General features: G+C 41.9%; 3 protein-coding genes and 1 long non-coding RNA gene across 7 annotated transcripts; 2 read left to right on the top strand and 2 right to left on the bottom strand.

The window, feature by feature from the left end:
- Positions 1–6,141: 6,141 nt before the first annotated feature.
- On the bottom strand, positions 6,142–16,842 carry LOC126281300 (uncharacterized). Its single transcript, XM_049980133.1, has 6 exons — positions 16,821–16,842; positions 9,316–9,426; positions 8,526–8,662; positions 7,660–7,724; positions 7,262–7,345; positions 6,142–6,300 (listed from the first exon to the last, which is right to left on the bottom strand). Exons 2-6 carry the CDS (start codon positions 9,424–9,426, stop codon positions 6,179–6,181), a joined length of 519 nt encoding a protein of 172 aa, XP_049836090.1. The 5' UTR covers positions 16,821–16,842; the 3' UTR covers positions 6,142–6,178.
- A 16,800-nt stretch (positions 16,843–33,642) lies between these two features.
- On the top strand, positions 33,643–43,276 carry LOC126281299 (uncharacterized). The gene is made up of 6 exons (XM_049980132.1): positions 33,643–33,723; positions 35,579–35,689; positions 39,493–39,629; positions 41,481–41,545; positions 41,796–41,879; positions 43,036–43,276. Exons 2-6 carry the CDS (start codon positions 35,579–35,581, stop codon positions 43,155–43,157), a joined length of 519 nt encoding a protein of 172 aa, XP_049836089.1. The 5' UTR covers positions 33,643–33,723; the 3' UTR covers positions 43,158–43,276.
- Positions 43,277–47,334: 4,058 nt separating this feature from the next.
- On the bottom strand, positions 47,335–51,353 carry LOC126281593 (uncharacterized). Of its 4 annotated transcripts, XR_007551290.1 has the most exons (5): positions 49,065–51,353; positions 48,666–48,962; positions 48,360–48,461; positions 48,156–48,257; positions 47,335–48,053 (listed from the first exon to the last, which is right to left on the bottom strand). It is a non-coding gene; the product is annotated as an uncharacterized LOC126281593 (long non-coding RNA). The 4 variants fall into 4 exon arrangements; XR_007551288.1 differs by having other exon boundaries at positions 47,335–48,257; positions 48,666–48,860; XR_007551289.1 differs by having other exon boundaries at positions 47,335–48,257; positions 48,666–48,767.
- Positions 51,354–58,945: 7,592 nt separating this feature from the next.
- LOC126281634 (uncharacterized) lies at positions 58,946–116,881 on the top strand. The gene is made up of 6 exons (XM_049980764.1): positions 58,946–59,032; positions 80,345–80,455; positions 86,737–86,873; positions 107,576–107,640; positions 107,819–107,902; positions 116,725–116,881. The coding sequence occupies exons 2-6, from the start codon at positions 80,345–80,347 to the stop codon at positions 116,844–116,846; spliced, it is 519 nt and encodes a 172-aa protein (XP_049836721.1). The 5' UTR covers positions 58,946–59,032; the 3' UTR covers positions 116,847–116,881.
- Positions 116,882–144,179: the final 27,298 nt, after the last annotated feature.

Here is a 144,179-nt window from a genome sequence, read left to right as displayed (position 1 = left end):
TGGAAGCAATATGGACATTCTTCTGCTAGCAGGGTAGATCAAATTGACATATAGCCATTCGTATTATGGACATTTAGATCTCCCTAAATCTCTTAAAGCAAAATTCCGAGAATAATTAATTTGAAACATACTCTGCCGTTTAAGTTTCCATTTATTCCCCTGTCCGTGCTTATGCTCGGACTCTAATAAACTTGTCGTCAACAAGACGTTAAAATTTAAGTTCTACTTTTTACCTTCCAAGCCTATTTTCAGTTAATGATTTGTAACTTCCACAAACGTTGTGGTATAATTTAGTTGAAATGTTGGAAAGCATTACTGTATTATTTTAGTGTGTTGTACCCGACAGTAACTCCAGTCTTTAAGCTTCTTCATAAAATAAAGTTTTAGTAAGGAAATCTACCATAATCTGCAGCATTTGCATATTCTGTAAAGATTCATGATACTTTTAATCCTGTCTGAAAATTCGGCGATGCAAAACTGCATAACTCGAACGTTTCTGTTACAGAAATGGCTCAAATCTTCACAACTGTCAAGGAACCTAGCGACGAATTGATGGAGCTGATATGGGAAGTCGTCAGTAATCACACTGAAGTGGACAAGTCTAAATTTAAGAAAGTGGTCTGTTAATGCTGAACTTCTGATAAATAAATATTAACGAAGCACATTTTGAAACAATCTTTCTTTCTCACCCTAATGTCAAAATCCATTTTTCCTAGCAACGACAAATTAATAATATTAAATTGAAAGTTCAATTCTGTACCGTTTAAAGTATATTTAAAAAAATAATTTCTTTCTTAACATATTTCAGTTCGTACTTAGAAAGACGTTAAATTAAACGGCATCCAGGAGAGGGTATGGAAAATAGGAAGCTTTATGTAAGAAGTGTGATAATATATATTTTTAGCACGTTATTATTCCCCCCCCCTTTTTTTCAGTAGTTGCAGGGGCAACAGTCTGGATGATTGACTGATCTGGCCTTGTAACAATAACCAAAACAGCCTTGGTGTGCTGGTACTGCGATCGGCAGAAAGCAAGGGGGAAACTACGGCCGTAATTTTTCCCGAGGAAATGCAGCTTTACTGTATCATTAAATGATGATGGCGTCCTCTTGGATAAAATATTCCGGAGGTAAAATAATCCCCCATTCGGATCTCCGGGAGGGGACTACTCAAGAGGATGTCGTTATCAGGAGAAAGAAAACTGGCGTTCTACGGATCGGAGCGTGGAATGTCAGATCCCTTAATCGGGCAGGTAGGTTAGAAAATTTAAAAAGGGAAATGGATAGGTTAAAGTTAGATATAGTGGGAATTAGTGAAGTTCGGTGGCAGGAGGAACAAGACTTCTGGTCAGGTGACTACAGGGTTATAAACACAAAATCAAATAGGGGTAATGCAGGAGTAGGTTTAATAATGAATAGGAAAATAGGAATGCGGGTGAGCTACTACAAACGGCATAGTGAACGCATTATTGTGGCCAAGATAGATACGAAGCCCACACCTACTACAGTAGTACAAGTTTATATGCCAACTAGCTCTGCAGATGACGAAGAAATTGAAGAAATGTATGATCAAATAAAAGAAATTATTCAGATAGTGAAGGGTGACGAAAATTTAATAGTCATGGGTGACTGGAATTCGGTAGTAGGAAAAGGGAGAGCAGGAAACGTAGTAAGTGAATATGAACTGGGCAAAGAAATAAAAGAGGAAGCCGCCTGGTAGAATTTTGCACAGAGCACAACTTAATCATAACTAACACTTGGTTCAAGAATCATAAAACAAGGCTGTATACATGGAAGAAGCCTGGAGTTACTGACAGGTTTCAGATAGATTATATAATGGTACGACAGAGATTTAGAAACCAGTTTTTAAATTGTAAGACATTTCCAGGGGCAGATGTGGACTCTGACCACAATCTATTGCTTATGATCTGTAGATTAAAACTGAAGAAACTGCAGAAAGGTGGGAATTTAAGGAGATAGGACCTGGATAAACTAAAAGAACCAGAGGTTGCACGGGGTTTCAAGGAGATCATAAGGGAGCAATTGACAGGAATGGGGGAAAGAAATACAATACAAGAAGAATGGGTAGCTTTGAGGAATGAAGTAGTGAAGGCAGCACAGGATCAAGTAGGTAAGAAGACGAGGGCTAGTAGAAATACTTGGGTAACAGAAGAAATATTGAATTTAATTGATGAAAGGAGAAAATATGAAATTGCAGTAAATGAAGCAGGCAATAAGGAATACAAACATCCCAAAAATGAGATCGACAGGAAGTGCAAAATGGCTAAGCAAGGATGGCTAGAGGACAAATGTAAGGATGTAGAGGCTTATCTCACTAAGGGTACGATAGATACTGCCTACAGGAAAATTAAAGAGATCTTTGGAGAAAAGAGGACCGCTTGTATGAATATTAAGAGCTCAGATGGAAACCCAGTTCTAAGCAAAGAAGGGAAAGCAGAAAGGTGGAAGGAGTATATAGAGGGTCTATACAAGGGCGATGTACTTGAGGACAATATTATTGAAATTGAAGAGGATGTAGATGAAGATGAAATGGGAGATACGATACTGCGTGAAGAGTTTGACAGAGCACTGAAAGACCTGAGTCGAAACAAGGCCCTTGGAGGACACAACATTCCATTGGAACTACTGACGGCATTGGGAGAGCCAGTCCTGACTAAACTCTACCATCTGGTGAGAAAGATGTATGAGACAGGCGAATTACCCTCAGACCTCAAGAACAGTATAATAATTCCAATCCCAAAGAAAGCAGATGTTGACAGATGTGAAAATTACCGAAAAATCAGTTTAATAAGTCGCAGCTGCAAAGTACTAACGCGAATTCCTTACAGACGAATGGAAAAACTAGTAGAAGCCGACCTCGGGGAAGATCAGTTTGGATTCCGTAGAAATGTTATAACACGTGAGGCAATACTGACCCTACGAAAGATTAAGAAAAGGCAAACCTACGTTTCTATCATTTGTAGACTTAGAGAAAGCTTTTGACAATGTTGACTGGAATACTCTTTTTCAAATTCTAAAGGTGGCAGGTGTAAAATACAAGGAGCGAAAGGCTATTTACAATTTGTACAGAAACCAGATGGCAGTTATAAGAGCCTAAGGACATGAAAGGGGAGCAGTGGTTGGGAAGGGAGTGAGACAGGGTTGTAGCCTATCCCCGATGTTATTCAATCTGTATATTGAGAAAGCAGTGAAGGAAACAAAAGAAAAATTCGGAGCAGGAATTGAAATCCATCCAGCGGAAATTAATACTTTAAGGTTCGCCGATGACATCGTAATTCTGTCAGAGACAGCAAGGGACCTGGAAGAGCAGCTGAATGGAATAGACAGTGTGTTGAAAGGAGGACATAAGATGATCATCAACAAAAGCAAAACGAGGATAATGGAATGTAATCGAATTAAGTCGGGTGATGGTGAGGGAATTAGATCAGGAAGTGAAACACTTAAAGTAGTAAAGGAGTTTTGCTATTTGGGCAGCAAAATAACTGATGATGGTCGAAGTAGGGAGAATATAAAATGTAGACTGGCAATGGCAAGGAAAGCGTTTCTGAAGAAGAGAAATTTGTTGACATCGAGTATAGATTTAAGTGTCAGGAAGTCATTTCTGAAAGTATTTGTATGGAGTGTAGCCACGTATGGAAGTGAACCATGGACGGTAAATAGTTTGGACAGGAAGCTTTCGAAATGTGGTGTTACAGAAGAATGCTGAAGATTAGATGGGTAGATCGCATAATTAATGAGAAAGTACTGAAACGGATTGAGGAGAAGAGAAGTTTGTGGCACAACTTGACCAGAAGAAGGGATCGGTTTGTAGGACATGTTCTAAGGCATCAAGGGATCACCAATTTCGTATTGGACGGCAGCGTGGAGGGTTAAAATCGTAGAGGGAGACCAAGAGATGACTACACTAAGCAGATTCAGAAGGATGTAGGTTGCAGTAGGTACTGGGAGATGAAGAAGCTTGCACAGGATAGAGTAGCATTGAGAGGTGCATCAAACCAGTCTCAGGACTGAAGACCACAACAACAACAACAACATGATTTCCATGTCGCTAGCCTCACTAGCCCTGCATCTACGGTACCATCTAAGAAGCTTGCGCATTGTGAAAACTTCCGAAGTTGTCTTTCATAATATACAAATCTTCGGTCGTGTGGAACAGTTTCTTCACAAAGAACGTGCTTTCTGATTCAGTGAACAAATGTTGATAGGTGGCAGTTGTAATAAAATGTCATCAGCAATGAGATATGTTGAAAATGTACTTCATAGCTTTGTCATTTCTCTTTCTCCTAACAATCCAATACTTAGGTACATACTGAAGAATCAACGATTTTACTATTCTTACTTTCAGGTGGAAAGTTCTAACACATAAACTCAATTTTTGCAATGAATTAAATTCTCCAAATAATTCTCCGTAAAACTGTGCATACGAGTTGAATTAACGTGGTTACTCAAGACTATTTACCTCTGCACAAATCTGTAGCTTCTATATGGCTCACTATAGCAAGTGGATTCGACTTCGGATGGGACATTATCCTCACTGCAATTGCTTGCACTGAGAAAGGAATCAGACAAGTTGCAATCGGTTATCTTAGCTGAAACATGATCCAAGTACCACAACAGAGATTTGTAGAGGTGAATAGCTTTCGATCTGTTTCCAGTTTGATAGGGTTTTACAGTCAAAATCATGTAGCATCACCTTTATTTCAGATAATGGGACTGCAATGCAGATTCAGCTAGAAATCCACCTATAGAAAGCGTCCTACTTTAATGACGTCGGCTTCGATGGGACGTTATACACTCAACATGCTTTCCTTCAATTTTCTGTGGGATGCCCTTCACGTAAGACAAATCTGCTGTGACCTGTCAACATTTCTCATAACATCTGTAATACTATCAACATCGATCGTGGCAATAAAACAGTGTTGGATAATCAAAAGTCAGCTCATTTTCAGATGAGAACAGTTTCCAGGTAAACAGTAAATCATCTTCCCCTCACACCGCTGTTTTCTGGGGACAGTGTGGTGGCAGAATCACCCACAAACCCGGGTGGAAATATCGTCCATCTTACATACTAACTGGCTACCTTAGTTTATTAAAGAAATAATTATGCTCTCTTTAATTACTTTTCTTTCGTTTTAGTGCCTCATTTTCTTGCTTCACTAATTTTCTGTTTAAACAGGTTGTGATCCTTAATTCATAAAACTAGCAGCCTAAGAAAAGGGAAACATTTTTCAATTATGCAGACTGGTAAAAAGTCTTTTGAATGCACCTTAAACAATTATTACTTATTGAGGCATGTAACAGATTTAGAGCGCTACCACCTCTCATTTACAAGCTTTCAAGCAATGAACGTCGGGACAGTATGTCCCCTGTAATGATACCTTTGAAAAGGAAATTTACGAATATGGCATTTGTAGCTTCAGAGAATACTTTTAACAATTGACTGGATTTCACTCTCAGAGATGCCAAAGACAAAATATACAGGGAGCTAAAGGTTATTTACAACTTGTACAGTACCGGACGGTGGTTATCGTCGTCGGAGGACGTAAAAGGGAAGAAACAATTGGGAAGGCAGGAAGACAGAGTTGTAGCCTGTTCCCTGTCAGGGGGTAAAGCAGGAGGTTAGTGACGCTCTTTAATGGAATAAGAAAGCGAGGCGGCAGTACTGTAGGATGACAAACAATAAACGGGATGAACACAACTTCGAAAGTTTTCCCAATGTAGGTAAGCGACTTCTCATTGTCTCAGCAGGTTTGTAATACGCAAACTTCTCAGATGGGACTGTAGATAAAAGGTTAGTGATGCTAGTGACATGAAAATAATAACGTACTAAAAAAAATTTTAACACACTTCTTGCATAAAACCCCCTATCTTACGTTGTTCGTTTTGACGTACATTCATTCTATCTGCATGGAAAAGTAAATTTTCCATACCATCTCCTGGATGCCGTTTAATTTAATGTCTTTCTACATACGAGACTAAAACATGTCACGCGAGAAAATACGTTAATTAATGTACTTTAAAGGGTACACAATTATACTCTCAATTTACCATTGTTAATATGTTGTTGCTAGGAAAAATGGATTCTGACATTATTAGGGTGAGAAAGGAAGACTGTTTCAATATGTGCTACATTAATATTTATTTATCAGAGGTACAGCATTAACAGACCACTTTCTTAAATTTAGACTTGTCCACTTCAGTGTGATTACTGACAACTTCCCATATCAGCTCCATCAACTCGTCGCTAGGTTCCTTGACAGTTGTGAAGATTTGAGCCATTTCTGTAACAGAAACGTTCGAGTTATGTAGTTTTGCATCGCCGAATTTTCAGACAGGATTAAAAGTATCATGAATCTTTACAGAATATGCAAATGCTTGAGATTATGGTAGATTTCCTTACAACAACTGAATTTAATGATTAAGATTGCAGACTGGTGTTAATGCCGGGTAGAACACACTAAAATAACACAGTAATGCTTTCCAACATTTCACCTGAATTATACCACAACGTCTGTGGAAGTTAGAAATTATTAACTGAAAATAGGCTTGGAAGGTAAAAAGAAGAACTTAAATTTTAACCTCTTGTTGACGACATGTTTATTGGAGTCCGAGCATAAGCACGGACAGGGGAAGAAATGGAAACGTAATCGGCAGAGTATGTTTCAAATTAATTATTCCCAGAATTTGATTTAAGAGATTTAGGGTGATCTAATAATATGAATGGTAGGATGTCGATTTGAACCAGCATGCTAGCAGAAGAGTGTCCATACTCTTTCCACTGCTCCTCTCCGCCAGTGAAACTGGTCAGAAGATCAATACCGAATGTGGCATGATAGTGTTAACAAAATCACAAGACAAGAGACGCCTCCTACCGTGTATATGCTACAACTGTAAATAGTGTTACTACTGTAATAACCATAAATGGGGATAGCTTCAGCAAGCAATAACAATAATGCACAGTTTGGCTCATCATGGGATGTATATATATGTATAAGTCCAAGGACTTGTTTCTTGGGAGTAATCGTCCCTATGGAACTGAGAGAAATGAACGGTAAAAGGATAGAAACTTCTATTGCAAATACAAGTTAAAACATTAAGTAGTGAGACGGACACAGAATCATCCGAGCAATCTTTTTTTCCCTTCACCCTCACACACCCAAATGAGAAACTATTGTCGTAGCTCGTTCATGACGCACAAAATATTGCAGAGGTTGTTAGAGGAAGTAGGTGACAGAGACTAACCATATCCGAGAAAGCAGTAGTGGTCCATGATGAAATCCTCGTGCGAGTACACTACATTATATGGTCCGCTCAGTAGAGATTCCCCTGGAAAAAGAAGAAAATATTTATCAACTTATACACATGTGTACGGATCGTGCCAGTTAGCGTTAAAGTTTGCTGCAATATCTATGTCTAGCTCCTCCAGAGGAGTAAGGTAAAGAAAAATTAGTTTGCTACGGTGTAAGAGAAATGCGTGTCCCGTCTTCCACCAACAAAAATATGAAATAATAGAGAATTGTGAAGGTGGTTCGACGAACCCTCTGCCAGGCACTTAAATGTGATTTGCAGAGTCTCCATGCAGATTTAGATGCCTGTGAGAAAACCAGCTATCATTTTTGGAAGTATTAATTTGCACTTACATACGCCTTCATAGACCTTGTCGAGCTTGTTTCCAGTGACTGACACATAGCTGTTCAGAGGAAAGCTGAAAAAAAGAGAAAGGAACAAGTTAGTTGAATATTTATACCATTCTCATGCGTATTTTGCTGATATAAGCTGTGCTACAATCTGGAAATATTTCTAGGGTGCTGCCTTTTCATTGAAATCAGCACTAACGATTTCCGAAGTCGTTCTAGCCAGTGTTGTACACAACCCGTGTTGCATTTCTTTTTGTGTGATCATTAGAATTTGTTTACGAATTTACGATATGAAGGAAGAATTATATCATATCACGTGAAATGTTCATGATGAGGCTGCGATACAGCGGTTATCAGTTATTGAACCTTCGTGACAGCTTAAAATTGCACACTGGACTGGAGCAGAAATCTGTAATCTTGTCATTCGCAAGTAATTCTCTAACCAACAGAGCTAGACGACAGTTTCTAAATCATATTAAGAAAATATGGAAATCAGAGTCTCACAAAGTCAAGAAAGCATGCAGTTAAAACATCAGAAGAATAAAGATACTTTACTACCACAAATTTTACAATTTATTATCATCAGTCACTGAATATTCGGGTAAGGTCACAGAGTATGTGTCCTGTTTTTTTTGCAAGCAGTTGCATTACATGTGCAAAAATTGAAAATTCCGGGACAATACCAATTCGGTCCCTCACGTCTGCACATAATTCGGGTATTTTTGGACATATTAGGGAGTTAATCCATTACATTCCGTCAGTAACGAATAAAGCCCTCCCAAGAAAAGAGGTTAATTGTGCCTTATTTACCGTGATCTAACAGAGTACACACGATATTTAACCTATAGCAGGGTAACCTAGTGACTTACAGAGGCGCTTTGCTGAAGTTGCCAGTGAGGTACATCTCGGTGTCGCTCTCCCCAGGAGACTGGACGTACGTGACGCAGCCCAGGTCAAACAGGCCGGGTACCTGGTACTGGTACTGCTGGTACCACGGCTTCTCCTCCTATGGTGCCACAGCGGAGTTTGTAAGTACAGTGTTCACATCATGTGACGATAACTATTCTAGTGTACAAATTGGAGGGTTTAACCGCTGATCCAGTGAAACTATATAGCCTTAATGTTAAAGACTAAAATAACCTTGACAGTAAGTTGACTACGGGTGAAAACCAAACTCATCAGACAAAAATGGGGGAAGGATTTATCTATGCCAATACAACTGAAGCAGATGTACATATGTAACATTACAGCAAGGTTGAGGTATACGTTACACTGACTCAGTTTGGAGAATTATATATTTAAATAAAATTTTAATTTTAGTAACATATTGCTGTCAATTGAGGGAGTTTCTAACTTACGGCTTTAGGTAGTTCTGTTACGGAGAAGATTTCTGAGAATACGTTTCCCTAATTTACAGAAATTACTATTCTACTGTCATACTTAAGGTTTTAGTTAGTTCTATTACGGGGAAGATCTATCAGAATACGTTACCCTAATTTAGGGCAATTACTTTTCTACTGTCACACGTTAACTACGAATCTTATTTCCTCCTGCCCTAAAGACACTTAAAGACTGCTTTTAACAAGATGTAAAGTATTCATAAGTACAATATTTGTAACTTTGTATGATACCCTTTCTCTGCTGCTGCTGGTAACTTACGGTAGTCATGTAGAACGTCTCAGTGGAGGCAGCTGGCAGTACACAGCCCACACTCTCTGTGGAAGCACCCTCCGCCAGCAAGGGCAGCACCAGGAGCAGCAGCGAAAACATCTGTCGACAAAGGCAACGCCCACTTTTTATAGAAATTGATGGAATATAAGATAAACATGGTGATTCAGCTGTCCCTACTTATGGGTTTTATGAAAGCCACAATGCCTTCAAACAGTGCAATTGAGACTCTCGTATTCTCACACTTGCTACGCGCAAACTGTTATTCCTACGGAAAAATTGAGCAACACATTTTTTTAGGAAATTTAATGCAGCTAAATTTTGTGTTGTGATCCGCTTCCGCTGGAAGACACAGACTAAAAAGAAACCATAGTCAAACGTAACGTTTGTGCGTATTTCCCGAATAAATCGAAAACTTCTGCCTCTAGCGAAAACGTATCACTTTTTCGTTTAAGTACATTCAAGTTTCTACAAAAAGGTCCTGTCTTCTTGGGTGTAGGACTAATAATTTGAACGTAGCAAGAAGAAGAATATGAAAACTGGCACGTGATATTCGAAGGCGTTGCAGGTTACATAAAACTCATGGTTAGGGGCAGCTGAATCATTCCGTGTATGTTGTAATTTTAGCATTTGTCATTATGTAACAAAAGAAGCTCTTCGTAACTCAAGGTAAAAACAAACATTAGAGTTTATTGTACCTGGCATACCCACAAATAACGTCTCGAATAAATCCATACTGGAAGGACCCAAATACCTCGCGTTTTACGAGCAGCAGTCTCAACTGTTATATTATATGAGTATTCATTCAGCTTCGAATAAGATCCTACTTATCAGTGACACCTGAGTTTCTCACAGTGGTTATGTAACAATTCCAGTTGTTGTAAAGAACTGTGGCTTTGCCTGGATTAGAAATACCAATAAATTGAATTAATTTCGTTGAAATGAAATAAATGCAGACACTGAAGTTGAAAGCTGTGAATGTGTAATGACACGAAATGAAATCAGCAGCAGGTCTTCAGAAATGCTGGTTCTGAGTACCAGTTTGACACTATTTTTATTAGTTACGACTTCTTCATTGTACTGGATTTTAATATTTTCTGAACGCACTTTAATTATATCATTTTATACCAGTGGACTTGATTCTATATGTTTTTCTTGTCATTGAGCTCTTCACTGTGGTCTGAAATAATGGTATTGATTAGACACTACAACAGTAAACGCTAAGCTCGCTGTCTGCATTGTTAGATGAAACAGAGTTCTTCAGTGAAGTGTGACGTTATTGACATAACTGATGCAACAGTAGGTATCGATTCCAACGTCCTGAAGGCAGTCTGATCAGTGAGGTTTTATTCCACGAGGTTCTGTCCACGCACATTAATTGAAAACGTTCAGAAAACGATCAATCAAACTTCACGAACACTGTGCCGGCCTGCATAGAAGAACAGCGTCTGTCACCTTCCTATCAGGCTCATTCGCTTGATCTGTAACCCACCGACTTTATCAAGGGCATAGTTGGATGACATCTTGTCCATCACTGTTCTCTAGAAACAACAGTTTTAATATATTATGGAATCACATAAAGAAAAGGGAACAAGCCTCCACATACGTTTCCATGCTCTGACGTTTATTGATCGCGATTACGGAACATATGGGCCTGAACACCGTCCCTTGGTTTAATAATGTGCATTGGGGGAAAATACTAGTCAGTTTAATTAGAATAATTCTTACTTTTCCCTAACTTCCTTTTTAATATGCTGAATGTATTGTGAATCGTCGTTGTGAAGTGTTTTTATGTTGATACATTTTTGTTTTCCATATTCTGTCTGTATTACAATTATATTAAATCTCCAAAGCAAAAACCCTGGAAAAAACCGGCTCCCAGTCCATTGAACATGTTTCGGAGACACCTAATACAGGTCACATATTTAGACTCACGTGCTGGTTAGTTATGTTTCGTAGTTATTACTATAACTACACTCCTGGAAATTGAAATAAGACCACCGTGAATTCATTGTCCCAGGAAGGGGAAACTTTATTGACACATTCCTGGGGTCAGATACATCACATGATCACACTGACAGAACCACAGCCACATAGACACAGGCAACAGAGCATGCACAATGTCGGCACTAGTACAGTGTATATCCACCTTTCGCAGCAATGCAGGCTGCTATTCTCCCATGGAGACGATCGTAGAGATGCTGGATGTAGTCCTGTGGAACGGCTTGCCATGCCATTTCCACCTGGCGCCTCAGTTGGACCAGCGTTCGTGTTGGACGTGCAGACCGCGTGAGACGACGCTTCATCCAGTCCCAAACATGCTCAATGGGGGACAGATCCGGAGATCTTGCTGGCCAGGGTAGTTGACTTACACCTTCTAGAGCACGTTGGGTGGCACGGGATACATGCGGACGTGCATTGTCCTGTTGGAACAGCAAGTTCCCTTGCCGGTCTAGGAATGGTAGAACGATGGGTTCGATGACGGTTTGGATGTACCGTGCACTATTCAGTGTCCCCTCGACGATCACCAGAGGTGTACGGCTTGTGTAGGAGATCGCTGCCCGCACCATGATGGCGGGTGTTGGCCCTGTGTGCCTCGGTTGTATGCAGTCCTGATTGTGGCGCTCACCTGCACGGCGCCAAACACGCATACGACCATCATTGGCACCAAGGCAGAAGCGACTCTCATCGCTGAAGACGACACGTCTGCATTCATCCCTCCATACACGCCTGTCGCTACACCACTGGAGACGGGCTTTACGATGTTGGGGCGTGAGCGGAAGACGGCCTAACGGTGTGCGGGACCGTAGCCCAGCATCATGGAGACGGTTGCGAATGGTCCTCGCCGATACCCCAGGAGCAACAGTGTCCCTAATTTGCTGGGAAGTGGCGGTGCGGTCCCCTACGGCACTGCGTAGGATCCTACGGTCTTGGCGTGCATCCGTGCGTCGCTGCGGTCAGGTCCCAGGTCGACAGGCACGTGCACCTTCCGTCGACCACTGGCGACAACATCGATGTACTGTGGAGACCTCACGCCCCACGTGTTGAGCAATTCGGCGGTATGTCCACCCGGCCTCCCGCATGCCCACTATACACCCTCGCTCAAAGTCCATCAACTGCACATACGGTTGACGTCCACTCTGTCGCGGCATGCTACCAGTGTTAAAGACTGCGATGGAGCTCCGTATGCCACGGCAAACTGGCTGACACTGACTGCGGCGGTGCACAAATGCTGCGCAGCTAGCGCCATTCGACGGCCAACACCGCGGTTCCTGGTGTGTCCGCTGTGCCGTGCGTGTGATCATTGCTTGTACAGCCCTCTCGCAGTGTCCGGAGCAAGTATGGTGGGTCTGACACACCGGTGTCAATGTGTTCTTTTTTCCATTTCCAGGAGTGTATATTGCTAAATGGTTCAACTGGTGCTCAATCCTACTGGAGATGTTGCCTATCAAACTGCTTGCAGTGGCACTTACAGTGGCAACAAAAATTTTTGGTCGAAATGAAAAATTTAACCCCCCCATGAACCATGGACCTTGCCGTTGGTGGGGAGGCTTGCGTGCCTCAGCGATAAAGATGGCCGTACCGTAGGTGCAACCACAACGGAGGGGTATCTGTTGAGAGGCCAGACAAACGTGTGGTTCCTGAAGAGGGGCAGCAGCCTTTTCAGTAGTTGCAGGGGCAACAGTCTGGATGATTGACTGATCTGGCCTTGCAACATTAACCAAAACGGCTTTGCTGTGCTGGTATTGCGAACGGCTGAAAGCAAGGGGAAACTACAGCCGTAATTTTTCCCGAGGACATGCAGCTTTACTGTATGATTAAATGATGATGGCATCCTCTTGGGTAAAATATTCCGGAGGTAAAATAGTCCCCCATTCGGATCTCCGGGCGGGGACTACTCAGGAGGATGTCGTTATCAGGAGAAAGAAAACTGGCGTTCTACGGATCGGAGCGTGGAATGTCAGATCCCTTAATCGGGCAGGTAGGTTAGAAAATTTAAAAAGGGAAATGGATAGGTTAAAGTTAGATATAGTGGGAATTAGTGAAGTTCGGTGGCAGGAGGAACAAGACTTCTGGTCAGGTGATTACAGGGTTATAAACACAAAATCAAATAGGGGTAATGCAGGAGTAGGTTTAATAATGAATAGGAAAATAGGAATGCGGGTAAGCTACTACAAACAGCATAGTGAACGGATTATTGTGGCCAAGATAGATACGAAGCCCACACCTACTACAGTAGTACAAGTTTATATGCCAACTAGCTCTGCAGATGATGAAGAAATTGAAGAAATGTATGATGAAATAAAAGAAATTATTCAGATAGTGAAGGGAGACGAAAATTTAATAGTCATGGGTGGCTGGAATTCAATAGTAGGAAATGGAAGAGAAGGAAACGTAGTAGATGAATATGTATTCGGGGTAAGAAATGAAAGAGAAAGCCGCCTGGTAGACGTTTGCACAGAGCATAACTTAATCACAGCTAACACTTGGATCAAGAACCATAAAAGAAGGTTGTATACATGGAAGAAGCCTGGAGATACTGACAGCTTTCAGATAGATTATATAATGGTAAGACAGAGATTCAGGAACCAAGTTTTAAATAGTAAGACATTTCCAGGGGAAGATGTGGACTCTGACCACAATCTACTGGTTATGGACTGTAGATTAAAACTGAAGAAACTGCAAAAATGTGGGAAATTAAGGAGATGGGACCTGAATAAACTGAAAGAACCAGAGGTTGTACAGAGTTTCAGGGAGAGCATAAGGGAACAATTGACAGGAATAGGGGAAAGAAATACAGTAGAAGAAGAATGGGTAGCTCTGAGGGATGAAGTAGTGAAGGCAGCAGAGGATAAAGTAGGTACAAAGACGAGGGCTGCTAGAAATCCTTGGGTAACAGAAGAAATATTAAATTTAATTGATGAAAGGAGAAAATATAAAAATGCAGTAAATGAAGCAGGCGAAAAGGAATACAAACGTCTCAAAAATGAGATCGACAGGAAGTGCAAAATGGCTAAACAGGGATGGCTAGAGGACAAATGTAAGGATGTAGAGGCTTATCTCACTAAGGGTAAGATAGATACTGCCTACAGGAAAATTAAAGAGACCTTTGGAGAGAAGAGAACCACGTGTATGAATATCAAGAGCTCAGATGGCAACCCAGTTCTAAGCAAAGAAGGGAAGGCAGAAAGGTGGAAGGAGTATATAGAAGGTTTATACAAGGGTGATGTACTTGAGGACAATATTGTGGAAATGGAGGAGGATGTAGATGAAGACGAAATGGGTGATACGATACTGCGTGAAGAGTTTGACAGAACACTGAAAGACCTGAGTCGAAACAAGGCCCCCGGAGTAGACAACATTCCATTAGAACTACTGACGGCCTTGGGAGAGCCAGTCATGACAAAACTCTACCAGCTGGTGAGCAAGATGTATGAGACAGGCGAAATACCCTCAGACTTCAAGAAGAATATAATAATTCCAATCCCAAAGAAAGCAGGTGCTGACAGATGTGAAAATTACCGAACTATCAGTTTAATAAGTCACAGCTGCAAAATACTAACGCGAATTCTTTACAGACGAATGGAAAAACTGGTAGATGCGGACCTCGGGGAGGATCAGTTTGGATTCCGTCGAAATGTTGGAACACGTGAGGCAATACTGACCTTACGACTTATCTTAGAAGAAAGATTAAGAAAAGGCAAACCTACGTTTCTAGCATTTGAAGACTTAGAGAAAGCTTTTGACAATGTTGACTGGAATACTCTTTTTCAAATTCTAAAGGTGGCAGGGGTAAAATACAGGGAGCGAAAGGCTATTTACAATTTGTACAGAAACCAGATGGCAGTCATAAGAGTCGAGGGGCATGAAAGGGAAGCAGTGGTTGGGAAAGGAGTGAGACAGAGTTGTAGCCTCTGTATATTGAGCAAGCAGTAAAGGAAACAAAAGAAAAATTTGGAGTAGGTATTAAAATTCATGGAGACGAAGTAAAAACTTTGAGGTTCGCCGATGACATTCTAATTCTGTCAGAGACGGCAAAGGACTTGGAAGAGCAGTTGAACGGAATGGACAGTGTCTTGAAAGGAGGATATAAGATGAACATCAACAAAAGCAAAACGAGGATAATGGAATGTAGTCCAATTAAATCGGGTGATGCTGAGGGAATTAGATTAGGAAATGAGACACTTAAAGTAGAAAAGTAGTTTTGCTATTTAGGAAGTAAAATAACTGATGATGGTCGAAGTAGAGAGGATATAAAATGTAGACTGGCAATGGCAAGGAAAGCGTTTCTCAAGGAGAGAAATTTGTTAACATCGAATATAGATTTAAGTGTCAGGAAGTCATTTCTGAAAATATTTGTTTGGAGTGTAGCCATGTATGGAAGTGAAACATGGACGATAACTAGTTTGGACAAGAAGAGAATAGAAGCTTTCGAAATGTGGTGCTACAGAAGAATACTGAAGATAAGGTGGATAGATCACGTAACTAATGAGGAGGTATTGAATAGGATTGGGGAGAAGAGAAGTTTGTGGCACAACTTGACTAGAAGAAGGGATCGGTTGGTAGGACATGTTTTGAGGCATCAAGGTAGCATTGGAGGGCAGTGTGGAGGGTAAAAATCGTAGAGGGAGACCGAGAGATGAGTACACTAAGCAGATTCAGAAGGATGTAGGTTGCAGTAGGTACTGGGAGATGAAGAAGCTTGCACAGGATAGAGTAGCATGGAGAGCTGCATGAAACCAGTCTCAGGACTGAAGACCACAACAACAACAAAAAATTTAATACGCTGTCATAATCTACTTAAAAGAGGAATAATCTTGCATGGCTTAAATGACTGAGTCAAATTAAAAATCATAAAATGTGTATATGTCTCGAAGCGAGGCTACACACGGCGCGTAGATTACCCAGACGACATTCACCTAGTATTTGTGATATCAGAACACTTATTGATTTCCAACAAACTTCATCTTTTATTTAATAATTTTTCTTGCTGACATTCCCTGCAAAACGATCGAAGGAAGAAAGTTTTGCGCTTTCTACATTTCCGCCACTGGTGTGCTAAAGCAGCAGCCTCTGGGATGACGTTTTAGTTTTTTGCTTCTTTATCACTACCTCCACTCGCAACACTTTCTGCAGATGGTATCCACATGTACCAAGCAAAGTAGGTGACATGTGCTATCATTATGCGACTTGTGGTTCAGGAGATACGACAATTTATGAATAGGAACTCGATTCCTTAAATAGTCGGCAGTGGGATTTACTAGTTGTGAAATTTTCTACTTTGCAAACATTAACTATAGTTGTGAAATTTTCTACTTCGCAAACATTAACTATCACACGGTAAATAGTTATAGATTGTTGTAGTTTACTCTTCTAAATAAGAGGTAACCCCCAGTTTCTAATTAGTAGTTAATATTCACTTTCTACAGAGGGCACAGTAAATGCTACTTTTTTCAAAAATCGGAGGAGTGTGTGTTAGATGTTTGTTTACTTACGGCTCTTCCGTGTGGGTTGTCGTTGTATGACAACCAGGGACTGCGTCTCCCTTAAATACGATTCTGTTCAAGGCTGCCTGGGAGCGGACCTGTATCAGAGGCACTTATGTACACTGTGAAAGGAGTAGACAAAGTGATACTTAATTACTTCTTAATACGTAGAAACAGCTGCTAATCTGCTGAACAAACAACGACATGTGACACATCTGGCAGCTTTCTTACATTCGCACAAGTGAAAGTCGAATACGAAAGCGAGTCACAACGCATGTTAATTAATTTCACGTGCCAATGAAAAAATACATTTGATTAGTGTCTCTTCTGTAACTGAAAATGAGTAAAAAGCATATAGTTTCAACGATAATCAATGTAGTTTTTCTAACTAACAAAGGTTTTATTGAACGAAAAAAAATCTATTCACTACACAGGAATTATGAGTGCATTTAGTTACATTTAATATCTCTCTTCATCTTAATATAAAACATATATCTGGTGATTTCTATTTGATGACAATTGCGAAGTTGTGTAGAGCGTGTTCCAATGACTAACGTTCCTTCTGCTAATCCAGGATAGCATCATCAGAGAACACGATGCTAAATGATTTTCGGACTTTAGCGAGCTCAACCAACCGAGCTTAAACAGAACAGAAAAACTGAAATTTGACATATTGTGGACCTTAGTGTTAGATAACGCAAACAGGTCTACCTCTTCTACAGTACAAGCTCCGTAAAACACATCGGCGCCCCTCTGAGGTTCGTTGGCAGTGGTCGTATTGTGTCACGACTCCACCTCCGCACTCTTCATCTGAGAAGTTCGGTTTGATGACCTTTTTAAGACTGAAAATCAACAAATTTCGTCTTTATAGCCTTAGACAAAGTCTGCAGTAAGACAAAAGGACACTAATACGTGCCATGCCATCTACCGCAGTATTATGCCAATAATACAGGAACCATCAAATATGAAAATAGCGTCTATGAAAGCCTGAACACTATCGTCTAACACAATTTTCTCTCCGGTGAATTGCCTATCGTGTGTACTAGTGAAGTGACCAATTGTAGATTCCCACCAAACTAGCATTCTAGTGGCCCTGATACATTTTTAGCATCCTTTGGATGTACTGATCAATGTGTGAATGTTCAAAGCGTTCAAATGGACTACACCATTGACTTTTGTACAATGCATTGGCTAAAGCTAAATTAAAATGTTGGTCCTTCCTTTTGTACAACCTTTTAGTAGGAACGTCAGCAAATAAGTCCCGAGCCTCCCTTCCGCTTCATCGATTTCAATTCAAAGGTGAAATCGGGTATTGTTCTTACAATGTCAATGAACAAACATGCCGTATGTCTGGTTTGCTCCTAACAGATGAGGAATCGTATCGGAGAGTTACGTGAAACGTTCTTCATTGCTTATTGAGACTATCAAAAATTGTTTCATTTGGCCAGATGTACTGTACAGAGACCAAAATAATAGTTTTCGTTGAGTACACAACAGTTGGTGTTCTCTCAAGACTCCCAAGATGTTCTTGGATGCTAGTTAACTCATGGTCATTGTTGATTCGTTGCGCTAGTAACTCATATATTGATTATAGTATTAAAATATGTTGTGCTCTAATAAAAATGATTAAAAATTAGTTTCTGAAGTACTGAGAGTTAATTCTAATTGTGGTGTCTGAGATGACTAGCCGCGCGGGGTTAGCCGAGTGGTCTAGGCTGCTGCAGTCGTGGACTGTACGGCTGGTCCCGGAGGAGGTTCGAGTCCTCCCCCAGGCATGGGTGTGTGTGTTTGTAATTAGAATAATTTAGGTTAAGTAGTGTTGAAGCTTAGGGACTGATGACCGTAACCGTTAAGTCCAATAATATTTCACACATATTTGAAGGTTCGTGGAAACATTTGATATTCTACTGGCTCTTTTTTTTCCAGTACTCAGCAATTATTGTGATTTTCTTACACTGGCTTAGTTCAGGAGGGTCGTAAGGTTACATACTGTTAACAGTCAGAACCTGGTTTGTTTGATATAAGGTAGGATGGTCCGAGATGCACACGGCATGTGATCTTGAATAAATAATGAATATCAGGTACGGGTTTCTGAAACGACTGTGTCTCTGCATCGACGCTGGTGATGAAATCTTGACAACTAATATATATGTAATCGGCTGTGATGTGTCGACGGCAGATTAATTCATAAGGCATTGCTTAAAGTCGTTGTGGTATCAGTACCAATAGAAAAAGAAGAGGAACAGATTAATTAAGCTCTAGCAGCATACCTCATTGTGTCGCAGATAACAGGAATACTAGAGAGTGAAGCAAAATTTTGAGCGTTGCTATAACGCATGTACTGAGATTTGAAGTCGTCAATTCCACTACTGATATTAAGTTAATGCTATAGGTGATAAACTGTTCATGTCTATAAGTAACTAAATTTACGCTTCCGACTACTAGAGCCTTAAGAAGAATTACTCCTGCACCATATCTGTCATTTGCACCCTAATGGTATTTTATTAACTATTTTTCGAACGTAGTTGTTAACAACTTTCCATGATGACTTTCCGAAACAAAACAATTTGTGTGCGTTGCCCAAATTCTTACAGTAGAATTCATTCGTTTTCAGTCCATACTCCACAAATGAATCGTTGTGTAAGGAGTAAAATTGTTATCCAGTCGTAGACGTAGTTGCTATTGCGCAGCTGAATGAAGGTCAAGGCATATACTTCCATTATCTATGTTTACACATGGTGCCACAAACTTTTAGGTATGATGGAGGAAGATAGATGTATCAATCTGAGATTATGGACCCTCGTCAGGAAAAGACCGAATTGAATATTACAAGTGAAAATCGTCCTGACATCACTGACTGCAATACATGTGCCGGCACTATTCGTACTAACATTGTAGGGGAGGGAGATTTCAGAGGTGGTAGTATGAACCAAAACAGGAAAATAATGTCAGCGATATGGTCACTTGTTCATCTTCGAAACTATGAAACACATAACGTCCACCGAACAAATACCCATAGCTCTTGAGATACGCATTTTAAAGCCCATAGTCAATGGATATCCTGGTTTTGGTCCATAACAAATCCTCTAAAAATATGGAAGGTAAAGAACTTGCGATAGAAGAAATGTGTCTCTCAGTATCTAAGATGAACATCCGCTCATACCTCTTAAGGTATGAATTTTAAGGTCCATGTTTACTAGGAATCTCTTTTTCCTTTTTTTGTCCTAACACCTCTGAATGTTGCCTACACTACAATCTAGGATGCCGAGAGCTTGTTCATAACGCACTATTAAATTTACATTGCTGCGGAACATTGACACTGTGCCCTTAAGTGCTTAATATGTTAAGTTCCTACAGCGACTGACGGAATTCTTAATGAATATTAAGCATTTACATAGAATAAGGAACAATTCTCCTATTACGTTTGTTGCGCTTGTCGCTGAAAACTGCACCTGTCGTTTCTCGTACCCTTCAATTAAAAATCTAGTATCTGTTATTATTCAGAGGTTCCATTTTTACATCGCGTAAATGGAGTGATTTCACATCCATGCAATGACTTCAGAAAACAAGTTAGACAAGGCGCCACTGTCTAGTAGCACCGTACAGCAAGGGTGGTGCAATGCCACAAGAGGGTTGGGTTTCCTGCAGTACTCTGTTAGAATTAGTATTCCACAATCCAAATACCTCATTTCACTTAATTTACTTGTACCATAAAATGTAAAAGATAAAACATGAAATTCCATATACGTGTAAATAAAAGGTCGGAGTACACTTTTGTATGAGGTTATGTTACAAAAAGTGCTACAAGTGTCAATAATTTGTCCACTTTACTTCATTATAAATACAGAACTGAAATAGGAGAAGTGCATAAAACTCCAAGGAGTACTTGGAAGAAGGAGATAGACCTTTATCTACAGCTCTAAAAAGGGGGAAGGCTACTTGTGGTTCTATACATTATAATATTGGTATGAAGGATTACAAATATAGCTTGTTCAGCAGAGTATTATCGGACAACGACTATTTGAATACTTTTGAAGTGTGAATAGCGAGTTGCAGGGACAACTTAAACTGACGAATGCAAGTAGCTTAGCTACATGTCACTCACTCCGCGTTAGCTAATTTGCAGGACAATTCACGCACGCATGAAGGTTCAGTGAGTTATTCTAGTTTGTTATTTTAACCGTTTGAATTGTCCTTTATGTGCCTTAATTTTAACTTCGGCAACAATTTACTTAGGAATAACAGAGACATTGATTAAATTTTTTCTATGCCTATAGAACTGATGAACTGAATCAGGATCTACTTATCATTTGTAAAATCGGTGTTACTCGTTTTCGTTACATCAGGTACATTGTGCATGATTTCATCATTCCGTTCATTTTGATTCTCAAAATTTGCTAAATGTGAGGATAGAGCTCTATATATAATGCATCATGTACTGAAGTACAGCGCGCTGCGTTCTACTAAGGCCGTTTGGTACACCAACTGTTTCTTGGAATCTAGAGATTCCCCACATCTGAAGCCAGGCATACATATTGAAGCTCACTGTGCTGTATTCCCACATGGAAACTTCACGGTTGCTGAGATCCGAAGCTAAATGGACGTACTTACGTCAGGGTGCTATGCTGCTCCTTGGTAAGTGCCTGTATCTTGCAATCTTGTTGTTCACCCAATCTGAAGCCAAGCACATGTAATGAAGCTGATGGTTCCAGTATTACTCCGTGGTAATGGCATACGTCCCCCATTTCTTAGAACCTACGAGTCCATCAGATCCGAAGCGAGGCATATGTACAGGAATTGTGTGTAATATCTTCCGACTTAGTATGTGTGTGTGTCCTACGTTAATGGAACTTGGTGCTTCTCCATATCTGAAGCAGTATAATGTATTGTAGTTTAGGGTGCTTGTGTTCCTCCATGGTAGTAGTATATGGCACCCACTTCTTGCAAGCTTTAGTTTTAGCATATCTGAAGGAACGCTCACACACAGAAATTCAGAAGTTTGTGGTATTCTATCCACTGGGATCTCAGAGATCACTAGAATAGAAAAAAGGTGCAGGTATTGGTGTTACTGGATGACAAATTGTGTACGTCACGTATGTCTTGGAATCGCTTGGGCCGCCAAACATGAAGCCAACTCCTGAACTGAAGCTCAGGATGCTGTACTCGTCTGTAGCTACTCGGTAGGTCCGAAGTTACTTGGAGTCTCATGTTCCACTGTATTAGAAGTAGGATGCGTGTACATAAGATCATTCTGCTGTGATCTTCCATGCTTATATGGTACATCCACTGTTTCTTGAAACCTCTTTGTTCACCAGACTTGAAGCAGGCACCTTTACTGAAGTATTTGGTGCTGTGTTACTCGATGGTAATTGATTACATACCCTATTTCCTGGAAACTCACACTTCAACCACCTTGCAGCAGGGGCACACGTATTGAGGTAACGGTGTTGTGGTTTTTATGGTAATTGAGTATACCTCTATTTGTTCAAATTCTGTGGTTCACAAGGGAAAAGACAGGCGCACAGCGAAGTTCAGTGTGTCTTTTTGCTCCATGATAGCTGTGTACGTCTACCATTTGTTGGAACCAAATGGTTCACCAGATGCGAAATCAGGCGCACCCGCGAAAGTTCAGGGTGCTGTGTTTCTCCACTGTTAAATTGTTATGTAGATCGTCTGGTAGGACTTTGCGTTTAATGAGATCCAATGACAACTGTTGTCTCGAGAATGCACATTATGTAATGTTTTGGGACTTATGTAGGTTACAGCATATTATGATGTAATGTTTCTCAAAGTGTTATTCAGCTCTGTGTGTCAGTAGTAATGAGGTACGTAAGAATGTTAGATGTTCATCGCTATCTGAACTTTGAAAGTACAGAAAGGCAAACAGTAAAAGTCAAGCAGCGCTATGGCCTCTGAGCTAACTTATCGATATGTTGTCGTGTTGGCACAGGCTCAACCAGTATCAAGGAAGAGTTACTGACACAGGAGAGGCAATCAAACCAGCCAGAATGCAGGTCACCCAGAAAGAAAACTAGATTGGATATATCGCGAGTAAGGAATGGTGCCTCATTCTGTCAGATACTGCAAAGCTAAAATAAATACGGTTCGTTGGTAGCACCGAAGATGCAAGCCGCTGTGCGATTCGATGTGACACACCAAGAGCGCCTACTGCTACTCGAAAGGGCAGCGAACGCCCCCGTTATAAAGTGACAGTGTAATCGCCAGTTTTGCTTCAAGGGAGGTCCAGTGATGCTTCACTTATCACTGAACTTAGCATTTATAAATTAATTTGTAGCAAACGTAATGCAATTCACTCGTAGTAAATAGTCTCGTAAGTACATTTTCTGGCCCAATGTTGTATTATAAATTTTAAGGTCAATAACAGATTGACTCCCGTACACTGGAATGACTCTGAGCAATAACTGAAGTTGAAGTAACGTCTTTCTATTGCGCGCAACGTACACTGTCGCCCATTAAAACAGCAACATCAGGAAGGATAGCCAATAGCGAAATATTATAATAGGAAGAATACGTAATAAAATTTGTAGATGATTTGATGCTGAATAGGGTGCGAAATTTTTTACTCAGAGCTGCCACGTCCGGTATCTACAGTGGCTCTGAGATGACTCATACGGGTGCGTCATTCCATTGTGTTAACCGGTCGACTGGCTCAGCTATGTTTTTCCCAAGTGATCAGCCCGTCGTTTTAGCTCCTTTGTCATTTTACTTCTGCTTTAATACCTGAAGAAGCACGTCTCAGTCTTTGCCAATTGTGTTAAGGCGTGTGAGATAATGTAATTGTGAAAGCGAATGAAGGTGGGTTGGAAATAAGCGCATCAGTGTCGTTTTGTAGGGTCCTTTCTCACAATGTGCAACAGTTTTAGAGGTTTTATCCACAATTGTTTGCTTTAAAATCCGTCAGCGAGCTGATAACCTCTCCGTTGAGTGCCAATGAGGTCAAAAAAGAAAACACACACACGTGTCATTTCATGCTCCTTCGACTCTAAGCCAAAATTCAACAATCGTGGCGGCTGGCTAGCGATGGCGTCCTTGCGACTCGGTGACCTATGACCACACGGTCAAAAATTTACGAAGCGCCATAGATAATGCTGAGACATGTGGGGCCACAAATGTTGGGAAATACCCCGAAAGTAGATGAGAAAGTTACAAGCTTGTAGCGTGCTGCAGGTGAAAAATAGGTCTGCAAATTGTCTTAACAAGTTTGAAATAAATGGTTGTAGCTTCGTCATAATTTGCTGTGAGCAGTAGCTATTATTTATTTCTTGGCGGTGACTGGTTTCGGACCCCTGTCCCGTGCAAACAATAAGTGCTGTATGTATGACAAACAGGCGACAGCCCATGCACAGGGACTGCCTTTGTGGTAATAAAAGCTGTATTGGCCCGACTTAACAACAGCAAATTACACCAAGTAGGTTGGACGTATCCTACGTGGAGTTGTTTCCTGTTGTTAATTCGACTGGATGCCGCTTTGATTGCTGTAGGGGCAGTTACTGAACATGGGCTGTCGCCTGTTAGTCACACTTAGAACACGGATGGTCTGAAAATGGGTATCCGAAACTCGTCACCATAAAGAAATAACAAATAGCTACTGCACAATTAAACTTATGTTGAAGCTACAACCATTCACTTCAATAGATAAATGGATGCACCGATTGAGCCTATCGGGTTGTTGCACCTGACTACCCCAAAACAAATGAAATATCCACGTCAGTGTGGCTAGTGGCCCAAGTGTGCGACTTCACCGTGACAGGCTCATGGTTCGATTCTTGCGCCCGACAAACAGTATTTTATGCAATATCTTACATATTTATTTGTTAAACCCCCCAAAGATCCATGGACCTTGCCGTTGTTGGGGAGGCTTGCGTGCCGCAGCGATACAGATAACCGTACTGCAGGTGCAACCATAATGGTGGGGTATCTGTAGAGAGGACAAACAAACGTATGGTTCCAGAAAGGGGGACAGCAGCCTTTTCAGTAGTTGCAGGGGCAACAATCTGGATGATTGACTGATCTGGCCTTGTAACACTAACCAAAACGGCCTTGCCGTGCTGGTACTGCGAACGACTGAAAGGAAGGGAAAACTACAGCCGTAATTTTTCCCGAGGGCATGCAGCTTTACTGTATGATTAAATGATGATGGCATCCTCTTGGGTAAAATATTCCAGAGGTAAAACAGTCCGCCATTCGGATCTCTGGGCAGGGACTACTCAAGAGGACGTCGTTATCAGGACAAAGAAAACTGGCGTTCTACGGATCGGAGGGAGCAATGTTAGATCCTTTAATCGGGCAGGTAGGTTAGAAAATTTAATAAGGGAAGTGGATAGGTTAAAGTTAGATATAGTGGGAATTAGTGTAGTTCGGTGGCAGGAGGTACAGGACTTTTGCTCAGGTGAATACAGGGTTATAAATACCAAATCAAATAGGGGTAATGCAGGAGTAGGTTTAATAATGAATAAAAAATAGGAGTGCGGGTAAGCTACTACAAACAGCATAGTGAATGCATTATTGTGGCCAAGGTAGAAACGAAAGACCACGCCTGCTATGGTAGTACACGTTTATAGGCCAAATAGCTCAGTAGATGAGGAAGAAATTGATGAAATGTTTGATGAGATAAAAGAAATTAGTCAGGTAGTGAAGGGAGACGAAAATTTAATAGTCATGGGTGACTGGAATTCGAGAGTAGGAAAAGGGACAGAAGGAAACATAGTAGGTGAATATGGATTGGGGGTAAGAAATGAAAAAGGAAACTGTCTGGTAGAATTTTGCACAGACTTGGTTCAAGAATCATAAAAGAAGGTTGTATACATGGTAGAAGCCTGGAGATCCTGACACGTTTCAGGTAGATTATATAATGGTAAGACAGGGATTTAGAAACTAGGTTTTAAATTCTAAGACATTTCCAAGGGTAGATATGGACTCTGACCACAATCTATTGGTTCTCAACTGTAGATTAAAACTGAAGAAACTGAAAAAAGGTGGGAATTTAAGGAGATGGGACCTGGATAAACTGACTAATGCAGACGTTGTACAGAATTTCAGGGAGAGCATAAGGCAACAATTGACAGAAATGGGAGAAAGAAGTATAGTAGAAGAAGAATGGGTAGATTTGAGGGATGAAGTAGTGAAGGCAGCAGACGATCAAGTAGATAAAAAGATGAGGGCTAGTAGAAATCCTTAGGTAACAGAAGAAATATTGAATTTAATTGATGAAAGAAGAAAATATAAAAATGCAGTAAATGAAGCAGGCAAAAAGGACTACAAGCGTCTCAAAAATGAGATGGACAGGAATTGCAAAATGGCTAAGCAGGGATGGCTAGAGGACAAATGTGACGATGAAACCCAGTTCTAAACACAGAGGGGAATGCAGAAAGGTGGAATTAGTATATAGAGGGTCTATACAAAGGTGATGTACTTGAGGACAATATTATGGAAATGGAAGAGGATGTAGAGGAAGATAAAATGGGAGATACGATACTGCGTGAAGAGTTTGACAGAGCACTAAAAGACCTGAGTCGAAACAAGGCCCCCAGGAATAGATAACATTACATTAGAACTACTGACGCCTTGGGAGAGCCATTCCTGACAAAACTCTACCATCTGGTGAGCAAGATGTATGAGACAGGCGAAACACCCTCAGACTTCAAGAATAATATAACAGTTCCAATCCCAAAGAAAGCAGGTGTTGACAGATGTGAAAATTACCGAACACGAATTCTTTACAGGCGAATGTAAAATCTGGTAGACGTTGTCCTCGTGGAAGATCAGTTTGAATTCTGTAGAAATATTGAAACACGTGAGGCATTACTGGCCTTACGACTTACCTTAGAAGAAAGATGAAGGAAAGGCAAACCCACGTTTCTAGCATTTGTAGACCTAGAAAAAGCTTTGACAATGTTGACAGTGTCTTGAGAGGAGTATATAAGACGATCATCAACAAAAGCAAACCGAGGATAATGGAATGTAGTCGAATTAAGTTGGGAGATGCTGAAGGAATTAGATTAGGAAATGAGACACTTAAGGTAGTAAAGGAGTTTTCCTATTTCTGGAGCAAAATAACTGATGATGGTCGAAGTAGAGAAGATATAAAATGTAGACTGACAATGGCAAGGAAAGCGTTTCTGAAGAAAAGAAATTTGTTAACATCGAGAATAAATTTAAGTGCCAGGAAGTTATTTCTGAAAGTATTTGTGTGGAGTGTAGCCATGTTGGAAGTGAATCATGGACGGTAAATAGTTTGGACAAGAAGAGAATAGAAGCTGGTGCTACAGAAGAATCTGAAGATTAGATGGGTAGATCACATAATTAATGAGAATGTATTGAATAGAATTGGGGAGAATATGAGTTTGTGGCACAACTTGACAAGAAGAAGGGACAGGTTGCTAGGACATGTTCTGAGGCATCAAGGGATCACAAATTTAGCATTCGAGGGCAGCGTGGATGGTAAAAATCGTAGAAGGAGACCAAGAGATGAATACACTAAACAGATACAGAAGGATGTAGGTTGCAGTAGGTACTGGGAGATGAAGAAGCTTGCACAGGATAAAGCAGCATGGAGAGCTGCATCAAACCAGTGTCTGGAGTGAAGACCTCAACAACAACAACAACATATCGGCAGCAAGATACTACCTGAAGGATCATTTGAACCCAGTGAAAAGATAATTTAAAATAAATTACTAGTTGTACAAAAAAAGTAAAATGAGGTTAATACAGTGAAGCCAAATTAAAATATTCAAATTAATGGAATTAGATTAGAAATGAAACGCTGAATGTTGTAGATGAGTTACCTCCAATTTTCTAAGGAACTGTAAAACAGGACACAACACTACAAGCGTACCAATAGTTATTTATATCACTGTCCTGGTATGGGATGTCAGAAAATTCCGAGTTTGTTTTCAATCTGTTGATGACATCTATTACATTTTTTCATCATTGTAGTTGATGTTTGTAGATGCTTAACGTGCAAATTGCAGCTGCAGAATTTAAACGTCCACAGACTTCGTATAAAAATGTGGCTTCTTTCGAATCCACAAAATGGCCTACTGCCATTAACGCGTATTTGTTTACATTATTTCTTTAAGAGCAAAGGAATTTCAGTACCGTAGACTAGTTTATGCCTGTAGAAAAAAAGGAACCTAAGTGTAAGGTGCCATTGGTGTACGAACTATACTTGAGTGCTCAAGAGTGATGTACACAATTTTTGCACTGAAAAACATATCCAGACAGTAAATATAACCGGAGATTACAAATTCACACAAAGCACAACGAAAATAGGGGAAAGTAACTTAGAACTACCGAAATAAAATGGTGAAACTGCTAAAAGCATATTGCATACCTTCGGACTATTCAACTGTATCTTATAAGTTCGATTAAGTCTGATTTGTGCAAAGACAGACGTTTTTCTAGCCTGTTATCTACAACAGCTAAACACCTGTGATCACTAGGCACTTTGGTTGATGACAATGATTTATATTATTACGTATCAGCCGCAGGAAGTCCCGGAGGAACTACAGCACCATCTACAAAAATAGTTTGCTGAAAATCTTTTACAAAACTAAAAATTTTACAGGGGAACGCATGTACAATGTAGCCCTTGATCAAATGCAACACAAGTGCAGAAAATGCAGCATCCCAAGAAAATACGTAAGAATTCCTTCATGAAAGCAAATAATTGTGGCGGAGATTGGTAATGTCAGTAAAAGTTGTAAGTTAGTGAATTTAATAAATCAAAATGTAACATGAACTCATAATTTACAAGTAGATTATGCACACAGTTCTGCCACGGCGGCAGGGGATGATCATCGAATCAGAGTACCTAACATCCCTTTAGAAAAATATGTCACAGTAACATAAAAATAACATTACTAATAACTTAAGAATGTAGACATGAGTGCGAAAAGGCGCTTGTACGTCACTTGAAACTTAAAGCCCGTATTACACGATGTGCCTAAACCGTACACCTACGCACCAACGCCCCTAACGTGCCTACCTGTAACTACAGACTTGTTTACTTCCGACTTGCTACACCATCCACGCGGGGTATACCTAGCGCTCATGCGCAGCAGCAGACTGTACGCGCGAAAAGAAAATCATTTCCTGATGTCTTGTAAACTCGTTCGTTCTACCGCGCAACGCAAGGGCGACTGTATGATATACTGAAGCGTCATACGTTCAAATTATTTGTGAACTCAAGGTTCCTATTTACAAAGAAACTGTTTTCTACCATTATGTATTAAGTAATAGTTTTTCTCTAATGTAGATTACTACTGTTCTGAATTACAGACGCAACAGTTTTATATTGCGACACTTGATTACACAGGTATATGTATACCAAAGTTTACATTTGTACAGCATATTACACATGGAGGATCCACTTGTTTTTGAAGCTATTTCCCTTGCAGTGACAGTAAATCTTTGGATTAGGGCAGAAAGGCGACGAAAACGAAAAGTCAAACGTTGTTGGGTTCGACCCTGGCTGACGAGAACGGTGGAAAGCAGGGAAATATACTCACTGTTAATGAAAGAACTGAGGCCCAAAGATCCGCAAGAATTTCTGAACTTCGTTAGGATGGACATGGCTTGTTTCGAGAAGCTGCTGTCTATGACAGAAGATAGAAAGAGAAAGTGTGACACAGTCATGAGGGAGGCTATCTCACCTTCTAGAGAGTAAGAATTACATGCTTATGTTTTGTGAGCATACCAGCATAGATCACTAATAAAATACCGGTGAACGCCCTGTTACGTTGCTGGCTGGTTGTAACATTACGTTTCCTGGCGAATGGGGAATCTCTTAAGAGTCTGGCTTTTAGCCACGGAATAGCACAGCCCACCATTTAAAAAGTTGTTGTGGATGTATGCACTGCAATTTGCTACACATTAAATGACCAATACTTAGGTGACCTTGTGTTACTTTTCCAAGTTAGCACTATACTCAGAATTTTGCAGTCTTCGTCTGTCGCACTGAGGCAAACTGCAAGGACTTTCTCCCTTTCACTGCCAGTTTCTCTTTTCTGGCATGTTGAAATCAAGCAAGAGGTGCAATTAAATCAAACCTGAACTTTCGTAAACTAAGGTATTACGATACAAATTGAAAATCACGGTATAACGTTATATGCATATTCCCCAGAAAGAAACGATTTCCCACTACCTTATTATGATACAGTGGGTCATACATACACATTTCCTCGCTGTATGCCTGATTTCAGACGCTTAATTCCTCTCTGCTCCATTTCATTTCTAGAATACGAAGCTATCAATAGAAAAAATCCTTTCACAGATACCTAGTATATAAGAGTCTACTGCAAAGAAAATGTTTCTTTTCTGCATTTTTGAAACCTGTTTACTGAAAAAAATGCAGAAGATCTCCAACGCGAAAAATCCCCAACACGAACGTCTGAAATTAGCCACTCGACGCCTAACAATAACCAAACAACAATCAGAAAGCATCGTGGTACTCCTTTCTGCGCATGCGCGAATTATCGCTGCCTACTGCGCATGCGCGGATTGAAGGCAGTTTAGAACTGCTCTCTATTCCTGCGTGCAGATAATGTGTGTGCTAGTTTTCGTAGTTTCACCAGTTCTACTGCTAGATGGCTGTCGCGATAGACCAGTACCGTTCGCGGCAGATCGTCGTGTAATACCGGCTTTATAGACAGCTTGCACATCCTTAAAATGAAAATGTGAACACAGACCACGTATTCTGCAGGCTAAATTCACACATGAAAGACATCTGCAAAAATGCACGACTTCACGTAATTTGAATATTATCATAGTTCCCAATACTATGAAAGCTATTGTAACACTTCGTCGTATGCTGCTTTTTCACTGGTACCCTGAAAATTGTCCGTGGAATACGTCCGTATCAGCACAAAACAAATGTGTGTGGCAGAGGGAGAGAAGAGAGTGCCTTCCACTTCAGAGTGTGCTGCCGCTAGCAGTTCTGTTGACCATAGAGTAGAAATATCTCTGGAGTGAGCATTCAGAAGTGCAGAATTGATTCCATGTTGTCAACATACGTTGCCACAATGGTCACGTGATCTCGGGACGCCGTAGATTTGTCCGACATTTGTCCTATAAATTTTGAATGTTGTCATATCGCTAGTAAAGACAGATTCCCTTCGTTAAGTGCTGTGGATTAGGTATAGACGTTTTGGAGGCACCACGTCAGTTTACGTCTGATATTTGAAATAAATTGGGCTCTTGGCTTTCAAGAGCAAAATTAACGAGCATGACGTCACAGAAGCTTGAAGTCAGCATGTATTTACAATGTTTTTCATGTTACATCTCGTCAAGTCGCTCAACACAGTATTGAACGGCGAAATTGGGGTTTTGAGTCACGATCCATAACATACATAAAATGTTAGAGTATAGTATCAGAACTGAGGAGCTAACAACGACAAAATTTGTCAATGGCCGAAGCAAACTTAATAACCTATGTTCTTGATCAATTATGTTTGGTAAATTACTGAGAAGTGATACTACGTTTCAAAACATCGACAATTACTTGCTAGGGAAAATATGTACATTCATACACGTCAAACAAAGCTTCAAACGAATTAATGAGGCCTGTTAAACTTATCCATTATGTTTTTTCCTACATAATTAATAACATCATAAACAACTGTATTTTACTCCTTCATTGAAGCTGAATTTTGTGCTTAAAATGTCATATGGTGGAAGGCGCTTCTACTTATGTTCTTATACATATACATTGTGGGCGTCAGCGCCGTTGTGTAATCGTAAAACCTAAATAACTTTTCGCCTTCAGATATACGACCTCGGTTGTGTAAGAAAGGGGAAAAAATATCCCAGTCGTCATGGAACATCTCCAATTTGTCGCTAAAACAAAGCGCTATTATAAAATAAATATTATGAAGATACAAAAGTACAAAATGCACTATTATAGGTAGAATTAGCGCGGCGAAAATACGTTAACTTAAGATGTTAACAGACTAGTACCGTTAAAATTTTCTCCCCGAGAAACCTTGACGTACCGTGAAATGACGTGTCGTTCCGTTGACGACTTGTGGGAATGCCTCCATTGGAAAAGTATTGTAGAATTTTTGGTGTTATATGACGAGATCTGACGTTACCTGATGGCGGACGCAAATTGGCGCTAAGCAATCGACGTCGTCCCTAGATCACGTGACAATTCCAGTTTAATGTTGACAACATGCGCAGGACGCAATGCTCACTCCAGAGATATTTGTACTCTATGCTCTTGACCAGAGGTAATATATATTACAGCGCTTCCTTTTTTGTAGCAAAGGTGAGTCCCTGTCGCAGCCAGAGGAAGCTCGCGACTGACATCCCATGGTCAACAACTCACTTGGGCTGTTTTTAAAGTGGCACTGACAACCTTTGGCAGTTTCCAACAGTTCATATTACGTGTATGAGGAAGTCGGCCGATTCGACCGAGAAAAACAAACTGAACTGAATTTTACCGACTGTCATCCGATATCTGCCCGATCAGGCAATGAGATCGGCTTCATTGTAACCGCGCACGTACTGACTTACTGATTTGAGAGGATCAGCTGTCTTCGACCGACGTCGGTCGTGGGCGGAACCCACAGATGTCGGTGCCGCTGTGACCGCAGACTTGGACCGAATATGGTGATGCATGGAACCGCCGAGTTTCTGGGTGAACTGTTCTTCTCTCTTATTGTATCATAAAAAGAGCTCCAGATGTCAATTCTCTCCCTAAACGCAGAGTCTAAGGTTTCAGAGAAATCTTCAGGAAAAACCTAGTCCCTGACCGAATCATTCAGTTCAGCTCATGTGAATGTCGAAGATCTTTGCTACATCCAACGATCTGAACGCCCTCATCAAAATACAAGCCACTGCTCTTTGATATTTGAAGAGAACTTTATGTTTCTATGGGAGGATTGGGAAACTGGGGAGGTACAGTTATACATGGTTCACATAGTAGATAAAGCGCAGCTGACGTCATAATCCGACGAAAAGACCATTATTTTTAAGATTTATGACAAGCACATTAGACGCACAAAAGTAATAGTCATATTACCTTAAAATTCTCTCCAAATCTCCGATAACTCAACGCGAAAAAACGATCTTGCATTCATCCTAAGGTCGGAGCACCTCACAGAGACGGAACACTACATAGTTTTGGTGACCCGGTTTTAAACCAAAGAATGACATCATTTTCACCAGGTTGTTAACGTAAATGAATATTGAATACTACGTGATGGTTTCAAACGTCTTCTGACTTCCAAGAACACAAATTAATGTAAACGCATCCCATGTGTATTAAATGCCATAAGCTAAGCACAAATACAGTTGGCACGAATACAACCTCGGGAGAAGTATTCTGAAACCTCATATATGAAACAGTTGTGTGGACCTATGTTATTGAGGGATGCAAGAAAGAAGCAATACATAACTTTCGTCGGTTTCAGTGAAATGTAAGAGTTTTCAGTGTTGTCGAGAAGCAAAGCGGTAACAATTAAATTAGTGGTCGTTAAAAAATCAAACGTAAGAAAACAAAGTGAGAACTTTGACTAAAATGTTACATTTATAATAATCGTCTTTGTGGGAAGAGATATTTCTCGGAGCGTTCTGTGTTAAGTGAATAGGCATTATTAGTGAAATTATAGCTAACATTGCCTTCTTTTCAAACATTCTAGAAGTGATACGATCTATGATAGCACAAATGTACAAATGCTACCAGAAGCGTCAGCTGTAGGTGTTTATTCACTACATCTGCATATGGTTCTATGTAATAATAATTAACTACTTTCACTTCGACTTTTGTTCATAATGTGTACATAGGTGCCTAACACGCGGTTACTCACCTGCGACCTTGGACAGACCGGTATATAAGGCAGAGGCGGGCCCTGGCTGACGTACTGCGACGCCCCACAAGGAAACCACGACGGTAAGTTGTCAAATACGTGTCGCAAGTACTGGTACTTGGCAAGATAATTTATTTGCACCAAAGAGTCAGCAGCCTACATGTAGGTTAATCACCCTCCTACGCTCGTAAGCTCTACATCGGAAAGGAGGTGTCCTTGCCCTCTGTTAGTGGCAGATTACATTCAGTGTGTACCATCGAGCACTGGATTCAGCCAGATACCTGCATAGCCTCGTTTCGAACTCCATTCAGATATCAATTCGTAACCTCAATATTCACCATTAACGTTTCATGAAAAATTGCTTTCCCCCAGTCTATTCAAGTTGCAGTGCTCACGCCAGTCTTCATTGCTCATGGATTTTCAAAAATGGTTCAACTGGCTCTGAGCACTGTGGGACTTAACATCTGACGTCAACAGTCCTCTAGAACCTAGAACTACTTAAACCTTACTGAGCTAAGGACATCACACACATCCATGCCGGAGGCAGGATTCGAACCTGCGACCAAAGCGGTCGCGCTTTTCCAGACTGAAGCGCCTAGAACCGCTCGGGCACACCAACCGGCATGCATGTTTCATGTGTCCACTGAAGTCTCTCGATATCAAGAGATTTTCACAGGAGGGTTTTTATTTCATGTCCCCAGGCTGAAATATACCAAGCAATTTCGCCAGGTTCCATACTGTTCGATTTTGAGCGCGGAAGCGAATCTAGAGGCTCTCAAACTTATTCGTCATTGAGAGCACCAGAAACTGCTGACAGTGTCAGACTCAAAAACTTTATTCCAATCTACTGAAATCAATTGAAAACAGTAACATGAAGGAATCATAGTTAAATGTACGAAGAGGTGTGACTAGCTCTTTCCTAGGAGCCCAGCTCATGTAAGATTTGCCTACAGTGCCCCTGGCCCAGTAATGAACATCTGTCTACCATCCTGCGACTCCTAGTTTTAGATGCGGTATCTGGAGGAGGAAGAATGGGCAAACGACTGAAAGCGTTCAATCTGCCATAAAGGTCAATACTACACTGCGATACAGCCAATACTTAGAAGCTCTCCCCCCCCCCCCCCCCCCGCTCCCAACGGGTTCGAATATTATTTCAAGCGAGCAGAAATAAAGTAACTACCTTGGTACGAATGCCTACCAACCATGGTACAACTCCCTCCTACTTACATCGGATAGGCATCAAGAATAATGTTTTCTGTGATTCCCATAAGAAAGAAAGAGAAGACGTCAACCACTCTCTGTTTCCCTGCAGTTTCTTACAAACACTGCAAAACTGTTTGCCACAAAGCCTTGCGAAACTGAAGATGCCGCCATCCCACTATTGCTTCGGTTGTATTATATCTGGAAGTTCTTGAAATATATAAAGCACATTTTTATCTTCTACGACATTGTAACACATATCTGAAATGATATTTAGCTGCCTATGATAGATGAACATTCTAATCTCAAAGTGTGTGCATCCGAATTGTTGTTGAGTTATTTTAATTTCCTATTTTGTCTCTAGTTAATAAGTAAAATTTGTTTAGCTGTACGAATTGTAGCCATGTGGACATGGTAAAATAAATTCAGATCATTTTTTTGTTAACCATTATTTCTCCGCATGTATGAGACTCTTCGAAACGTCCCTGTACTTTAACTCTAGCACCAGGCTGGAAACCCGATGGCTTTTCATCAATACTTTAGGCAAGATAAGTCTACATTCACACAAACCAAAGTCAAATAAGTAAAAAACAATTATCTCTCTGATAAATACGAGTACGTGAAGAAACGATACACTTATGCTGGGATGTGTTAGAAACACTGTGTACAGGTAAGCAATATTCTATATCTTCCTTTCAGTCATTTTCTGTTGCCATTAAACGCTGTGTTTGCCGACAGATGTTTTGGCCGCTTCTCCTGGTGCTCCCCTTGCTGGCGGAGGGTGCTTCCTCAGGCAGTGTGGGCTGTGTACTGCCAGCTGCCTCTACTGAGACATTCTACATGACTACCGTAAGTTAGCATAGCCAGCAAGGTAACAAAGCATACTATATAACGAATTTTTATGGTTCCCTTAGTTCGTCTTTCCCAGGTAGCGATTTCGTTAATTTTGCTTAATGTCCTCCCATTTGCATTTGGCATCTGCGTGGACCTCAAAGTTTACTATCGATAAATCAACATTCATTTTGCTTGTTGATCTAGCTTGTTCACATGTGACAAAATATGGTTCTTCAGTGACTGGATATTAAGTTCGTTTTCATGCTGTACTGTAGTTCTTCACACATTTTACAATCTCTCTGTTCGCGTTCGATACAGAACGTACCAATATTAATGCGTAGTTCGACACGTGGATCGATAAACTGGGTCACATGTCACATCTCGTGCTACATGTTGTATACTAAAAATGTGTATGTGCTTTAGAATGACTTTAAAGTCGAAACTGGCCAATATTAACAAATAAATGATTTACACTCTACAACCGAGAATTATGTTTTTGATGGTTCAAACATCTACACACTTCTGTGTACCGGTTTGACAATGAAGGAAGTTTAAAAAATTGTGTCGGATTTTTTGAGAGATGGTAGTACCCAACCATACAAGAAAAACAAATACAATAAACATACGTCCGGCAACGCTTACTTTATGCTATCAGAACACTTATTCATAGGACGTAGGGATTATGAAAGGCTTTTGGTGCGAATATGCGCACAGTCTATGCTTTGGCTCTCCGTCAACAGAGAGTAATGCTGTACGAAAAAATGGTTCAAATGGCTCTGAGCACTAGGGGACTTCACTTCTAAGGTCATCAGTCCCCTCGTTTTAGAACTACGTCCACGAGACTCAGAGGGCCTTAGACACGGGTTCACAGGTGGATGCCGTGTTTATTGACTTCCGCAAGGCGTTTGACACAGTTCCCCACAGTCGTTTAATGAACAAAGTAAGAGCATACGGACTATAAGACCAGTTGTGTGATTGGATTGAGGAGTTCCTAGATAATAGAACGCAGCGTGTCATTCTCAATGGAGAGGAGTCTTCCGAAGTAAGAGTGATTTCAGGTGTGCCGCAGGGGAGTGTCATAGGACCGTTGCTATTCACAATATACACAAATGACCTAGTGGATGACATCGGAAGTTCACTGAGGCTTTTTGCAGATGATGCTGTGGTGTATCGAGAGGTTGCAACAATGAAAAATTGTACTGAAATGCAAGAGGATCTGCAGCAAATTGACGCATGGTGCAGGGAATAGCAATTGAATCTCAATGTAGACAAGTGTAATGTGCTGCGAATACACAGAAAGATAGATCCCTTATCATTTAGCTACAAAATAGCAGGTCAGCAACTGGAAGCAGTTAATTCCATAAATTATCTGGGGGTACGCATTAGGAGTGATTTAAAATGGAATGATCATAAAAAGTTGATTGTCGGTAAAGCAGATGCCAGACTGAGATTCATTGGAAGAATCCTAAGAAATGCAATCCGAAAACAAAGTAAGTAGGTTACAGTACGCTTGTTCGCCCATTGCTTGAATACTGCACAACAGTGTGGGATCCGTACCAGATAGGGTTGATAGAAGAGATAGAGAAGATCCAACGGAGAGCAGGGCGCTTCGTTACAGGATCATTCAGTAATCGCGAAAGTGTTACGGAGATGATAGATAAACTCCAGTGGAAGACTCTGCAGGAGAGACGCTCAGCAGCTCGGTACGGGCTTTTGTTAAAGTTTCGAGAACATACCTTCACCGAAGAGTCAAGCAGTATGTTGCTCCCTCCTACGTATATCTCGCGAAGAGACCATGAGGATAAAATCAGAAAGATTAGAGCCCACACAGAAGCATACCGACAACCCTTCTTTCCACGAACAACAGGAGACTGGAATAGAAGGGAGAACCGACAGAGGTACTCAGGATACCCTCCGCCACACACCGTCAGGTGGCTTCCGGAGTATGGATGTAGATGTACTTAAACCTAACTAACCTAAGGACATCACACACATCCATGCCCGAGGCAGGATTCGAACCTGCGACCGTAGTGGTCGCGCGGTTCCAGACTGTAGCGCCTAGAACCGCTCGGCCACTGCGGACGGCGTAATGTTGTACGTCTGTATCACTGTACTCTATACTCACGTTAGTATTAGCAATAGTCGACTGCAGTTAACTTTCTGTTTCCGATCGTATTGTAGTAGCAGGCATACTGAAATGTGTCAATGTTCAGCACGTTACTCGCAAATCTGATTACGCATCGTGGTCTTACATAACTTTATCAATGATTTCAGTTCTACACTTCGCCGGTATCATGCTGTTTATTCGTACGAATGATTCAGTACATTATCTTTCAGCATTTCCACCACTTGTTAGCAAAAGAAGTTAACTTCGTAAGTCATATGAAGGATGTGGTTTCCTGCTAAGATTTAACAAATGTAACATACACATACCTTATCAGTTCACTGAAAGAAAGAACAGTGCCGCAGCTGTTCGACCGAGGTTTCAAGCTACGTAGCGACACAAGTTATCTAGCAGCAAGAAACATAAACAGTCGGAGGATTCGCTGAGTCCACACAGCTGTGATTGAGAAACGTGTGCTAAATTCTATTAAAAATCCTAAAAAGCGTGTACGAAGTTTAATGTTGTGACAAGGCGAAACAAGTTTCGTCCGGACACAACTGTAGGTTCTTCGATTGCTCTGGGAGAGTGCTCATCAAATTTCAACACATGATACATTAGAGTTCATTTTACAACATAAATGAATAAAAGGTTTACTTAACACAGATCTTTACTAAAGAATTGCTTGATAAGTTAAAACTGTCATGGACTATCAATGCGTCATTTAATGCACGCATTAACAGGCTGTTCTCTTGCACTACAAAATGCAACATTGCGAAGTACATTACATCAGAAACTGTAACTGTCGGCCGGCCTGGGTGGCCTAGCGGTTCTAGGCGCTACAGCCTACGGTCGCAGGTTTGAATCCTGTTGTGGGCATGGATGTGCGTGATGTCCTTACGTTAGTAAGGTTTAAGTAGTTCTAAGTTCGAGAGGACTGATGACCTCAGAAGTTCAGTCCCCTAGTGCTCAGAGCCATCTTAACCATTTTTAACTGCCACTGTCCTCCACGCTTATGTTGACTGCTGTGGTTGAAGTCTGGAACTGTGGCTGAGCTCTTTCTAGCTTGACCCTGTGTTGACCTCAGTGCGAGGGCGCTGCTTCGTTGAAATGAGAGACGTGGTCTCCAGGAGTGTCTCCCATACGTAGCTGCGGTTTACATCAGTGTCTGTGGTCTCGATTCGAATTTCCAACTTTGCTGTGTCACCGCATTTCATCAGAAACTGTAACTGTCGGCCGGCTGGGGTGGCCATTCCTCCTTTAGCAAAATGAGTTACTCGTCCCCTAGTGTGGACGGTATTTCATGAATAATTGCTGCACCTGTTTCATCCACATAGCGTCCATGCCCTGAGGTCATAAGACCACTTCCACTTCCAAAAGTGCGGAGCAATTCCACTGTTCAGTTGGAATATTTTGCTTACTGGCAAAGTGGGATTTACGAGAGATGGCGCTGTGAGTTTTCATAACCACTATTTGTTGGCTGATGTTAAGTTTCTACCCAGTTTCAGAAAGACGCTTTGTTTATTTCAGTGAGTGTTATCACGTCTCACACATTTTCGTATTCCTGTATAAAGCCCCGTTACGATCTTAGCAGCCAATAGATGAGTTACTTGTACAGTTAATATTGTTGCAGTTATCTGTGGAGTCACAGTTACCGGCACGACCCGTGCATACTGCACCATGCCCAGTTCATACAAGCCCTGTTCTGATCCTACAGGAGGAGAAGCCATGGTACCAACAGTACCAGTACCAGGTACCCGGCCTGTTTGACCTGGGCTGCGTCACGTACGTCCAGTCTCCTGGGGAGAGCGACACCGAGATGTACCTCACTGGGAACTTCAGCAAGGCGCCTCTGTAAGTCATAAGTCTCAGCTTCTCTATCACATCAAATGTTTTAAGAGTACCACGTAAAGTATAAACTGGTCTGAACTGTGAATGGAAATCGTTACGAGTAATACAGTTTGACCAGTTCCTGCATCGCAGATCAAATTAGACCTCATCTTTGAGCGTTATTACCAGTTTGCAGCCCTCTAAAGATGTGTAAACCAATTAAATTTTCTGAAGTCGATTGCTGCCTACTGCATTTGATTCCTTTCCTTGTTTAATGCATTACCTTGCTGTTATTGAATTGTTGCTAACCTGTGACTGCGATACACAGAAGAATAGGCGTTGTTGTAGTCTTCAGTCTTTTTCATGTAGCTCCCTACGCTAGTCTATACTGTGCTACTCTATTCTCTCTTCATCTAATTATAGCTACTGCAACTAACACCCACATATCCTTTTTCGAAAGTCAACATTTGCTCTTCCTTTGCATCCCTGTCATTGCGTAATTAACTATTCCCCGATGCCACTGGGCATCGTCAAATACTTCCAAAATTTGTTTTTCCCTAACATTCGATTTAGTACCTGTTCATTAACTGTCTTATCTACTAACTAATTTTCCAAATTCTTCTATTTATGAGTACACACCAAATACTTTCAGAGAAGACTAACTACCAGCTCCACAGATGAAGAGATTGAAAAAAAGTATGAAGAAAGCAAAGCTATCCAGCATGTTGAGGTAAACAAAAATTAAATTTCGATGCACCGTTGTTCGACGGCAGGTAAAGGAAGAAACAAAAAGTAAAAGCTCATAGATTGGTTGAAGCGAATGAATGAGGAAGCCATTTGGTAAAACAGCCCAGAACACAATCTAGTCATCGTAAAAATTTTGGTTCAAATCCTACGTAGAAGAGATGCAGAGACACCGGAAAGTGTAGTTAGATTATATAAACTGAGACATAGATTTATAATCCAAATTCGAAACTTCATTATCTTTATAACAGCAACCTCTTACAAAATTTATCAGATATTAAATGCAGATTAAATGATAAGACAGGAATTAAGAAAATGAGGCATGTGTAAGTTGAAACAAACGAAGGTTATTGAAAGTGTCAAAGAAAGCTTTATGCAACGATTAACTGAAATAGGAGAAACAATTTCAGTACAACCTGAATGGGTAGTTGTGAAGGATAAAAAAACTTGAATGCTAAGCTGTGTCTTAATCTATGTTAGAATTTTAAAATAAAGTTAACACATTGCAGTGGAGCAACTGTCGTTTTAAAATTTCGACGGGGATAAAATAGCACACCGTACCGAAAATGTCTCTCTGCCAGATATGCTAGTGCAGCAAGATACGATGAAGTAACACTGCTAATGAAGTTTCAGAATAACAGAAACTGACAAAATTCGATCTGTAAAGACAGTCATGTACTGTTCAATCCGTAAAAACACTGACCGCGGAAGACACCATTACGGATGCCCCAGTCCACTATACAATTTTTATTCACCAGGAAGGTATGCCAGAAGTGTGATTATATCGTAAATCCCTGTCGCACATGTGACGCATAACAAAGCCATTACTCATTAGCTGGTAAACATTGTGACGCTGTCACACCTTGGGAGTTATGTGTAATATACCACAATTCCTCTGTGGTTTCTCAAATTCGTGAACACTTACAAACAATCAAGTGAAAGGAGTTAAAACATGGCGTGTGCAATACAGGCGCCTTCAGACGTCGTTGTTGCCTATATCAACGAAAAGCTTGTGTTGTGCCCTAGAAAATGTGCTCAGTATCTAGCGTATCTCGTTTAAGGATATTATATCTGAACGTGGTGTGAACATGGAAATTATTAATATTGCTTTCTTTTTATTTCCTTGTGCAGATTTCCTCTGAACAGCAATGTGTCAGTCACCGGGAACAAGCTGGACAAGGTCTACGAAGGCGTATGTAAGTACAGACCAAGGCTTTCAGAACTTATTTTTTCTGAAAAATTCATAATGGCACTGTTTGTACCTGTAGAAAAATCCTCAGCCACAGACTCATTTGTTATTAATGAATTTTTCTGGAGATGATACGTACAGGCAGTGTGGCTGACAGTAACAATAATGTTCTGCAGACACGTATGAAGTTTTGACAGTAATTCTAATAATAATGTTCTGCAGACACGTGTAATATTTGTATTTGCTTCTCCTTTCAGGGGAATCTTTGCTGAGCGGACCGTACAACGTAGTGTACTCACACGAGGACTTCATCATGGACCACTACTGTTTTCTAGGATACGGTTAGTACCTGTTTTATTCTTGTATTGATCTGCAGGATTTAGTGTGTCATGTAACAGTAGTAGTGATAGTGGTCCTTCTTCGGTGAGTCTGAGGGAGTATAGAGTTTGCCCATAGTTTGATGTGAGGCATGTGTACGCCTTCACGTAATTACTAAACAGGGTATCTGTCAGATAATATGACCACGTTAACTATGTTTCAAGTTTCTTTGCACATTTTGTAACAATATTAGGCTGGCTTCTAGAACAATGTTCCATTTTCGAAGTACTCCCTGTCCTCACCGGTATTACTAAAACCACATTTCTATCTGGTACTCATCAACATGGGAAAGACGTAAATAATGTCCAATCACTGTCATCTACCACCTGAAAACTTAGGCCGGTTCCGGGCTATTCTCAACAGTCCGTAATATAAATGACTAGTTGCGCAAGAAAAGTAGTTTGGAACAAACCTTACTGAATTCTGTCTGGTGCACATAATCATTACGGGAAATCTTTGAATTTGTTCAACCGTTTATGAGTTAAGATTTCCCCTCTTTTCTATTGAAGGCGAAATTTTGTGAGAAACATCTGTTGTAATATGATTCTGGTAATAACCTACATTGGTTTTTGTGTTGGTCTACAAACCTTTCACACGGAAAGAGCAGTCGTAACAAACTAGATTTGTATTCGAGAGCACGGTGGTTCAGATACCATTCCGAGTAGCACATGTAGGTATTCCGTGATGTCACTTAATCGCTTTAGGGATATTCCTGGTTGGTTCCTTAGAATAGCACAAGGGCGATTTCCTTCAAAAACTTTTGACCATTCCCAACTTGAACTGTTAACTAAGAACATCGGGATCGTGAGACACAAGTCTCTAATCTTTCTTTCTTTCGTGACAAACGTCTTTTCAATGAATGGCTTCATAACTTCCAAGATATTTCTGGTATAAGTAACTTATGTTTATATATGACAAACTGTTATTGTATTATTCTGTTCCATTCAACTTAGCAGCAATTTCGCTCTGAAAGACTGTTAACTTGTTTGATTATATACAATTATGCGATAGTATGCAACACATGCATATTCTTTGTACATTCTGCACAGATAGAGAATACGTTAATTATGTCCGCCTAAATCAGCTTCAAAGTTTTAGAAGTACATTTCTCTGTTGCAGAAGTGGCCCAAATCTTCACAACTGTCAAGGAACCGAGCGACGAGTTGATGGAGCTGATCTGGGACGTTGTCGATAATCACACTGAAGTAGACAGATCTAAATTCACGAAAGTGGTCTGTTAATGCTGTACATGTGATGAATAATTCACTACACTTCTGAAAAAAAATTGTTTCTCACCCTAATGCTTAAATTCATTTGTCACTATATAAAGATGTAAAATAAAAAGGATGATTGTGAATCATGGAAGTGTATATAATTAGGTGAAATTTCGAAATCCCATGATACAGAATTGAAAGGATTATGATAAAAGGACTGTAAAGTGTGACATCAGGTACAGAGTCGGGAAAAATTTACTTTTACATACAAAATATTCGCAATATACATCAAAATTAGGTAAAGAAGTATACATCGGCCGTGCGTAATTCCTTTGTTTAGTGTCTTTAGATTTTGGAGGTTAGTAGACCCCCTTGACTTGGTATCAATAATCCCGTTAAAAATGTTTACGTATTACATACCTGGTGATGGAATGAAATGTCTTGAGTGTGCTTTGGAGGACAATTTGAAAGTGTTTTCCATAATGTCGAAGTCTTTGGTCATCTCTGACAGTCTTTATTATAGTTATAACAATGTGTCAGAAATAACAAATACTGAAAATGTATTTGTTCATATGTTGAAATGTGTGTGAGATCTTATGGGACTTAACTGCCAAGGTCATCAGTCTCTAAGCTTACACACTACTTAGCCTAAATTATCCTAAGGACAAACACACACACCCATGCCCGAGGGAGGACTCGAACCTCGGCGAGTACCAGCCGCACATACCATGACTGCAGCGCCCTAGACCGCTCGGCTAATCCCGCGCGGTTGAATATGAATTGCCTAGCGTTATTATTTATTATTCTCTTACCATAGCGGCTTATACCTACAATGTCAAAAAACTGGCGTTTCAGCAGTTCTACTTGCTGATGGGGAGAGCATTCGTTTAATGTATTTTATCTTTCCTCAAAATCTGAGTAAGCGTTGTCTTCATGCGCTGTACAAATCTGGTCAACAAAATCAAGTTGAACGTATTAAGTGCGATCGTTAAACACTGATAAATTCAAGGCGGCCGGGTTGGCCGAGCGGTTCTAGGCGCTACAGTCTGGAACCGCGCGACCGCCGCGGTCGCAGGTTCGAATCCTGCCTCGGGCATGGATGTGTGTGATGTCCTTAGGTTAGTTAGGTTTAAGTAGGTCTAAGTTCTAGTGGACTGATGACCTTAGTAGTTAAGTTCCATAGTGCTCAGAGGCATTTGAACCATTTTTGATTTTAGATAAATTCAAAAGTAAAGGACAAAGAGTAATGTAGCGGAATTATCAGTATGATTATCCACGAGTTTTTAACCACAGTACTTCGCAGCTATTACTGTTTGCACTAATTTGGAGCTTCTACGTCATGAAATATAAGAAGGGATAGGTTATGGGCCTCAGTTTGGACTGCAGACATCCGTGTTACCATGTTATGATTTCAGACCTTTTTTTTCTCGCTTGGGGTTCAGGCGCGAAGAAGACCAAATATCATTCACCGAAATCTATCAGCAAAGAGCAGGACGAGGGAAGTTTACATTGTTTCAGAAATGATGCCAATAATATATGAGTGCTTGTTTCGGATATCCTTCACGGCTGTGATAATAGTCATTTCTTTGTGGCGGCTATTTTCGGATCATCACGTTCATTTTCAAACCATAGCCTTAAACGTAAGTGTAGGCATGCAATCCGAAACATACATATGAGTTAAGTTTGAACTTCATAAAATATATCAGTGATTTGTAGAGGTGTGTAGTGCTCTACATCTGGTTAATTTTATTTTATGGACATTAGTTCATGATCCCGGGCTTATTTCTTTGCGTAAAATTTCGTCTCCTAGTGTCATAGAAAGTCAGATATCCATTCCAGACTTCATGATTAGCAATCCATACTGTTTCTACTTTGTACACACAATGATCGTGTCCTTACGTCATCAGACCTCTGCCTGAACGTGCGTTTCCAATGCGGCGACTTGGAATCTCACATAAAGATCGCGGAGCTTGTAGTGGGGAACATTTGGCGCTGTGTTCTTCATGTACCAGTAAGGTCCACAACATGTCTAAGTTCAGTCTGTCTTCTTTTCAATTAAAGTTACTTTTGTGCTTTAGAATTTAAATGGTGTCCCTGTACGTCCTAGAATAGTAGCGACTGGATCTTGGTCGCTCGCAGGTGCCAGTGTATAATCTGGTACTGCCAATTTATCCTATTTACCAGCGACAATTGTTCTTGAGTTCATTAAACCGGATGTTAGTGGTCACATTTTTTAGTTACTATGTACACACGATCTCATTTTCAAGGAATTCTGCGTATTCCTGCAGCGACAAGTGGCAGGTTTAAATCATTTACAGTGCTCAAATTTTGGAACACTTTTGTCGCCGGTTTAAACAATGTGTGTACTGCATTTTCTTATTATTTTGTTAATGCTATGCGTGACTGTTCCGGATAAAGACAAAATTGCGATACTGGCTTTGGGCTTACACCAATGACGTAAAATAAGCGACAGACGACATAAAGGTTCAAAAGCAAATAATATAAAAATTTCGCATGTGTAAAGAGTACTTTCAGTTTGAGTATGTATGTTCGAGAAAGTGTATTGCACAGAGTGCAACAGACATGTCTTACTCTTGTATACCCTGTGGTGTTACCTTAACAATGCACTCTTTTGCACAATTGTGTATAATCATGAATATTAAAATATGGCTCGTCTCATTCTTGCAATTTAGTTTTCATTATTGCTTATTTCGCTGCGCTTGTTCTAACAGATTACGGCCCGGGCGACATCGAACGCATTCGTAATAAGTCTTCCGATATGCAGCGTGATCATAAAAAGTGATAAGCTTCTAAGGTTGTTACAGGATAAGTTGTGCGGAGAAATAATGGTTAAGAAAAAAATTCGATACGTTACGCCGTTTCTGAGTAAATTTGCACTGAAGTTAGCCAGTCAGACCGCTGGCGTGCAAATTCAAGGGGCCCGCCATGAACAATGTCGCCAAACGTGTTCTTGTTTTGGCATCCTAAAGCCGAACAAACGAGTGATACAAAAAGCTGACACTGAACAGTAGTAAGGATGGAACCCGAGTCATAGGTTGATCGGTCTCTTGCGCTATGATCAGGGAACAACTGACACTAATTGTGTCTGGTTGGCAGCTTGAATTTGGGTACGCAACAGCCTGACTGGCTAACTTCAGTGCTAACTAATTCAGAACCGGCACAAAGTACCGAATTTTTGTCTTGACAATTATTCCCCAACACAACCCACCTTGCAACACCTTACAACCTTCTCACATAGTTCTGACCACCGTGTAAAGAAGCAAAGCATCATCGGAACAGCCCTGAATAAAAAAAAAAACCATTTAGTGAAGGGTATGGGGATCAGCCGGTTGCTCAGGAATTTGCGAAATTTAATACTGCCCTTATTTCTACGGTATCACCCGCTGTCCGGTCGGTCGTGCCATCAAATACGAGCGTCAACAAATACGTCGCCGCGTTTCCTAATACCGCCACCGCGGCACGAGGGCGCCGCCACAAAGATTAGATTAGATTAGACTAGATTTACCTTCATTCCAATTGATCCGTAGTGATCAGATCCTCCAGGATGTAGAACATGTCAGAAAAGCAACGATACGTGACAAATATTTACAACTAAAACAAATAAGCTAATGTACTATTCCATAGGTGCCAAGTGGAATGATCGTCATTTTTTAGTGAACACTAAATGAAAGAGTCATTTTACAAATACTAATGCACTGAATTCAAAATAAAAAGTTTTTATTTATTTATAAGGTAATAAACGTGTAATACAACTACTATAACACTTATTTACAATGAACACATTACTGCACTGAAATGGTGCAGAAGTTATATATGGTTTTACTGAGAAATTCATCAATGGACAATGAGTTGGCCACCAATAAATCCTTTAGGCTTCTCTTAAACCGAATCTCAGTGGTTGTTCAGCTTTTTATGGCTGATGGCAATTTATTGGAAATGTGTGTTCCTGAACAATGCATACCTTTTTCTACAAGACTAAGTGACTTTACCTCCTTGTGAAGATTATTCTTATTTCTAGTATTGATTCCATGAATTGAGCTCTTGGTTTGAAAAATAGATAGATGGACCAGTTCTATTTGTGAATGATGGTCGATGCATTTTAATTAGGGAGAGATGGACCACATTCAAATATATCTTAAGTGACCATGGAAATTACATTAATATATTAAAAATTGATAGAATAACATGTTTTTGCATAGTTGGTATTTTTCTCTTTCAGAAAAATGCCAAGTAATTACAAAAGGACCGGATCTTGTGAGCGAGGCAAATGGACCAAAGATGGATTGATGAAGGACATACATGCTGTGCGGGATAATATCATGGGTGTCAATGCTGCAGCTAAAGCTTTTGGTACGGCTAAAACTGCAGTGAAAAGAAGACTGCAGTCAAAAAATTATTCTAAGGGTAGTATGGGACCTCTGCCTTTACTGGGAAATGAGAATGATCGAAAAGTCATCACTCACATTAAGAAACTTCAAGAGCGAGATTTTGCACCATACAGAGGTTCGGTAAGGGGTATGGCATTTGAATTAGCTGAAAGGCAAAATATACAACATACTTCCAATAAGGAATTAAAAAAGGCTTGTTACGACGGGCTTCATTCCTTTATTCGACGTAATCCCATTATAGCTGTAAGAAGAGCGGAATGTGTGGCAGCTGCTCGAGGCAAAGGGATGAATAAAGACATTGTGAAAGAGTATTTCAAGCGTCTTGCAACTGTCATGCGCGAAAACGAATGGTTTGGCAAACCAGGCCACGACTACAATATGGATGCAACTGGGCTGTAGCTGAACAACAAACCTGGCAGTGTTTTAGCAATTAAAGGCTCAAGAAACGAATGGTTTGGCAAACCAGGCCACGTCTACAATATGGATGCAACTGGGCTGTAGCTGAACAACAAACCTGGCAGTGTTTTAGCAATTAAAGGGTCAAGAAACGAATGGTTTGGCAAACCAGGCCACGACTACAATATGGATGCAATTGGGCTGTAGCTGAACAACAAACCTGGCAGTGTTTTAGCAATTAAAGGCTCAAGAAACGAATGGTTTGGCAAACCAGGCCACGTCTACAATATGGATGCAACTGGGCTGTAGCTGAACAACAAACCTGGCAGTGTTTTAGCAATTAAAGGCTCAAGAAACGAGTGGTTTGGCAAACCAGGCCACGTCTACAATATGGATGCAACTGGGCTGTAGCTGAACTACAAACCTGGCAGTGTTTTAGCAATTAAAGGCTCAAGAAACGAATGGTTTGGCAAACCAGGCCACGTCTATAATATGGATGCAACTGGGCTGTAGCTGAACAACAAACCTGGCAGTGTTTTAGCAATTAAAGGGTCCAGAAACGAATGGTTTGGCAAACCAGGCCACGTCTATAATATGGATGCAACTGGGCTGTAGCTGAACAACAAACCTGGCAGTGTTTTAGCAATTAAAGGCTCAAGAAACGAATGGTTTGACAAACCAGGCCACGTCTACAATATGGATGCAACTGGGCTTTAGCTGAACAACAAACCTGGCAGTGTTTTAGCAATTAAAGGCTCAAGAAACGAGTGGTTTGGCAAACCAGGCCACGACTACAATATGGATGCAATTGGGCTGTAGCTGAACAACAAACCTGGCAGTGTTTTAGCAATTAAAGGCTCAAGAAACGAGTGGTTTGGCCACGACTACAATATGGATGCAACTGGGCTGTAGCTGAACAACAAACCTGGCAGTGTTTTAGCAATTAAAGGCTCAAGAAACGAATGATTTGGCAAACCAGGCCACGACTACAATATGGATGCAACTGGGCTTTAGCTGAACAACAAACCTGGCAGTGTTTTAGCAATTAAAGGCTCAAGAAACGAGTGGTTTGGCAAACCAGGCCACGTCTACAATATGGATGCAACTGGGCAGTAGCTGAACAACAAACCTGGCAGTGTTTTAGCAATTAAAGGCTCAAGAAACGAATGGTTTGGCAAACCAGGCCACGTCTACAATATGGATGCAACTGGGCTGTAGCTGAACAACAAACCTGGCAGTGTTTTAGCAATTAAAGGCTCAAGAAACGAATGGTTTGGCAAACCAGGCCACGTCTACGATATGGATGCAACTGGGCTTTAGCTGAACAACAAACCTGGCAGTGTTTTATCAATTAAAGGCTCAAGAAACGGTTTGGCAGTCACATCTGGCGAGAAAGGAGAGACAATCTCTGTTCTGTATTGTGTCAATGGCGAAGGAACATTTCTTCCACCCTTTTTCATAATGAAGGGGAAAAACCCAAAGCAGGAATTTATAGATGGAATGCCACCCGGTATAATTGTAAGAATGTCTGAAAAATCTGCATATGTAAGCAATTCTATTTTCCTAGATTGGCTTAAAAACCATTTCACTCCCAGGAAACCAGCTGGAAAAGTACTGTTAATACTTGATGGATACACAAGTCTCACACAAGCTGTTTGGAAACTTTAGAGTTTGTAGAGGAACAGGGGATTATTTTAATGGGTCTACGTCCACATACATCCCACTGGTTGCGACCGTTGGATCGAACATGTTTCAAATCACTGAAAAACTATTTTTACAAAGTTTCCAACAATTTATTGATAAATTATCCATGGAGGAAAATAAACCGTCTTCAGTTTGGAAAACTACTAAATTCTGCAAGGGCTAAATCAGCCATCGCCGAAAATGGTACAAGTGGCTTCAAGGTATACGGAACAATTCCACTGAGTATGTCTGCAGTCCACGACAATGCTTTTTTGTCGGAAGTGGAGTCAGAGCCAACAAACATAGGAGCTGAATCTAGCACTCAAGCCAACCAACCAGTTCACAGCTCATCAACAAACTTAGCGACCCCAAACACGTCAAAAGAGCTGAGTTCCTCCGCCGACACAACTTCAAGCACCACTCCTACGAAATCGGAGACTTCCACGATTACCAAATCAAAACTAACCACTCCAACGTCTAAGCAAACACCGACAAAGCTTTTGGAAGAAATATCACCTGTTCCTTCTATTGACAAAACACCGAATTTGAAGAGGAACACAACAACTGTCTCCAAACTGCTAAAATCTGCTGAAAATTTTTGGGGTTTGAGGTCCGCCAGTTACGCAAAAAACCGTTTTTCTCAGTAACCAAACATATTTCGGCACCACTGTGTCATCATCAGTAGGTTTTCGCTTTTATTTATTCTGAAATGTTTACATTTTTGTTACATGACTATAAAATGATGTGCATTTTTAGCTCAAACAACAGATCGTTTCTTTTTACATTTCGTGAGCTTGAATTTTCTGGACCAGTTTCGTGTTAATTCTTGCAGGTAGCTTGTCATCTGCAAGCAAACGATGTTGATGAGAAAGTTGTTTTTCTGAGAGTTAACCTCCTATTTGCTAGAGTGTAATTTAGTTTTTCGCGGTGTTTCCGCCCCTATTTTAGTATTTACTTACGTTTTCGTGAGGCAAGCACTACCATTCTCCGCATCATGCTGAGATGTTGTGACGCATACGTAGCCATAACAAGTATTCTCCAAAAATAACGTAGTAAAATGCGAATAAAATTCAAATTTGGCGCCGATCTCTCTGGTGAACAAGTGAACACTGACTGGGCTGAGACGTATAAGAAACCACAGTCACACTGTGTTCTGGTGCAGTGAAAAGCGGCACAGTGGTGCGGAAATATGTTTGGGTACTGAGAAAACCAGTGTTTTGCGTAACTGGCGGACCTCAAATACCAAAAATTTTAACTGCAAACACGGCCAATACAAGGAGCTGCAAATCAAAAGATGGATATTTGCTGAAAAGATTAAAAGTGTAAAGGAAAAGATGGATTAGGACAGAAAGGCAACAGAAAACAGGGAACAGAAACTACCAACAAACCAGAGCACAAGGGGGAGAAAAAGAGACCCAAGAAACGACAAAAGAAAAATTCTACAACAGTCCACCATGTTCGTCAGAGGCAGAAATCTGCGACACTGAAGCCTTTGTAGAAGATACTGAAAATAGCTTTGACGAATGTGATGAAGACGAATGTGTGGGGTGTGGTGAAATTTATTACGAAACCAACAAAAAGGACGATTGGATTCAGTGTATTTACCGTTCACGATGGCCACATGAATGTTGTTCATCATTTGCTAATAAGTGTAATAGCTGTGGTAGGAGAAAAATATCCTAAAGTTTGCACAAAATCTACAAATCAATGAAATCCAGCATTCGCTTACTATTTACAAAAAACTGATAAAATTGTTTTGGTCCGGAATGTCTTACTGTATTTATTACTGCATATTCCAATAAAAATTTGTTATTTCCATTCACTCTTTTCTTCATGTGTAGCAATTATTTACGTGGTCCATCTCTCCCACTACAGTGGTCCATCTCACCCATACACCTACGTGTGAGCGTACCACTGATGTATATTTTTATTTCGTTGTGTGACTTGCACTTTGAGTGGGAGGGCCTCAAAAGTGTACTGTATGTAAGTTTATATGACAATATATAGGAAAATGCTGCCAGAAATTAAAAAAATTAAAAACCGATGAATTTCACCCTAAAGAAAAAAAATGGTCCAACTCTCGCTGAGTTACCCTACTACCGTCAGTACGGGGCGTGGTGGAGGGCTGCTACTCGTGACGGCTCTGCTACATGGAGATGGACTCCGCCTTGGAGACCAATCAAAGTACGAGCGCGAAAGCAAAAAAGTGTTAGTCCAGGTTGTAGGACAAGTGCAGCGGCGATTGAGATGACTCTGCAGCAAAGGTGGCAAAGTGCGCGACCAACTCCTGCGGTGACCAGGAGCCAACAATTCTGTTCCACCCCACGTCCAGAAAGCGACGCTCCGCTTGTGTCAGAACTCGGCCAGTTCCCACCGATAAACAAAGCTTTCGCCAATTATGGCCTTGCAACAAATTCGTCTAGACTCCCACTATTGCGCTCTCGCCGCCAATTCCCGACGGTGGTTGCAAACGCGAACAGACGTAACATTCGAGGAGCCTATCATAGCTCCCACCGAGACTTCGCACAGTAAGCTTTCAGGCGACGGGCGCCAGCAGAATATGATAATTCTGATGCTACGTGTTGTTGTACAATTGGTCGGATATACCGTGGAGCTCAGCGACCATTTCTCCAAAACGTACCGGACAATACCACAGCCGTGGTGTCGAGCTGGCGCGTTTCTGCCGCAGACACGAGGCTTTTGCCAGAAAACTGTCCCAGCCATTGTAAAAACAACGAGCGTCCATTACTCTGGCCCCTGAGAACCAACAGCCCTGTCCATGGTGAGAGCTAATGTCCCAAAGATGTTCGGGCTCACAAGGTCTTTACACTCCCTAAATTAGACACTTGTGACCTTTTGGTTAAATTGTCTGGCTGATGGCAAGTTTGCGAAATGCAAAGTTAATGTAATATATAGCAACAGTAATAATAATATCGGGAACCAAGTTAACGACCCATAAATGATGTATGCCAAATAGTTCCAATTTGGGTAGAATAATGTTTTCAGAAAGCAAACTAATAACGAAAGTAGTGGTGTTTACAGTTAATGTTACACTCCAGCGCATATCAGTTTGACACAGTTCGATCATTGACAATCTCATTGCGAGACAGAAGGCCAATACCGATATTTACACGAAAAGTTAGAGTTCACACCAGGCGCGCGGCTGCTCACCGCTCAGAGACTAAGCCCCACGATACTACACAACGCGAAATTTTCTAAGTCGTTTCACTTCCTAGCTGCCTAAAGACCGACTGTCCGCTTTCGCGCCTGCATCAGAATTGTACCCTTTGGTGTCTCCAGCCGAACTGTCCCATTTGGTGTCTAGACCAAACTATCCCTCTGCCCGTCTCCGACCTCTCGCCGAACATCTTCGCTAAACTACTTAGCGCAGTTCCCTTTCCTGAAGCCGTCCATCTGATGGGCTACAGCTTATTCTAAATTATTTTACATTTTGACATATTTAAATAATCAAAGCTTGACCACTTTCGCGTTCTAAATAAAGTAACAATAATATCCATTACACAATATACGTTAAATTCTTTTACATAAAACCAATACAATTTCCTTCTTAACTTTCAAAAAATGTGTATGAAATCTTATGGGACTTAGCTGCTAGCCGGCCTGAGTGGCCCTGTGGTTCTAGGCGCTACAGTCTGGAACCGAGCGACCGCTACGCTCGCAGGTTCGAATCCTGCCTCGGGCATGGATGTGTGTGATGTCCTTAGGTTAGTTAGGTTTAATTAGTACCCAGTTCTAGGCGACTGATGACCTCAGAAGTTAAGTCGCATAGTGCTCAGAGCCATTTGATCCTTAACTGTTAAGGTCATCAGTCCCTCGGCTTACCGACCACTTAACCCAAATTATCCTAAGGACAAACACACACACCCATACCCGAGAGAGGACTCGAAGCTCCGCCGGCATCAGCGTCACAGTCCATGACTGCAGCGCCTTAGACCGCTAGTCCTTCTTAACTTTGAATGTCACGGCCAGTAGCCTTGCACCAATGTGCATTCTGACAAATGAATAAAGAACAAAAGTAAATATTGTGCACTAAAGTTTACAACAAGTTTTCTATTAGCTAACGACTCAATCATGTGACGTAGCATGTGAAAACTGCTGGATTTGGACGGGTTACTCCTGTAACTGAAATATCAGATCTGAAGATGGTTCTGAATGAACCGAAACCGGTCATATGAATAAAAATATTTGCAATCAAGACGGTTTTTAAGTAACATTACAATGTGAAATGAACTGTTTTATCACATGCATGCATCTTACTCCCAATTATGTACATACTGGTATATACACTGATGAGCAAAAGAAACTGGTACACCTGCCTAATGTCGTGTAGGGGCCCGGCGAGCAGGCTGAAGTGCCGCAACATGACATGGCATGGACCGGACTGAAGTAGTGCTGGGGCGAGATGACGTCATGAATCCTGCAGGATTGTCCATAAATCCGGAAGAGTACGAGGGTGTGGAGATCTTTTCTGAACAGCAGATAGCAAGGTATCCGAGTTATGCTCAATAATGTGAATGTCTGGGGAGTTTGTCGGCCATAGAAAGTGTTTAACGTCAGTAGAGAGTTCCTGGAGTCACTCAGCAGCAATTCTGCACTTGAGGCGTATCGCATTGTCCTGCTGGAATTGCCCACGTCCGTCGGAATCAGAATGGACATGAATGGATGCAAGCGATCAGGCAGAATGCTTACATACGTATCACCTGTCAGAGTCGTATCTAGACATATCAGGGGTCACATATCACTCCAACTACACACAACCCACACAACTGCAGAGCCTCCAGCAGCTTGAAACGTCCCATGCTGACATGCAGGGTCCATGGATTCATGAGGTTGTTTCCATAGCACTGAACGTCTACCCGCTCGATACAATCTCAAGTGAGACTTGTCGGACCAGCAACATGTTTCCAGTCATCAGCAGCCCAATGTTGTTGATGTCAGGTCCAGGAAAGGCATAAAGCATTGTGTCGTGCAGTCATCAAGGGTACACGAGTGGACCTACGGCTCCGAAAGCCCATATCGATGATGTTTCGTTGAGTGATTGCACGCAGACACTTGTTGATGGCCAAGTACTGAAATCTGCAGCAGTTTGTAGAAGGGTTGCACTTCTGACACGTTGAACGATTCTCTTCAGTCGTCGTTGGTCCCGTTCTCTCAAGATCTTTTTCCGGCCGCAGCAGTGACGGAGATTTGATGTTTTACCCGATTCCTGATATTCATAGTACAGTAGTGAAAAAGTCGTATGGGAAAATCCCCACTTCATCACTGCCTGGGAGGTACTGTGTCCCATCGCTCAGTGTGCCGACTGGAACACCACGTTCAAACTCACTTGAATCTTGATAATCTGCCATTGCATCAGCAGTAACCGATCTATCAACTGCGCCAGATACTTCTTGTTTGACATAGGCGTTGCCGACAGCAGCGCCGTGTTCTGCCAGTTTACATATACCTGTGTTTGAAAACGCATGCCTAGATGAGTTTCTTTGGCGCTTCAGTGTAATATTGGATTACCTACTTTGCATGACAGTATAATACAATAGCGAAATGACATTAATTTGAATGTATGCAAGTTCAGGTTTTAGATATGCAAAATAGGCTGATTTGATGGCCCTTAATAAATGCATGAAGAAGCTAGAGGCCCTGTCGTCTCGCAGTGCTGTTGCTTTACTTGTATTGTGCTGTTACTGTGTGCCATTTGTTTAGGATATGGTGAAGCTTTCTGAATCACGTGGATAGAAGTAAGGAAATATCCTAATACCATGTGCGCAGCTCAGACGCCATTATGTTACAGGATGGTTGCAAGACAATTAGTGCACAGTACCAATAAGCGTTTGCCCAATATATTTAACCCAGACAGTAATCATGCAGAAGGAAGTAGATGAGGTAAGACAGTATAGCCTACAACGATCTGCAATAGAATGTTACACCTGAATGAAATAAGGTCTGTTGTTGAAAACATTAATACTAGTTATTAATATTTCCGCTACCTATTGCAAAACATCCAGAAGTTTGGTCAAAGTAACATCTACAGGTATCTGCTATAATTTGAGCAACTGCTTCCGTTTAACAAATAACAAGGAATGCGGGGCTAAGTGAATGCCTGCCGTAGTGACCCAGTGGTTCTAGGCGCTTCAGTCTGGAACCGCGCTGTTGCTACGGTCGCAGGTTCGAATCCTGCCTCGGGCCTGGATGTGTGTGATGTCCTTAGGTTAGTTAGGTTTAAGTAGTTCTAAGTTTAGAGGACTGATGACATCAGATGTTAAGTCCCATTGTGCTTAGGGCCATTTGAACCATTTCCTAAGTGAATCAGTTTCTTGAGAGTTTCTGAAACGGAATATTACATGCATTATTTCTTCCACATTAAAATATTATTTAGCCGAATTATACACAACAATCACTCAGCCTCGATTACTATTTTTTTAAATTTTTATTTGTTGTATAATTTTCGTGTCGCCTGCCTTCACGAAGCTAATTTAAATGTAGGAAATGTTGTAAAGGGATCTGAGGGCACTGGAATATTCCAATTCAATCACAACAAAATACCATCTCATAAAAAACCTGAATGATAAGTCTGGCTCTATTACCATACAATCAGAAGTAAATCCAAGCCCTGTAGCCCCATCTGATACTCCACTAAGATCGGAAAGTCAGAGCCCAGAAAAATCATTATCATCATTTTCTTCTATTTTTCCAACCTTAACGAAACCCACCGGTACCACCAGTGGAAGGAGCCAGAATAATTCAGTTTTTCATCTGACTTAACCAGTTCATCTCCATCTTATAAGACGGAAGAGAAAATTGTATTTTGAAAATACTCAAGGAAAAAAGATCAAGGATTGCAGATATGCGCTGTATATTCCAGAGAAATCTTCAAATCCAGAAAAGGGTTCATCTTCATCATCAGCTGAAACTGACTCCTCGGAGGAATGAAACATACCTTGTAGCTTCAGTAACATCAACTATTACGACCCCATATCAATGAAGAAAGTGAAATTGACAAGGTGTGACAAGTGCAAGGTGCAGTTTCACGAAATTCGCATGGTGGCTCCTGGTAGAAAACAATTCCGCTGTGGAGAAATGAATGGAATAACTACTGGTACAGTGACAAAGTATAATCTTCAATGTTACATATAACTGGAGGACACTTTTGAGTGATTCATATAACCTCATTTACAACTGACATAGCCATATATGTTTTTGAATTTTGTGTTGTTTCAACATTTTATGTTCTCCTGTTTAGAAAGTAGAAGAATCGATCGTGAATCAAAGTATCATTACTATACAGAACCTACACTGACCATCCAAAACATTACAGCCACTGCCCACCGCGACGTTGGATGCCTCCTGGTGGCTCTGCAGGCACGTGAGGCGGTAGCAGAATTATGTAAACGGAACACACACCGACGGGGAATCATCATAGCGAAGGTATGGGCTGCAAATGGGGCAATCTTTTCAGATAAATGACTTTGACAAAGAACTGATTATTACTAGGCAGAGCTTGTGAACGAGTATCTCTAAAATGACGAAGCTGGTCGAATGTCCACGTGCTACTGCCGTGAGCATCTACGGAAAGATGTAGAAGGGGAGTGAAACTACCCCTGGACGGTAAATGTTTGGACGTGCACGACTCTTTTCAGAACGTGGGGTTCGAAGGCTTGTCTCCTCTGTAACTTACGATAGATTGTGATCTGTGGCATCTCTGAAGAATGAGCACAATGGTGATACACGCACAAGCGTTTCGAAGCACACCGTTGAGTACAAATTATTGAACATGGAGCTCCGCAGCAAACTTCCCCAACGTATTCGCATGTTGACCGAACGCCTTCGTCAAGTACGATTTCAGTGCGATCGCGACCAGTGGGATTCTACCGTCGATCAACGGAAACGTGTCGACCCTTGGGGTGAATCACATTATTACAAACGCCGCCCTCGAGGTGAACGGCGGCTCGAAACGTGCTGCGCGCCACAGGTGGGAGCAGTATGATGCTATGACAGACATTCTCCTGCGCTAGCGAGGGACATGTGGTAGCAATCGAAGACACGCTGAAACCTGTGAACAATATCCCTTCATTCTTGATGTCTTCCCCATCGGCGATGTCATCTTTCAGCAGTACAATTGTTCGTGTCTCGCAGCCAGAACAGTACTACAGTGGTTTGAAGAGCATTACAGGGAAATCATGGTGATGACTCGACGACCAAATTCGCCTGATGAATGTCGTATGGAACCCATCTGGATCTCTATCGGTAGCAGCCACTGAGTACGCAAATCAGCCGTCCGTTATTTACTCGAATTACTTGTGTATGCGCAGACATCTAATGACACATAGCTCCAGGAACCTACTGACACACTTCTGATCTCTGATACGCACAATCAGTTCCAAAGACATACGGACAGACTATTAAGCAGGTGGTCATAATGTTTTGGTTCATCAGAATGTAACTTTGATACATTCACCTTTACAATTTGACAAGCGCAGTAAAATATTTTTGATACTTTTGAGACCCATAAAATTGAAGTGATTGATTTGGTCCTATGTTACCCCTATAACAAATGTAACGCAATATCATCGAGCTCTGGAGGTTGTGTGTGGATATGCATATCACTGATAGCGAGGCCAAATAAAATCCTTAGTGACTTTCATTTGAGGTCTTGTAGACTGTTGTACCATGGCTTCATGAACTATTATAATTTAAAGATACTTAGAAATTCGGCAGACTTTGAGTTGGTGCAGTGTCCAGTGGACGAGCTTCTAAAAGGTGTAATTGCTTTCTGAATCTGAATATTCCAAGATATATCCAAACATACCTGTATTACTGTAATACGTGCCATGTCCTCGGACTCGGGCGCACCCAGCGTTATTTCCTGGCCGTCCCAATCCTAAGCGCTGGGATACTAAGTTCACACCCTTCCGTGGCCTGCTTCTCCATGCAGCCGAGTCAAACCCTGTAGGGCCGCATTCTCTCTGTCACTCTCTCCGGTCGGGACGTACGGATATGCACTGTCACAAAATGGATGTATCAATAGTGAAGAAAACAACATACATGCAATGATATATGTGAAGCCGCTAGCGTAATTCCCGACTCCAAGTGTACTGTATATGTAGTGGTCAATCAAAATTTGTGTCAAATCATTAGAGTCTCACATTACCCCTGGGTGAGTGTCTGGTTTTAGGTTTTTGAAGTGACAGGAGGAAATTTAAGAGCCAAACGTGCTAACGTGGTCAAACAAGTTCCCTGTGGGCAGCCATCCGTTGTGGATGGGTTTGCCTCGTGTCGGCAGATAGGGCACGCATAACTGCGGAGACACACAGGTTAGAGTGCCTATATGTACAGGTTGGCAGGTTCGGTCTCAGTGCACTCCCATTGGTTACGCTGAGGAGATAGAACCACGTGACAGTAAGTACCCAACTTTGTACCTCGTAGAAACGTGGGAATGTGCGTTGCGTTTCTGGTGTCTTTATGGCCAAAATTTCTCCGTATTGATTCATGGTTGTGCGAATCCGTAAGTTTACAAGACGGGCAGATGACGGGCTTGCAATATTTTTTTTAGTAAATGCCCTTTCCTTTAAGGACATTAATAATACTTTAACGGAGAGGCGTATTTTGTTATGTCTTCGTGTAAAAGAAGTCAAATAACAGTTACTTTTACAGTATTAGAGCTAAATCCGATTAAGTTGCTTAGTATGTCATCAAAAATTTGGAACTAGACTATTGCACAGGCTCTTACCACATATGGTGAAGTATAACAGAGTAATCAGCAGCGGCCACTTTAGCGTGTATGACAAGTTTGTGTGTAATGAAGGAGAATTGTAGAAACACAGTCCGTCACAGATCACTGCACCAGGTTTCTGTGCCCTCAATTATGATGGCCAGCTTCACATTTGTCCACTGTGTAGAGGGTCCGATCTTTTGAGAGCTCAGTGCCCTAACCTGCATATCGAACGGGAAGACACACAATCATTTAGTGCTACATTATTAACGAGTCAACAATTTCGTCAGACACGCGCCAACGAAGTCACTGGCTTAGGTCAATCATCAATCACCAGAAAAAATGCTACTATTGGAGGACAAAAAATGTAAATTAGTGTCTGTTTATATGAAAGACTCTGACTGAAAATTGGGATACCAGCTGCCTCATTCTACCTCGCTCACTACCTTTAAAGTCCGCACCGATAGCTGAATGGTCAGCGCGACGAATTGCCGTCCTAAGGGGCCGGGTTCGATTCTCGGCTGGGTTGGAGATTATCTCCGCTCAGGGACTGAGTGTTGTGTTGTCTCCATCATCATTATCATTTCATCACAATCTAGCGCGCAGGTCACCCAATGTGGCGTCGAATGTAATAAGACCTGCACCAATGCGGCCGGACCTGCCCCGCAAGGGACCTCCCGGCCAATGACGCCAAACACTCACGTCCATTACCACCTTTAAAAATTTTATCAACAATTTTTGCATGTGAACATAATCACCCCTTTTTAACATGCAACTATCTTCAAACTCTCCTAACTGTAACTCAATCACACCCACTACGTAATCGCTGTAAGTCGTTCATATCCATTCACTTCATTTTGCTCTTTCTCACTCAGTCATTCAACCCAACTCTTTGTGACAATCTCTTTCGGTCTCTCCGTCATTGTCTCCTGTATGACAGCAACAGTCCCATTTGTTCTGTTCTACTACTAACTTCCCCTGTAACTGTCACTGTTCCGCTCTTGCTCTATCTAACTGCTAATATCTCATTTCTTCCTTCCTACTCCTGCTGTCTATTATCACTATTATATCTCTCTTTCTTGTTGTTGTTGTTAGATACTCTGGCGCAATACCACTGGCTCTTACCCACTTTTTCTTTATTTTGCCCCTTCCTTCCCCCTCGAGCACTGTCTCCTTCGCTCTTTTCCAAACACTGTTCCGTCACGGTTTCTCTCACAGTGCCATTGTATCCTTAGCTCTTTCTATGACACAACCAGTGTCTACTATCTTCCAGTATTCAGTACTTTTACATCTCTTTGCCACTGCCGCTGTCATCTTCTTTTCCAGCATGAAAAAACGTAAGTATGTCCGAATGTCGAAATTTTTGAAAAAAATTTAAATGTGTTGAGGAAGGTAGAATGAAGCAGCTGGTATGCCACTTTTAAGTCTGAATCCTTTAAACAAAAATGAACGTATTCGTATTTATGTGTTCCAATAGGAGCATTTCTCCTCCGGTTCACTAGTTCTTCCTGCTGTAGCAGGAAATGCACTGCTCAGTATAATTTGGACAGCGTATTTATGTGAGACTGAAATAAAGCAAACTAGCTTTACACATCACACCGGATCTAAGGTGAAAGAGAAATTGCCTGCGCTCCAGTGCTACAAAACATGGGGTTCCCAAATTATAGCGGAGACACTTGACGGCATATTTATCAGTGCTACGTCGGTTTATGAACTATGTTTTTACCTCACACTGGATTTTTTATGTGCTTGTTATACGAGTACAAGAAGGGTAATTATGAATGTCTGTAACTCGGAAACGGATAAAGATATGAAGAAAATTTTCAAGTTGCTCGAGATCGGAATCTTAGGAATGCGTCGAAAAAATTTCAGCCATTTGCTGCGCATAGCCGCATTGGAATCCGTCACTGGGTTTTGGTCCGCTCACGACGGCATAACTATAGTAAAATAACACGTTCTTGCGGTTGTCCGACGAAACGCACATGACCTAAGGGTCCTTTCATAAGTCCCACCAAGCCCACCGTAAATTGCATTAAATTCGAAAAGAATTAACCAATTTGCTTCGTTTGCCTAGCAATAGGGAGTGTGTAATATTCAAACTTCGGCCATGTACTGTAGGATATTAATACTACGAATGTCCTTCTGTTGGCATAGATATGCTCCCTAGCCCGAGAGCTATATAAAACACTTCACCCTCCTTTTTTATCGCCATTAGGACCGGAGGAATGAGTACCGGAAAATTCCGTTTTTACGAGCGGCGTTTGTGAACACAGACACGTATGCTGTCGCATGCATTTCTGGCAGATTCTTTGCGTACAACCTCAGACCGACTTCACTTTCTCCGCATGAGATTTCCATTACAAATCATTTTCTTGAGCCGCAAAATATTATCGGATCGTCTACATCAGATGATTTCGCAAACCCTACCTTCAGCACCCGACATCCTCCCAAGACCCTCTCGACAGGTGCTTCCATTCCCTCAACGCCGCCATCACTGTAGCTGGTAGCAAGTAGGCTTACGGAAGAGGGTGTCAGATGCCTTATATGTAAGTGTGCAGACGAACTTACCCTCAGCTACATCAAATCTTTGCACTTTTTATCTCATAGGCAATATTAATCCCCTTAGATGATGATGAAATGGGAGATATGATACTGCTTGAAGAGTTTGACAAAGCGCTGAAAGACATAAGACGAAACAAAGCCTCGGAAGTAGACAACATTCGGCCTTGGGAGAGCCGGTCCGCACAAAACTCAACCATCTGGTGAGCAAGATGTATGAGACAGGTGAAATTCCCTCAGACGTCAAGGAGAATATAATAATTCCAATCCCAAAGGAAGCAGGTGTTGACAGATGTGAAAATTACCGAACTATCAGTTTAATAAGTCACAGCTGCAAAATACTAATGCAAATTCTTTACAGGCGAATGGAAAAACTGGTAGAAGCCAACCTCGGGGAAGATCAGTTTGGACTCCGTAGAAATGTTGGAACACGTGGGGCAATACTGACCCTACGACTTATCTTAGATGAAAGATTAAGGAAAGGCAAACCTACGTTTCTAACATTTGTAGACTTAGAGAAAGCTTTTGACAATGTTGACTGGAATACTCTCTTTCAAATTCTGAAAGTGGCAGGGGTAAAATACAGGGAGCGAAAGGCTATTTACAATTCGTACAGAAACCAGATGGCAGTTATAAGAGCGGAGCGGCGTGAAAGGGAAGCAGTGTATGGGAAGGGAGTGATATACAGGGTTGTAGCTCCTCCCAGATGTTATTTAATATGTATATTGAGCAAGCGGTAAAGGAGGATATTAGGAAATGAGACACATAACGTAGTAGAGAAGTTTTTTTTTGGGGGGGGGGGGGGGGGGGGCAAAATAACTGATGATGGTCGAAGGATATAAAATGTAGACTGGCAATGGCCAGGAAAGCGTTTCTGAAGAAGAGAAATTTGTTAACATCGAGTATTGATTTAAGTGTCAGGAAGTCGTTTCTGAAAGTATTTGTATTAAGTGTAGCCATGTATGGAAGTGAAACGTGGACGATAAATATTTTATACAAGAAGAGAATAGAAGCTTTTGAAATGTGGTGCTACAGAAGAATGCTGAAGATTAGATGGGTAGATCACATAACTAATGAGGAGTTATTGAATAGAATTAGGGAGAAGAGGAGTTTGTTGCACAACTTGACTAGAAGCAGGGATCAGTTGGTAGGACATGTTCTGAGGCATCATGGAATCACCAATTTGTACTGGAGGGCAGCGGGGAGGGTAAAAATCGTAGAGGGAGACCAAGAGATGAATACACTAAGCAGATTCAGAAGGATGTAGGCTGCAGTAGGTACTGGGAGATGAAGAAGCTTGCACAAGATAGAGTAGCATGGAGAGCTGCATCAAAGCAGTCTCAGGACTGAAGACCACAACAACAACAACAACCCTCCGACACATGAGCCTCTTTACTTCAGCCTAGTGACGTTATACTTGCGAGGTACGTTACTAGTCTTTACTTGTAACACAATTGGGGGTGCTTTTTAAGCCCTTGCATACAGTAGGCAACAGCACACTTTACGTAAATAATAAGCGTCTCATTTGAAAACATAAATAATTGACTTACAGTAGTTTACTATGTCTCCTATTTTCGCGAATACTATGTTAATGCACTATGTCCATACTGAGGAAGCTTCTGAAGTTATAGTGACCGTGGACGCGCGAGTACTGCTCTGTGGTGCAACGTAAGTTAGAAGTCTTGATGAGAGAGTGAGGTGAAAAATCTCTAGATGTTTTTGCGATGCCAAGAAGACCATAACCTGTGAGGTGCGTGCGCTTAACGGAAGTTTAAAGTCTGAACTTAGTGCCCGGAAGAGTAACGACAGTCAAAAGTAGAGAGCGCAAACAGTCTCGTATGTCAACGGTCACCGGGGTAAATATCAACGCAGGCCTTTACTTACGAGTGGTACTCACAATGAACAATGAGGGCCGACAACCCACGCTGGATGAAACCCGAAATTTAACTAGTGTCAGGTGAGCACGTCCCTGAATGGTACCTACGATCCCACATTAATTCAGGCACAGGATAAGGAAAAATGAATCTGTAACTTAAAACGACCAAAATGTAATGCCGTCAAGGAGCTTAAATTGAATTTCATCTCAAATAAAAGACTGGTGTTTCACTAATACATATGATCCTCTAAAACGAGGCCGTCACTCCCATAACAGTAGACGCAGTTGGATGTAAGATGAACGTAAGATTGGTTGGTTGGTTGTTTTGGCGAAGGAGACCAGACAGCGAGGACATCGGTCTCATCGGATTAGGGAAGGACGGGGAAGGAAGTCAGCCGTGCCCTTTGAAAGGAACCATCCCGGCATTTGCCTGAAGCGATTTAGGGAAATCACGGGAAACCTAAATCAGGATGGCCGGATGCGGGATTGAACCGTCGTCCTCCAGAATGCGAGTCCAGTGTCTAACCACTGCGTGAACGTCAGACATCTGGCACAAACTATTCTCATATTCGAACAAGGAATACAGTGCAACACTTTAGTGTACATTTCCTCGGGACGTGGCACAGGATTTCAGATGAACGACCCCCTTCTCATTCTATGCGCCACATTCGCATCGTTCCCTGTGATTTCTATGGAGGAGACATAACCTCTTTGACTAACAATTTACGCACACTAATGTTACTGGCGGTCATTTTAATTTTAACTGCTCTGACGAGCTAAGCATTATGGTCAAAAATCAACCTCATCCCAACGTTCTATCGTAAGCTTACGTCACAATCACATCTATATGACACAAGATACTTGTCCAAGGGTAAAGTCTTTGGCTAGCAAGCGAAACGTCTTCGGTCAAAGGTTCGAATTTTCCCACTGCTTAAATTTCGAATAAAGATAATCAGAAATAGCGACCGTAGATTCCCGATATAAGGAATCATTCCCGTCTGGCCAACGGCGTTGTTCCATAAGGCATGGGCGCGGACAAAGTTTCATGGGCAGTATGTTCCGGGAATCTGCCCCTAAAAGGCAGGAAAACCAGCAATGATAAACGGCATGAGGACGCAGAAAACTATGGCAGCCAACTGTCAAGCACGTGGCGTCTAAATTAAAAAAAAGTGTCACGATTATTTCTCTCCTGCCAAAATATTAGGGATTAGTCACCTACCCTGATCTGCAGAAACGGACTTCCAAAGAGGAGGTAACAACGAGTCAAAGATTGAATGACCAACGAAAGGGTAATGTGGGGTCGTGCCTATAGGGTGCCTTTTAGGATGCTGCTTTTTTGGATAGCTATACAACAGATCAAGCAAATCACATTAATAGTTTTTGTTACAATAAAGTAGATTGGAAATACTTTGGTTCACAAGAGCGTGTCGAAAGCGATTGGCAACATGCAAACAGTCTCCTTCGCTATATACAAAGTCCATACAATCAACGGATTTGCATCACAAGTAACATCTCCACTAGTGTCAGTCTTCTACTGTTCGGCCGAGGCTGGCAGGAACGCTGCTAATATTCTCTTCGTATAGAGGTCGCTCATATCGTGGTGCGGTCCTAGTCACCTTGTTACTGGCTGACATTGTCTCGCGGCGCTCTCTGCTCTTGCGTTCTTCATCTCCGTGGCGGACTTGTCGTTAGACCGGAACAGGTAACACACTATGAGTCGGAACAAGGAATATCAGAACTAGGAATGTGGCAGAAAGGCTATAAAATCTGAAAAGTCAGTGTGGACATAGCGGGGTTGTGTGAAGTAACATGGAAAGAAGATAAAAATTTCTTGTCAGGCGAATGTAGTGTAATACTAAAAGCAGACGAAAATGGTGTAACCGGAGTAGAACTCGTTGTAAATAGAAGAGTAGGACAGAGCAGGAGTTGCTGTGAACGGTTCAATAGCAAACCGACACCAAGAAAGATTGTTCCAATATACATGCCAGCCTCACAGTGAGACGATAAGAAGATAAAGTACATGAAGATATTAAATGGGTAACTCATTTTGTATAATAGATGATAATCTGGTAACCACAGAGGGCTGGAACGCAGTATCAAGGGAAGAAACAGAAGAACGAGTTATGGCATAATATGGGTTCGCTAGTGGAAATAACAGAGGAGAATGGCTAATTGAGTCCTACCAGCTGGTTATAGCGAGTATATTCGAAAATCAAGACAGAAGAAGGTAGAAATCAAATTCTTGCCACGTCTCCACCCGGATCAAACTGCTCTCTGCACGCAATATTTCCGCAGTCCACCTGGCCACCGCCATCAGGTGAGAAAAGTTAAGCCTCTCTCGCCGATAACTTATTCAAACCGTAAACAATGAATCATTATTTGCCGCGAAAATATGAAATCGCATGCTGCAAGGTCTACATAGTCGCAAAAGGAGAATGTATACATGGAAAAGACGTGCAGATACTGGAAGATTACAGCTGGATTACGTCTTGGTCAGACAGAGATTCAGGAAACAAATATGTGATTGAAAGGTACAGTCACGAGCAGATATGTACTCGAATCACAATGTAGTTAAGATGAAGAGTAAGCCACTGTTTAAAATGGCTGGAAGAAGCGATGTGGAAAAATGAAATGCTGAGGAATTATGAGATGCATTTTATGTTCTCTGATTTTATAGATACTGAGAAAATTAGTACCACAGTAGGCAAAACAGTTGAAGAGGAATCGATGTCTCTAAAAGAGGTCGGGCACAAAAGTTTGATATACAGACGTAGGTACGCGGAAGATAGCTGCGAAGAACGTTGGATACCAGAAGAAAAACTTGAGCTGATCGACGAAAAAGAAGTACAAAGAAATTCAGGAGAATTCAGGAATGCATAAATAAGAGCCACTTGGGAAGAAATAAATAAAAAGTGCAGAGAAGCCAAGGAAAAATGCCTGCTAAAAAATTATAAGATCTAAAAAGAAATGGTCTTCGGAAGAACTGCTGCATCATATAGAGAAATCAAAACGAGTTTCGGTTGTAATTTACAGTAGAATTGTAACTCCACTGTTAAGTGTAGAGGACAGAGCAAATAGATGAAAATAAAACACTGAAAGATTGTGCGATGGGGGGACTGAGGAAGAAATTGGAGTCGATATCAACAGCGTGGGCGTCCAGTTGAGGAGAAATTTGGAAGATCAACGATCAAATAAAGCGGAAGGTGCATAAATGTGACAAACTTGGGATTAATGGCAACTAAACGACTATGTATGTTGGTATTTAGAATATACACTCCTGGAAATTGAAATAAGAACACCGTGAATTCATTGTCCCAGGAAGGGGAAACTTTATTGACACATTCCTGGGGTCAGATACATCACGTGATCACACTGACAGAACCACAGGCACATAGACACAGGCAACAGAGCATGCACAATGTCGGCACTAGTACAGTGTATATCCACCTTTCGCAGCAATGCAGGCTGCTATTCTCCCATGGAGACGACCGTAGAGATGCTGGATGTAGTCCTGTGGAACGGCTTGCCATGCCATTTCCACCTGGCGCCTCAGTTGTACCAGCGTTCGTGCTGGACATGCAGACCGCGTGAGACGACGCTTCATACAGTCCCAAACATGCTCAATGGGGGACAGATCCGGAGATCTTGCTGGCCAGGGTAGTTGGCTTACACCTTCTAGAGCACGTTGGGTGGCACGGGATACATACGGACGTGCATTGTCCTGTTGGAACAGCAAGTTCCCTTGCCGGTATAGGAATGGTAGAACGATGGGTTCGATGACGGTTTGGATGTACCGTGCACTATTCAGTGTCCCCTCGACAATCACCAGAGGTGTACGGCCAGTGTAGGAGATCGCTCCCCTCACCGTGATGCCGGGTGTTGGCCCTGTGTGCCTCGGTCGTATGCAGTCCTCATTGTGGCGCTCACCTGCACGGCGCCAAACACGCATACGACCATCATTGGCACCAAGGCAGAATGGACTCTCATCGCTGAAGACGACACGTCTCCATTCGTCCCTCCATTCACGCCTGTCGCGACACCACTGGAGGCGGGCTGCACGATGTTGGGGCGTGTGCGGAAGACGGCCTAACGGTGTGCGGGACCGTAGCCCAGCTTCATGGAGACGGTTGCGAATGGTCCTCGCCGATACCCCAGGAGCAACAGTGTCCCTAATTTGCTGGGAAGTGGCGTTGCGGTCCCCTACGGCACTGCGTAGGATCCTACGGTCTTGGCGTGCATCCGTGCGTCGCTGCGGTCCGGTCCCAGGTCGACGGGCACGTGCACCTTCCGCCGACCACTGGCGACAACATCGATGTACTGTGGAGACCTCACGCCCCACGTGTTGAGCAATTCGGCGGTACGTCCACCCGGCCTCCCGCATGCCCACTATACGCCCTCGCTCAAAGTCCGTCAACTGCAGATACGGTTCACGTCCACGCTGTCGCGGCATGCTACCAGTGTTAAAGACTGCGATGGTGCTCCGTATGCCACGGCAAACTGGCTGACACTGACGGCGGCGGTGCACAAATGCTGCGCAGCTAGCGCCATTCGACGGCCAACACCGCGGTTCCTGTTGTGTCCACTTTGCCGTGCGTGTGATCATTGCTTGTACAGCCCTCTCGCAGTGTCCGGAGCAAGTATGGTGGGTCTGACACACCGGTGTCAATGTGTTCTTTTTTCCATTTCCAGGAGTGTATGAGTCTGGAGACATACCATCGGACTTTCAAAAAATATTATCCACAAGATTCCGAGGATAGCAAGGGCAGGTAAGTTCGAGAACTATTGCACCATCAGCTTAATGGGTCATGTATCCAATCTGCTGACAAGAATAGTATACAGTAACATGGAAAAATAATTGAGGATGTGTTAGATGATCAGTTTGTCGTGCGGAAAGATAAGGGCACCAGATAGAGGAGCCTTTTCTTACGAATGATAATGGAAGCAAGACTTAAGAAAAATCAGGACACGTTCATACAACCTGTCGACCTGCAAAAAGTGTTTGACAGTGTGAAATGCCGCAAGACGTTCGAAATTCTGAGAAGAACCGGTGTAAGTATTAGTGGAAAGCGGATAATATACAACGTGCACAAGAACCAGGAGGGAACCATACAAATAGAGGACCAAATACGAAGTGCTTAATGTTACGTCTATACATCGAACAAGCAACGACAAAATAAAACAAACGTTCAAGCTTGCGACTGAAATTCAGGATGAAAATATATCACCGATAAGATTCGCTGATGACATTGTTATTCTCAGTGAAAGAGAAGAAGAATTACAGGACGTGATAAATGGAATAAACAGTCTAATGAGTGCAGAGTGTGGACTGAGAGTGAACCTAAGAAACCAGAAAATTATGAGTAGTAGCATAAATAACGTAAAAGATAAATGTAACGTCAATAGAGGGACGCCCAGAGTAGACATGGTTAAGGAATTCTGCTAACTCAGATGCAAAAACAACACAAGGTGGAGGAAGCAACTACAAAGAAATAAGATTATCACACACAAGAGGGCATTCCAGACCAAGAGAGGTCTGTAATTTGAGAAAGTTTCTGCAAACTATTCCCACCCGACCACTGTGTGCATCGTACAGTGTGAAATCTTCAGATCGCGTAGCCGACTGACTCACACCTTACGACATCTTCACATTAACCGGAGTGATATAACGAGATCCTGACAGAGACTTGTATGGAATGAGCGTTAGAGTCTTGCTTAGAGCGTCCAGCTGTGCAATGAGGATGTCTCCTCAATTTTGTAATTTTTACCTGATAACATCAAGAATCTTTAAACTGTCTGACCCGAAGAGTAATTCATGAATGCTACTTTGATGCAGCATTGATGCATTATTTTCAAAATCGATCCGAACGACACAAAACCAAAAGTAACCGTCGCAACATTTCCCGTTCACAAGCTGTGACTGAACCTCAAATACCGTAGCTTGAATCTAAGTCTTGTGACATCACCCGGAATGGTTATATAAAGTATAGCTTTGCCATGGGTTTCAATAAGGTGTCGTCCATGCACCGTAGCACGCTCCAGTCACTTAGTACAAAGAATGATAGGGGATATCTCGAAAAAAACGGAAGAAATGGACTGATGGACTGACAAGCAATTGCATTGTCACTGAATGCCAGGAAATAATTTTAGAGTCCCGGATGGGCACTCAAATTTGTAAGTTCAAGATTTAGATTGACGACAAACGGCGGAAACCACGTTTCTCGCATACCAGTTCTTCAATAACTAAAAAACTATGTTACGCTTGAGAAGACAGTAACGTATTTGAATTTGCAGAAAAACGAATGGAATAATTAATGTACGACCCTATGATCAGCTTCCGTTCAACTAAACATTAGCAATCTATGACTTCCCATTTTGCTGTGTGTAAGCACGCGGCATAATTCCTAAGCATGAGGCGATCACATCTTAGCCACCAGACAAAAGCAGTCTTCTGTCCAAACCCAGCTCAACCAAGTAGCTCGCGGACTCGAATGTGAACAGAATTAGATCTCGAACTAGCAATGTATGTCGTATTCTCTCTGGAACCATCTGAATCACACGGGCTGCGACCCGAGGACGATACCTATTGGTCTAAAGTAAACTGACAGGCCAAAGCTGTAAAATTCCCTCACCGACGATCAAACAGATTGATACATTGCGTGTGTCGATTAATTTAAACTACTACAGACTCGCGTAAAGTTCATAATAGATAAATATCGCGATCTACTATGACCAAAACATTCCTTTAAAAATTTCACACGACGTTTCAAACTTCATAAGTTATACTTGACGAGAAATAAGCACTTCCAGAGTTTGCTTTTCTTTCTACAATCCGACCACAACTGTCATTCTTAAGGCGCCACAAAATTATCAACTCAGCATCTTTTTAAGCCTGATAAACGCTTTGGGATTCTTAAGAGTATCCCCAGAAAAAACATGGCTTGGTGCAAATGGTCTCCCACTTGAGTTTTACAAAGCTACTGGTATATTTTAGGTGACCAACTAAATATGTATGACGAACAGTTTCAAGGAAGCTCTCTACCGCCAGTTTGCAGAAGACATCACACTGTTTTAATTCCCAAACAAACCCATCCCCAGACTATTGAATATTATCGACGTATAACAGTGCTGGACGGTTGTTTTAAACTTTTGATTCCTTATCTTAATGTTGGACTGTCACCTCCTGTACCCCGGTTCCTAGGACCTTCACAGACAACTGCAATGACGGAGAGTAGTATGATAGACATACTCGTATGCTTTATGGATGTTATCAAGCCTTCTTGGAAGTCTAGGTAGATTTTCTACTTTGGTTTTGTTGTATTTCAACAATATTCTAGTGGAGCAGAATGGAATATCCACATGTCTTGTGTCCATTAGAACCTTCCGAATAAATTCAGACTTTATTACTTTAATTCAGCATGCTCTGATGTTGCTTGGTAGTGATGCAGCGCATACGATTTATCTAGGCTCCCTTCTATATAGAACCTGTGGTGTCTTGCTCACTCGTTGCTTACTGGGTGCCTAGAGGATGTTGCGTTCTCGGAATGCTATACAACAATTGAAACAATTGAGATTAGTAGTTTTATTTCTAGAAAGAAAATTGACAATACTTAACTTTCATTACAGCAAATGTCGCTAGCGAGAGGCGACATGAAAACAGTGAAGTTCTTGCTGTAAACCAAGCCCAAGTAAGCACTTGATATGTATCACGACAATCTGATAGCGTAGCACAAGTGTTCCCTGCAGACTCGGGCCGATTTGAGCGACTGTGGCTGTCAGGAACGGCGTTTATATTCACGTCTAATAGGTGTCGCTCTTTTTTTATCACTTTTTTTATTCTACAAAACAGTAACAAAAATGGCAAGCTTACTATGAAACGACATAAATAAGGTGACCGATAATTGCAGTCGTAAATTAGAGCATTCAAAGAATGAGGAATGATATGCAGTCTTTAGCAGTAGCACACATTTACCACCTTCACTGTCACCTTCGACTGGTGACAGTTCAGCACGCACATTTTCTTCCTCTGCAGCCTGAGGTTCCTCATCATCATTTCCCAGACCCAAATTAATCATCCAGTAAATCGTTGACGTGTGTTCTTTCCAGGGTAAATTACGTGGACAGGAGAGCAGTCCCTAACAGCGACATCGCAAAGTCACTGCCTTGTCATTTTGTCAGATCCAGCCTTCTAAACGCATCCTTAGGGACTTGAAGATCTTCCTTTATGCCACCAGGTGTTTGCCATCACATTCTTGTATCTGCTGTACTACTAATTTATTTCTCATATGTGACTTTCAGATGAGGTTAGGGTCGGGAACGTGACACAACCCATCCCCTCTCCATGAGGAATCCAGTTCCTAACCTATACCCATTCTGTTGAAGACAATTCGGAGAAAGTTATCATATTTCTTATTGTGATTCTGATACTTAAATGTTTTCTCGAATTCATTTTCCATATACATCTTGTATTCCATATGTTCATCGCTCCCAATATTGTTAAACATGTAACTTATATATTTGCCCATTTACCAAATCACTGCGTTATTTTTTGCCTGAGAGTAGCAACTTCCTTCTGGTCGGAAGAAAATGTTAGTCGGTACACTGTTTGCTGAAGTTCTTATTATTTGAGCAATTTTCTCCGTGGTCCACCTCCAGTTGATAATCCGATCTCCACATGTGTAACGATGAGGCGCACTAACAACGAGGTTGCATTTACTGCAGAGGTTATTGTCACTAAAACCGATGGCAAAGAGACGCTCATTAGTGCTGATGATGTTATAGACTACCTTTTACCACGCTGTTCTCACGTCAGACGTAAGAACATCACTACTGATGTTTTTCCAGACCACGTTCCATGCTATTCCAGCACATTTAGCTCTTGGCGCGGCGAGGTCCAATGCCGCGCACCGTTGGCGATGTTTCCTCTCTGCCTTCTCTGCTCTTACGTTCCGCATCTTCGTTCCGGCGCTTGTGTTTACGCCAGAACAGAACCAACTAAAAGCGGATATTCAAACATATGAACAAGATTCTTTCTGTCCGTAGAGATCAAGGCAGCAAACCATTATTCCACCTTTTATGACCTCAGTCTCGTCCTTCCTACTTATTTAGCCCCTAAAAACGAAAAATTATCCTCTACTGTGAAATATTTTCCACAGATCATCTATATAGCAGCAATAGTACTGTAACAGTTGAACCTACCTTTCCCACATAAGCCACCATCCCACCTGAAAACAAAAAGGCGTAAAATACAGTGAACACCCACTCCAAATTGTGCTCATCGGCATCTGATGGATTTACTCGCAATCAACTTTCTTATTGCGACAAGGAACTCGTTTCATAACAGACGAAGAAAAGGCATGTCATTCCTCACTATATGGCACCACATGTTATTCATGTAGGACTCATACTCGGACCCTCTTTCCGTCATTTGATAGATGTTGTCACCGTGGTCGAGGGGTAACGTCTGTGAATACTAATCGATGTCTAGAGGCAGCACTGACTTCCAATAAAATTTAAAAGCAATGACAGGAAAAGCTCACTGTACAAAAACTCGTCCTCTTTCTGTTCAGGGCCATTTCAAAGAAGCGGAGGAGTGTACTCAGTCTCAGGGCTCCATCTTGCCCTTGGGATCGGAAATCGACATTTAAGACGAATGATCACCTGTGATCAACGGCATGAGGATTCAAAAAATAATGAAAGTACTGCATTAAAACATATAATATGCACCCACAGGAAAAGTCGCCTGTAGCTGAAAGAACGTTCATGACGACCGCTGAAATAGCAAAAGATACGAGATTAGCCCCCATTCAGGGACAAATCTAATATGGGGAGATGAGCAATACAAAAGTTTGAAACACCACCTTAACAGCAAAATTTTACCAGTCGGAACGTGGAGCGCCTGACGTCTGCATGTGGTAGGCAAGCTAAAAACTCTGAAAAGGGAAACGCAAAGATTCAGTATATAAATATTAGGAGTCATTGAAACGAAACGGGAAGATGGGTTCAATGTCAGATAAATAAAGTTAACGGTAACAAAATATTACGTAAAGAGAGAAGGATTTACGTATATGGTGTGTGGAAAAACAGATACGATTTTGATCCTGCTGCTTTTATGAATCAAGACACAAAGGAATTAATGACATTTAGCTGTTACTGGACACTGATTTACATCGATAGTGAAGTTGAAAATTGACTGGGATTGGAACCCAGCTTTCCTGCTAACTAGGCAGAAGCTCTCACCGCTAAGTGATGCAGACACAGTGGTCACCTGCACGATCTTAGTACGCTGCTGTCAGATCCAAATTCTCAATTTATCAACAGACTGCTGACGTACGTAGTGTCCCTGCCCATTATCCTCCAGTAGCGGTGCTCTGATTCCCGTAAGAATTCGAACGTGATGTGTATCTGCACTAAACGGAACATTGGACAGCAATGCCTTAAGTATAAGAGTGGTGTCTGGTCTTTCGGAGATGTCAGCCGATCACTGTGTCCGCCTGGCTTATTGGTCAGAGCATCTGCTTAGTTAGCAGGAAACACGGGTTCAAACCCCATTCCTAACTAAGTTTCAACTTCCCCATTGATTTAAATTTATGCCCACTAACAGCTAAATGCTTTTAATTCCTTTTTGTCTTAATTCATAATGGCAGAAGGGTCAAAATGGTGTCTGTTCTTTCGGGTATATCCCAAACAATAGACATCACATGTACAATTAAAGTGAAACTGGACAATGATTCCTTCAGTGCAGATGCACATCATGCTCGAACTCTTAGAGGGAATCGGCGAAACGCTACGGGACGATCATGGGTAGGAACACTACCTACGTCAGTACAGTGTGTTGATGAGTCGACAATTTGTGTTTGACGGAAGGCGTGCTACGGTAGTCCGTAGTTGTGCTGACCACTGTGTCCGCATGGTTTAATGGAAGCAAGAGACCCGGGTTGGAATCGCAAAGCAGCACAAATTATCAACTTTCCCATTGATGTAAATCAATGCACCCTAGCAGCCAAATTTCATTAATTCTTTTGTGTTTAGAGAATGATTTGCTAAAACAAAGAAGGTGGGAGTCAGCTACTGTGATCAGGTCAGTGATAGGATCACTCTCATCGTAATCAACAGCAAACTAATGATAACAACAATAAGTTCCGGTAGACATGCAGTGTTCACAACCAAAACATGAATAGATAAAGTATATGACCAGATTGGGTGGATAGCTTAGAAAGTAAGGGCAAATGTTCGTCTAATACTTATTGGGGACCTGCACGTCAGAGTAGGGGATGGAACAAAAGATACATTACCGGAGAATACCTGTCAGTTTTAGGAATGAGAGAAGAGAAAGACTTCTTGACCTCTGGAACAGCTATCAGAAAAAAATATTTCTTCCCTGCATAGGGAGGCATAGTGATAATCTTCAAGAATGTCTGCGAAGATGATGTGGAGACAATAAGGTTAGCGTCGTGAAATCGAACATCAGTTACGGTAAAACATCTCGAGTGTTGATATGTCGAGATTAAGTTGGATAACAGAAGTTCACTTTTAGGCTTTCAAAGATATGTAATTGAGAAGAAACCGTAAACAGAGTTGAATTGTTGTTGTTGTTGTGGTCTTCAGTCCTGACACTGGTTTGATGCAGCTCTCCATGCTACTCTATCCTGAGCAAGCTTCTTCATCTCCCAGGACCTACTGCAACCTACATCCTTCTAAATCTGCTTAGTGTATCCATTTGTTGGTCTCCCTCTACGATTTTTACCCTCACGCTGCATTCCAATACTAAATTGTGATCCCTTGATGCCTCAGAACATGTCCTACCAACCGATCCGTTCTTCTGGTCAAGTTGTGCCACAAACTTCACTTCTCCCCAATCCTATTCAATACTTCCTCATTAGTTATGTGATCTACCCATCTAATCTTCAGCATTCTTCTGTAGCACCACATTTCAAAAGCTTCTATTCTCTTCTTGTCCAAACTATTTATCGTCCATGTTTCACTTCAATATTTGGCTACACTCCATACAAATACTTTCAGAAATGACTTGCTGACACTTAAATTTATACTCGATGTTAACAAATTTCTCTTCTTCAGAAACGCTTTCCATGCCATTGGCAGTCTACATTTTATATCCTCTCTACTTCAACCATCATCAGTTATTTTGCTGCCCAAATAGAAAAACTCCTTTACTACTTTAAGTGTCTCATTTCCTAATCTAATTCCCTCAGCATCACCCGACTTAATTCGACTACATTCCATTATCCTCGTTTTACTTTTGTTGATGTTCATCTTATATCCTCTTTTCAAGACACTGTCTATTTCCTTCAACTGCCCATCCAAGTTCTTTGCTGTTTCTGACAGAATTACAATGTCATCGGCGAACCTCAAAGTTTTTATTTCTTCTCCATGGATTTTAATACCTACTCCGAATTTTTCTTTTGTTTCCTTCACTGCTTGCTCAATACACAGATTGAATAACATAGGGGAGAGACTACAACCCTGTCTCACTACCTTCCCAAACACTGCTTCCCTTTCATGTACCTCGACTCTTATAACTGCCATTTGGTTTCTGTACGAATTGTAAATAGCCTTTCGCTCCCTGTATTTTACCCCTGCCACCTTCAGAATTTGAAAGAGAGTATTCCAGTCAACACTGTGAAAAGCTTTCTTTAGTCTGCAATTACTAGAAATGTAGGTTTGCCCTTCCTTAATCTAGCTTCTAAGATGCGTCGTAGGGTCAGTATTGCCTCACGTGTTCCAACATTTCTCCGGAATCCAAACTGATCTTCACCGAGGTCGGCGTCTACTAGTTTTTCCATTCGTTCGTAAAGAATTCGCGTTAGTATTTTTCAGCTGTGACTTATTAAACTGATACATCGGTAATTTTCACATCTGTCAACACCTGCATTCTTTGGGGTTGGAATTATTATATTCTTCTTGAAGTCTGAGGGTATTTCGTCTGTCTCATACATCTTGCTCACCAGATGGTAGAGTTTTGTCAGGACTGGCTCTCCCAAGGTCGTCAGTAGTTCCAGTGGAATGTTGTCCACTCCGGGGGTCTTGTTTCGACTCAGGTCTTTCAGTGCTCTGTCAAACTCTTCACGCAGTATCGTATCTCCCATTTCATCTTCATCTACATCCCCTTCTATTTCCATAATATTGTCCTCAAGTACATCGCCGTTGTATAGACCATCTATATACTCCTTCCACCTTTCTGCTTTCCCTTGTTTGCTTAGAACTGGGTTTCCATCTGAGCTCTTGATATTCATACAAGTGGTTCTCTTTTCTCCAAAGGACTCTTTAATTTTCCTGTAGGCTGCATCAATCTTACCCCTAGTGAGATAAGCCTCTTCGTCCTTACATTTGTCCTCTAGCCATCCCTGCTTAGCCAGCTTGCACTTCCTGTCGATCACATTTTTGAGAAGTTGCATTCCTTTTTGCCTGCTTCATTTACTGCATTTTTATATTTTCTCCTTTCATCAATTAAATTTAATATTTCTTCTGTTGCCCAAGGATTTCTACTAGCATTCGTCTTTTTACCTACTTGATCCTCTGCTGCCTTCACTACTTCATCCCTCAGAGCTACCCATTCTTCTTCTACTTTATTTCTTTCCCCCATTCCTGTCAATTGCTCCCTTATGCTCTCCCTGAAACTCTGTACAACCTCTGGTTTAGTCAGTTTACCCAGGTCCCATCTCCTTAAATTCCCACCATTTTGTAGTTTCTTCAGTTTTAATCTACAGGTCATAACCAATAGATTGTGGTCAGAGTCCACATCTTCCCTGGAAATGTCTTACAGTTTAAAACCTGGTTCCTAAATCTCTGTCGTACAATTGTATAACCTATCTGAAAACTGTCAGTATCTCCAGGCTTCTTCCATGTATACAGCCTTCTTTTATGATTGCTGAACCAAGTGTTAGCTATGATTAAGTTGTGCTCTGTGAAAAATTCTACCAGGGGGCTTCCTATTTCGTTTCTTTGCCCCAGTCCATATTCAGCTACTACGTTTCCTTCTCTCCCTTTTCCTACTACCAAATTCCAGTCACCCATGACTATTAAATTTTCGTCACCCTTCACTATCTGAATAATTTCTTTTATTTGATCGTACATTTCTTCAATTTCTTCGTCATCTGCAGAGCTAGTTGGCATATAAACTTGTACTACAGAAGTGGTGTGGGCTTCGTATCTATCTTTGCCACAGTAATGCGTTCACTATGCTGTTTGTAGTAGCTTACCCGCATTCCTATTTTCCTGTTCATTATTAAGCCTACTCCTGCATTACACCTATTTGATTTTGTGTTTATAACCCTGTAGTCACCTGACCAGAAGTCTTGTTCCTCCTGCCACCGAACTTCACTAATTCCCACTATATCTAACTTTAACCTATCCATTTCCCTTTTTAAATTTTCTAACCTACCTGCCCAATTAAAGGATCTGACATTCCACGCTCCGATCCGTAGAACGCCAGTTTTCTTTCTCCTGATAACGACATCCTCTTGAGTAGTCCAATCCCGGAGATCCGAATGGGGGACTATTTTACCTCCGGAATATTTTACCCAAGAGGACGCTATCATCATCTAATTATACAATAAAGCTGCATGCCCTCGGGAAGAATTACGTCCGTAGTTTCCCCTTGCTTTCAGCCGTTCGCAGTACCAGCACAGCAAGGCTGTTTTGGTTATTGTTACAAGGCCAGATCAGTCAACCATCCAGACAGTTGCCCATGCAACTACTGAAAAGGCTGCTGCCCCTCTTCAGGAACCACGCGTTTGTATGGCCTCTCAACAGATACCCCTCCGGTGTGGTTGCACCTACGGTACGGCTATCTGTATCGCTGAGGCACGGAAGCCTCCCCACCAACGGCAAGGTCCATGGTTCATGGGGGGAGGTAGAGCTGAATATCCAGATATTTTTTTAGAGCTGAATATCCAGTAAATATCATCGAGACAGGTGCGTTGAAGATGATCGCCACACCAGCTTTGCGCAGCTCAGTGAGTGAGCCATAGCTGAGCGTTTTATGTGTACAGGCCATTCTGTGGATTATTATGGCACGGAAATTTTGGCCTCGAAGATATTCCACTGGTATTAAATCAAAGAATTGGTGGAAATACGATTGTGGTTAGATTTCATTAATCGCAATGGCGACTTTCAGCTGGATAATGTGTGGGGCCCTTTGATGTCTCTCAGAAAGAAACCTTTTACGGCTAATGCACTGCTAACGACATCTCATTTTATTAATTTGTCATCTGAACTTTATAACCTCACGGACCCGCATTCCTGCAGAGATGGCGCATGCTGTATCATCATTATGCCCATCTTCTCTCGGTTATGGGTTCACTGAGCTGTCCGTAGAAGCTTATCCGCATCCCTATTTTCTCTATCACAATTAGACCTATTCCTGCGTTATCGCTAGTTCATTTTGCGCTTGTACCCTGTCCTCAACTTGAACAGGCGACCTGTTCCTCCTGCCTCCGAACATCACTAACTCCCACTTTACACAATTTCAACCTGTCCATTTCCCTTTTTTAACTTCATAGCCTACCTACTTCATTAAATAATCTAAACTTCGTAGCAGCGACCCATGGAATGCCAGTTTTGATTTTCCTGACGACGTGCCCCTTAGTAGTCGTCACGAAGATATTTTGTTTGTCGCTGTGTCCCATTAAGCTGTTAATATTACAAGTCGTTCTCAGTACCTGTTCCATTCCTTCTCAGTCCCTGTGAAAATCCTTCTCAGTACAGGAACAGCAGTAATGACTGGTAAAATAAGATGTTTCTTTTTACATTAATCTTCTGGTCTCTTATGTAGATGTTACGTATGTAGGGAGCTAAAACAGATTGGGAAGTCCACTTTCCTTTTGATCGGCACCTCTACGCATGCTGATATGGCGCCTCTAGCCTAGGGTAAGGTTGTTAAAAAGGTAAAAGATTCAACTGACGAAGTTTCCATAGCAGTTTCACTGTGTTACAGGTAGCAGACAGATCAACATGGAACTTGCATAGGGTAGCTGTTCCCATTTTGATACTCAATGTACTGATTTACGTTTCCCAAATTTCTGGATTGTAGATCTATAATCAGCTTGCTTCGGTTATTTTGATCATCAGACCACTTTCCTAGCTTCACAAATGCTACCGCTTACTCTCGTCTTCGAATTTTAGGGATATTTTCTGTTATGGAACAATTATTAGACCACAATATTAACGACTCAAGTGTCCGTAGCTAAAGTACTTCCTTTCAATGCTTTCAGTGGCATCTAATTAAGGAATTCGTTGGATTTAACGAGCTTTTGCAACTAGTGACAGAAGGACTGGCTGCTGACTAATGGCCAGCATTCTCCACTGTTGCCTCACTGCAGATACCGCTCATGATTCGCAGTTTTGTATCATGAATGTAGTCTCCTTCATTGCACCCTTATACCATGCCCCAGAGGCCCATAACTGTATTTGGAAGGAATGAATATTTGAAAAGTATGCTAACCTCCATTCAGCTTTATACATCTACTGGGATGCACCGCCCACTGAATCCTCTTTAAGATGGTTTCCTTCAGTAAGTGACCTTTTTTTTTCTTTTTCTTGTTTACAGATGTTTGTGCTGCTTCTCATGGTGGTGCCGTGTTTGGCAGAGAGTGTTTCCTCACACGAAGAGGGCTGTGTACTACCGCCTGCCTCCAAAGAAAACTTCTTCGTGACAACCGTAAGTTCTCGTGAAGAGGTTGTATATGACGTTACAAACTATGTATTCTGTGTTATTTTAAGGCGTTTTACCTTCCTATGCAACCAGTTTGATCGTCTTGCCTAATGCCTCTTGATTTAACACTGACATCTGTACAGATAAAAACTGAGTTGGTGAATGCCCTCCTGAGGGATATCGTGCCACATTCCATCCAACTGGTTCGTTAAATCGCCCAAATCCCGAGCTGGTTAGAGGGCCCTACCCATAATGCAACCGATGTTCCCAAAAGAGATCCGACGACGTTGGTGCCCAGACATGAAGACATGCAACAGAAACTTTCACCGTGGGCGGGTTGGCACTTGTTGACTTTTAAGCCCGGCGTAGCTTGCCATGAAGGGCAGCAAAATGGGACGCAGAGCTGTGCTGTAAGGGTGCCGTGGATGACAACCATTGAGTTCCTGCTACGAAATAAAATAGCACTCCTCGTCTAGAGTGCCATTTCATTTCATAGCAGGTAACCTTTGGTTGTGGGGCCGTGCAGAGGTATCCCACACCTATCTAGACCCGACTTCGACCTGGAATCTCACTGACTGCAATAAAAGTGTCTTCAGTATGTGTCCTACTGCGGAACGAGCCCCGGTGAGCAGCGACCATGATTTCCAAACACTACATTTGCGAACCCAATTGAGAACATTTGGAGCATTACGGCCAGGACCCTCCAACCAACTCCGTATCTGAGGCGCCAAATGGATTTAATTTGTCACGATATCCATCAGGAAAACATGCAACAACTCCATCAGTCAACACCAAGGCGAACTGATGCTTGCATAAGGGACAGAGGTGGACCAACGCGTTATTAACTGCTCAAGTTTTGAAGCCCTTTCTCTTGAATTAATCATGCAACTTATCTGAAATTGTGATCATTTCTTTGTCTGCACATGTCCATTACATTTCATGTGCCGTGTGCCGTGTGCCGTGTGCCGATTTCCGTCCCATTCGGATGATGAGTCCTTTGTGGTGTGCCGTCTTTACTTTTTTTTTGAGTGCACAATACCCGTAAGTGTGTTAACGTACTCACAAATTGTGATCATTTCTTTGTCTGCACATGCCCATTACATTTCACGTGCCGTGTGCCGATCTGCGTCCCATTCGGATGATGAGTCCTTCGTGGTGTGCCGTCTTTACTTTTTTTTTTTAGTGCACAATACCGGTAAGTGGGTTAACGTACTCATAAAATACAGCTATTTCTGAAAGATTAATCTTACTTCAGAATGTTGTGTCTTCTCGATGAATAGAGAAACAAATTTCTGGTAAATATGAATTTGCAAATCGATGCTTGCTAATCGATACCTTCGTGCCAGTTTGTAACTTGCGGGTAATGTGACTACCTGTAAGAAATTCCGTAATGCACCTACCGTGATCGCTCATTGACTCTCCAATGTACACTCCTGGAAATTGAAATAAGAACACCGTGAATTCATTGTCCCAGGAAGGGGAAACTTCATTGACACATTCCTGGGGTCAGATACATCACATGATCACACTGACAGAACCACAGGCACATAGACACAGGCAACAGAGCATGCACAATGTCGGCACTAGTACAGTGTATATCCACATTTCGCAGCAATGCAGGCTGCTATTCTCCCATGGAGATGATCGTAGAGATGCTGGATGTAGTCCTGTGGAACGGTTTGCCATGCCATTTCCACCTGGCGCCTCAGTTGGACCAGCGTTCGTGCTGGACGTGCAGACCGCGTGAGACGACGCTTCATCCAGTCCCAAACATGCTCAATGGGGGACAGACCCAGAGATCTTGCTGGCCAGGGTAGTTGACTTACACCTTCTAGAGCACGTTGGGTGGCACGGGATACATGCGGACGTGCATTGTCCTGTTGGTACAGCAAGTTCCCTTGCCGGTCTAGGAATGGTAGAAAGATGGGTTCGATGACGGTTTGGATGTACCGTGCACTATTCAGTGTCCCCTCGACGATCACCAGAGGTGTACGGCCAGTGTAGGAGATCGCTCCCCACACCATGATGCCGGGTGTTGGCCCTGTGTGCCTCGGTCGTATGCAGTCCTGATTGTGGCGCTCACCTGCACGGCGCCAAACACGCATACGACCATCATTGGCACCAAGGCAGAAGCGACTCTCATCGCTGAAGACGACACGTCTCCATTCGTCGCTCCATTCACGCCTGTCGCGACACCACTGGAGGCGGGCTGCACGATGTTGGGGCGTTAGCGGAAGACGGCCTAACGGTGTGCGGGACCGTAGCCCAGCTTCATGGAGACGCTTGCGAATGGTCCTCGCCGATACCCCAGGAGCAACAGTGTCCCTAATTTGCTGGGAAGTGGCGGTGCGGTCCCCTACGGCACTGCGTAGGATCCTACGGGCTTGGCGTGCATCCGTGCGTCGCTGCGGTCCGGTCCCAGGTCGACGGGCACGTGCATCTTCCGCCGACCACTGGCGACATCGTCGATGTACTGTGGAGACTTCACGCCCCACGTGTTGAGCAATTCGGCGGTACGTCCACCCGGCCTCCCGCATGCCCACTATACAGCCTCGCTCAAAGTCCGTCAACTGCACATATGGTTCACGTCCACGCTGTCGCGGCATGCTACCAGTGTTAAAGACTGCGATGGAGCTCCGTATGCCACGGCAAACTGGCTGACACTGACGGCGGCGGTGCACAAATGCTGCGCAGCTAGCGCCATTCGACGGCCAACACCGCGGTTCCTGGTGTGTCCGCTGTGCCGTGCGTGTGATCATTGCTTGTACAGCCCTCTCGCAGTGTCCGGAGCAAGTATGGTGAGTCTGACACACCGGTGTCAATGTGTTCTTTTTTCCATTTCCAGGAGTGTAGATCGACTCTAGATTGCGATAATATATCAGAAAATGGCGTTATGCGTCGTCTGTATGAATTCATTTATAAATTTACCTCGTGACTTCCACCGAGAGTACAGCACAGTACCAAGGAGTGTACGGACCTCACGTTGCACCATTGGCCTCCTAGTTCGCCGCCAAATATTTTTAATTTATATTTATGAAACACATCGTCTATGCAAGTCCCCTTTCGGACAGCTTAGGTTGAACTTGACGCCGCACAGAGAGACCACGTAATGCAGTAGCTCCTGACTCGCTTACTGAAAGTAGGGACGAGCTTTACTGTCTTCAGGATACTTTTGGGTCCAGTAGAAGGCACATTAAACATTTGTGAAAGGTTAACGAAAACTCTTAACCTAAACGTAATTTAAAAAATTACCCTATTGTTGAATGTGCATGAGTATAAAAGGCACTGGTATCTGCCAAACCCATCGACAACGAGCAGACGTTACAGAAGCGTGTGACCAATGCAAGTGACGCAGTCCGAATGGATTCAGGTGTGTTTGAAAGAGTGGGTAATTCACTGCAAAGAAGGACTGAACACTGTGTCAGGGTGCATGGTAACCACACGTTGTACTGACTATAGTCTACTCCTACGTAACAGACTGATGCGAAGAGGGAACAGACCGGCCCTTATCTAAACAAGTTCTGGTTTCCTGACGTATGATTACAAATATTTTTTTTGGTGCTAGGAACAATGTGAAACTTGATGATTGTCTGCACCGTGAAAAAAGAATAATATCTAACAGGAAAACAGCTTAGATGTAATGCACCAGGAGTTTGTAGCTAACAACTCCCTCCCAAGTAAGGATAAGGAAGTCTTAGAAGTATATGCTTGGAATGACAGATCAACTTGCACGAATATCAGCCTGAGGAAATCAGACTTAAATAAATAGTACATTCTGAAGCAGTAAACGAAAGTGGAGGCAGTATTATAATGCAAAGTAATAGAAAAAATTGTAACAACTAAGAAATGTGGCTGGCACATACTCTAAAAACAAATTGCTAAAGCGGTAGAGAAAAAATTGGGATTGGCCAAGTAAAACAGGAAGGCATGCTGGCGTGAAAAGTGTGAAGAAGCAATTGGAAAAGTGAAACTTTTCAAAAACGAACACCTAGAACTATTCAGACCAAAACGGAAAGAAATATCGACAGCAATCTATAAAATCTAAAGAACAGTTGAAGAATTTCAACATACAGAAATACAAGAAAATTCCAACAAAAATATTAGAACCTACACACCAGTAAGCCAACCAAGAGTCATTTTCCTTACCATCTGCATATTTATCTCCCAAGCCTAACATTCAGTCTTACTGTCTCCAACCATTGAGACCTGAAAAATCTTCAGCCTGGCCCCATCCCAACTTAACTCCCGTACACAGCCAAGAAACGGATGATGAAAAATCCCACATCACCTGTGGTCTGAGAGAAAATTTCTAAAGTTTGTAGATCTGTAGATCTGCCAGCACATGTACATGCACATCTAGTTAAGTTCATAAAATGTGACTGTCTTCGCACCTGGATATCTGAAGACGGACGTTACTCCCAAACGTATCAAGTATCTAGTTTGAGTAATAAAGTCACTTGTCATGGGCTGTATGACTTTTGAAGCGACCTGTTGAGCTCCAGCTACATTATGTCGTGTCCCAGTTGCTGAGCAGTGTCATATATATATATGTCACAATGCAACCTGGCGGTACTTACGCCACGGCGGTGGATTCAGATGCAATCTCTTTCTCAGACGCTTTTGCGCAACGCTTTAGCGACAACATAACATATGTTATATTACTGAAGTTGCCTTTTCATTGGCTTTTCACTAGCAAAGTAGACAAAATCCATTGGCAAGAAATGTGTTTTTTCAATATCTGTTAGCTTTTGGGTTCATAGTGTTAAGTGTGAAAGTTATATGCGCTACTTCGTAGTACTATTTGTCGAATAACCTCCTTTTCAGTTCTTCAAATGCTAACGAAATTAATGGGAAGTTACATCTCACAATCCTCAACCTTCATAGACGAGGTACAAAGTGTGGTTATAAAATAACGGGACCAATGTTCTAAAGCATTTAATTTCTAAAACATACATATTTACTTATTGTTACCATGAACATTATCACTTACTCTATCCCTATAACGCTTCCTGTGAATTTTCAATTGGTGGAGACACCGCTGAAGGTCTTTCTCTTTGAGATCCTTGATGACGCGTACCGCTTTTTCTTTTACTGATTCAGCGGACTGAATTCTTGCTCCTTTTATTGCAGATTTGACCTTCAGGAGTAGACAAAACTCACATGGTGCTAGGTCATGGGAATAAGGTGGTTGATCTAACACTGGGATGCTGTACTTTGCTGGAAACGTCGTAACAGACAATGCGATATGAGCCAGTGCTTTGTTTCGATGCTGTTCGTCCACAACTGGGGCCACTTATTTGTTATTTTCTCACAGAGTTGAACAAGAACCTCAACGCTAGTAGTTTTGATTAATAGTTTGATCTTTAGGAACCCAGTGAAGATAAATGATTCTATGAATATCGAGAAAAACAGTCACCATCGCTTTGAATCTTGATTTGCTCTTTCCAGCTTTTTCGCTCTCGGTGAAGTTGGTCCCTCCCACTGCATTTATTGGTGCTTAGTTTATGGTTAATAAGTGAAAAATCAAGATTCGTCCCATGCTATCACTTTTCCAAGAAATTAAAATCATTTTAGAGGGTATCCAAAGAGTCAATAAAACATTTTCACGAGCTTCTTTTTGCTCGATCATGCGTATTTTCGGAATTAGTTTCGCATACTCTCCTAAAGTGTTAAAGTGGTTGTGTGAAATTTTTCTTTCGCATTATTTGTCAATCCCTACAGTTTCAGCAATGTATCGAATCAGTTTACCAGCTGCTTTGATGTTATATCCGTTTTTCATGTCGGAGGACGTACAGGGCGTGAGCTATCTCCAGCGTCTTCTCGGCCATCTTGGAAACGCTTGAACTGTTCAAATACTCGCGTGTGGTAAAGTCTTCTCAGCAAACATTTTTTTCAGTAAAGGACAGGTTTCAGTAATAGTTTTTCCATGTTTCATGTGAAATCGCGACAATTCGTTTCTCACTTGTTACACTTGTCACTTTTCCGGTGAAACAAAATATCCTTCACGCTTCACTGCTAATGATCGTTCATCTTTGGCGCATGCGTACTTACTCTGTGATAACACTAATCACGTTATGTTGTAGCCACAACTCGCATATGAGAACTTCGGAAACAATGATAAAGTAGAAAGTGACTGTATTTCGAAAGCGCTGTCACAGATTTTAATTCTAGAGGTAATGTTATAGGGTGTAGATTGTGATGTGGAGTCGTCCAGTTACTGCGCAGTGTGCGAAGCGTACCGTCGCCAGCGAACAGCACTGAACATATGCCGTGCTCTCGGTCCACAGGAGAGGAAGACGTGGTACCAGCAGTACCAGTACGACGTGCCCGGCCTGTTCGGCTGGGGCTGCGCCACGTACACGCAGTCTCCCAGGCCAAACCCCAAGGAGATGAACCTCGTCGGACACCTGAGCCAGGTGCCTCTGTAAGTCACACGTGCTTTACGCTAATCAGTAGATCAATCGTGGGACGGGACAGGTCCTTCTCGAATATTAATCTAACCAGAAATGACTGTGCTCAGCGAATAAAAGTGGAGGAACCCTGATCCGTCTACTTTGATGTCTCACTTTCATAAGTTTGATGAAAAAAAAAGAATCATTGATACTTGTCAGGATTAACTAAATATCATGCCCACAAACGCAGGCAAGGCTCATGATAAGTATTCACACATCCACCAAACTCAAAAGTTTCCCCTACCGAAGTACTTCACTAAACACACAGCTTGTGCATCCTTGCTGATATCTACTGGCTTAAAGGCTGACATTGCTCAGTGCACACACTTGCACATCAATCGACAACAGTTATTCGATTATTCGCACTAAACACGACACCATGCAAATGCTGAACGATACACTCGCAAATGTATATGCATAATTGATTAAGAGCGTATGAAAAATCAAGACAGATGTCAGGATTTGGGGAAGGACGTGTAACTGGGCTCAAAGAAGTCGGTTGGTGCAATCGTCTAATCGCTCGAAATCTAAATAGAAGCTACGCCACTATTCGACGATGTTCGCAGGAACGGTGACTCATGGCCGAACGCAGCATCAAGAAGGAAGTGGTCGACATAGATAACGCTGGAACATGAGGACTCAACAATCGTCAGAGACGCACTGTGAGCCCCGGATTCATCACTGTCATCAATCCGGTGAGCAACTGGTGCTTTAGTGAGCACAGGGCCCAATAATAGCGGTTCACAGAAAGGGGACTGAGTTCACTGCGCCCCTTACTCCGCATTCCATTGACCTATGTACACCAACAATCAGGTATGCGTTGCTGTCGGGCACGTTAGGCCTGGAATCTCATTGACTAGAATAGAATTCTCTTCAGAGACGAGTGCCGCTTTGAGCCCCCGATGGTCAGCGATGATGTGTCTGGGAACGCCCCGGACACCAGAGGCGTACCAACCTGACTCTGTCGGCCGTATGGCCCGACAACCAGCAGTGACAGTCTAGGGGGGGGTCATCTCCTTTAATTTTCCTTTGGTTGTCATCCGCAGCACCTTTACATAACAGCGCTACGTTGACGACATTCTACGCCCCGTTTGTTGCACTTCACGGCAAGCCACCCTGGGCTTATATCTCCGCAAGGTAAGGCAAGCCCGCACACAGGGAGTGTCTTCGTGCTTCCCAAACCCTACCTTGACCTGCAAGGTCGCCAGACTTCTCCCCAAATGAGAATGTTTGGGCAATAATGGGCGGGGACCTCCAACCAGCTAGGGATTTTAGAAAGTGTAACGCGCCCGTTGGACATAGTTTGGCACGATATCCTTCAAGGGACCCAGAAACTCTGACAAGCAGAGCAGCTAAGCAGAACAACTGGTGGCATAAGGACAAGACGGGGACCGTCGCGTTATTTCTTCCCTTAGAGTGAAATGGCAATTATCTGAAACAAAGGGGACAATAAAGTCTGTAGTAAAAAGTTGTATAATGAACGAAACCAATTTCAGTTATACTTCTAAATGTTTCTGAAAAGGCTGTTCAGTCTGATATTTTGCAGGGACCTGAAGATCAATGAGAATGAATCTTTAGCATGGATTTTACAAAAATTCTTTACAACGTCATTTATAGTAACAGTTGACTTTCTTATCATTTCTTCAATCTCAATCTACATTTAACTGATTCTGTCTATGTGTCGTCAACGTCCACGTTTTTTAACCAAACCACTAGAGGATGCAGACCAGTAATTATCGTAGTCCTGTTCATCCTCTTCGTCGCAGCTGCGCTTTGAGGATGCATCAAGTACACGCGACGTAGATAAGACGCTTCAGGAGATTTACCCATGAGGTATCCCTGCCTCATAACGTTTGTTAGCCGTTCACAGGCATAGTTCTGAATTTTCAGTTTCCCGTTCGATCGCAAAGTACCACAGATATGTGTTGTGATATAACAACTCGTGGTAAGCATCAAACAGTCCCTAGACAACGTACATGCTGGTAAGAAGAAATACCCAAACTCCTCATATGACTCGCAGCTCCTAATGTGCACATCTGTGTAGCTGGTGCATCTTCTTAGTAACGACGTAGAAAATCTGTCTAGTGACAAGCAGTCCAAGTAGGAGGAAGTTAGACATCAGATTGATCCTACGCAGGCAAGGGAATTAATGCTTTTTGCTAAACTTCCAAATGCTTGAAACGTCTTGACAGGGGAGAAATGATTGTAACCAAAACCAGATGTGCTTTTACCTCACACATCCACTCTTGGAAAGTCTTTGACTTCGATGATCTCTCCTCTTCTCGTAATGAGCAATAGTATCTGGATCATCTTCATGACCTAAATATCCTCAACAGGCACATGACCCCTGCTATAACAATGACCTTCAGCAACAACTAACCTTTTCTTCTCCTCAAATTTTGATAGTTTACATTAAACTGTAGTGTTAATTCTGTTCTCCTCTTCTTAATCTCCACGTGATCCCCTTCAAATCTTAACAATGACGTTACTTCATCTGACTCTCCAGCACCATCAGGAACAGTGGCATTATAACCCTACTGAGCATTAACTACTAATGAAGTTACTGAAACACTCAACTGATCGACATTTCTTATTATCTGTTTAATCTCTTCTCATTCCTCTGAAATCTCTTTCTTGCTATTAAGTTCTGTCTCCTCGAAATTCCTTTCTAAATCTTGTAACAATGCACCATGACTTGAACTCTGTTCTTGAATATGAGCAGACATTTTTCTGAATGGTTAGCCACTCAAGTCTCTCTTGTTTATTCTTTTCATATTCTTCCACTAAATTTTAAAAGTTAGTTTTGCAGTTACTTTGTTCATTGACAACCACATGAAACTGTTGCTGACTTTCATCTTTAGTACCAAGCTTGCTTAGAAATTCTACAATTAAAACGAACTAAATACTTCTTTATGACTGTGCTTTGCTAATAAATCACATTTATTGTTCTAGACTCAGTATTTGCACTTATACTGCACAAACACTGGCTTGCTGTTCTGTTGAAATATATTCAATCTGCTTCCTCAATCCGCCTGTACTCCCTCTGGCACTATTGTATTCTCTGATAGCCTCTAACCCCTCATCAATCCCCTTTGATATTATCCCCTAAAATTTCAACCAGTACTCTGATACTAGGCCTGAATGTTTCACTTGAAGGTGGCAGTATTGCATTCAGGAAACTTCAAACAAAGGAAAGTGTAGACAATGAGCCGCTATTCTGTTTCCAGAATGAGATTTTCACCCTGCAGCCGAGTGCAAATTGAATATCTCATTCTGGAGACGTCCCTCAGGCTGTGGCTAAGCCATGTCTCCGCAGTATCCTTTCTTCCAGGAGTGCTAGCTCTGCACGGTTCGCAGGAGAGTTTCTGTGAAGTTTGGAAGGTGGGAGACGAGGCACTGGCAGAATGGAAGCTGTCAGGACGGGGCGTGAGTCGTGCTTAGGTAGCTCACTTGGTAGAGCATTTGCCCGCAAACGGCAAAGGTCCTGAGTTCGAGTCTCGGTCCGACACACGCTTTTAATCTGCCAGGAAGTTTCGTTATTCCGCTGTTCACACTGAATAGGAAAAGCTGTAGAAACAGAATTAGGGTTAACTGAAATATCGGAATTACTACAGACTCATTTGTGTGGACCACATCACAAGCACAACCACATCACACTGCTGCTATCTGGAACATCACTGGGTGGAACACAGTTTCTGTGACAACTACACAGAACAGTTCAATCACTATTGGGTACATTATTCCTTCCTGGGAAGCAGTAAGTAACATAACCTCTGAATCTTAATGTTCAACAAATTTGGTTTCATCTCTTTCTCTACACTTTTTTGAAATCTGTTTATCCTTATTATTTTCTGATTAACTTATGATTTCTTCTTTATGTCTTGGTTTTTAACTAGACAGATATCTGGCCAAGTAATTAAATATTATCTCGCAAGTCCTAAAGTTATAAAAACTAATTTGTAATTTCCGAAATACCTAAAAGTATATAATGCTCCTCAAAATTCTCCAGTCATCAAGCACAAACCACTTAATCATGAAACAAACGAAAAATTCGGTTCACATGTTCATCTCATCACCATCAATGGGCAGTAAAAGATAATCACATGGAAAAATGTTGGAAGTTCTAGGTATATTAATATATGAGTAATGCCCTTACAAAATCTTGCATCACTGGCACCATCTGGCTCTCCTCTATACAACGTCACTTCATCCACCAATTCACATACATTAATCACAAGCTCAGATAACTATTCTAAAATGAACAAATAAGAGACAGAATAGTCTTAAGCCGCTCGTGATCATTAGCATGCAAAAATTGTGAGGAAATGCCTCCTAAAGTAACTCTGTAGTACTAATCTCTCCTTAAAAGTAACTGAAGGGTGCCTAAAAATTTCCTAATAAAACTGTACCACAGAATTTTTACTTTCAAGGAAAAATAGTTACACTCCAAGTTACTCCCTGACATTAGGTTGGTGCTTAAGTTTATATCGTTTTCGTTTCGCGTGTTGGTACTCCGATTGCTACGGGTGTATTTTTTTGTTGTTGTTCACTGTTGGTGACTGAATTTACATGTTGTCATTTTGTCGTTTGTAAATAGTGAGTGGAGATGTGGACGCTAAGAAATGGAGTGCAAGTGGAGAAATCCGAAAGTCTCCGATACATTCTTCTGTTTGAGTTGCATAGAAAAAATGGCTCTGAACACTATGGGACTTAACTGCTGAGGTCATCAGTCCCCTAGAACTTAGAACTACTTAACCTAACTAACCTAAGGACATCACACACACCCATGCCCGAGGCAGGATTCGAACCTGCGACCGTAGCGGTCGCGTGGTTCCGGACTGTAGCACCTAGAACCGCTCGGCCACTCCGGCCGGCTAGTTGCATAGAGGGTTGACAGCAGCAGGGGCAGCAAAAAGCATTTGCGCTGTGTATGGGGATAATTCCATTGGACACAGCACGGCATAAAACGGTTCTTTCGTTGTAAGGGGGAGAGTTTTGACATGACATCCACAATTATCCGCATCACTGAACTCTGGAACTGGCAAATTTGATGAACTGTGATCATTAGACTATCGTATGACTTTTTCAAGCAATGGGTACGGTTCAAAAAGGGGATGTTCGGCTACCGTAAGCTCTAAGCCAAAATCACAAAAATCATTTGTTTCCCATATGTGCTTCTCTGCTTACTCGTCGTCAATTGGCTCGTGATCAACACCCACCATTCCTATCCTGTATCGTTACTGGTGACGAGAAAGAGTGTCTTTATGTTAACATAAGGAAAAGAGAGGAAAGACTGAACCCAAACAAAGCAGTAACTCCTCGTACACGGACCTGTGCGCATCCACAAAAGAAAATGTTGTGCATCTAGTGGAAAAGCGACATGTGGTGCACACTACATGTTGATACCCCGACGTGTAACGATCACTGCTGAAGCTTTTTGTCCTCAACTCAGACGTCCTGCAGACGCAGTCCAAGAATAACGACCAGTAAGGTTGCGTGAAGTAATGCTACTCCACGATAAGGCCCGACTGCAGTCTGCTAGACTGACAAAAAATACAATATTGGTGTTGTATTGGGAAGTCATTCCGCACCCACCTTATTTACTTGTTGTTACACCTTCAGGGTTTCAACTTCACTCATCTCTGTCGAACAACCATCAAGGAACTTCTTTTCCAGATGAAAATACTCACCAAACATAACTCGAAAAGTTCTTCGATTGAAATCCACGTCATTTCTACAGTTGCGGAATCGAAAAGTTACCCCATCGTTGGTAGACATTTGTAAATAGTGAATGGGAATATATAGTTGATGTCTAAACTATATGTTATGTGTACCTGTAGTATTTATTAATCTTATGAAAAAAAACACTGCAAACTTATGCACCTACCCAATACTACTAGTTTCTTTATCAAGGCTATTACTTTTTTTGTAAAGCTCTGTCTTTTCATCACACCAATTTCACAATTCACAACTACCAGTTTCAGCTACTTCAGTCCTCAGACTATAAAATATTCAGACGTAGGTATCAGCGTCAAAACCCTTACCATTATGTACGTACATAGTAAGTAAAATTCATGTGATCAAGACGGACTTTTACAAATTAAGTGCCGTAACGTTATCGCGGACTCATTCAGAGACTTTATGCTTTCAGTTCATAAAGGCTATTAACTGCTACATGTGACATCCCTAGTTAATATCTTCTTGCGTAAAGAAATAAACGATATGACCCGAATTTCCTCCAACCATTAAAATACGTGTGTGCTGCACTAAAGTAAAGGTGTGAAACAATAGAAATGTCATGTAACACTTCAGAAGAAATCCAGCCGCAGCAGTGCAAATCAGCACAAACTACAGCAAAAGTACACGTCAGGAAAACCTAAAAAACGCTCACTTAACTCATTTCCACAAACATTGTTACTCCGCAAACAAAATATAATCATTCAACTTAGCTTTTACTTAAAACTAAAATTTTGTTCATAATCTACTGCCACCTTATTCAGCTAATTACTTTCGCTGTATAATCAAAAATATTATTACCGTTCACACTGCTTTCCTCATCGCATCTACACAGAAAAACTCAGTTATAGAATCACTTACTTACCACTATACATTTGGCAGCATAATCAACTATTGCCTCTCAGGTGTTATTGTTGTTGTGGTCTTCGGTCCTGAGACTGGTTTGATGCAGCTCTCCATGCTACTCTATCCTATGTAAGGTTCTTCATTTCCCAGTACCTACTGCAACCTACATCCTTCTGAATCTGCTTAGTGTATTCATCTCTTGGTCTCCCTCTACGATTTTTACTCTCCACACTGCCCTCCAGTACTAAATTGGTGATCCTTCTATGCCTAAGAACATGTCCTACCAACCGATCCCTTCTTCTGGTCAAGTTGTGCCACAAACTCCTCTTCTCCCCAATTCTATTCAATACCTCCTCATTAGTTATGTGATCTACCCATCTAATCTTCAGCTTACTTCTGTAGCACCGCATTCCGAAAGCTTCTAATGTCTTCTTGTCTAAACTATTTATCGTCCATGTTTCACTTACATACATGGCTACACTCCATACAAATACTTTCAGAAACGACTTCCTTACATTTAAATCTATACTCAATGTTAACAAGTTTCTCTTCTTCAGGAAAGCTTTCCTTGCCATTGCCAGTCTACATTTTATATCCTCTGTACTTCGACCATCATCAGTTATTTTGCTCCCGAAATAGAAAACTTCTTTACTACTTTAAGTGTCTCATTCCCTAATCTAATTCCCTCAGCATCACCCGAGTTAACTCGACTATATTCCATTATTCTCATCTTGCTTTTGTTGATGTTCATCTTGTATCCTCCTTTCAAGACACAGTCCGTTCCGTTCAACTGCTCTTCCAAGTCCTTTGCTGTCTCTGGCAGAATTAAATTGTCATCGGCGAACCCTGAAGTTTTTATTTCTTCTCCATGGATTTTAATACCTACTCCGAATTTTATTTCTTTTTCTTCCTTTATTGCTTGCTCAATATAGAGCTTGACTAACATCGGGGAGAGGCTACAACCCGGTCTCACTCCCTTCCCAACCACTGCTTCCCTTTCACGCCCCTCGACTTTTATAATTGCCATCTGGTTTATGTACAAATTTTAAATAGCCTTTCTCTCCTTGTATTTTACTCCTTCCAAATTCAGAATTTGAAAGAGAGTATTCCGGTCAACATTGTCAAAAGCTTTCTCTAAATTGACAAATGCTAGAAACTTAGGCTTGCCTTTTCTTAATCTAGCTACTAAGATATGTGGTAGAGTCGGTATTGCCTCACGTGTACCAATATTTCTACTGAATCCAAACTGATCTTCACCGAGGTCGGCTTCTACCAGTTTTTCCATTCGTCCGTAAAGAAATCGCGTTAGTATTTCACAGCCGTAACTTGTTAAACTGATAGTTCGGTAATTTCCACATCTGTCAACACTTGCTTTCTTTGCTATTGGAATTATTATATTCTTCTTTAAGTCTGAGGGTATTTCGCCTGTCTCATACATCTTGCTGACCAGATGGTATATTTTTTTCATTACTGGCTCTCCCAAGACTGTCAGTAGTTCTAATGGAATGTTGTCTACTCCCGGGGCCTTGTTTCGACTCACGTGTTTCAGTGCTCTGTCAAACTCTTCACGCAGTATCTTATCTCCCATTTCTTCTTCATCTACATCCTCTTTCATTTCCATAATATTGCCCTCAAGTACATCGCCCTTGTATAGACTCTCTATATACTCCTTCCACCTAGCTGCTTTCCCTTCTTTGCTTAGAACTGGGTTTCTATCTGAGCTCTTGATATTCATACACGTGGCTCTCTTTTCTTCAAAGGTCTCTTTAATTTTCCTGTAGGCTGTATCAATCTTACCCCTAGTGAGATAAGCCTCTACATCCTTACATTTGTCCTCTAGCCATGCCTGCTTAGCCATTTTGCACTTCCTGTCGATCTCATTTTTGAAACGTTTGTATTCCTTTTTGCCTGCTTCATTTACTGCATTTTTATATTTTCTCCTTTCATAAATTAAATTCAATATTTCTTCTCCCACCCAAGGTTTTCTACTAGCCATCGTCCTTTTACCTACTTGATCCTCTCCTGCCTTCACTACTTCATCCCTCAAAGCCACCCCTTCTTCTTCTACTGTATTTCGTTTCCCCATTCTTATCAATTGTTCTCTTATGCTCTCCCTGAAACTCTGTAAAACCTCTGGTTTAGTCAAGTTATACAGATCCCATCTCCTTAAATTCCCACCGTTTTGCAGTTTCTTCAGTTTTAATATACAGTCCATAACCAGTAGATTGTGGTCAGAGTCGACATCTTCCACTGGAAATGTCTTACTATTTAAAACTTGGTTCCTGAATCTCTGTCTTACCATTATATAATCTATCTGAAAGCTGTCAGTATCTCCAGGCTTCTTCCATGTATACAACCTTCTTTTATGATTCTTGAACCAAGTGTTAGCTGTGATTAAGTTATGCTCTGTGCAAACGTCTACCAGGCGGCTTGCTCTTTCATTTCTTACCCCGAATACATATTCATCTACTACGTTTCCTTCTCTTCCTTTTCCTACTATTGAATTCCAGTCACCCATGACTATTAAATTTTCGTCTCCCTTCACTCTCTGAATAATTTCTTTTATTTCATCATACATTTCTTCAATTTCTTCGTCATCTGCAGAGCTAGTTGGCATATAAACTTGTACTACTGTAGTACTCGTGAGCTTCGTTTCTGTCTTGGCCACAATAATGCGTTCACTATGCTGTTTGTAATAGCTTACCAGCATTCATATTTTTTTATTCATTATTAAACCTACCCCTGCATTACCCTTTTTTGATCTGGTATTTATAATCCTGTATTCATCTTACCAAAAGTCTTGTTCCTCCTGCCACCGAACTTCGCTAATTCCGACTATATGTAACTTTAACCTATCGATTTTCCGTTTTAAATTTTCCAACCTACCTGCCCGATTAAGGGATCTGACATTCCACGCTCCTATCCGTAGAATGCCAGTTTTCTTTCTCCTGATAACGACGTCCTCTTGAGTAGTCCCCGCCGTGTGATCCGAATTAGAGACTACTTTACCTGCGGAATATTTTACCCAAGAGGATGCCATCATCATTTAAGCATACAGTAAAGCTGCATGCCCTCGGGAAAAATTACGGCTGCAGTTTCCCCTTGCTTTCAGCCGTTCGCAGTACCACAACAACAAGGCCGTTTTTGTTAGTGTTACAGGGCCAGATCAGTCAATCATCCAGACTGCTGCCCCTACAACTATTGAAAAGGCTGCTGCCCCTTTTCAGGAACCACACGTTTGTCTGGCCTCTCAACAGATACCCCTCCATTGTGGTTGCACCTACGGTACGACTATCTGTATCGCTGAGGCACGCAAGCCTCCCCACCAACGACAAGATCTATGGTCCGTGCGGGTCTTTCACGGTTAGAACTCATAATTAAAGGAGTATATGATGCAATTTCTTAAAGATATATGTGAGCACATAACAAGAAGAAGAATTACTGTAAGGACATGCCAAAGATCTAATACAAAGTAGTGGTCTAGATGTTTGAATAATGATTTTGTTTCAAATAATTAATCATAATAATCTGATCCTGCCCTCGCTATTGGTCCCCTCTCCCAGATCAACCAATCGTAATAATCCAGAATTGTATATAATTCTTGAAAATAACATGAAAATCAACATCGCATGAAAGCATTAACCGAGATAAATTACTACAGCGTTACACTGCGTGAAACTATTAACAGACAGAAACTGTAACAGCAAAGCAAACAGAAGCGAACAGGAAAGATAATTCCTTGCAATGTTCGAAAATTATGAAAGCATCAGTCTCCTTCTTTGTTCGTGATATGATATGCCTGATATTAGTGTGAAACCCACAGCTAAACTATGACGGACATTAAATATTATTAATCATATCTGACTTGGAACAAAGCTTCAAGAGTGCACATACAACGAACACTATCGTATGATTGAGTGCAAAGGGTATTAAACGGCCAACATATCTCAACACCGAATATAATGCATAAGTAAAGGGGTTCGAGAAAGCTATAGGTGTTGCTATCGCGTGTCAGCATGACACTTGCAGTGATTCTGCATTGGGCTGGAAATGTTTAGTATGTATTCATCTACTCACAGTGAATGCGGTAGCGGATATGTGAGCATCGAGTGATAAACCCTATAGTCAAATTTAGTCTGCTCATGGATGTTGTGTGGCAACACGGAATCTGAATGGTTTCCATTCGGATCAGGACTGTTGCATCATTATTGACATCGTACCGATAAATTCGATCATTTTTGTGAATTACATCTAATTCACCAGCCAATGCTTAAATTTTAAATAAAAGTCGTCAGCAGACTCCCAGAATATTGAGTCACTCTCCGTCCGCCAACGGCCTAGTCAGAGAGGGTGGAGCAGCGAACAGAGTTTCACGTCAGTCTTTTGTCCCAGGGTGTGAAACTGCTCCGCCGAGGCTCTAGCATCAGCAATAATCAACAGCATGAGGAAACCACTTCATTAAAGACAGGCAATGTATAGCCACAAGACATGCGTCCTGCAGTTAAAAAAAATCATAATAATCTCTCCATTGGCAAAAGATTCCGTATTTGTCTTACATTCACATTTCCGGAAGGTAAAAATGTGAAAAACGTCGAATAAACAACGAAAGCGTAAGATACTAAGAGCTGGAGAGTGGGCTATCAAACGTTTGAACGTCGTAAGGAAGTTAGAATATAGAGGTTTCTGTTCAGGCGTATAGGGCAATATCAACAGAAACAGAAAATCATATAACGGTAGTTTATTTCGATATGAATAGTAAAGTAGAGCAGAGTGTGAGATCCTGCGAACAGTTCATCGACAGGAAAGGAACGGCAACTGCAATAAGTCAGGTATATATGTTGACGTCACGACCGAAGATAAGGAGATACAGAAAATATGTGAGGATACTGAACGGGTAACTCAGTTTGTAAAAGGAAATGAAGGTCTAATAATCATGGGGGATTGCAGCGAGGTAATAGGGGATGGAACGGAAGGAGGAGTTACGGGTCAATGTGGGTTTAGTAATAGGACTCAGAGAGGTAAGAGATCAATTGAGTTTTCCAATAAAATATAGGCTAGTGATGGCAAATAAACCGTTCAAAAATTAGATGAGGAGAGGTACTTCCTTTAGTGCTAAGGTCGTGTACATTAGCCTATTCTACCATCTACTGATTAAGACGAGAGCACACGAAAGCCGGCCGCGGTGGCCGAGCGGTTCTAGATGCTTCAGTCCGGAATCGCGCGACTGCTGCGGTCGCAGGTTCGAATCCTGCCTCGGGCATGGATGTGTGTGATGTCCTTAGGTTAGTCAGGTTTAAGTAGTTCTAAGTTCTAGAGGACTGATGACCTCCGATGTTAAGCCCCATAGTGCTCAGGGCCATCTGAACCATTTGAATTTTGAAGCACACGAAAGATACCGGCATCAGGCGATCATCTTCCATTACGCGCCATTAATGAAACTTCCGTCAGTCATGTTAAACATAATCATTATCACAAATCAGATATTCAGTACAAAGGGAAACTTTACATCTGTTGTGCTTTTCTTCAACACCAGAAACCTTCCTCAAGCATTCCTGAAATTTAAACAGATGTGACACTGAAAAATAACATGTAACGAAAATTTATTCTGTCACGAGGGTCTTTCAAGAATGATTCCAAAATAGACATTAGCTTCAGAATTAAATTTTCACTCTGCAATGGAGTATGCACTGATATGAAACTTCCTGTCAGATTAAAACTCTATGCCGGGCCGAGACCCAAACTCGGGACCTTAGCCTTTCGCGGGCAAGTGATCTACGATCTGAACTACTCACACACAACTCACGTCCCGTCTTCGCAGGTTTACTTCCACTACCACCTCATCTCCTACCTCCTCCTAGAGCACTTGCCCGCGAAAGGCAAAGGTCCCGAGTTCGAGTCTCGGTCCGGCACACAGTTTTAAACACTAGCTCGTTTGCATATTATAACACACAAGAAAATATCGGGATGTAACATTTCAGAACGCGGTCAGTCGGTCATCTGCGTGACTAAACTTTGAAGAGAAAACATCAGGAATTATCAGGAGCCTAAAGCCATGAATTGAAATTACCTACCCATCATGCTGAGGCAGCGCAGTTAGTCGAGAAAGTCGTTCTTCAGATCGCCAAAGTTAGACATTATGCTTGCATACACAATCCAAGTCGCACTCGTTCACAATGCTTACGCTTAATAATTGCAGAATAACGTGTTGCTAATCAAGTGCTGTTTTGAGCACCCGGAGCAGTGTACGAAAAATGTTGTTACTCCGAAAGTACTAAATTAAATCCAAAATAATCATTTTTGTCGAGCGTTTATTTATGTGTCCTGACCCTAAGGCTATCTATTACCTTAGCTGACACCCACTGCAACGAGCATATGATTCCGCGCCCATGAGTTACATTAGATTTACTCACTTTTGCAAATGAATGAAAACTGACGAAATGCCACAAAAGAAACAAACTAATTAAGTACTGTCCTCTATTACCTTCTTTAGATCACTATTAAAATAAGCAGTTCTTAACCTGAAGGATAAAGTTCTCCTGGGACTGTATTACGTCTTCTGTGGTATCTCGATATATCGCATAGCAGGCCAGAATAAGGATCCCCTTCTGACATGCGAAGATTATTGTAGAAGCTTCAAACACTCTCTACTATTCCGCATAAATGACACGCCCATGTATTCTCGGCTGCGTTACTATCGCTTCTTCATGCTTTTAGCAGCTCACTGCCTTCTATAAGTGACGTCCAGGCTTCTGCCTGTTAATATCATTTCAAGTGCTAACTGATTATGTTAATTTGACTGTAAAGTAAGTAGTATATTCATTTCGCCCTAAGGGGTCGTGAACTCTCTTCTTTTACTATAGGTGAAGCTTTTAAGTCATATCATTACCAAAAACAGAGGAGACATTTAACATAACTGCATAATGTAGTTCCTATGTAACAAGCCCCGTGTAATAACACGTTCTAGGCTTCTGATTATCTTATTTTCTTTCCATTATCCTCGTTGCGCAACAGTACATTTACAGGGTGAAGAAAAATTGCCATACATAGAGGTCAGGACGCGATTCCTCATCCAGATTCAAGACAAACGTCCATTCAGGTGCATTTCGAATTATGTGTGAAATCGAAGAACAGTGTCACATCGTACAGCACATCGAAATATACAGAGGAACGTTTACCGCCCCACTCTGCCGTATCGACCATCATAACTCACTGAGTAAATTGCTGGGACACCAAATGCGTATCCTTTAGGGAGCTATGGTTTGAATCCTCGTCAAGTCCTTTTTTCTACTTTTTAGACATCCATTCCCTAGTTCTCGTCATTTGTAAGCAAAACATCAATTTGTCACATGACAACAGTCCATCGCTTCCATGAACGTGTCTGCTAACTGCACAGATCACAACCATGACTGGCCCTGTCAAGTTCATATAGGGTAGCTTCCCGATTAACAATTCGATATGATTTTGGTGCTGGGTGAAAACGATAAACAAGCTGCTGCGACAGCTTGTGCTGCTCCTTGTACGGATGCTGTACCGTACCCTCAAAGACGTCAACCTAATAAGAAGGTTTATCGTCATCTGGAGGAGCAACTTCAGTAAATCGGTAATCTTCGTTCACAAGTAATGGACAGAGGTCGTCCACGAACCAGACGCGCTCCACAAACAATTGACTCGGTTCTTGAAGCCGTTCACCAAGCACCTCATCGAAGTATTCGTCACATTGCAACACACTTCCGGATGTCTCAAAGACTGGTTGTTGAAGTGTTGCACTATGAAAACTGCACCCATATCATTAGACTAACTCAACACCGTCCGCCAAAAGAGCGATTTCGACGAGTACAGCTTTGTGAATGGTTTTTGCATTAAGTGGAAGGTAACGAATATTTTCTAAATAACGTGATACGGAATGACAAATTTGGATTCACAAGTGAATGTACTTTCAACTTCCACAAAAGCCGTTATTGGTAGAAATACAACCCACACGTCACCTATGAACGTGGCTTTCAGGCATGTTCTAGTGTAAATCTTTGGGCTGTAATAGTGGAAGGAGTGCTTTTGGGCACTTACTTGTTACTAGACAAATTCACTGCACCCCTATATCGTTTGTTTCTTTGTAATACTTTGCCTGACGCATTACAGAACTTAGCGTTTGGTGACAGCTATAGTTTCAGCATGATGGTGCACTGCCACACTTTCAAATGAGTGTAAGTAACTATTTAAAGGCCCGCCCGGCTAGCCGCTCGGTCTTACACGCTGCTTCCCGAGTGGGAAGGCGTGCCGGTCCTCAGCACGAATCCGCCCAGCGGATTAGTGTCGAGGTCCTGTGTGCCAGCCAGCCTGTGGATTGCTTCGACGAGTGCTGGCTGGTTCCCCTTATTCCGCCTCAGTTACACTATGTCGGCGATTGCTGCGTAAACACTGTCTCCACGTACGAATACACCATAATTACTCTACCGCGCAAACATTTGTGGCTACACTCGCGTCGTATTAGACATTCCTGGGGGCCAGATGTGGGGAGGGGGGGAGAGGGAAGCCATTGGGGGCTGAACCGCACAATAACCCTGGGTTCGGTGTGGAGTGGCAGTGGGGTGGGTTGACTGCTGTGGCATTTTGTGGCCTTGTGAACCACTGAGGTCTACGGCGGGACGAAGCCTCTCCGTCGATTCTAGGTTCCCGGTTTAATACACAAAACACAAGACAGCTATTTAAATGAAGGGTTTCCATAGAAAAGGATTTTTTGAAACACAGCACTCCAGCCATGGAAGTACACGACCTAATGCCATGTGCATGCCGCTTTGGCAATGGTAGACACAGGTGTGTTGCGTAGGGTTCATCAAAATATGATTCAGCGAGCGGCGAAGTGTTTGCAAATGCAAGGTGATCGCTTTGAAGAGCTTCTCTAAGGTGAACGTTGCTCCTACGTTCATGCACCGGCTCTGTGAAAATAAGCCTGGTCGTCAAACGTACAGAATGGATTTATTGAGTGTAACAGAACTGGCAATGTAGCGTAGCCTAGGTTTTGTATTTTTTGTATTTCTTTAAATACGGACGATGTTACATTATTCACTATTATTTTCTGTTGGTTTCATTTGTGTCATGAACCAAACAAGTGGTCATTTGCTTCTGCAAGAAGTTCAAGTTAGGTCTTAATGTTTAGATAACAAAAAAAGATAAGAATTTTTCCTTTATCCTGTACATATTTTAAGGTGTTAACGTTTATGTTAGCAGTTGTTTCTTTATACGGAAAGAAACTACTGTTAAAATGCCAGTGGACCGTCTCATACTAATTTGCTCTCTATGACAATCTTCACATCGAGTTCGTCGTATATCTCACCCGTTGCCTCTTCGATGTAGAAACTAAATATCACTGGTGAAAACAGGCTGTCTTGCTTTCACACATGTCCTGATACTTGAATTCTGCACTCCTTTGCCATTCCTGGTTATTACAGTCTGTTTCGCATAGAGAGAACGGATTACAGTTCCATCTTTGTAGTAGACATCACATACCATAAATATAAATATTTTATTCCATTTCTCGTTCTCGAAAGATGCTAAGGTAATGTTGTATGTCTCCACTCTTTACCTGTGTCTACCTCTTTTAGTAACCGAACTGTCGAAAACACTTTTCGAGCTCTCCTTCCTCTTCCAAAATAAATCTGGTGATTTCTTGATCTAATTCTCATTTTTTCTACCATATTTCGGTTTAGTATTTCCGTTACTAGAGTTACCGCGCAGTATTGTCCAAATTTTCCGCTCTCGGTATCCTTGGTTAAATGATAATCAAATTATTTTCTAAAGCTAATGGAATGCCCCAACTGACATAAACTTTACTGATGAACGTGCACTGTTCCTATTCCAAAACTTCGGCCATTATGAGGCTATAATACTTGGAAAAAGATCAGTCTGAGGCGATACAATGCTGTTCTTTACTAGCGGATTTCCAGAAAAGTATTAATGTTGCACCTGGCAACGTTCGAATGAAATTTTCTTCCACCAGTCACGATCAGTTTGAGTGACTTTATCGATTATCAGCAGGCAGCTCACTGAGACAGGAATTCAGCTTCAGCAACAAGTTTTGTGATGTTACTACTTTTGCAGGGATGAATACGTCGTGAGCATGCCACTTCGTTGTGCACAATTGTGACAGCTGCTGGGCTTTAAGTGTAAGTACAGGCCACTGCTGTCACCATCCTGCACAATGTTGTGACTTGCTCAGGACGTTGGTCCATATAACGCAAGCCGTATAGGATTGTGATAGCTTGACTGATGAGCTGCGCCATCTCCGTACCGTATTTTTAGAGAATGCGTATTCTAACGGGATATTCACCGTGCCTTAGGTAAGGCGCGTGACAGAGAAAGGGAGGAGCTGGAAGGAAGCGCTGAACAAAGAGGAATCGTCGTTTTGCCATACATCGGCGGCAAATAGGACGATTATCGGAGAACCTAAAGTTAAATGCGTCTTTCGTCCGCCAACGAACCTCAGAGCTCTTTTAAGCTCAGTGAAAGATGTCTGTCTTTAAGAAGGCCTGGTTTCTATAAGATTACCTATACCGGTGGGCTGCCACACATTGGACAAACGTTTTGAGGGCAGATGCGCCGAACATCGATGACACACACATCTGGAACAGCCAGAGAAATCGACAGTGGCGGAGCATTGCCAGAGTACAGGACATTGTATGGAATAAAAGAACACCGAAATTCTATCGCCAGCGTCTTCGTACTGGGACACAGTTATTAAAGAAGAAATTCGCAGCTCGATTAATTTGCTTACAGGGACACAGGATACCAACTCAGTAGTGCATCGGATCCAGCACTGGCCATGTTAAAATCACAGCAAGCTCAAAAAAGAGCTGTTGGTCGTAGGGCGGATGACGCAGCGGTGGCAACATAGACAGTTGGTTGACAACCGCGAGGATGGACACACGCCAGCGCGGACAAGTATTTCGGCACGCCGCTGCCAACGGATGCTGCTGAGGCGGCCGATGGCAGCGCAGCCTCGGCCCACGCGTTTAGATTAGATTAGATTAGATTAGCACTTGTTCCATAGATCATGAATACGACATTTCGTAATGATGTGGAACGTTTCAGGTTAATAAAAGCTGTCTATACAAAATATTACATTAGACAAAATATTACATGACACTCAATTTTTTTTTTTTTTTTTTTTAGGTTTGGGGGTTGCCCACTTACTATATCCAAAAATTCAACTACTGAGTAGAAGGAATTGCCATTAAGAAGTTCTTTTAATTTCATTTTAAATGCTACATGGCTATCTGTCAGACTTTTAATTCTATTAGGTAAGTAACCAAAGATTTTTGTGGCAGCATAATTTACCACCTTCTGAGACAAAGTTAGATTTAACCTTGTCTAGCGAAGACCATGCTTTCTCCTAGTGTTGTAGCCATGTACACTGCTATTACTTTTGAATTCGTTCGGATTGTTAATAAATTTCATAAGTAAATATGTATATTGTGAGGCTTCACTGAAGATTTCTAGCTCTTTAAATAAGTGGCTGCAGGATGATCTTGGATGAGCTCCAGCAATTATTCTGATTACACGATTTTGTGAAATGAACACTCTTTTACTCAATGATGAGTTCCCCCAGAAGCCCTACGAAAGCAGAGAATGAAAATAGGCGTGGTAAGCTAATTTACACAGATGTATATCGCAAAAATTTGCAATGATACTAATAGCATAAGTAGCTGAATTCAAACGTTTCAGTTCAACCCCTCATCAATGCATACACCTAGAAATTTTTTATATTCTACCTTAGCTACCGATTTCTTATCGAAGTCTATATTTATTAATGGGTCACTCCATTAACTGTGTGGAACTGTATATACTGTGTTTTGTCAAAGTTTAATGAGAGCCCATTTGCGGAGAACCACTTAATGATTTTCTGAAAAACATCGTTTACAATTTAACCAGTTAATTCATGTCTGTCGGGTGTGATAGCTATACTTGTATCATCGGCAAAAAGTACCAGCTTTGCATCTTCGTGAATATAGAATGACAAGTCATTAATATACACTGCTGGAAATTGAAATAAGAACACCGTGAATTCATTGTCCCAGGAAGGGGAAATTTTAATGACACATTCCTGGGGTCAGATACATCACATGATCACACTGACAGAACCACAGGCACATAGACACAGGCAACAGAGCATGCACAATGTCGGCAATAGTACAGTGTATATCCACCTTTCGCAGCAATGCAGGCTCCTATTCTCCCATGGAGACGATCGTAGATATGCTGGATGTAGTCCTGTGGAACGGCTTGCCATGCCATTTCCACCTGGCGCCTCAGTTGGACCAGCGTTCGTGCTGGACGTGCAGACCGCGTGAGACGACTCTTCATCCAGTCCCAAACATGCTCAATGGGGGACAGATCCGGAGATCTTGCTAGCCAGGGTAGTTGACTTACACCTTCTAGAGCACGTTGGGTGGCACGGGATACATGCGGACGTGCATTGTCCTGTTGGAACAGCAAGTTCCGTTGCCGGTCTAGGAATGGTAGAACGATGGGTTCGATGACGGTTTGGATGTACCGTGCACTATCGACACGTCTCCATTCGTCCCTCCATTCACGCCGGTCGCGACACCACTGGAGGCGGGCTGCACGATGTTGGGGCGTGAGCGGAAGACGGCCTAACGGTGTGCGGGACCGTAGCCCAGCTTCATGGAGACGGTTGCGAATGGTCCTCGCCGATACCCCAGGAGCAACAGTGTCCCTAATTTGCTGGGATGTGGCGGTGCGGTCCTCTACGGCTCTGCGTAGGATCCGTGCGTCGCTGCGGTCCGGTTCCAGGTCGACGGGCACGTGCACCTTCCGCCGACAACATCGATGTACTGTGGAGACCTCACGCCCCACGTGTTGAGCAATTCGGCGGTACGTCCACCCGGCCTCCCGCATGCCCACTATACGCCCTCGCTCAAAGTCCGTCAACTGCACATACGGTTCACGTCCACGCTGTTGCGGCATGCTACCAGTGTTAAAGACTGCGATGGAGCTCCGTATGTCACGGTAAACTGGCTGACACTGACGGCGGCGGTGCACAAATGCTGCGCAGCTAGCGCCATTCGACGGCCAACACCGCGGTTCCTGGTGTGTCCGCTGTGCCGTGCGTGTGATCATTGCTTGTACAGCCCTCTCGCAGTGTCCGGAGCAAGTATGGTGGGTCTGACACACCGGTGTCAGTGTGTTCTTTTTTCCATTTCCAGGAGTGTATATTAAGAACAGCATGGGACCCAAAACGAACCTTGCGGCAGCCCATTCTTGATTGTTCCTCAGTTTGAGAAATCACCAGTTTTTTGCATATTATGTGAACTGTTTATTTCAACTTTCTGCACTCTTCCAGTTGGGTATGATTTAAACTATTTGAGCACTGGCCCATTCATACCGCAGTACTTGAGCTTATCCAGAAGTTTTCCCTGATTTACACAATCAAAATCCTTTGATAGATCACAAAAAATCCCAATGGGTGACTTCTTTTTACTCAGATCATTTAATATTTCATTAGTGAAAGTATATATAGTCCGACAATTAGCGTAGCTGTCTATCTTGCTACCGATCGGCATATCTGCGCTATTGGTCACAGAAACTTGGTGCGTTCACACTTGGACAGTTTCTTCTCTGATTGTCATTAATAGGAGGCTTCGGTCGCAGCCTGAGCATTGTGTTCGGTGCACCTGAAGATATCGTTTAGATGCGTCGACGAAATATTATGGAATTTTCACAACGACATACGACGTCTCACCCAACAACCATGTTAACAACTCGTCAGTCGGGAAAGCCCCAAACTAATTACATCGTACAGTAAAATATTCCCCCTTCATTTCACTTTGCACTGGTTTTTGTAGCTATACGAATCGTACAGGCTCATTCCGTTGGTTGCAGACTAACTGAAACACTTTGTTAAGTCTGTACGTTCAAAGCAGGTAGATGAAGTCTTAATACGAAGCGAATTCTCTAACCGAAGTAACACACTCAGAACTAATCAGAGTATTTCTCAATAAATTATACAAGCCTTAGCTACTCTCCGTGTAATATGTCCAATGCCTACATACTAATTTGTAACCGTTGGTTTTTGCAGCTTCCCTCTGTATGCCGTTGCGAAATTCACCGGTAACAGGATGGACAAAGTGTACAGAGGCGTGTGTAAGTACTAATTACTCTTTTTGCTCTAGTTTAACTTTCTCTCAGAGTCTAACAGAGCCATTGATTTTAAACTCTGGTGGTCCTTGGGAATAGCATAATATTGACAGAGGTGGTAACATTAATTACGAAGATCGCTTGCTGTGGTTGTGTAACTAATTTATTGTATGTTTCATTTCAGGGAGCTGTCTTTTCTCAGGGCCGTACAATGTGGTCTACTCGCACAGGGAATTCATCATTCTTCACTACTGCTTCTTAGGATATGGTTGGTCTTTATACGCTACGCGTAAATTTTGTATACGCGGTGTCTACTTGATACGTGACACAGGGATTAGCTCTAATCAACCCCCTTTATAGCTATAGTTTTTTGATACTCTGTTTGGAACTATTATTATGAATCTATGTTTAACACTGTTCAGTTTATTTATTTATTTAGTCTACATCTTATTACAGTCATCAAATATATTAATTACGTGTAAGTAGTCTACAATACAGACATTAAAAATACACAAAGTATTCACAACCGCAAAAGTATATGAGAACAGACCTACAGCCGAATTTCCACGTTGCTGATGTACGATACATCCTTTACGGTAGCGTACAAGATTTCGGAGCCGTCGGCAGTGCAGGTAGTCAATGCGCAACCTTCAGCTGTATGCTTTCCTGTTTTCCTAGCAGATCCGCCTGGAACATGCTATTTTTCCCCATCCATACAGAAAGTCAACAAATCTGCCACAGTTTGTTCGTTCTCTATTTACAGTAGCCCAGATTCCGAGGGGCTTGTTGAAACCAAGTGATATGTTTTCGAGGCAAGGCATATTACGGAATACAGGGATGGATGTCTAGAGCGCAGTCTAGATCTCTCGTTGTCGGGGTTTCTTGACAGCTTTATAGAAGAGGGTAGTTCTTTATAGCAGGAAACGGTCACATAAGGCGAGAGATAATTAATTTCTGTGGCCAGAATATCATGATTGAGACATGGTCACTGCAGAAAGGCGAACTGCACAATAATTTTGTTAACGGGACAAAGCAGAAGACACTAAACCTCTTCTGCCTTTCGCATTTGTTTATCTAATCGTATTTTACTGTGGCATATTAAATTCTGGAAATGAAAGGTCAGTGAAAGAAGCTTTGTGGCCCACTGATAAGATACGCACTACAGGTTCAAATGACTTGTAGTTCGATCCCAAGTCGGTACCACAACGTCTTTTTATCATTTACGCTTTTTTCCTCTATGTAAATGATTTAGTGATGTAGAAATTTTCAAGTTGCTGTATCGTTCCAAGTCCACTTTAAACTGTAGTTATCCCTACAACTGGCGTATAAAGTAAGTTCACATGTCGGAGGAAATTAATGTGTTTGCTGTTACAGTTGAATCTCACGATGTATTTCTTACCATACACGATCAGTAATTCTTAAAATCTTCGACTGATATGAGTTTTCGTCATTGCGTCTTTATTGATATCATACCTGTTCTTTCCATTCATTTCATTTTATTAAATTTAACTCAACTGCTATATATTATTAACTTCACAGATAGTATTTCAAATTTCGGGTTTCTCGGAGATGATCCCGTTACAAAAGAAAGAATTCTACCCGATAAAATTAGTAATAATTTCTAGGATAGACGGAAAATCCGAAAAGGGAAAGTAAAGGCTCAGTCTAGATGTAGTAGGAATCAGAATAGTAAAATGTAGAGAGGATAACGTTTTCTGTGCAGATGAATATAGGATTATATCGCCAACTGCACAAAATGATATAATGGCAGTAAGGAGGTAGTGGAAGGGATGACTTACTGTGGATAACTTATGAACAGGATTATTCTCATCGGACTCGAGAGAAAGCCAATGCCAACAACCCTAATTCAGGTATGCATACGGAAGTCATGAGTAGGAGATGTAGATGCACAGTATATGCCGTCAGTGAATGGATTACTCAGTGTGTAAAAGAAGATGAAAGTCTAATAGTGATGAGTTACTCGAACACTATAGAATGTTTAAGAAATGAAGACTGTGTTTCTGGAAAGTACGGGCTCAGTAAGTGGAAGGAGAGACGAAAAGATTGCCTAAGTCCTGTCAGAAATTTCAGCTAGTTGTAAATACACTGTTCAAGAATCACGGGAGAAAGAACTTCACTTGCAGAAGGCTTGGAAGTACAGGAAGACACCAACTGGAATGCATTAAGGGCAGAAAGGGTTTTAGAAATTAGATATTCGATTATAATACGTTGCTGGAAACAGTTATAGAATCAGATAACAATTCAGTAATGATGAATAATCTGAAGTTCAACTGAATCTTGCAGGAAAAAACAGAGCATAATGGACAGAGATAGTGAATTATTAAGGAATTGTCATGTGCTTTTGAGTTTTTCTGAGGGAGTAGATACTAGCGATAACGTATATCATAGCAATCAATTCAGATGAAGAAGGACGAATTTGTCTAATAACTTAATGTGGAGAGAAGAATATAGGTACAAGAAAGGCAGTTACGAAGAACCCTCGGGTAGTGAGAAAAATTGATCCAGGAAAGAGCGAAGCCCAGAAATGATCAGGAAATGCAGGAATATTGCAATGTAAATCGCTTAAAAATTCAAGCAATAGGATTCGAAGGGAACCTAAAGCGTTATAGCTGCAGGGAAAAATGTGAGGAAGTCAAAAAAGAAATTGTCGTCAGAAGGACAGATTCAGATCACATAACAGCCAAATTACTTTAGATGAACCTAAAAGCAAGGGCTTCTAGTAAGACGAACAGAAGGAATTCCACTGATAAACGTATAGGAAACAGATGATAGGTGACCTGCACGAAATATCTGCTGACGTGACAGGAGAAGGAAAGACTGTCGATCCGGGACACAAAGTGGAACCATCATTAGCATCAGTGTCTGAAAGAGCTTTGGAAAACTTGTGAACTAACGAGGCGTAAGGGATAGACACCGTTCCTTGGGAGTTTCTAAGCTCACTGGGTAAGTGGAAACCAAACAGTTACTCAAGCTGATGTTATTCAAGCTGACGTGTGGAATCTGTTGAAATGGAAACATACCATCGGACTTGATCTCAGTAGCATGTTGTGAATTAAGAGGACAAGAAAAATCAGGAGGTAATCCGCAAAATCAGTGATTAAATAAACATACGGGAAATACTGACTAGAAAGGAGGACAGAACGATACCACATATGTTAAGGCATTAAACAATAACTCCAGGGCCAAAAAAGGGAAGTACAGAAGGTAAAATCGCAATTGGAATACATCAAATAAGTGAGGACGTTAGCTGTAAGTGCTACTCCGAGATGAATAGTTTGGCACAGGAGAGAAAGCAGTGGTGTACCGCATCAAACCAGTCAGAACTAATGTCCTTGAATTTTTTAAAAAGTAAGAATAAACACAGTAATAAACTGACAGCGCTCGACGAAATGTCAGCCTGCAATAACTGGGGAAACAAAACCTAGAGCGGTGCAAAATTGTGCACTTCACGAAATGTAAAAGTGGACCATTCTTTGAATAAAAGGGTAGAGTCAGTCAAGACCGGTAAATATTTTGGGGTAACACTGTGTATATATGAAATAAATGAAAGTACCACAAAGGATTGCTTATAGGTGGTAGGGTAAAGGTAATATGCAGTTCCCCAACAAAAGGAACCGTACGCGAAACGCTCCTACGGCACATACTTGAATGCTACAAACGCCTATGGAATTTATATCATATCACAATAACAGGGTGTTTCGAACATACAAAAATAGGTGAACGCTGGCAGGCTTGTTTGGCTGGCGAGAAAGTGTAACGGAAATGTGGAAAACTCTTAAGTGGTAGACATTTGCAGATAGACGCCATACTGTTCTCAGAAAGCGGCGTGGGAAACTTCAACTGCATTTCATTTTCCTTTGTAGCTCTCCGGTAGAACTCGTGTGAATGAAGTTAGACAAATACCAGCTCGCACAGAAACCTACAATCAGTCATTCTGTCCACACAACTACCATAAATGAAACTGGAAAAAATATTAATGTGCGGAACAATATTTACTGGAACACACTCAGACAAAACATTTTGCGAAACTCTTAGTCCCATCGGAATTCTTTTCATTCTAAATACATTCCGTGACTTCACACGCACTTTAACTCATATATAGTCTACTTTTCGTTTCTTCACTCAGAGAAAGGAAAAAGAACTGGTTGGGACATTCATTGAGAAGGGAGTGCTTGCTAGCAGATGCCTTGGAAGGAATGGTTTTGTGGGAGAAGTCTGAGAGGAATAAAGAGGTACAAGATCGTAGGTGACATAAAGGGAAGAGGACCTGAAGAGGATGGCAGAAGACCGGACAGCCTGGAGAACTACCCTGTGAAAACCTGCCTTTTGGCAGAACGCTAATGATGATGATGATGATGATGAATAATGACTGATATGCCATTTTTGGTTGCCAACCTTTCTAAGTACTTAAGAGATTTTCTTTCTCACAAAGTATTTCCTTGACATGATATTTTAACTCAGTCCATAGAAAGATTTAACACAGTCACCTACTGCCAAAAATATTTGATTAGTTATATTCATTTCCGATTTTCACAGAAGACTGAAAGTTAGAATTTATAAAAGTATCACTGCGTGAATGCTCTTGCCAACAGCACGGCAGCACGAACAAGGAAAACAGGGCTCTCGCCCTTATTTTCTTTCATTTTTCTGAGTCATCAGTCATCTGGCTGGTTTGCTGTTAGCCGATACGATTTCCTAGCCTGCATCAAACTCCATATCTGAGAGCAGCATTGGCACCCATCGCCGTTAGTGCGTTGCGGGAGATATTCTCGTCCAAGTCTATCCCTTCAGTTTTTCTCCCTCAGCAGCTTCCAACAGAAACTTGAAAGTTTTCCGTGATGTCTTAACAGATGTTCTACCATCCCGTCCCTTCTTCTTATCAGTGTTCTATGTTCCTCGCCTAGACTATTCTGTGGAAAGCCTACTAATTCCTTATATCATCCAACAAATATTCAGCATCTTTCTATGACACCACACCTCAGAAGCTTCGATTCTCTTTCTTCCTACTTCTCCCAGAATCCATGACTCCATTGCGAATAAATCTGTGCCCAAAACGTACATCACCAAAATATTTTTCCTCAAATTATGGCCTACATTTGATACTAGACGTATTTTGGCCTGGAATAGACTCGTCGCGTGTGCTAATGTACTTTTTATGTGCTTCTTGTTTCGTTCGTCATGTGTTATTCTCCTTGAAGATAGAAGAATTCCTTCTATTCATTTATCTCTTGATCACCAATTTTGATGTTCAGTTTATCGCCTATTTCATTTGTGCTATTCTTCGTTACTTTCTGCTTTCTTCGGCTTACCTTCGTCTGTATTCTGTACTCATTGGACTGTTCATTCCACTCAACAGCAGGCAGGGGTGGTCGAGCGGTTCTAGGTGTTACAGTCTGGAACCGCGCGACCGCTACGGTCGCAGGTTCTAATCCTGCCTCGGGCATGGATGTGTGTGATGTCCTTAGGTAGGTTAGGTTTAATTCGTTCTACGTTCTAGGGGACTAATGACCTCAGACGTTAAGTCCCATAGTGCTCGGAGCCATTTGAACCATTCCACTCAACACGTTCTGCAGTTCCTGATTTTCAGAGGAGAGCAATTTCATCAGCGAATATTATCATCGATAGCTTTTAACCTGAATTTTAATTCCATTAATGTAACTTTATTTTATTTCTATCATTCCTTCTACGACCTATAGACTGAACAATTGTGTCGAAAAACGACATCTCTGTGTCACACACATTTAATGCCTGCATTTTGCTCTTTTTATTCGTTTCTTATCGCTATCTCGTGGTTTTCGTACATATTGTAAAGTACCATTGTTATCCTACAGCTTACCTCTACTGCTCACAGAATTGTAATATATTTCACCACTTTACATCGCCAAATGCTTTTTCAAAGTTCACGAAACCCATCAAATTACTTTTGATTTTTAAATGTCTTGCTTCCAGTATCAAGCACAACGTAAAAACCAAGACTCTAGTATCTTACCTTTCATAAAACAAAAGTGATCGTCATGTAACAGATCCTGAATTATCTTTCCAGTTCTTCTGTATACCATCCGTGTCAGCAACTTCAACACATGAGGTGTTCAGCTAATTTTATGATAGTTTTCGGAGTTATCTTTCTGTCTTTGGGTTTGTGTGGATGACACTCTCCCCTAAAGTCTAAAGACATACCTCGAGCCTCATACATTCCACAAAGTGAATAGTTGTTTGGTTACCCCTCCCCCCCCCTAATGTGTTCACAAGTTTGAAGGAATGCTATAGACTCCTTCTATCTTATCTGAACTCAGATCTTCCGATCTCTGATAATAATGGATCTCAAATATAGTCCATATCGTCTCCAATTTCTTCTACTATCGCGTCATTAGACAAGTGCCCTGTATTGTGTACTCCTTTCTCCTAGACGTTCTTTCCTCTGTCTTTAAAAGCTCTCTTGCACTCGTAATGTTGACGCCTTTATTTTTTAACTTGACCGAAGATTGTTTTGACTTTTCTGTATGCTGAATCTGTCCTTCTGGAGACAATTTCTTTGACGATTTCTTCTCATTTTTCCTTCAAAGGTTCCACGTTAGCATCTCAGTTCTTCCTGTTTACTTCATTCCTACGTCACTTATATTTTTGTATTTCTACCTTACGTTTAACACTTTTGTGTTTCATTCAGTCACCTGAAATATTTCTTCTGTCACTCTAGGTTTCTTCGCAGTTACCTATTTTGAAACTACACATGACAACAAAATCTCTGTGATTTCACTTTATAGAGCTGTCCATTCTCCTTGAACTGAACAGGAATAGGTTCTTCCTTACAGAATTTCAAACGTGTATCATTCAGCCTTAGTACTTCATTGTACCTCTTATTTGCATTTTGATTCTTCCGGACGTTTCTCTTAAACCTGAGCCTATTCTTCATTACTAAATTGTGATCGAACCTATATCTGCACCTAGATATGCCTTACAAAACCCTGCCTGATTTCGTAATCTCTGCTTCACTATAACTTGATCCAGATCAAGTTTCCCGTGGCTCCAGGCCGCTTCCAAGTGTATTAGTCCTCCTGCAATTTTCGTACAGGGTAATGGCTATTACCATCGGAAATTTATATCAGAACATAATTTTTTCCTCTCCTCACGTTTCTACTGTCTGCCACACAATCTCCCGTAGTTCTATCTTCTGTTCCCTCCCTTGCTACAGCGTTCCAGTTCCCCGTGATTATTAGATCTGCATCTCCCTTTACATGCGGTATACCCATGCCATCACTTCGTGTACTTTTTTCTTTCTTCTCATCTTCTGATTATGACGTTGGCAAGTATATACAAAATAGTGACGTTGGCACTCGTTTGCTACCGATACTGAGAGTAACCGTATCACTGTACTTCTCACGTGTACTCACTTTCTGTCCTATCCTCCTATTCCTAATGAAACACACTTCTTTACAAAATGCTCTAATGTTAAAACTTTAAACATGGCTGCGTTGTCAGCGACCGTTACAAGGTAAAATTAAAACAATTACAGCCCTCGGTCGTGAAAATGAAGTCTTTTTGATCTGGGTTTCGGCCACTTCTTAGAGTGTCTTCATCAGAATCAAAACGTTTAAAACTGGCTGATGCTACCGCAGATCGACGTGTAATGCAGCCCTTAGTGGTCTACCTTCTATGTTTCCTGTTCAATATTTTGTGATTAAAATGTTATCGCTTCATATTTTATTTTATAAGTGGATGTCAGTTTTAAATGTTTTATTTCTGATGAAGGGACTCTTAGAAGTGGTCGAAACCTAGGTCAAAAAAACTTCATTTTCGTGGCCGAGGGCTGTAATTGTTTTAATTTTGCTCTAATGTTTTTGATATTGCCCTATACTCTACCACCAGACGTCCCTCTATTTTACTTCACTGACAGCACATTACATATAAATTGAGCCTTTGCGTTTTCCTTTTCATATTATCCTGTTACATCATTTTGTCTGTCCTTATGTCTGAGTGGACAGTGTGGCGATCTGACATGCGAAGGCCTTACATTGGATTCTGGATACTCCTGAGGGGTTTTCCTTACCTAGAGGACTGAAAAGGTGCCATGTGATACCAACTGAGGAGATTCTTATAAGTTGCGGCTCTAGGCCCTTTAAACCGACAAACCGAGAGTGGTGTGGTGTTTCATGACCCCAGATACCGCATTCAGATGAAACCATTTCTGAGGATGACACGGTGGTCGGTCGGGACTGGACCGTCTGTGGATAGAGCGGCGGAACTACAACATTCAAACTGCTGACATTCCTCACTCCGATTCGTACGTTTACCTTTCGTTGGTTATTCGAACTTCTTCTCACGGCCGCCATCCTCTTGGCAGTTTCCTCTCAGAAAAGTGTGTATTTTCTACCGGGAAAACGATCATAAAACGTTTTGAATTACAGTCCATATGTCCTGAGGATAAACATTACTTGTCTTTAATGCAGTGGTTTCTGCTTCCTTCCGCGTCTTCATACCGCTGTTCATTGCTGATCCTTGTGCCTTTTAGGGGCAGTTTCCCACCCCACGGGCACGAGAGTGCCCAGCTGAACGTCTTTGCTCTCCACTGTCCTCTATGACTTGGCCGTTGGCAGAACGAAGTTGATTCGTTATACGTGAATTCTTCGGCAGGCTCTACGGATGATTTTTATTCAAAATTCAAGTGGTGGATTGAACCTAGGGCTGAGGACGATTGGATTAGTAGCTGGAGATGCTAAAAGTACACCATGGGACTTTCTATGGGGTTGTTATTACGTCAACGCATTTTCATAATGTTCATGAAATATAGCGTAGAAGCTTACTGTGCACTCCTCTGCAAAAGTTAATTGCTCATTTAAGAACTGTATGCACACGAAGAAACTTAGCTAATGTCACACTGCTGCCAGAAGCAATTGCGCTAGTCTAGTTAATTCAACGTGTTAGGAATTCCAACAAACACTTACTTTTGTGACACTGAATGTAAAACAGGATAGCATTTCGCAGTATATATTGTAAACGTCGTTCATTGGATTTGTATGATATTGCTATAAATTCTTGCCTTAAAATTACTTCAATTATATGTTTCTGTTGCAGACGCTGCAGACATTTTTACAACTGCCAAGGAACCCAGTAGGGAGTTGTGGAGGAAGATCTGGAAAGTTGTCGATGAGCACCCTGAGGTAGACAGAAGAAAATTTAAGAAAGTTGTCTGTTAATGCTGCAACTTTGAAAAATAAAGATTACCAGAACACTCTGTTGTTTCAGCTTCATTCCTCAATGTCATTTGTAGAAACAGGAAACATTTCTGTCTACCATAATAAGACTCATTTGTGATGAAGGCAACATCACTCTGCAGATTACTGCAGGTTATTGAATCCTAATGCATAAGCTTGGCACAAAAGAACAAATGAACATTGGTATACTGAGGTACGCCTAACAGCCATCAAATCCACCTTTCCATGTGGACTTCTGCAGTTTGTAAACACTGTATTTGCAAATGAATACAAACACTAAGAGCAGGTATTAGGAAGCGAAAGTTCTAGATTCTATATAGGTCCCAGGTTCAGGGGTGGGGAATATTTCTCGTTCCATTCACTCCGCGGCAGCCCCAGTATGCACTCTGCTTGCCGTCAAATGAATACTGGGCAGCAGGAATTCAGCAGTGACTTTGGGCCAAATATGACCTTGGTCGGTTTGCTCAACTACACGAAGAGGAATGGAAAATTTATACCAATTACAGTGCCAAGTCGAAACACAGGTATATTGTTCTCCTCATCAATATTTAAACAGCCTTAAAATACAACAGCCATCAGTATGTGCACCTGAGCCACCGTCTCCTTAGCAATCGCAGAACCACACAGTTTCACCAGCAGAGCACATACGGATGTGTTAGCGGTTGCTCAACCACCCAGCTTCGTCAGCAGAACACAAGCGTAATCTGTTCTGTGTGTGGTAGTGTAACTCAACGTACCTGTATCTGGCTCGGTTCTTTCTCACTACGACAAAATATTTCAAACACCATTTACAATGAACTAACTCGAAAACCAGAAATACTATAATTGCACATAGAAACCAGAATTGCAAGTCTAATAAATGAATACGAGCCAGATGAGATGCTGACTGTACCTGTAAGCAAGACGCACTGTCATTAAAGAAAACTGGAATACCCTTTTACCTCGTTGTATATAGACGAATATCTGTATACAACGAGGTAAAAGGGTATTACAATTTTCATTAATGACAATGCTTCTTGATTACAAGTACATAATTGAGGACAATATTATGGAAATGGAAGAGGATGTAGATGAAGATGAAATGGGAGATAAGATACTGCGTGAAGAGTTTGACAGAGCACTGGAAGACCTGAGTCGAAACAAGGCCCCCGGAGTAGACAACATTCCATTGCAACTACTGACAGCCTTGCGAGAGCCACTCCTAACAAAACTCTACCATCTGGTGAGCAAGATGTATGAGACAGGCGAAATACCTTCAGGCTTCAAGAAAAATATAATAATTCCAATCCCAAAGAAAGCAGGTGTTGACAGATGTGAAAATTACCGAACAATCAGTTTAATAAGCCACAGCTGCAAAACACTAACACGAATTCTTTACAGACGAATGGAAAAACTAGTAGAAGCCGACCTCGGGGAAGATCGGTTTGGATACCGTAGAAATACTGGATTTTCACTCTGCAACCAGGCTGTGGCTAAGCCATGTCTCCGCAGTATCCTTTCTTTCAGGAGTACTAGTTCTGCATGGTTCGCAGGAGAGCTTCTGTAAAGTTTGGAAGGTAGGAGATAAGATACTGGCAGAAGTAAAGTTGTGAGTACCGGGCGTGAGTCGTGCTTCGGTAGTTCAGATGGTAGAGAACTTGCCCGTGAAAGGCAAAGGTCCCGAGTTCGAGTCTAGGTCGGGCACATAGTTTTAATCTGCCAGGAAGTTTCGTATCAGTGCACACTCCGCTGGAGAGTGAAAATCTCATTCTGGATTTATGGGAGGTATTCGATAGGTCAGGTATTGTACAATATCTTGCACTGACAACACTTTTGCTATTATGGACGACTATGGAGGCAGCGTGGGTCAGTATTTTTGCAGAAGACTTCCAACAACTTGTTGAGTCCACTCCACATCGAACTACTGCATTGTACTTGGCAATAGAGAAGTGTGACACGGTATTAGGTGTTATCCCCTGACTGTTTTCACCTTAGAGTAAGCTAGAAAGAGGAAGCCGCTTGTGAGCTAACAAACACAGTAACATAATTGTTACAAGTATAACACAATTATTTAAGCAGGTAGATGAATATATCTGCTTATTTTCTTTTTTGATGTGTTTTGTGCTATGATGGCTTGGAAAATATGGAAAAAAATTTCTGGTCTGATTCAGTCTGTTTACTAAGAATTCCTTGAAGCAGTTTTTAGCTTCTGAATGTAAATCTCTACATGAACTTCAGGAAAGCTGTCATTGATATCACCACAGTGTGCAAATGATGGGCAATGTGTGTTGCCAAGTTGGAATTTTTTAGTTTTTGATTCATAGGGCATGTTTTGTATAAGACTGGAGAGTTTATACACACATCAAAAAAGTATTCTATCACAGACACAGTCCCTTTGTCTGTTCAGAGATGTCACTAAACCCGCCATAGACGTAAACAACTATGTATGAGCAGCGCTTGTTAGACGGAGGGGATCCGACAGCCAATCAGGTCAAGTGAATCCACCAGGGAGGAGGTACACGGCTCCTGTTATCTGTAGTTCAACCATGCCTAGACGGTCAATACCACCGTTCGATCGCGTCCGCATTGTTACTTTGTGCCAGGAAGGGCTCTGAACAAGGGAAGTGGACTGGCTTCTCGGAGTGAACCAAAGCGATGTTGTTCGGACATGGAGGAGATACAGAGAGACAGGAACTGTCGATGACATGCCTCGCTCAGGCAGCCCAAGGGTTACTACTGCAGTGGATAACCGGTACCTATGGGTTACGGCTCGGAGGAACCGTGATAGTAACGCCACCATGTTGGATAATGCTTTTCGTGCAGCCACAGGGCGTCGTGTTACGACTCAAAGTGTTCGCAATAGGCTGCATGATGCCCAGCGTCACTCCCGACGTGCATGGCGAGGTCCATCTTTGCAGCTACGACACCGCGCAGCGCGGTACCGATGGGCCCAACAACATGCTGAATGGGCCGCTCAGGATCGGCATTAGGTTCTCCTTACCGATGAGTGTCTCATATGCCTTCAACCAGACAATCATCGGAGACGTGTTGGGAGGCAACCCGGTCAGACTGAACTCCTTAGACACATTGTCAAGCGAGTGCAGCAAGGTGGAGGTTCCCAGCTGTTTTAGGGTGGCATTATGTGGGGCCAACGCATGCCGCTGGTTGTCATGGAAGGCGCCGTAACGGCTGTACGATACGTGAATGCCATCCTCCGACCGACAGTGCAACCATATCGGCAGCATATTGGTGAGACATTCGTCTTCATGGACGAAAATTCGGGCCCCCATCGTACACATCTTGTGAATGAATTCCTTCAGGATAACGAAATCGCTCGACTAATGTGGCCAGCATGTTCTCCAGGCAAGAAACCTATTGAACATGTCAGGGACAGATTGAAAAGGGCTGTTTATGTACGTGACCCACCAAGCACACCGAGGGATCTACGCCGAATCACTGTTGAGGAGTGGGATAATTTGGACGAACAGTGCCTTGATGAACTTGTGGATAGTATGCCACGACTAATACAGGCATGCATCAATGCAAGAGGATATACTCCAGGATATTTGAGGTACCGGTGTTTACAGAAATCTGAACCACCACCTCTAAAGGTTTCGCTGTATGGCGGTACAACATGCAATGTGTGGTTTTCATTAGCGATTAAAAGGGTGGAAATTATGTTTATGTTGATCTCTATTCCAATTTTCTGTACAGGTTCCAGAACTCTCGGAACGGAAGTGACGCAAAACATTTTTTGATGTATGTATATCCTGGTTTTTTGATGTCATTTCCCCATGGATTTATTACTCAGAATTATTTTATTTTGTAGTTAAATGCCTGTCTTGAAGGACGTTTCTATATATTGTGGTCTGAAAAGATTTGAAAGTATTTAAGTGACTCCGCTGAGGAACTGAAGATTGGAAATTTAGGCATTTCTTTTCAATAAGCAATAGTGGTGGTGGTTGCTTTGATTGTCTTTGTATCCTTCTAACCGAAAATAATGGAAATAACTCTTCCCTCACATTATTTTCAGTTAGAAGGATAAAATCAAGAATTTATTTTCCACATGCCCTTCCCATAGCATATTGTTCCCACGTAAGTCGAATATGTAAACCACAGATACAATTCGCTATTCACAATGGATATAGTGGATTTACTGCTACCTCGTCAGATAAAACTAATAATGAAAATCTACAGGCAAAAAAATTCTAAACTGATGACATACATTCAAGTTATCAAGCTTAATAAGAAGTGTCTCATACAGAAAGCCATTCCATGATAAACTAATGCACAGATCAATATCAGCAGCAAATCGGCAAAGAAAGCCAAGATAAATTTTTAAATCTTGCAGTTAAAATCGTAAATCGGGATGCACTACAGACATAGGCAGCCCTACCAACTAAACAACTTCATGACCTGCATTTTGGACTATGTAATGTCATTGATTCAAATCACCTCACTCTATTTACTGTTAATGTCGATGCACAGGTTAATAAATTAAAACTATAAATAGTATACAGCCACAAAGAAGTTTCCAATCTGATCTCAAACAAAACAACGAATAAATATATAGGCTACTGCCTTATAACACCTACAATGTGAGATAGGCTTGTGAAAAACACTGATATAACTTTCAGTTTTAATTAAGTGAACTTACTAAATAAGGACTAGAACACTTTATTGCCCACATTCTACGTAAATTAGAAAAATATCAAGACTCTATCAGCACCAAACTGGACTGAGTCAATGTGAGAGTAAACCACAATACACAGAATGCCATAGCATAGAATATCAAACCTATGAAATTATCAAGAAAAATGTTAGACAACATTAATTTTCAATGTCAAATCATAGTGGACAGTAAAACTGACAAACATCAACAAGAATTGGTCATGAAACCCTTGAAATGAAGGTGGAAAAAGTAATATAACTGTAATCATGTACCAAAGAATCTACAATAATGCAACACTTGAATTCCCTCAAGCTAGTAATGAGACTGAAATAAAATTAGACTTTACTCAAAAGTATGATGAGGAGCTCAGAGAATTACTTAAAAGCTGCAACTCTGTACTAACCATTAATGAAACACTGTATTGTGGGGTAACGAACCTATAGACACTCAAGCTATTATTTCACACTACAGTTCCTTAAACTAGCTGTCCCAAAACTCCCACTGGAAATCCCATAAACGATCAAGCATACAGAATTAGCATAAAAATTCATGATATACTGAAGAAAAATGGCGTTTTAATTAACAACAATTTTGAGTTTTCAGCAACAACGACAAGGACATAACATGACCAGGCACAGCAACATTTGCCTCCTTTGTCATAATAAACCACTAGACCAGTGTCACCCAGCAAGAACCCCTTTCGGTAATACAGAAGTATGGAGCCAAGTAAAAAAAGCTATGGATTGCAGAAAATTATTAACTTACCACATTACGTAAGTTAATCCTCTGCAACAACTATTCTTCATTCAGTGGCATGTTTTTTGTGCGGCATAGTGGTGTGTCAATAAGTAGCACCTCTGCAGGATTGTGTGCTGGCATATTTATACAGACCTAGAATAATGCCTCCTCTGCCATAATAAATATCTAGTAAAATGTCGCCTGAAAAGACACTCGCTCATTAATAGAAAAGTACCAAATCAAATACAGAAAGTTAAACGAAGTAGAAATTTATGAAATCGACATGTTACTTGAGATAAACATCCCACATTTTTTGTACACTGGTTTCTATTATACACAACAAAATGGTGTGGCAATAGGAAACAGCTCTTCAGGCCTGTAACCTGACATGTTTACATACCTAGAACCAAAATTCGTCTTAATCCACCCTCATTTTGCAGATAAAATTGTATATTATAAGAGATGTTGATGATATATAAGTAGTACTCAAGGGCTCAAAGGAAAAACTAAATAACCTAGCGGAGGAAACTAAAATACCCCCAAACATGAGATTCACAGTTGAACAACATCTGCATCTTCATCTACATGATTACTCTGCAATTCACATTTAAGTGCTTGGCAGAGGGTTCATCGAACCACAATCATAATATCTCTCTACCATTCCACTCGCGAACAGCGTGCGGGAAAAACGAACAGCTAAACCTTTCTGTTCGAGCTCTGATTTCTCTTATTTTATTTTGATGATCATTCCTACCTATGTAGGTTGGGCTCAACAAAATATTTTCGCATTCGGAAGAGAAAGTTGGTGACTGAAATTTCGTAAATAGATCTCGCCGCGACGAAAAACGTCTTTGCTTTAATGACTTCCATCCCAACTCGCGTATCATATCTGCCACACTCTCTCCCCTATTACGTGATAATACAAAACGAGCTGCCCTTTTTTGTACCCTTTCGATGTCCTCCGTCAATCCCACCTGGTAAGGATCCCACGCCGCGCAGCAATATTCTAACAGAGGACGAACGAGTGTAGTGTAAGCTGTCTCTTTAGTGGACTTGTTGCATCTTCTAAGTGTCCTGCCAATGAAACGCAACCTTTGGCCCGCCTTCCCCACAATATTATCTATGTGATCTTTCCAACTGAAGTTGTTCATAATTTTAACACCCAGGTACTTCGTTTATTTGACAGCCTTGAGAATTGTACTATTTATCGAGTAATCGAATTCCAACGGATTTATTTTGGAACTCATGTAGGTCACCTCACACTTTTCACTTAAGTATGGTAGCAGCTTGTTCATAGCCCAGAATCTACCATCCACTCCTTGAAAAGGCGCATGATACCACAGGCACGTCTGCGCCTTTCCAGAATGAACATTTGTCTGTCAACCTCTTCATTCGAAAAGTCCCCGTCTCCTCTTGACTTCCACAGTTTTCTGCTACTGATTGCATTTACACTGAATGAAGGCCGTCTTCATCAAAAATATGAGTTCTTAAGTGATCTGATTTTAGTCAACTTGAGCACTTCATAAATAAATAATATAGTATTCTTAGCCAAGTGCACTCGCGTTAAACGACAACGAATTATCATTAAATATTGGTCAAACAATTATTTACGCCTTCTATACGAAATCGTCTTTTTGTTTTCTTTTCACCTGTGGTCAGTACTAACACATGCGATTGGACACTTATTAAATTATCATGATTCTTAATAGCACTTACAATCAACATTTAAATAAAGGTATTCATAAAAAAGTGAATTGTTCATTATATAACTGCACAAGTATATCAAGACATGAGGTATTTTGCTGCATTCACATGCTGTATAATTGTGGAGAACATGGTGTTCTGGAAAACATCTGCATAATAAAAAAGATATGTAAGATGTCATAGTACAATAATTAAGATAGACAGAAGAGTCGCTTTGTGGGATGATACCAATCGAATCTTTCTGTGATGATAGTTGCCATGCAATGCTATCATCTGAAACGCATGAATAAATATTATTAACTTTTTTTTTGAGTCATCAGTCTTCTGACAGGTTTGATTTGGATCGTCCCGAATTCTTCCGTGTACCAACCTATTAATCTCAGGGCAGCTCTTGTACCATACTTCCTCAATTATTTGCTGAATGTATTCCAGTCTCTGTTAGCCTTAACAGTTTTACGCTGAACAGCTCCCTCTAGTAACAGTAAACTTATTCCCTGATGTCTTAACAGGTGTCCTATCATCCTGTCCCTTCTTGTCAGTGCTTTCCACATTTTCCTTTCCTCTCAGATTATGCACGGAACAACCTCATTCCTTATCCTCATTAGTTACGTGATCTATCCATCTAATTTTCATCATTCGTCTGTAGCACCACATCTCAAACGCTTCGATTCCCTTCTGTTCCGGTTTTTCCACCGTCCTTGTTTCACTACCATACCGTTCTGTGCTCCAAACGTACCTTCTCAGAAATTTATTCCTCAAATTAAGCCTCATGTTTGATATCAGTTTTTTCCAGTGCTGGTCTACTTTTGACGTCCTCCTTGCTCCGACAGCCATGGGCTATTTTGGAGCCTATGTAGCAGAAGTCCTTAACTTCATCTACTTTGAGACCATTAATCCCGGTGTTAACGATACCGCTGTCCTCTATTTGTTATTACTTTCGTCTTTCTTCGATTTCCTCTCAATCCATATTCTGTACTCATTAGATTGTTCATATCATTTAAACGTTCATGCAATTCTTTCTCACTGTCACTGAGGATAGCACTGTCATCATAGAATCATATTATCGGTAGCCTTTCATCCTATATTTTAATCCCACTCTCGATTTTTTCTTTTATTTCAGTCAATGTTTCTTCGACTGACTGAACATTAGGGGCAAAAGGATACATTCTGTCTTACACCCTTTGTTCTTGGTCTCTAAATCTTACTATTCCCTCTTGGCTCTTGTAAATGTTCCCAGAATGAGATTTTGACTCTGCAGCGGAGTGTGCGCTGATATGAAACTTCCTGGCAGATTAAAACTGTCTGCCGGACCGAGACTCGAACTAGGGACCTGTGCCTTTCGCGGGCAAGTGCTCTACCAACTGAGCTACCCAAGCACGACTCACGCCCCGTCCTCACAGCTTTAATTCCGCCAGGACCTCGTCTCCTACCTTCCAAACTTTACATAAGCTCTTGCGCGAACCTTGCAGAACTAGCACTTCTGAAAGAAAGGATATTGCGGAAACATGGCTTAGCCACAGCCTAGGTAAAGGTCCCGAGTTCGAGTCTCGATCCGACACACAGTTTTAATCTGCCAGGAAGTTTCATATCAGCACACACTCCGCTGCAGAGTGAAAATCTCATTCTGGAACATCCCCCAGGCTGTGGATAAGCCATATCTCCACAATATCCTTTCTTTCAGAAGTGCTAGTTCTGCAAAGTTCGCAGGAGAGCTTCTGTAAAATTTGGAACGTAGGAGACGAGGTACTGGCAGAAGTAAAGCTGTGAGGACGGGGCGTGAGTCGTGCTTGGGTAGCTCAGTTGATAGAGCACTTGCCCGCGAAAGGCAAAGGTTCCGAGTTCTAGTCTTGGTCCGGCACACAGTTTTAATGTGCCAGGAAGTTTCTTGTAAATGTTGTATATTACCCGTCTCTCGGTGTATCTTACCTCTATTTTCCTCAGAATTTCAAACGTCTTACCAGCCGGTATCTGATTTCGGAATCTCTGCCTGATCATGACCTAACGTAACTGAAACCTTCCCGTATCTACCGGCCTTTTGCAAGTATACCTCCTGCTGTTGTGGTTCTTGAACAGTGCATTCGTTGTTACTACCTGAAATTTATTACGGAACTCAATTGGTTTTTCTCCTCTCTCATTCCCAGCGTCTACCTAATATTCTTCCTTAACCGTTTCTTCTACTCCTTCACCCATAACAGCATTTGAGGCCCTCGTCACTGTTATATTTTCATCTCCCTTTACGTGCAAAATTACCCTTTCAATGTTCTCATGTAGTTTCTCCATCTCTTCATCTTCAGCTTGCGACGTCGACACGTATATCTGAACTATCGCTGTCCGCGTTTGTTTGCTGTCAATCCCTGTTCGTAACGAATCCTGCACCAAGTACACCATTTTCTGCAACTATTGCTATTGCCGTGTACTCATCTGACCTGAAATCCTTGTCTTCCTTCCATTCCAATTCACTGACCCCCCACTAGGGGTTTAGCTTTTGCACATTTTCTAGCTTCCCTACCACGTTCAAGTTTCTGACATTCCAAGCCCCGACTTGAAGAATGTTATACATCCGTAGCTTATTCACTTTTTCTCTGATGGTCACTTCCTGATTGGCAGTCCTCTCTCAAAAGTCCGAACGCGGCTGTTTCGAAATATTTTCCAATGGAGAGATTATCCTCACACTGTCTCAGTTGTAGGCCACATACCCTGTGGATAAACATTATGTGTCTGTAATGCAATGCTTTCCATTGCCTGGTGCATCCTCATGCCGCTGATAATTGCTGATTCTTTCATGTTTATGGGCACTTTCCCATCCCATGGGCATCAGAGTGCTCTGAACCTCTGTCAGCTCCTCCGCCCTCTTTCACAATGCTGTTGGCAGAGTGAGGGTGACTTCTCATCCGGAAGTTTTCGGCCAATTTTTATTCAAAATTTAAGCGGTGGCGTTGTTTGAAGCCAGGACCGAGGTCGTTTTGATAACCAAAGTGGCTACCGGTAGACCACGGGTGGAAACTCATAAAGCATTTAAAAGTCGTTAGTTCAAAGGTCTAGTGTGAAAATATTTAGCCATTGTGAAATAACATTCGTAGTTTTAAAGGTATTAAAAATTTTGTTGTGTCACTGGACGCGCCTAATTTTTCTTAGCTCGTAAACGTATCCAGATTTGTATCTTACTTAACTGTAAATTTTTATACATTATCAAAGAGTTGTAAGAAGCCACCTTTCAACTTGTCTCGGCCACACCGGTAGTATATCCAGACCCGGCGCAGTATGCTCTGAGCCGTAGGTCTGCTAGCGTTTCACCTCTACTCATATGACCTCAAGGCGGCCAAACCGCTCGTCTACATACGCGTAATGTTACAATTGTAATGTGGATAACTGGAAAGTCGTTATCTAGAGTCAAGTGTGATTTATTCTATCTGAGAAACATTGCTTAGCAAAAAAAAACTGCCATTTCTCCTTCGTGTGGAACTGAATGTGTGACAGGAAGAGGAATACCGTCAAGCAATTCGATGAGATATAAAAATTCTTTCCTCTCTCTGCATTAAAAATTAGGTAGAAACGCTAGCTGTAACATCTAAACTTGTGTGTCAAGTGCTATAAACCCTACCACGTTTCAACAATGTGTACTGTATTATACACCTGTGGGTTAGCATGTACATTGTAGCAAATAGCTATGTTGCTGGTTTCAGTATAATATAGCCGACATAAAAGTGGTTACTAAAGAGGTCTTGCTGGACCAAAAAAATATATCGAGATAATGGAATGTTAACGCCATCTTGTTTCCGGAATATCTCCAACGATTAAAAGACAAGTTAAAGAAAATTCTTAGAGTGTTGTTGAAACTGTCTATAATGGTGTCCACTGCATGTGTCTCCACCTTTGCTGAGTGCTTGGCATATAGACAAATGTCAGCCTGCCGAACATAGAATCTACTCTGTTGCCATGCATGCGTGGAGGTGTGGGACACTAATTTTGTTGCTACTGGCGTTCGTCAACCAGCAGTGTGCGACGCGTGTAGCGCTGGACGCTGTGTTCACACTAGAGGGGTACAGCCAAGGGCACAGCACTGGCAGAGGGATATGCAGCTGTGAGACTCCTCCCTTCCTCTCCTACGCTACCTGACAGTGACGGTGTCTTTTTCAGCCATTATTTAACACACTAGTAATGCAAGAACATGTTTCTCAAAATGAAACATTGCCTCAGTACATAGCAGGTGTGTATTTTGTAATTATCACAAGTGCCATAATTATTTAACATAAAACTGTTGAAATACCAGTTAATTTGTTTAAATAAACCACTGTGGCTTTTGTTAAACATTTAAACTTTCATGTTTAAATGTGTCTTTGGATTATGGTTTTGAGAAGTGTGTATTTGGAATATTGGGAGAAAATCGGTAAATTTGTAACATATTGCACCGGCACCGAAACTGCAACAGATAGCCCCAAAACCTTGAATATAAAAGATTAAAAGTCGTTCGTTGCGAGGAAAGTCATTGGAGAGCCATGACATCATTGAACTATAGCATTTCTACCGACAGGATAATTTCCCACCTTTTTAAAACGAACACTGTGCTGTCAAAGTATCTTGCCATTTTCGGGGTCACAAATGTTAGTAATTAGTATCAGAGAGACAGTCCCACTTTGATAGTCACCATAAATTAAATTAATTAATAGTAGTGTAATAATACAATTTATAGTGATTTAAACAAAAGGGGACATAAATTATGAGAGTAGGCTAACTGGGTAATATATTATAAATGAGATATGCTACCACGTCTTAGCTTGTTGGGTAATGGTCCCGTTAAATTTTCCACCATTATTTTCAACCAATAGGAAAAAAAGAGAAGGCAGGAGTAGAGGTGAATCGGGAGGCGGGAGGTGAGAGGTGAGAGGCCAGGTGGCAGCTTGAAAGAGGTCTGATGGTTAAACAGCCGAGACCTAAGTACACAAGTAGTAAGGGTACAAGTGGCCATCTTATTTACATAAGTGATGTCATTGTTTTAAACAGGGCTCAACAAAGTGAGTGGTTAGTTTACATAACTGGTATCATCGTTTATACACTCCTGGAAATTGAAATAAGAACACCGTGAATTCATTGTCCCAGGAAGGGGAAACTTTATTGACACATTCCTGGGGTCAGATACATCATATGATCACACTGACAGAACCACAGGCACATGGACACAGGCAACAGAGCATGCACAATTTCGGCACTAGTACAGTGTATATCCACCTTTCGCAGCAATGCAGGCTGCTATTCTCCCATGGAGACGATCGTAGAGATGCTGGATGTAGTCCTGTGGAACGGCTTGCCATGCCATTTCCACCTGGCGCCTCAGTTGGACCAGCGTTCGTGCTGGACGTGCAGACCGCGTGAGACGACGCTTCATCCAGTCCCAAACATGCTCAATGGGGAACAGATCCGGAGATCTTGCTGGCCAGGGTAGTTGACTTACACCTTCTAGAGCACGTTGGGTGGCACGGGATACATGTGGACGTGCATTGTCCTGTTGGAACAGCAAGTTCCCTTGCCGGTCTAGGAATGGTAGAACGATGGGTTCGATGACGGTTTGGATGTACCGTGCACTATTCAATGTCCCCTCGACGATCACCAGAGGTGTACGGCCAGTGTAGGAGATCGCTCCCCACACCATGATGCCGGGTGTTGGCCCTGTGTGCCTTGGTTGTATACAGTCCTGATTGTGGCGCTCACCTGCACGGCGCCAAACACGCATACGACCATCATTGGCACCAAGGCAGCAGCGACTCTCATCACTGAAGACGACACGTCTCCATTCGTCCCTCCATTCACGCCTGTCGCGACACCACTGGAGGCGGGCTGCACGACGTTGGGGCGTGATCGGAAGACGGCCTAACGGTGTGCGGGACCGTAGCCCAGCTTCATGGAGACGGTTGCCAATGGTCCTCGCCCATACCCCAGGAGCAACAGTGTCCCTAATTTGCTGGGAAGTGGCGGTGCGGTCCCCTACGGCACTGCGTAGGATCCTACGGTCTTGGCGTGCATCCGTGCGTCGCTGCGGTCCGGTCCCAGGTCGACGGGCACGTGCACCTTCCGCTGACCACTGGCGACAACATCGATGTACTGTGGAGACATCACGCCCCACGTGATGAGCAATTCGGCGGTACGCCCACCGGGCCTCCCGCATGCCCACTATACGCCCTCGCTCAAAGTCCGTCAACTGCACATACGGTTCACGTCCACGCTGTCGCGGCATGCTACCAGTGTTAAAGACTGCGATGGAGCTCCGTATGCCACGGCAAACTGGCTGACACTGACGGCGGCGGTGCACAAATGCTGCGCAGCTAGCGCCATTCGACGGCCAACACCGCGGTTCCTGGTGTGTCCGCTGTGCCGTGCGTGTGATCATTGCTTGTACAGCCCTCTCGCAGTGTCCGGAGCAAGTATAGTGGGTCTGACACACCGGTGTCAATGTGTTCTTTTTTCCATTTCCAGGAGTGTATTAGGAAGAGGGCACGTCTGTGGTTTTGGAAAAAATATTAGTGACTTTTTTTTAAAATCAGGAGTGCATTCGGTCAATTCATCGAGGGAGACTTGAGTAGTTAACCTGAAAGTGACAAGTCATCTTTGTTTACATAAGGCAACAAGTAGGTGGCACCTAAGCATCAAGCCCCCTACTAATTCTACTAATAGTGTCTTCAGACGTGTTGTCACCATGGTTCCTAGTGATGTGCGCATATCAGCTATGTCGTGTTTCTCCAAATTTGTTGGTCATTTCTGACTTTGCTTTTCGTACGTTTATATAAGAATTTTTAATATAATGCAGCATTGTGTCGCCCATGGATCAATTTGGAATTTTCATGTCCTTTGCATAGATCGTGTTTTATTGTTGTTGCCCTTCAGTTTGAGCACCGTGGATCAAGTGAGCGGGTGACGTATCTGTAACATTTTGCCTCGAGATTGTTGGGTATTTTCATCTCAAGCAGCACTCCAGTGAACTAAAGCCATTTCTCCCACACAGTGTTTACTGGTACTCGAGCGTCTGGGCACCTCCTGTAAACCGAAGTTCGGAGAGAGCTGAGGTATTTATACAATGGAGTTCTGCCACGTGATTGGTTTCCATGATAATGGTGTGGCTAGTACAGATTGCACATTGCGGACACTGAGTTTCCTTGGCGCTTAAGCCACCATCGTTATTCCTAAATGATTCTCTCTCCTGTATGTGTTCATTTTCGTGATCTTGGCAGGCAAGGATCACATTATCAGCCTATAACATCGTTAACGGAAGATCTGCTGTTACTGTGTTTATACACAGAAGCAATGGGAGAGGTATATTGCGGAACCTTAGTGCTCACCAAATTTGTTTGCAAATTATTCCATCTGGGCACCGAGCAGGAGTCGTTACAATAAAGGGTTCTGAAATGTTATGATCTCGGAGCGCTTATCGAACGAAGTGGAAGAACTCCGTAAAAAACATTATCGACGTCCAGTCATGCTTTACATAACCGTATCCTGGTCTCTTTCAGCGAGTCTTTCCTGCTGGAGTCACTGTACTTATGATTTTCGTCGATGAATATGTCGAAACATGTGCCCAAGGATTCTGTGTCTGCGTGTTTTTTATGTCATGTTCTGAGGTAGACATTTTTTTATCATTGATTACTTACTGGACGTCCTCTTTCTGTACCCCGTCAATCGATCTGATCTTCAGTTGATTCGTGTAACGACACGTTTCAGGGTTCTGGTTCTTTTAGTTCTGTCTTCTTCATTATCCACGTTTCACGCCAGTATGGTGTAAAGTCTTCATGTCTTAACGTTTATATTTTCAGATATAAGTAGCTGTTAAGACATCAGCGAACGGTATCATGGCGCTTTTCTGTCCGGGACTAGCTAACACCAAATCTAGATTATCCTATACTTTCCTCGTTGCATCTTCAGAGCAGAAACTACGCTGAGGTGAAAAAGTTACAGGACACCTCCTCATATCGTTTGGGACCTTCTTTTTTCCGGCGTAGTGCAGTAACCTGGTGTGACATAGACTCAAAAAGCCGACAGAAGTCGCCGCAGAGATATTGATCTGTGCTGCTTCTACAACCGAACATAGCTGCGAAAGTATTGCCAGCGCAGAATATAGTGCACGAACTGACCTATCGATTATTTCACATAATTGTTCGTTGGGATTCATGTCGGGCGATCTGGTTGACCCAGTCATTCGCTCCAATTGTCCAAATTGTTCTTCAAACCAATGGCGAACATTTGTGGCCCGGTGACACGGCGCATTCTCATCCATAAAATTCCATCGTTGTTTGGGAATCTGATGTCCGTGAATGGCTACAAATGGTCTCCAAGTGCCGGCCGGGGTGGCCGAGCGGTTCTAGGCGCTACAGTCTGGAACCGCGCGACCACTACGGTCGCAGGTTCGAATCCTGCCTCGGGCATAGATGTGTGTGATGTCGTTAGGTTAGTTAGATTTAAGTAGTTCTACGTTCTAGGGGACTGGTGACCTTAGAAGCTAAGTCTCGTAGTGCTCAGAGCTATTTTTTGGTCTCCAAGTAACCGAATATAACCATTTCTAGTCAACGATCGGTTCAGTTGGACCAGAAGGCCCAACACGTAAACACAGCTCACACCATTATGCAGCAGCCTACAGTTTGCACGGTGCCTTGTAGACAAGTTGAGTCCATGACTTCGTGGGGGCTGCACCAAATTCAAATGCTGCCATCAACTCTTAGCATCTGAAATCTTGACTCGTGTAACCACACCACGGTTTTCCCGTCGTCTAGGATGCAACCGATACGATCCAAAGTCCGGGAGTGGCACAGCAGACGATGTCGCGCTGTTAGCAAATGCACTCACATCGGTCGTCTGTTGCCATAACCAATTAACACCGTATTTCGCCGCACTGTCCTATCAGATACGTTGGTCGCACGTCCCACATTGATTTCTATGATTATTTCACGCAGTGTTGTTTGTCTCTTAGCACTGACAACTCTACACAAACGCCGCTGCTCTCGGTCGTTACGTGAAGGCAGTCGGCCACTGAGATGTCCGCGGTGAGAAGTAACGCCTGACATTTGGTATTCGCGGCACACTCTTGACATCGTGGATCTCGGAATACTGAATTCCCTCACGATTTCCGAAATGGAATGTGCCATTCGTCTAGCTCCAACTACTATTCTGAGTTTCGTCGCGCCGCCATAATAACATCGACATCTTTACACATGAATCGCCTGAGTCCAAATGACAGCTCCATCAATGAACTGCCCTTTTGTACCCTGTGCACGCAATACGACCGCCATCTGTGTATGTACATATCGTTATCCCAAGACTTACGTCACCTCCGTGTAAACATCGCTAGTGACAACAAGCTCTCCTGCATGCTCACGTATCCTGGTGGTGGCATCTTGTACGCCCTAGTCAGTGCTGACTGCTCGTGTCTGTTTCATCTACATCTACATCTACATGATTCACATTTAAGTGCTTGGCAGAGGGTTCATCGAACCACAATCATAATACCTCTCTACCATTCCACTCCAGAACAGCGAGCGGGAAAAACGAACACCTAAACCTTTCTGTTCGAGCTCTAATTTCTCTTATTTTATTTTGATGATCATTCCTACATATGTAGGTTGGGCTCAACAAAATATTTTAGCATTCGGAAGAGAAAGTTGCTGGCTGAAATTTCGTAAATAGATCTCACCGCGACGAAAAACGTCTTTGCTTTAATGACTTCCATCCCAATTCGCGTATCATATCTGCCACACTCTCTCCCCTATTACGTGATAATAAAAACGAGCTACCCTTTTTTGCACCCTTTCGATGTCCTCCGTCAATCCCACCTGGTAAGGATCCCACACCGCGCAGCAGTATTCTAACAGAGGACGAACGAGTGTAGTGTAAGTTGTCACTTTAGTGGACTTGTTGCATCTTCTAAGTGTCCTGCCAATGAAACGCAACCTTTGGCCCGCCTTCCCCACAATATTATTTATGTGGTCTTTCCAACTGAAGTTGTTCATAATTTTAACACCCAGGTACTTAGTTTATTTGACAGCCTTGAGAATTGCAGAATTTATCGAGTAATCGAATTCCAACGGATTTATTTTGGATCTCATGTGGATAACCTCTCACTTTTCGTTATTTAGCATCAACTGCCACCTACCACACCATACAGCAATCTTTTCTAAATCGCTTTGCAACTGATACTGGTCTTCGGATGACCTTACTAGACGGTAAATTACAGTATCATCTGCGAACAACCTAAGAGAATTGCTCAGATTGTCACCCAGATCATTTATATAGATCAGGAACAGCAGAGGTCCAAGAACGCTTCCCTGGGGAACACCTGATATCACTTCAATTTTACTCGATGGTTTGCCGTCTTTAACTACGAACTGCGACCTTCCTGACAGGAAACCACTAATCCAGTCGCACAACTCAGACGATATCCCATAAGCCCACATCTTGATTAGAAGTCGCTTGTGAGGAACGGTGTCAAAAGCTTTCCGGAAATCTAGAAATACGGAATCAACTTGAGATCCTCTGTCGATAGCGGCCATTACTTCGTGCGAATAAAGAGCTAGCTGCGTTGCACAAGAACGATGTTTTCTGAAACCATGCTGATTACGTATCAATAGATCGTTCCCTTCGAGGTGATTTATAATGTTTCAATACAATATATGCTCCAAAACCCTACTGCAAACCGACGTCAATGATATAGGTCTGTAGTTAAATGGATTACTCCTACTACCCTTCTTAAACACTGGTGCGACCTGCGTAATTTTCCAATCTGTAGGTACAGATCTATCGGTGAGCGAGCGGTTGTATATGATTGCTAAGTAGGGAGCTATTGTATAAGCGTAATCTGAAAGGAACCTAATCGGTATACAATCTGGACCTGAAGATGTGCCCGTATCAAGCGGTTTGAGTTGCTTCACAAAGGCTAAGGTATCTACTTCTAAGAAACTCATGCTAGCAGCTGTTTCACTTAGAGAGAGTGGATTATAGTCCCATCGCTGCAGTTTGTAACAACAACGACTCTGTACTGTTGTACATATAAGCAATCCCTTTCCTCTGATTTTACTATAAACTTGTGTAATTAATGTTCTGGTTTCATTTCTTTTTGTTTCTTGCCATCCTGTTAAGAAAACTGTAAATAAGTTTCCATGCGAATATTAATGTTCATGTCAAAGGTCAAGTGATATTGTAATAGAATTGAAATGTGACAAATGTTGAAACTGTTGTAAGATGTTTAAAATTGTAACTGTGCGTCTGGTCCATACGTAGGCAATGTGTTAGGATACGTAGAATGTAAAACCTCGGGTGAATACCCGGTCTGTCAGGGAGTGATAAAAGGCGGATGGCAGGAGAACGCGGGAAAATGCACGCGGCCGCTGCACGGCACAACGGGCTCAGCAGTAGTAGTTGGAGTTTGGCACTGGTTTGAGCAACACCTTCTGGAGCGAGGAGGCTCTCCTGGAAGACGTAGCTTTACTGAGCCTCGGGTATACCTTTCCAGCGCCCACACAGCATGGCAAAATTCCATAGGCACTGAAAGGGACAGTATTGCGACGCTAAGAAGAATTAAAGTGCCGATACCTCAAGAGCCATAGCTGTGGTTGTATGTGTGTTCTGTGCCTCGCTATCTTGCCGCCCGCCAACCGCCGAATCGATACTAACAGGTTGAAACTTTTAGTACTGTATTCGTATGGATCAGAGAATGAACTCTGTTTGTTTGGTGCAATAATAACCTAAATTTTACCAGAACTTTTCCATCATTCACTTATCCTCACAACTAACCTAGATAGGGTCCTTTCCAAACGTTGTGCAATCCGAGTGTCCCGAAATGAAAATTAAAAATTGTGTTAATAATAATTATTTGCAGAACTAGCTATATTAGAATGGTGTTCAAAGAATTGTTTTGTTAATGAACCAGTGAATGAATAGTGAAGTTCTAACGAAGTTGAAATATAACTTTAGTATTGATATACTAATGAAGTTTATTATTTCGAGACAGATTTAAATTAGCAGTAAATGAGATGAAAGGAGTAGTAACTTATATATAGGTCATATTGAATGAATAATAAATTCAGTAACCATTTTTTAAAAATACAGTGATCATAACAGTTTCAGGGTCCCCTCCCCCCTCAGTCATTTGAATTCTGAAGTGTTCTAAATTGGTATGACCAGCAAAAGTTAAAGTCAGTATAAAAATCAATATTTACCAGTGTTATCTTTATCAAAATTGAGATTTTCTGTGTGGTATGAAAGTACAATTTCTGGGGTAACCTATGTCCGATTTTAATCAGATTAATAGACAGTACAAAGTATTGTAATAAACATTATAGTTTAGTGTTATGTATTCATGATTTCCCATATCAGTACTGAATTTGAAACTATCAGTTCAACAGATTTTCCGATTCAAAAATTCTACTATATTATGCAGTGTTACAACTTCTTGTTTTGCGTGAATATATACCAACTTGACAGCGAAGAAACTCAGTTAATGCCTAATTAGGCTGGCGACTGTATTAATGTCACATTGGTAGCATATTCTGGTTTGCTTTTCATCCATCCCGACGTGTGATTGCACTTCGAACTTACTTGACGGATCACTGTTACTACAGAGTGGATGTAAGTCTGATTTACCACCATTCAGGTACACGCAGTCGATATCTATGCGGAAATCCTTTCTCATAAGGTGAATCCCGCTCACTTACCATAGCACAGGCTTTAGCAAGTACTGTGTCAGGGATTACAAGTTGATGTCACGTACACTAGATATTGATAAACATGGTTCAAATGGCTCCGAGCACTATGGGACTTAACATCTGAGGTCATCAGTCCCCTAGAACTTAGAACTACTTAAACCTAACTAAACCAAGGGCATCACACATCCATGCCCGAGGCAGGATTCGAACTTGCGACAGTAGCAGTCTCGCGGTTCCGGACTGAAGTACCTAGAACCGCACGGCCACCGCGGCCGGCTATTAATATTTTATTCCACTCCACATTATCAAATTTTTTTCTATTAAGCTACGAATGCAATTGTATACGCTTCTTTGATGTAGCTCTCTGTTAGAAACTACATCGCTCAAATTACCTTTAGGGTGCCCCCTCCTCTCCTAAAATACAACTGGTCCTTTTCTAATCTACTTTCTATTTTCTCATCCGTTCTTCGATGGAGTGTGACTGTGCTTCACCTTTTTCGCTTTTTGCTCTTGCTTTCCTCTATAGAATAATAAACACATTATTTTCCAAAGCTAATGGAATCCCTGGTGGCATTAACTTCATTGAAGTTCCGAAGGTTCGTAGAGTCATCTCAAAGTGGCGGTGTTGGCTAAAAAGTCATCTTACGCATAAATATGTTCTCTTTTGGAAGAACAATCAGTACTGCTTACTAATTAATAAGTAATTACATGAAGCTACACTAAGACCTTACTAAACTCCGTCCGAGCAAGCCTGGAAGGCACAACGGCACCGACCGGCCGCCGTGTCATACTCACCACAGACGTCACTGTATGCGGATATCGACAGGCATGTGGTCAGCACACTGTCCTCCCGGCCGTACGTCAGTTTCCGAGACCGGTGCCGCTACTTCTCAATCAAGTAGCTCCTCAGTTTGCCTCACAAGGGCTGAGTGCACCCCGCTTGCCAACGGTGCTCTGCAGACCAGATGGTCACCCATCCAAGTGCTATCCCAGCCCGACAGCACTTCGGTGATCTGACGGGAATCGGTGTTGCCACTGCGGCAAGGCCGTTGGCAATTACCTGTAGCAGTAAACCATTTTCATTTCAATTAATTAGCATTTTTCTAGCTATACAAATCGTACTGGTGCATTTTGTTGGCGAGTAAGTAAATCAAATATTTCATTAAGCATGCATGTCCAAAGGCGGATGATGAAATCTCATCACAAAAAAATTCTCCAAACAGAGCAGCACCTTCAGTTGTCATCAGAGTTATTTTAATGGTTTATATAAGAAGCAGCTACTCTCAACGTAATACGGCAAATGCCAACACAATGATTTATTGTTCAATTTTCCAGCTTCCCTCTGGATGCACATGCGACCTTCGATGGAAACATTACGAGCAAAGTGCACAACGACGCTTGTAAGCAACAATTCTTTAGTTCAGCGTAGTCCTACACTACACAAAATAGCTTGCTTTCGATGGTGAACAAAGTCATATGTCGTCCTCGGTGGAACTACACTCCTGGAAATTGAAATAAGAACACCGTGAATTCATTGTCCCAGGAAGGGGAAACTTTATTGACACATTCCTGGGGTCAGATACATCACATGATCACACTGACAGAACCACAGGCACATAGACACACGCAACAGAGCATGCACAATGTCGGCACTAGTACAGTGTATATCCACCTTTCGCAGCAATGCAGGCTGCTATTATCCGATGGAGACGATCGTAGAGATGCTGGATGTAGCCCTGTGGAACGGCTTGCCATGCCATTTCCACCTGGTGTCTCAGTTGGACCAGCGTTCGTGCTGGACGTGCAGACCGCGTGAGACGACGCTTCATCCAGTCCCAAACATGCTCAATGGGGGACAGATCCGGAGATCTTGCTGGCCAGGGTAGTTGACTTACACCTTCTAGAGCACGTTGGGTGGCACGGGATACACGCGGACGTGCATTGTCCTGTTGGAACAGCAAGTTCCCTTGCCGATCTAGGAATGGTAGAACGATGGGTTCGATGACCGTTTGGATGTACCGTGCACTATTCAGTGTCTCCTCGACGATCACCAGAGGTGTACGGCCAGTGTAGGAGATCGCTCTCCACACCATGATGCCGGGTGTTGGCCCTGTGTGCCTCGGTCGTATGCAGTCCCGATTGTGGCGCTCACCTGCACGGCGCCAAACACGCATACGACCATCATTGGCACCAAGGCAGAAGCGACTCTCATCGCTGAAGACGACACGTCTCCATTCGTCCCTCCATTCACGCCTGTCGCGACACCACTGGAGGCGGGCTGCACGACGTTGGGGTGTGAGCGGAAGACGGCCTAACGGTGTGCGGGACCGTAGCCCAGCTTCATGGAGACGGTTGCGAATGGTCCTCGCCGATACCCCAGGAGCAACAGTGTCCCTAATTTGCTGGGAAGTGGCGGTGCGGTCCCCTACGGCACTGCGTAGGATCCTACGGTCTTGGCGTGCATCCGTGCGTCGCTGCGGTCCGGTCCCAGGTCGACGGTCACGTGCACCTTCCGCCGACCACTGGCGACAACATCGATGTACTGTGGAGACCTCAAGCCCCACGTGTTGAGCAATTCGGCGGTACGTCCACCCGGCCTCCCGCATGCCCTCTATACGCCCTCGCTCAAAGTCCGTCAACTGCACATACGGTTCACGTACACGCTGTCGCGGCATGCTACCAGTGTTAAAAACTGCGATGGAGCTCCGTATGCCACGGCAAACTGGCTGACACTGACGGCAGCGGTGCCCAAATGCTGCGCAGCTAGCGCCATTCGATGGCCAACACCGCGGTTCCTGGTGTGTCCGCTGTGCCGTGCGTGTGATCATTGCTTGTACAGCCCTCTCGCAGTGTCCGGAGCAAGTATGGTGGGTCTGACACACCGGTGTCAATGTGTTCTTTTTTCCATTTCCAGGAGTGTATAATATTGCCAGTGTTGTTCACATTATGTATGATGATCGCGTTTGTGGATGTGTAAGTAGTTTATTTTCTGTCTCATTTCAGGGAACTGTCTTCTGACCGGACGTTACAATGTGGTGTACTCGCATGAGCATTTCGTCATTCTTCACTACTGTTTTCTAGGTTGTCGTTGGTCTTTATAGGCTACTCGAAAATTCGTACTAGCGATTAGCTCTAATCAGGCACCTATATGGTTATATGTTTGAAACTATGTTTGCCTCTAACGATATGAGTCAATGTTTAATATTCGTACTATTCACAGTTCTAAATAATAGAAAACAGTCAGAATATCATGTTGGCTAAAACATGCTACAGAAACGAACCGAAGAGAAATATTTGAAAGGTACCAAACAGTAGATAATAAACCTTTTCGACCTGCCACAATTCGTATAAATAACGGTTTTTTACTGTGGCACATTTGACTCCGCTGACGTAAGGCCTATGCATGAGGCTTGGTGGAACGTGTGAAAGATATAGACTACAGATTCCATTGGTTTTGAAGCTCCATCCCAGGTCGGTCTTAGGATGTTTTTTCTTTTTTCATTTATTTTTTTCATCTATGACATTGATTTGTTGATGCAAATATTTACAAGTTGCAATGTGATTAGGAATCCATATTAAACTGTAGTTTTTCATACACTGGCGGAAAGAAACATAATGAGTATCCCGCGACAGAAGAAGCTCAGCACGTATTTTTTATCCAACATCATCAGCAATTATAAAAAGCTTTGATAGATATGATTTTTGGTCATTACTTCATCACTGATATCATATCTACCAACTCTGTTCATTTCAGTTCAGTAAATTTAAGTCAACTGTAATATAACAGTATATTTACTGAATCTACACTATCTGATAGTAACTGCAGTCTCAGGATTCACCCTGATGCTGCAGTTACATATAATGGAATTCTCTTAGACAAAAATTGTAAAAATATATAGGGTCGATAGACAATCCGAAAATGGGTATGCAAAGGCTCAATCTAGATGTATTAGGGCTGAAGAAGTTATCTGTATAGCTAATACGGTTTTCTGTTCAGATAAATATAGAACTATATCACTAGCAGCATAAAATGGTATAAAGGTAGTAGGAAGGTAAAGAACCAGTTACTGTGAATAGAACTAGGATTATTCTCTTCAGAATCGTCAAAAACCAATGCCAAAAACAATAATTCAGGTATGCATACCAATATCATCCAGAAACGTAGGTATAGCATATGATGGCATGAATTGGGTAACTCAGTATGTAAAATGAACTGAAAATGTTATAATGGCGAGGAACTGAAGTGCTGTGGAAGGAGGAAGAATTCAGGACAACTTTACAGGGGAACGCATGCTCAGTATAGGAACGAGAGATGAGAAATATTGCTTAAATCCTGCAATAAATTTCAGCTAGTGACAGCAAAGACACTATTCAAGACTCACAGGAAGAAGGGCTCCACTTGGAAAAGGCTTCCAAACAAGGGAAGATGCCATCTGAAATATATCGTAATCAGACAGACATTCCGAAATCAGATATTTGGTTTTAATACGTCGTCAGAAACAGAGAATCAGGCCACGATTTAGTACCAATCTCAAGTAATCTGTTTGCAATAGAACTGTCACGAAATATTTAAGAATAATGAAGTGAGATACTGAATTACTGAAGAATTATGATGTACTTTTGAGGTTTTATACAGCTCCTGCCACCTGCAATAATGAATATTACGGTAGTCAGTTCAGTCAAGGAAGGATAAATATGCCTACGAAGTTGGATAGACAAATTTAGGTACAAGAACGGTAGCTATGAAGAAGCCGTGGGTATTGACATAAACTGATGAAGGGAAACAAAGAAATACAACAGTTATCACGAAATGCCAGGAATAAGGCAATATAAATCACATAAGAATGGAATCAGTATGACGTGAGAGAAGTTAAAACGACGCGATTTTAGGAAAAATGTAAATAAATCAGAAAAGAAATTGTTGTCGGGTGGACGGATTCAGAGCACAGAATGGCTAAAATAACTTTCGGTGAAGCTAAAAGCAAGGGGCTTAAGGTCAGGAGAATGGGAGAAATTCAACAACGAAACGTGTAGGAGACAGCTGATAGATGCAAAACTGCATTGATGGTCTCTACAAGGTGGAGGGTTGGTTGCTGACGTGATAGAAGAATAATTTTAAGGCGCTTTGGGACACAAAGGGGATCCAATATTGGTGTGAGAGCCTGAAAGAGCTTTGGAAAACTTGCGAGAAAACAAAGCATGAGTGCCAGAAACCATTCCTTCGGATTTTGTGAAGTCGTTGGGGAAATTGGTCACAAAATGATTATCAAAGTTAGTGTGCAGAATCTATGAACCTGCAAGCGAACTTTTGAACAATACGAGAATGCTGAAAATTAAGTGGGTAAGATAATAAATGAGTTAGTTGTCCGCAGAATTCTTAATGAAAGGAATATATGGAAAAGCACTGATTAGAAGAAAGGACGGAAAGATAGGACATATTTTAAGACATTGGACAACACTTCCATAAGCACTAGAGGGAGCCGCAGGAGGTAAAAATTCTAGAGGAAGGAAGAAATTGGAATATATAAAACAAAATCCCTGAGTGTAAATAGGACTCTGAGATGACGAATTTGGCGATGGAAGGGATGTAGAGTTGTACCGCATAAGACCTGTCAGAAGATTAACATCCAAAAGTAGAAAGGTTCTAATGTAATAATAATAAACAGATAGTCCCCGACCAAATATCAGCTTGATGCAAGGGATGGGAAATAGCTGTGCGCTTCACGGAGTGTAAGAGACCATTCTTTGAGTTCAAGGGCAGAGCCTGTTAATTCATATAAATATTTACGGCTGAGAGCGTGTATATGTGTGAAATGGAAGTACCACTTAGAATCGCTTGTATGTGGTAGGATAAGGTAAACTGCCGTTCCTCCACAACAGCAATAACGTGCAAAACGCGTCTACGGCCCAAATTTGAATGCTGCAGAGGTGAATGCGACTCCGTTGATTGTTTGGTTGGCGGGACAGTCTAACAGAGATATATAAAAATCTTCAGTGGCAAACATTTGAAGCACCACGCCATATTGCTCTCTAGAAGTTGCTTAGGAAACTTCATTAACTGTCCTTTAGTTCCCTACGTACGTATGTGGTAAACTTTGTGTACATAAAATTAGGCAAATAACTCGCATAGAGGCACGCGAGCAACTATTCTGCCCACGCAACATCAATAAATGAAACTGGAAGCAAGATTAAAATGTGATTACAATATTTTCCCCGCACGAACCATGGACCTTACAAGTGGCTTGCGTGCCCCAGCGATGCAGACAGAGGTGCTGCAGGTACAACCACAACGTATGGATATATGTTGAGAAGCCAAAGTGTGGTTCCTGAACAGAGGCAGCAGCCTTTTCAGTACTCGCAGGGACAAGTCTGGATCATTGACTAATCTCGCCTTGTACCATCAACCGGGACTGTAGGGAAACTAGAGCCGTAATTTTTGCAGAGAGCATGCAGCTCTACTGTATGGTTAAATGATGATGGCACCCTCTTGGGTAAATTTTTCAGGAGGTAAAATAGTCCCCCATTCGGATTTTCGGTTGAGGACTACTCAGGAGGATGTTGTCATAAGGAGAAACAAATTTGGCATTGTAAGGATAGGAGCTTGGAATAATGGATACCTTAATGGGGCAGATAGGTTAGAAAATTTAAAAATAGGAATACATAGATTGAAATTAGATATAGTGGAAATCAGTGAATTTTGGCGGCAGGACGAACAGGACCTGTGGTCAGGCGAATATAGAGTTATAGATACAAAGTCAAACAGGTGTAATTCAGGAGCAGGTTTAATAATAAATAAGAAAATAGGAATGCAGGTAAACTACTATGAACAGCACAGTGAGCGCATTATCGTAGCCAGATAGACACGAAGTCCACGCTTACAACAGTACGACAAGTTTACATTCCAACTAGCTCCGCAGATGATGAGGAGATTCAAGAAATGTGTGATGAGATAAAATAAATTATTCAGGTAGTTAAAGGAGACAAAAATTTAATCTTGACGGGGGCTATAATTAGACAGTAGGAAAAGGAATAGAAGTAAAAATAGTAGGTGAATATGAACTGGGGGGGGGGGATAAATGAAAGAGGAAACAGCCTGGTAGAATTTTGAAAAGAGGATAATATAATAATCGCTAACGCTTGGATTAAGAATCATAGAACAAGGTTGTATAGGTAGAAGAGACCTGGAGACATCGGAGGGTTTCAAATTGATTATGTAATTCTTAGACAGAGATTTAGGAACCAGATTTCCAGGGTCAGATGTGGACTTTGACCACAATTGATTGGTTATGAACCGTAGATTAAAAGTTAAGACACTAGAAAAAGATAGGAAATTAAGGAGATGCTGAATAACTTGAAAGAACCACACGTTGTTGAGAGCTTCAGAGGGAGGTAGAGTGGTTGGGAAGAATAGGGAAGTATAAGACGAATGGGTTGCTTTACGAGATGAAATAGTGACGGCGACAGAGGATCAAATAGATAAAAGGCAAGGCTAGTACGAATCCTTGGATAACACAAGAGATATGGAATTTAACTGATGGAAGGAGA

This window comes from Schistocerca gregaria, chromosome 7, assembly GCF_023897955.1.
Source record: "Schistocerca gregaria isolate iqSchGreg1 chromosome 7, iqSchGreg1.2, whole genome shotgun sequence".
Taxonomy (NCBI): domain Eukaryota; kingdom Metazoa; phylum Arthropoda; class Insecta; order Orthoptera; family Acrididae; genus Schistocerca; species Schistocerca gregaria.
Note: the sequence above shows the minus strand (reverse complement) of the source record. Positions and strands in the feature narration are given on the sequence as shown.

What these genes read in the sequence shown, in the direction of transcription:
- LOC126281300 (XM_049980133.1), bottom strand. Translation starts at nt 9,426, where the DNA reads ATGTTTTCGCTGCTGCTCCTGGTGCTGCCCTTGCTGGCGGAGGGTGCT. An exon ending in AACTTCAGCAAAGCGCCTCT is followed by an intron (nt 7,725 to 8,525) that starts GTAAGTCACTAG and finishes TCTTTTTTTCAG; the next exon opens with CTTTCCTCTGAACAGCTATG. An exon ending in CAAGGTCTATGAAGGCGTAT is followed by an intron (nt 7,346 to 7,659) that starts GTAAGTGCAAAT and finishes TTCTTTTTCCAG; the next exon opens with GGGAATCTCTACTGAGCGGA.
- LOC126281299 (XM_049980132.1), top strand. Translation starts at nt 35,579, where the DNA reads ATGTTTTGGCCGCTTCTCCTGGTGCTCCCCTTGCTGGCGGAGGGTGCT. An exon ending in AGACATTCTACATGACTACC is followed by an intron (nt 35,690 to 39,492) that starts GTAAGTTAGCAT and finishes CTGATCCTACAG; the next exon opens with GAGGAGAAGCCATGGTACCA. An exon ending in AACTTCAGCAAGGCGCCTCT is followed by an intron (nt 39,630 to 41,480) that starts GTAAGTCATAAG and finishes TTCCTTGTGCAG; the next exon opens with ATTTCCTCTGAACAGCAATG.
- LOC126281634 (XM_049980764.1), top strand. Translation starts at nt 80,345, where the DNA reads ATGTTTGTGCTGCTTCTCATGGTGGTGCCGTGTTTGGCAGAGAGTGTT. An exon ending in AAAACTTCTTCGTGACAACC is followed by an intron (nt 80,456 to 86,736) that starts GTAAGTTCTCGT and finishes CTCGGTCCACAG; the next exon opens with GAGAGGAAGACGTGGTACCA. An exon ending in CTACTGCTTCTTAGGATATG is followed by an intron (nt 107,903 to 116,724) that starts GTTGGTCTTTAT and finishes TTTCTGTTGCAG; the next exon opens with ACGCTGCAGACATTTTTACA.